The sequence below is a fragment of the Oncorhynchus tshawytscha genome, linkage group LG01 (genome assembly GCF_018296145.1).
Source record: "Oncorhynchus tshawytscha isolate Ot180627B linkage group LG01, Otsh_v2.0, whole genome shotgun sequence".
Lineage (NCBI taxonomy): Eukaryota > Metazoa > Chordata > Actinopteri > Salmoniformes > Salmonidae > Oncorhynchus > Oncorhynchus tshawytscha.
Genome location: NC_056429.1, coordinates 17,318,952 through 17,452,276, shown reverse-complemented (window position 1 = coordinate 17,452,276; position 133,325 = coordinate 17,318,952). Strand labels below are relative to the sequence as shown.

Here is a 133,325-nt window from a genome sequence, read left to right as displayed (position 1 = left end):
TCCGGCGACTCTGTCCTCCCATAATGAACACCTTCACTATAAAGAGACTTCTAAGAGTGTGAGTGACCAGTGTGTTTCCTCCCTATCTCTCTCCACAGTGTTCTGATCTGCCTGTTCCCTCCCTCTAACACCTGGCTGATTAAGCACATGATACTGCCTCTCATTGATTGAGGCACCCAGGAAGAGATGCCCACTCTGACATTTAGAGCCACACCTCATTTACCTCGCAAGTTTCCACTGGAGACAGTTACTCTCACTCACATTGAGAGGGAAGAAAAATAGTAATAATGGGTGGGTGGATGGATGGAAAGGTAGCTGTGAGGGTAGATGTCATGAATTGTCCTTACAAAAAAAGACAGTTTTCAAACAATATCTGCAGTTGCCATCTGGGGGGGAGAAATGGTTCACTTCTGAAAGGGATTTTTTTGTTGTCAGTGAGCATTTCTCCTTTGCCAAAATAATCCATCCACTTGACAGGTGTGGCATATCAAGAAGCTGATTTAACAGCATGATCATTACACAGGTGCACTTTGTGCGTGGAACAATAAAAGGCCACTTTAAAATGTGTCGTTTTTTCACACAACACAATGGCACTGATGTCTCAAGTTTTGAGGGAGCGTGCAATTGACATACTGACTGCAGGAATGTCCACCAGAGCGGTTGCTAGATAATTGAATGTTAATTTCTCCAACGTCGTTTTAGAAAATTTGTCAGCAGGTCCAACCGGCCCAGACCACATGTATCCACGCCAGCCCAGGACCTCCACATCCGAGTTCTTCATGTAGCCTGGTGAAAGTAAACAGCACAGGACACAAACTAATTTGGGGTTTATTCTGTCGAAGCCTAAATAGGATCATGTAGAAGGGAAATCTCCACAAGATGAAGTCACCAAGTAAAGTTCAGTTTTAATTACAACCAAGTGAAATAAATCTGTTTTAATAAAGTGCATAAAACGAGTACAGTAAGTACCAAGTGAAATGCCTAGTGGCTCTGCTTTCTATAGAAAAACAAAATACAGAGACCACAATGTTCAGTTAGAATGGACTTTCTAACATTTCAAATATCTGGGTGCAATATGTCCTTATTTATTTGTCATAAAAATATATGAATACTTACAAACACACTGTCCACATGATACCTTAACTCCATATGGAACAATAGCTCCTCATTTCACCCTTACTGCACTGGGGGGAATGTCATATCAACAGAGGTTACAATACAAAAACGAAACAAAATACAACACCCTGAAGCTTTACATGAAATAGAATGTCATTCTGATAATTACTCACGCTTCAAATAATCTTATCAACTCCACAATGTGGTTCTGAGAGCACTGGTATTCAGCTAGCAAGAAGCTAACATGTCAATCTGAAAGTATCAACAGGTTAACATGACCGTCTGTCATAAATATTACAAAATTAACTTATACAGTGCAGATGATGCAACATCTGATACATTCCGGTACAAGAGTAAGACAAAAAGTATTATTTACCCATCTAAAGTAACGTTGGACATACGATGGATCTCAACAGCGCTCCAGTGTAATTGTTTGCTCTCACTCTTACACACTGAGCATGCGCAATCCCATAACTGCTTGCTCACCTTAATGATGGATCTCTTAAAGGAACAGTGCTATCTAGTGGATATAACTGAATACAGGCTCACAAGTGGGTGGGCCTAATCCCTCCCAGGCCCACCTAAGGCTGCACCCCTGCCCATTCATGTGAAATCTGTAGATTAGGGTCTAATTTATTTATTTCAACTGACTGATTTCCTTATATGAACTGTAACTCAGTAAAATTGTTGAAACTGTTGTATTTTGTGCTCATATTTTTGTTCATTATACAGTGCCCTCGGAAAGTATTCAGACCCTGTGACTTTTTTTCCACAATTAGTTATTTTTTTCTCAGCAGTCCACCCAATACCCCATAATGACAAAGTGAGAGAAAAAAATGTGAAAAAACATACCTTATTTAAACATATGTATTCAGACCCTATGCTATGAGATTAAAATTGATCTCAGGTGCATCCTGTTTCCATTGATCATCCTTGATGTTTCTACAACTTGATTGGACATGATTTGGAATGTTACACACCTGTCTATATAAGTCCCACACTTGACAGTGCATGTCAGAGCAAAAACCAAGCCATGAGGTCAAAGGAATTGTCCATAGAGCTCCGAGACAGGATTGTGTCGAGGCACAGATCTGGGGAATGGTACCAAAACATTTCTGCAGCATTGAAGGTCCCCAATAACACAGTGGCCTCCATCATTCTTAAATGGAGGAAGTTTGGAACTGCCAAGACTTTTACTAAAGCTGGCAGTTCGGCCAAACTGAGCAATCGGGGGAGAATGGCCTTGGTCAGGGAGGTGACCAAGAACCTGATGGTCACTGACAGAGCTCTATAATTCCTCTGTGGAGATGGGAGAACCTTCCAGAAGGACAACCATCTCTGCAGCACTCCACCAATCAGCCATTTGTGGTAGAGTGGCCAGACAAAAGGCACCCAGTAAAAGGCACATGACAGCCCACTTGGAGTTTGCCAAAAGGCACCTAAAGACTCAGACCATGAGAAACAAGATTCTCTGGTCTGATGAAACCAAGATTGAACTCTTTGGCCTAAATGCCAAGCATCACGTCTGAAGGAAACCTTGCACCAACCCTACGGTGAAGCATTATGGTGACAACATCATGCTGTGGGGATGTTTTTCAGCGACAGGGACTGGGAGACTAGTCAGGATTGCGGGAAAGATGAACGGAGCAAAGTACAGAGAGATCCTTGACGAAAACCTGCTCCAGAGTGTTCAGGACCTCAGACTGGAGCAACGGTTCCCCTTCCAACAGGACAACGACCCTAAGCACACAGCCAAGACAACGCAGGAGTGGCTTCGGGATCAGTCTCTGAATGTCCTTGTGGCCCAGGCAGAGCCCGGACATGAACCCGATTTGAACATCTCTGGAGAAACCTGAAACTAGCTGTGCAGAAAAGCTCCCCATCCAACATGACAGAGCTTGAGAGGGTGTGCAGAGAGAAATGGGAGAAACTCCCCAAATACAGGTGTGCCAAGCTTGTAGTGTCATACCCAAGAACACTCGAGGCTGTAATCGCTGCCAATGGTGCTTCAACAAAGTACTGAGTCAAGGATCTGAATAATTATGTAAATGTGATATACAGTAAGGGGAAACAAGTATTTAATCCCCTACTGATTTTGTACATTTGCCCTCTGAAAGAAATGATCAGTCTATAATTTTATTGGCAGGTTTATTTGAACAGTGAGAGACAGAATAACAAAAAACTCCAGAAAAACGCATGTCAAAAACGTTATAAAATTATTTGCATTTTAATGAGGGAAATAAGTATTTGAAATACTTATTTCCCTCATTAAAATGCAGATCAATTTATAACATTTTTGACATGCGTTTTTCTGGATTTTTTTGTTGTTATTCTGTCTCTCACTGTTCAAATAAACCTACCATTAAAATTATAGACTGAACATTTCTTTGTCAGTGGGAAAACTTACAAAATCAGCAGTGGATCAAATACTTTTTTTCCCTCACTGTGTATATATATTTTTTTCATAGATATGCAGAAGGAAAAAAATAACTGTTTTTGCTTTGTTGTTATGGTGTATTGTGTGTAGATTGATGAGGAAAGTGTTTTTTAATCAATATTAGATTACGGCTGTAATAAGGCTAAATGTGGAAAAAATCAAGGAGTCTGAATACTTTCCTAATACACTGTATTACTGAATCTCATCTAGGCCAAGGCACAGGAATTGTAATTACTTAGTATTGCCCACAAGTCATCATTTCCTAAAGTGCCATCAGGAAAATAAAGTCAAAGAAATGTGGCCATGCAGCCAAGAATGAAAAGCAATTCAAATGTATGACAGTGACAGGGCGAACTCGTTCTCTGGGACTCTCCTAATAGACAGATGTAGGATGCATAGCCTAACATGCTCTTAGGAGCTCAACCACTCACTATTATCATACTGTACCAATGAGCAATACTAATATCAGAGGCTACAGCAGTCAATCTTATTGTATTTTTTTTCATTTGTCCACTGTTGATACTGTCCCAAAAATGTTTTGGGATGCATTTTGCATCATCATAATGATGTGGTCAGTGACACTTTTTGCTTCTTGAAAGTCCAATATCTTGAAAACTTGACTGCTGACATGTAAAACATTTTAGGACTGTATCAACAGTGGACTAGTAATACAAATACAAAATAAATAGTTTTTGATTGGATTTCCCCCTTAAGCAGTGAGAGTCAGTATTGGTTGCTACCTCAGGGTATTTGTATCTGAATTAAAACTAGCTGGGGGAAATGGCTATATTCTCTGTCCCCAGAGCATTTTTCAGCTCCTCTGGGCTATAATACTGTACAAGCCCCATAGTGACAGTTATCCTTGAATGTCACATGTCACTTCCAATAACATACTTGTTGTCATTATACGATCTTCATTTGTTCTGTGCAGGAGCTATGACAGTTTGTCTAGAAAGTATGTATTTGAATAATTGGGATAAGACCTATGATTTCAAGCATGAAGCATTCCAAGTCTGGCATGATCCAAAATGGTGAGAGATCACATCAATACAGACAATCGTTATTTGGGGCGGCAGGTAGCCAGCTTAGTGGTTAGAGCGTTGGGCCAGTAACAGGTTGCTGGATCAAATCCCCGAGCTGACAAGGTGAAAATCTGTTGTTCTGCCCCTGAACAAGGCAGTTAACCCACTGTTCCCCGGTAGGCGTCATTGTAAATAAGAATTTGGTCTTATCTGACTTGCCTAGTTAAATAACGGGTAAATAAAAAATCTAAGATACTTTTGTTAAGATACTTAAGATATTTTTTGTGCTTCAGGTTTGCAATACAGCTTAACGGTAAGTACAAATCCTGCTTTTGGAATGGATATTAGTTTGATTTATTTTTCTTGGTGCCATCTAGTGAGCATGATTGGGAATTACAGAGATTTTACCAATATATTAGTAGCAGTACTGGATCAGAACAGGTGATGTCACTGTGGTTCCACTGAATGCAGTCTGGGGAGGCAGTTGACACTGCTATCAGCATAGGTATATTTCTACATTCATCAATATACATTTTATGATGTCTATTTTTTTTCCCTTGGAGAGAGTGTACATCTAAGAATAAATATTCATACACCTTACTCAGGACAGTATTTTGAACCAGTTCCTATGGGCAAAACATAATCAGAAACAATCACAACGAGCTCTAAATGCATCCAAGTTTGTATTCACAAGCTTGATGTAACCATTGCATGCTAGAAATATGGGACCAAATACTACACTTTTTATTACTTTAATACACTAGAAATGAATTTGTCAAAATACTGATGACTTCTTCAAATAGGGGGACTGGATACATCAAGTGCTTTTATTTCTAAACAGTAGAACAACTATGTATGAAAATACCTTAAAATAAAAGGTGACATTTAGTACTGCCCCCTCATATGAAACATTTGATCACAAATCCAAAGTCTTGGAGTATGGAGCTACAACCCCTGACATCTGGACTGAGCTGAAGAACCCGAGAGACATGGTGGTGGGACAGAGAATGGAGCTGAGGCCAGACTGAAAGACAGCTTAGGCTGACCTTGAACGAGCGTCACTAAGAGTGTTACTAAGGCTGAACTGCTGTTCCAAAAGATCAAGGTGGAGGAGCTGAAGAGAGAATGCATCCCTGAAAGCCAGTGAGAGAGAGGTGGAGGAGCTGAAGAGAGAATGCATCCCTGAAAGCCAGTGAGAGAGGTGGAGGAGCTGAAGAGAGAATGTATCCCTGAAAGCCAGTGAGAGAGAGGTGGAGGAGCTGAAGAGAGAATGCATCCCTGAAAGCCAGTGACAGCCAGTGAGAGAGAGGTGGAGGAGCTGAAGAGAGAATGCATCCCTGAAAGCCAGTGACAGCCAGTGAGAGAGAGGTGGAGGAGCTGAAGAGAGAATGCATCCCTGAAAGCCAGTGACAGCCAGTGAGAGAGAGGTGGAGAAGCTGAAGACAGATAACACAGCCAGACCAAAGGTGGCCTTCTCTGCTAGTTTGGCTAATTTAGGACATGTTGGACGCTTCAATACTGACATTACATTGGTCCACAATAGAGATTTCAACAAACATTGGCACAGCCTACAACCCTACTTCAGATTCACTGACTATGATCCCTGCACTCCTGAATACATTAGTGTATTCCACAGGAGGCTGCTGAGGGGAGGACAGCTCATAATAATGTCTGTAATGGAGTTAATGGAATGGTATCAAACACGTAACGACGGGCTATTACTATGAACCTGTCCCCCCCAATTAAGGGACCACCAGCCGCCTGTGGTGTATTCATGTATCACAATACCCAGAAAGTTATGTTAAATGCCATATACGATTCTAATGGATAGGATGCACCTGCATCTAATGCATTGTCTTCAGAGCTAGAGAATGGGGTTGTGGTCTACATGCTTCTCTCCCCAATGGCTACGGGCTCTATTGTGATATTGATTCCCAAACCCTCTTCAGTGGCTTGTAATGTGCTTTCATTATAACTAATTTCTGTGTTCTATTCATGTGTTGTTCTAATAACCAATTTCTGTGTTCATGCAAGTCACTGATTTAACGAATCCTCACTTATCAGTATCTGCAATTTGGCAGGACGCCCAGACCTTGTTTTGAGAACTACAAAAGATATCTCAGTTTCAAGGTCTCAGCTTACAGAGAAGAAGCCTCGTGAGATATTGGTCTGTCACATGTTATGAACCAGTATTGGTCAGTCACATGAATGAAACAAAATGGTAATGATGCTAAATCATGCAAATAGAACTTGTCTGTGTATAGCCGTTTATAGGACAACTGCTAGGGCTGCCAAAGGGGAGATTAATATGTGTACTATGCTGTATTGAGTTGGTTGGAACCTCTCCAGCGCTCTGACAAATGAAGGAGTATTCATTTACGATTGACTTTGAGTGTCCCTGTGTAAGAATTTCCCCAACAGGCTTCCTGCTCTTTCCTATGTTAGGGGGGCACCAATCTGTAACACTGTAATTAACAGCTATCTCGTGAGCAGTTGTGGGGTTAAGATGTACCTCTATAATGATAAATATGCTTTTAAAGAATACATTATAATTTTTATTTTTTTCCCCAGGGTGAATTACAGAGCATTTATTTATTTTCCATCATCTTTAATTGCAATTTTCCAATTCTCTCTGCAGCTGTTATGAAGATGTCTGATACTCATGGATAATAATCATGCAAGTCTGAGGAGACACCAGCCCAGTGTCACGGTAACGTGCTGGGGCAACAGCAAATACACACACACACACACACACACACACACTATGATACTCCTTTATAATTCTGGCCCTTCTTTGGACACTGTTTTAACTAACCTCCAGACAAGCTTCAATGCCATACAACTCTCCTTCCGTGGCCTCCAACTGCTCTTAAATGCAAGTAAAACTAAATGCATGCTCTTCAACCGATCGCAGCCTGCACCTGCCCGCCTGTCCAGCATCACTACTCTGGACAGTTCTGACTTAGATTATGTGGACAACTACAAATACCTAGGTGTCTGGTTAGACTGTAAACTCTCCTTCCAGACTCACATCAAACATCTCCAATCCAAAATTAAATCTAGAATCAACTTCTATTCTGCAACAAAGCATCCTTCACTCATGCTGTCAAACATACCCTCGTAAAACTGACTATCCTACCGTTCCTTGACTTCGGCGATGTCATTTACAAAATAGCCTCCAACACTCTACTCAGCAAATTGGATGCAGTCTATCACAGTGCCATCCGTTTTGTCACCAAAGCCCCATATACTACCCACCACTGTGACCTGTATGATCTCGTTGGCTGGCCCCCAGGTCATCTATAAATCTTTGCTAGGTAAAGCCCCGCCTTATCTCTGCTCACTGGTCACCATTGCAGCACCCACCCGTAGCAAACGCTCCAGCAGGTATATTTCACTGGCCAATTCCTCCTTTGGTCACCTTTCCTTCCAGTTCTTTGCTGCCAATGACTGGAACGAACTGCATAAATCACTGAAGCTGGAGACTCATATCTCCCTCACTAACTTTAAGCACCAGCTGTCAGAGCAGCTTACCGATCGTTGCAGCTGTACACAGCCCATCTGTAAATAGCCCACCCAACTACCTCATCCCCATACTGTATTTATTTAGCTCCTATGCACCCCAGTATATCTACTTACACATTCATCTTCTGCACATCTATCACTCCAGTGTTTAATTGCTATATTGTAATTATTTCGCCACTAGGGCCTATTTATTGCCTTACCTCCCTTATCCTACCTCATTTGCACACACTGTATATAGATGTTTTCTATTGTATTATTGACTGTATGTTTGTTTATTCCATGTGTAACTCTGTGTTGTTGTTTGTGTTGCACTGCTTTGCTTTATCTTGGCCAGGTCGCAGTTGTAAATAAGAACTTGTTCTCAACTAGCCTACCTGGTTAAATAAAGGTGATTAATTTTTTTTTTTAAATGATGGGTGGATGTACAGTATGTACTTAGATGACAGATTCAATTCATTCAGAACAATGACTGCAGCTTCAAAACCACACATTTCAGTATTTATTCAGCATGGGGTTCTATTTTATCTCTCTTAATCGTGGGTCTTGTAATGGCTTAGCTTTGCAGTGTTACTGCAGTGCAGTGCCTGCCTGCTTCCATTGTGTGGGTGAACTCGCTCCCTGGCCCTCACACTGAAAGGCCCCGACCATTCATCCTCCACACTGAAGCTCATTAGAACTCTATAGAAGCACAATTGTGAGCCTCACATTAGACACTTCCTCACTGCTGCCACAGACACCATACAAAGTGCCAGTTTGCTGCTAAGCTAAGCGCATTGTCTTCTGATTCATAGAGTCTGGACCTCCATTCATGATATTTAGTTTGAGTGGTGGAATATCAATTGAGTGTGCAATGGCCCGGTATCTTTTTTAGAGACCGGGGACAGAAAGGAGCTCAGCTGGTCTGCAAAGTGCTGGAACTCAACAGGATCATTGTGGAGCTCTGAATGGGGGACCTCACTTTTTCTCTCCAATAGAGAGCAGAATGGACATCAAATGAATTCACAGGAACTTGTTTTCAGGGTATTTTCAAGAGCCGCAATCCCGATGTCTCAATTATACCTACTTCCCTTGGAATGCTACCTTGGAATCTGTCCCATTAACAAGTTGTGAATCCTAACGATGCTTTTCATGCCAAATATCAAGTCTTACAAGATTGCAATCCATGTACAATCCATTTGTTGATAAGCACAGTCAATATCATCAAGGAAATAATCATTGTTGTTACTTAGCAGAGGCATAGCATTTTACCCCCTAGATTTATTCAATGCGTTAGACACAGTTGATCATGAAATATTATTTGCTAAATTACATTATTACGGTTTTCATGATCTTATATAATTATGTTCATGATAGAGAACAATTTGTATATGCAAATGGTTGTGCATCTACCAGGACCAGGATATCCTGTGGCATTCCACAGGGTTCGATCCTTAGACCTGTGTTATTCCTAATCTATATCAATGACCCATTCTCTTTGCTGATGATACCAACTTGGTTTTATCACACAAGAATTTCGATTTACTAATCAATGAAGCCAACTCAGGCATAACCAAGTTTTCTGAATGGTTCCATATAATCAAATTATCTTTAAATGTAAAAAAGAATCCAACTGCGTTGTATTCACTGGTAAGAATAAGAAAGAAAAAAATGTAAGAGCCAGAATCTCAATTGGTGAGAATGAAATGGACCAGGTTTAATTCACTAGATTCCTAGGTGTTGTAGTTGATGAAAAGTTATCCTGGAAAAAGCATATGCAGCAAATGTGTATCATCAGAAAGATTAGTGGATTGGTTCATCAGCCTTGCTTCCTAACACTATACTACAGCTTAAGTTACCCATATCTCATTTACTGCAATATTGTCTGGGCTATTACACATGCTTCCTACCTACCCAAATGACTCATCACATAGAAGAAATTTGCAGGACTAGCCACCTCCTTTAACTACTTGGCTCCATCTGCCCCTCTGTTTAAGAAACTCAATATATTGCCATTAATATACTCCATGAACCTTCATCTACAAATACATATACCTCCCAGACAGCCTACCTAAACTTTCAATGGATTCTTCCATGTTCATTCCCAAATCCATGCATTCAACACGACACTGCAATAACTTTCACCCTTCCCTCTGCCGCTCTAGCTAGCAGATACAGAAGTTCCATACCCTGGAATTCCTCAATAACCTTCACCCTTCCCTCTGCCGCACCTCTCATTGCTCTAGCTAGCAGATACAGAGGTTCCATACTCTGGAATTCCTATCTTCACTTTGACAAAACGTCATCATCACTCAATAACTTCAAGTGAAGACTAGGGGTCAGCCTGATGATCCAAACTACCCAGTAGTCTCCTCCATGTAGCCTAGCTCTCTCTCTCACACACACACACACACACACACACACACACACACACACACACACACACACACACACACACACACACACACACACACACACACACACACACACACACACACACACATAATCAAACATGTTTTTCCTGTATATTCAGTATACTATCAACATTTGTAATTAGTATTCTTTGTTTAACTGATTGAACAAACTTTTTTTGTACTAATATTTGTATATTGTTTTTTTGGTGGGGTTTTCATTTAAGCCCTTTTGGGTTTCCAACCTCACCTGCACACCAGTTTTTTTTATCTGTACTGTTTTGTCTTTAACTTGTTTTCTTTGGTGCAAATAAATTAAACCTAAAACCCCCAAACCCAAAAAAGAACAAATTGTTTATCCCTTAAACTGAATAATCTCAAACACATTGCAGATAAAAACAACAGTGCACTCATCTTGCAGGCAGTATCATCAGAGATGCAGCTTATTATATGATTTTTTAATTTGCAAGGTTGACTTATTTAGAGATAAATAGTCCCACACTGCTGCCTGTGGCTCACTGTGTCATGAACAAATGGTTCCTGTTGGCAACAGACAAAAGCCTAGGCCAGTATCACAAACAGCGGCCAATGTGGAGCATGTAGACAGGCATTAGGTACACACAGAGGTAGATAGCACAGCCTGAGCCCACTAACACCCCTCAAACAAGACACCACAGTTGCTTTTTCCACCAGTCTGGAGAATATAAAACCTCAAATCTGATTACAAGGAACCTTTGGCTCCCTGGCGGCCAGACAATTGCTCTGGCTGTCTGGGACATTTTCCAGCGCTCAGCATGAGGTGTCCCCCGAACCGTGCACCCCCTCGCCTCGCTTTGCCTGGACATGCTTGCTTACTATTCCACAATTTAATTTCCTCCTTTCCCCCAGCTCCTCTATTATGAGGCTGAGTATTATTCGCCGGAGCAGTCAGCTCAGGGTCATATGGTTACACATGATGCCAGCCACCCATTGGCTAAAATATACCACACACGCACACACGCATACACCCCCGCCCCCCACTCACACACACACATATAAAATCATGCTACACACATATCAACCCCACCTTCCCCAAATCCCCCTTCCCCAAACCACGTGTAAATATTGCACTATAATTTGTGCCTTCCTGTATTATACTTATTCTAACATTTTTATTCTATTCTACTGAACCATTTACTTTATGTTCATATTCTCATTTTTTATTATTTCTTGTTGTATTAGCATTGTCGAGAAGGAACCTGCAAGTGAACATTTAATTAGACAGTGTATACAGTAATATACCATTTAATTAGACAGTGTATACAGTAATATACCATTTAATTAGACAGTGTATACAGTAATATACCATTTAATTAGACAGTGTATACAGTAATATACCATTTAATTAGACAGTGTATACAGTAATATACCATTTAATTAGACAGTGTATACAGTAATATACCATTTAATTAGACAGTGTATACAGTAATATACCATGTATATCCTGTAAAGCTTCAACTGTGCCTCTGAAATTCAATAAATCTATAACAACAAACCCGGGTTCGAGTTCCAGTTCGGCTTCCCCTGAATCAGTGGAGGCTGCTGAGGGGAGGACGGCTCATAATAATGGCTGGAACAGAGTCAATGGAATGGCATCAAGCACATGGAAACCATGTTTTTTTTAATGTATTTGATACCATTCCACTCATTCCTCTCCAGCCATTAACAAGAGCCCGTCCTCCCCAATTAAGGTGCCAACAACCTCCTGTGCCCTGAATTTGTTGTAGTATTATATACAGATGCTTCTCATATAACCAATAGTATTTCAACTACACAGTTCTATCAAAGTTGACCTCTTACATTGTCTCTCCCTTTCATCCACATCAGACCCCAACGTTAATTGCTGTAGATCCTTCACAGCTTTTTTGTGCATATTTCTGTCAAGCTGGACGGAAGATATTTTTAAAACAGACGGAATCGATTCTCTATCTCAAGTAGGAACCAATAGGCCTGTCAAGTCTGTGAGTGACAAACCATAGTAAGTCAACAAAGTCACTAAAAAGAGGAGGAACGTGGTGGGAGAATACCACTTAGACCATTACAGAGGCAATCTGAAAGATGTATTAATTGGTGTGAATTCATAGAGTAAAACATGAAATATGAATGACCTGATGAATCGGTCATTCACAACATTCAAATTCTGTATCTGGTGGTCAATTAAAGTTAAGTGTAATTGAGATCAAATTTCATTCTTGACCAAAACATTTCTTTAAAAAATGTAGTAGATATTTAAATTCTACGTCAAATGTGCACGGTATTACTCAATCAGAATAATTATAAAATGATTAGTAAAGATATATTTGTAAAAAAATGAAAGTAAAGATATGAGAAGGCAATGTACATTCTTTGTGGGAATTCACTTTTTTTCTAGTTACGTTATCTTGCATCAAAATTCATACGTAAAACACTGACCTAGATCAAACCAAACCAAATAATATTATTATCCATTGTGCGCACAAATGAGCTGCAAACTATTTCATTTCCATGCCTTGCTATGGGACACAATGGCTGCTCTAAGGTAGCTGTAGAAAAGAGAAAACTATTTACTGCAGGACTGAGAAATATGCTTGGTGCACGTTAACTTTGGCCAGCAGTCCATTTTATCTGGTGTCTATCATTTAATAGGCAAGTTGACATAATGAATGGAGACGGGCCCACCTTCTGCCACTCCAGAAAGCACACAGTCTTATCTGAATTGAGAATCACATTAGAACCTCTTAGCCAATCACACGGTAGCCCTGGAGCAAAGTGCAGACCCTGGAGGAGAAGAGAAAGAGAGAAGAGAAGAAGAGAGAGAGAGAGCTTTTCTTTTCCTGGGACTTCAATGAAGTTGGCCCTGGTCTGGGGAGACTTGAAGGGATATCTCAAATTTGAGTCTCTTCTGTAACTTGGCTCTGAGGCTGCTGAGACTAATGGGCTGTACTGTGAGGTGAGTGAAAGGGAAAGGGGGATACCTAGTACAACTGAATGCATTCAACTGAAATGTGTATTCCGCATTTAACCCAACCCCTCTGAATCAGAGAGGTGCGGGGGTTTCCTTAATCGGGTGAGGGAGCGTTCCTTAGGGTCACAGTGAACAGGATGATCGGTGGTCAGAAGGAGAATATGGCGGCAGGATCACCTACTCATCCAGGCTTTGGCATCTCTGGGAAGAGCTTCCTCATAGACAACCTGCTGCGCTCGGCAGGGCCATCCTTTTCCTCATCCTCTTCCTCGCCCACCTCAGGTGGAACAACAAGTGGGCTCTTCAAGGAGCCCTCGACCGGCCCCTACTGGAGCACCTGGGGCCCTCAGCATGTTGTCTATGAGGGCCAGAGTAAAAACTGTGAACGAGTCAAAGACAGAGGGCTTCCTCCTCATCCACACTCAGGTACAATGGTATATAATACACCACATGATGATATTATTATATTATATTGGTGATTGTGAGATCTAGTGTGTAGGCCCTTGAAACTATACATGGGGGAAATGTGATTTGATTTTATATATATATTTATAAAAAATGTATGTGCCTTAGAATTGACAAAACAAGTTGTTTCGATTCTCCCTTGTGTCAAAATGCATGCAACATGATTTGAAACATTTAGAATCAGTCGAAGTAAAGCACATTTTCAGAAAATACTTATTGTTCAGTACAAATCCTATTTATATAGATTTCTCATTAAAAAGACACTGTAGGGAAGTGTAACCTCTTCATCCTATCAACTTATTCTTCCATGCTTTCAGTTCAAAATATCAGAAAATTATATCAGATACAAATTCCATTTGCTATACTGCCATTTAGGTAACACTTTAATTGGATAGTTCATCTGTAGATGCTCTACAGATGATTAGCAATATTTCAACTAACTATCTACTAACCCTAGCCCTAATCCTTATTCTAACCCTAAACTTAACCCTTACCCTAACACTAACCCTTACCCTAAACTTAACCCATACCTTAGCCCTAACCCTAACCTTAATCTTTGTTCTAAACCTAACCCTAACCATAAACTTAACCCTTACCCTAGCCCTAACCCTAACCTTAATCTTTGTTCTAAACCTAACCCTAACCATAAACTTAACCCTTACCCTAGCCCTAACCCTAACCTTAATCTTTGTTCTAAACCTAACCCTAACCATAAACTTAACCCTTACTCTAGCCCTAACCCTAACCTTAATCTTTGTTCTAAACCTAACCCTAACCATAAACTTAACCCTTACCCTAGCCCTAACCCTAACCTTAATCTTTGTTCTAAACCTAACCCTAACCATAAACTTAACCCTTACCCTAGCCCTAACCCTAACCTTAATCTTTGTTCTAAACCTAACCCTAACCATAAACTTAACCCTTACCCTAGCCCTAACCCTAACCTTAATCTTTGTTCTAAACCTAACCCTAACCATAAACTTAACCCTTACCCTAGCCCTAACCCTAACCTTAATCGTTGTTCTAAACCTAACCCTAACCATAAACTTAACCCTTACCCTAGCCCTAACCCTAACCTTAATCTTTGTTCTAAACCTAACCCTAACCATAAACTTAACCCTTACCCTAGCCCTAACCCTAACCTTAATCTTTGTTCTAAACCTAACCCTAACCATAAACTTAACCCTTACCCTAGCCCTAACCCTAACCTTAATCTTTGTTCTAAACCTAACCCTAACCATAAACTTAACCCTTACCCTAGCCCTAACCCTAACCTTAATCTTTGTTCTAAACCTAACCCTAACCATAAACGTAACCCTTACCCTAGCCCTAAACCTAACCTTAATCTTTGTTCTAAACCTAACCCTAACCATAAACTTAACCCTTACCCTAGCCCTAACCCTAACCTTAATCTTTGTTCTAAACCTAACCCTAACCATAAACTTAACCCTTACCCTAGCCCTAACCCTAACCTTAATCGTTGTTCTAAACCTAACCCTAACCATAAACTTAACCCTTACCCTAGCCCTAACCCTAACCTTAATCTTTGTTCTAAACCTAACCCTAACCATAAACTTAACCCTTACCCTAGCCCTAACCCTAACCTTAATCGTTGTTCTAAACCTAACCCTAACCATAAACTTAACCCTTACCCTAGCCCTAACCCTAACCTTAATCTTTGTTCTAAACCTAACCCTAACCATAAACTTAACCCTTACCCTAGCCCTAACCCTAACCTTAATCTTTGTTCTAAACCTAACCCTAACCATAAACTTAACCCTTACCCTAGCCCTAACCCTAACCTTAATCGTTGTTCTAAACCTAACCCTAACCATAAACTTAACCCTTACCCTAGCCCTAACCCTAACCTTAATCTTTGTTCTAAACCTAACCCTAACCATAAACTTAACCCTTACCCTAGCCCTAACCCTAACCTTAATCGTTGTTCTAAACCTAACCCTAACCATAAACTTAACCCTTACCCTAGCCCTAACCCTAACCTTAATCGTTGTTCTAAACCTAACCCTAACCATAAACTTAACCCTTACCCTAGCCCTAACCCTAACCTTAATCGTTGTTCTAAACCTAACCCTAACCATAAACTTAACCCTTACCCTAGCCCTAACCCTAACCTTAATCGTTGTTCTAAACCTAACCCTAACCATAAACTTAACCCTTACCCTAGCCCTAACCCTAACCTTAATCGTTGTTCTAAACCTAACCCTAACCATAAACTTAGCCAGCAGTTGTTGATCAACAGATCATTTTGTTGATAGTATGACCATCTGTAGAGCATCTGCAGATGGACTATCCAGAAAATAAAGTGTGACTGACATTTTCTTCATGTGTTTTCCTTTCAATAGTAAAGTAAATACAATTCTAAAACATTAGAAACTTCATCTTCACCTGCAGGTTATAATGGATATTTACTACAAATAAGACCCATTCTAAAAGATAACACGTAGTAGTTATTATACACATGACAATAATGAAAGTCAGAGTCATTTTTTAAAACGTTTTAGTTGCTCCTCTAATGTTAACCATTTGACTACCCAAAACATGCAATATGTAGTATTTATATTGAATGAATAGATTTTGGCACAGAGAAATGTACATGCTTACATACCACATGTCGTAAATGTATCTCATACCAGCTTCCATCTCAAATCAAATCAAATTGTATTGGTCGCGTACACATATTTGGCAGATGTTATCGCGGGTGCAGCGAAATGCTTGTGTTCCTGCAACAGTGCATTAATACCTGACAATACAAAACAATACACACAAATCCAACAAAGAAAAAGAAAATAAATATGATGGTGTGTATGGACATAATGGCCAGTATATGAATAGAAACGGTGTGTACAGCAGAGGGTTTATAGGATAGGCCTTGACTAGAATACAGTATATACACTGAGTGTACAAAATATTAGGAACACTTTCCTAATATTGAGTTGCAGCCCTTTTGCCCTCAGAACAGTCTCAATTCGTTGGGGCACAGACTTTATAAGGTTGAATACAATGCTTCCCACTATCGTGTCAAGTTGGCTGGATATCCTTTGAGGGGTGTACCATTCTTGATACACACGGGAAACTGCTGCGTGAAAAACCCAGCAGCGTTGCAGTTGTTGTCTCGCTCAAACCAGTGCACCTGGCACCTACTACCATACCCCGTATAAATCTTTTGTCTTGCCCATTCACGCTCTGAATGGCACACACACACAATCCATGTCTCAGTTGTCTCAAGGCTTAAAAATACTTATTTTACCTGTCTCCTCACCTTCATCTACTCTGACTAACATTGATTTAAGGGATCATGGCTTTCACCTGGATTCACTTGGTTAGACTACGTCATGGAAAGAGCAGGTGTTCCTAATGTTTTGTACATTCAGTTTACATATAAAGTGGGTAGCATCCACCAGTAGTTATAAAGTGAGAGAGGCACTCGTAACTGCACCATTAAGTATCTCTCCTATTCCCTTTCAGCTACTGCAGAGAATAATGGAACATGTGGGGAAAATCTACCAGGAAACTCCAGTATATAAAATCCAGTATAATTAAGTGTGCGGGGCTGGGGGTGTAATAAAACCCACTAAAACTTACCCCCTCTCTCCATATTCTCTCTCCCTTTCCCCCTTCTTTCTCTCTATTCCTCCTTCCCCTTCTCCCTCTCTCTCTTCTCTCTGCAGGCCTGTTGAGCAGTGTGTTTCTACGAGGCCCTCAGTATGTGCTGGCAGCAGTGTGCTGTGGTGGGTCCGGCCCTCCACTTGTCTTCTCCGGTGAGTGTTTAATACTTCATCAGCGATGCCTCAGCTCCTCTCTAAGCATTAACAGCAGGGTCTCCCATATTCTCTACAGCTAATTACTGATGCAATGCCAAGGAGCTAATTCTCCACTCAACTCTCTGCACTGCTATTCATGACCATTCACAGCTATTCAGACCATTTAGGGGTGGGGGGAGGTTGTGGAGCGGGGTGGGGGGGGGGTGCTTTTATGGCCATTAAGGCCCCCATTTGGAGTCATATAGATATGCACACAGGCCCACTCAAGTGTGCAGAGCGCCTTGTCTCTGTCAGATTAGGACTGTATTAATAAGAGGTACGCCATGTAACTGTTATTGGTCTCTGTGTGACATTTGTATTGCATCTCTGTGAGCTGAGTCTCAGCACATAGGACAGTTTGGCTGATAGTTGGTCCAACTGTGATAATTGAATCAGTGTGACCAAACTGCTAATGTTCCGACTTGCCAAAGGAGGGGATTTATTTATATAATGAGGCTCCTAAAATGATTTAGTGTAGGTTTCATGGAAAATATTTCCATGAAACCAGAATCTATATGGATTTGAATTGTGTTATGTAATTGGATTTATTTTGAAGTCTGTATTAACCTTTCATAGTGAAAGTCTCATGACGAGGGAAGCATTGATTTCTCCTAACTTCTGTCAGGGTTGTGATGCTAGTTGCTAGGTCCTTTGACTCCTGACAAGTGAGGCAGCAAATATAATCCCTCAGTAGACCCCCCCGGTTCCCTGAGCCTTCTTAGTGGGCTGACACTTTCCCACAGTGCCCAGCAACAGGACAATGCCGTGACCAATCAGCACTTTCACTCCCCCATCCAAAAGGGACCCCGCTGCAATTTTTCACTGCAGTAATAAACTCTGCGAAGCACAAAAACACAGAAAACAGCTATTCCTCTGCAGAAAGGGGGCTGCCCACTCCCTCTTTGTGTGGCCACAGAAACCAGCTCCTCAACTCCCTCCTTTCTCCTGTCAACTCACTCTCATTCCTGTCCATTTAAAGTCCCCTGACCTGAACATAAAACACTCAATGAAAGTGTATAGACTTATTCGAGCTCATCTTCCCATAGAACCGGGCCCATACCTGCAAGAGAAAATATTTAGTGAGGAACGCTGAGCCAGCGAGTAGTGTCCTTTCAATGAATAGCCTTTGTGGCAGGACCCTAAGGGTTGTGCGCTCAGACCATGAAGCGCTTGGGAGTGACCTGTTAAAACTCCATTTAAGTGGTAGCCATTGAGACCTGAGGAGCGCATCTAACCGGTTACTCACACCCCAGAGGTGGTCTGTGTGCAGATTTGTCTTACAGATTAAAAAGGCATTGCTCAATGGGATTTGGTCAAATGTTCCACTTGACTCTTGTTGTGCGTGAGTCAGGCAGTGTGGGATTGCTCTTCACCCAATCTCTTTCTCCTCTGTGAAAATGGGTCTCCATTCTCTCTTTAGTCACCCCTATTTTGTTAAATTAGACAGATTGATGAAAACTAAGTAGTGGAGAGTAAGTGTGTATAAGAGTGACGGAAAATGGACACAATCCATGTAGATAGTGAGTGACGAAGTGAGCCAGTTAGTAGATGCGTGAGTCTGCCTTTTACACTGACCAAAATGTGTTGGTCCCATGTTGTTTGAGCGAGTGTGCAATTGACATGCTGACTGCAGCAATGTCCACAGAGCTGTTGCCAGAGAATTGAATGTTAATTTCTCTACCATAAGCTGTTTACAATGTAATTTTAGAGAATTTGGCAGTACGTCCATCACAACCGCAGACTACGTGTATGGAGTCGGGTGGGCGAGCATTTTGCTGACGTCATTGTTGTGAACAGAGTGCCCCATGGGGGCAGTGGGGTTATGGTATGGGCATGCATAAGCTACTGACAACAAACACAATTGCATTTTATCGATGGCAATTTGAATGCACAAAAATATTGTGACGACATTCTGAGGCTCATTGTGAGGCCCATTTTTTTTAAAGGTAACTGTGATCAACAAATGCATATCTGTATTCCCAGTCATGTGAAAGCCATAGATTAAGGCCAATTTTTTTTTTTTTAATGAACTGATTAACTTATATGAACTGTAAAATGTTGCATATTAGATTTATATTTTTGTTAAGTATATAATCAGTATAAGGATGTATTCAGTGCTTTGGACTGGACTGGATATGATAGCCAGAGCAATAATGCATTTGAATACCAAAATTTCCATTCATTAATTAGGATGATTTTCTATTTCAGTCCACTTGATGTGGGAATATACAGTAATATATTTATCTTGTGTATTAAAATGATTTCTTGTTATTGACTTCATTCACCTTACATCCATTTCCATATTCAAATATTGGTACTTGTATCTAGTAGGGCAATGTTCCATTGCATTCATGCAACAGAGAACATATGTCAATGAAAATAAATGTACTCATCCATAATAACCCAATGCAAAAAATGACATTTGCCTTTCCTCAAGTCAGGTTATTTTTTTAGCTGGAATACAAACATGAATATGAATGATTCTGATCTCTGACCTTTCAGAGGGAGCCTATATTCCGATGTGGACCCCGGATACGAGCCCCAAATCCCGGCGAGGAATCCTGAGGAGGGCGGTGTTCTCGGATGAGCAGAGGAAGGAGCTGGAGAAAACTTTCAAAAGACAGAAATACATCAGCAAGACAGACAGGAACAAACTGGCAGCAGATCTCAGCCTGAAGGAATCCCAGGTAGGATACCATATACTGTAGGTCTAGGTCGGAGGTCACCATTACAACCCCATTTTATATCCTATGCTACATCATGCTTTTTTCTCATATCACCTCTTCATTGAATGCAAACACATCTTACTGGGTATGAGTGCTCCAGCCTAGATTTAGTAAATATCTAGAGTCACTTCTATGGTAAGTGTCCCTCATCTTAAAATGTTATTACAATACTGCTATCACTACTGTGATAATTGTAAGAAGTAGACCAAGATGTCATACCCTCTAAGCTTTTGTCTAAAGTAGGGGGAAAGTGGTCAACATTTCAGTTGTAGTTGAGGTGGCTACTAAAACAGCTGTAATGTTTGATTGGAAGAAGATATTTCTGTTCTTATTTTAGATTTGAAAAGCAGAGAAGTAGACTAAAATTGCATATGCTCTAAGTGTTTGTCTAATTAGAAAAGTATAATTGTGGCACTACTTAGAAAAGTATAATCGTGGCACTTCAAACAGACTGAATAAATAGAGATAATGCTCCCTGCTGTATCATAGACTTAGATTTGACTAAACAAAACAACTGGCACCCCAAAATGATCCTCTCACTGACCTGTGTGTCTACTGTAGGTGAAGATCTGGTTTCAGAACCGGAGAATGAAGTGGAGGAACTGTAAGGAGAAGGAGGGCCACAGCTGCCGCTCCCCCATGGAGGAGCTCATGTCCCGGGGCTGCAACCAGGAAGAAGAACGCAAGGGGGCACCAGAGAGCACGGGCACGCCATCAGACAGCTCACCGTCACAGCAGCAGGACTCGGACACAGGTGTTACCACAGAGAAAGAGTCATGCAAGGAACCTGCGACTTTGAAACAGCCACTGAGTCCACACAGATACACTATGACCTCTGACCCCTGAGAGGATGAGAGACTGAAAGATGGGCGTTGAGCATTGGATAAAACGACTAACTTCATAACAATAAAATCTTGTCATTTTAATATTGTGTGGATTGCTATTGTGTAGTAACATTTTCTAGACTGACTGCAAGTGTTTTGGAAACTTTATTATATCATACACTGTATATAAACACAAACTGAAGGTTAGTCAGCTACACACAACCATGTACAAATGCTTTAACATGTAAGACTGTATTCAGAATATTTATTTGACTCTTTTAACTGAAACAATTTCTATAAATAAAATGATTCATTAAATGCTGATTTCTTCATTCCGTGTTAATATTCAAGATGTTGAGTAAGCAATAGTAATACGAGACAACAGTAATAAGTTACCGTATTTAAAGGCCCAATGCAGGCATTTTTATCTCAATATAAAATTATTTCTGTGTAACAATTATGTACCTTACTGTTATTAATTAAAATGGTTAAAAATAAATAAAAAAAGCAAAGAACAACTTCTCAAGCTAGAATATTGCTAGGACTGTCTGGGCGTGGTCTGAGGGGTCTAATTGGATGAGCCTAATGGGAGGGATATGTAACCTGAAAACTAGCTGTTATTGGCAGAGAGGTTTGAAACGCTTTTTGTTATTGGTCTATTAACTTATACTGTCTGATGTCACCAGGCAGGCCAAAACTCCATCCAACCAAAGAGGTCTTTTCAACCAGCTCTTACACTTATCATTTTCACAGTATTATTCAAACCTCAGTGTGGAAATATATATAAAACACACGTTTTGGGAAGCACTCTGGGCCTTTAATATTCACACAAAAATACAGTACATCAATAAAGATAGTGCTTGCTACCAAGGACCTCAGAGACAATATCAAATAAATGACAGATATTAGAAATATGAAATGCCAATTAAATGTAACATTGTACAACCATGGTGAATGCCAGATGTTATGCTGGAACTTTGTTGTTTGTAAGACAATTTTATTTTTGGACTTTGTCTTTTCCTCATCCATTCACTATCTGGACATCCTGCACTCCTGCACCATTCCTCATTCACCTACTTGGCTGTAAGGTTCTGGCTATTTTACATGCTGTATGAATCATATAGAATAACCAACACTAATTCAATAGAAATAGATTACATATTTACATTTTAGTATAGTATTATTTTCACTCACTTAACAGAAAAATCCAACATACAAAACACATAAATATGGCATTATCTAAATAGAAAATAATACTCTTTTGAAATAATTTACATTTAGCTATTACTATGTATAGTATTTAGAGTGCATTCTATTACTGTGTGCTGTAGCTGAGCTACTGTGAAGGAGCAGAGGGCAACAGAGGGCCAATGAGAGAGTCCAGCTCTAACACCTCTGACATCAAGTCAGTAACTTCAGAAAACATCATATACTCAACTGACCTTCCACTCAGGACGCCATTCTAAGGAACACAGATTTAACAGAGATCATATTTTTCATTATATCACTCCTATCATCCAGTCACTCAACACCTGTGGTGTTTCCACTTGCGTGCAGCCACTGTGATGCTGTTGTTCTTCTTGTGCCAGGGGAAGAGGTGGGTGAGGGCCAGGGTGCCATCGGACTGCACAGCGCCAGTCAGCAGGTAGAGCTGGACACGGCCGGGCCGGACCAGTACGTTGGCACAGGGCAGGTTGATGAGCAGCCACTGCTGGAGGAGGTGCTGGGTGTCGTAGGGAAGCAGGGGGCCCTGGCGGATAAACTCTACCCGGCCTTCCACCTCAAACTCTGGCTCCCCTGAGGGCAGGCGCCGGCGAGACAGCTTGGCTGTTACAGCTGAGGGAGAAGAGAGAGGACAGAAGGTGAGTATGCTAGCTGAGACAGAACTACACACATATGTATGGTGCAAATATACACACTAATAAACTTGCATAACATACTAATCAGTGAAAACATACACATATATATACAGTACATTATTGCACATGCTTACCAAAGTCATCCTGGCACAGAGAATCCAGAACTGTCTTCAGTGAAGGGTGCTCCTCCACGGAAGGACATGCTTGGCATGCAGGCTTAGGCAATGCTTTGGCGAGGTGGCTGTTGCTGTGTTTGGGGTGGGGGGTCAGGCACATGTCTTCCTGGGAAGGGAAGCGGTCACAGTCTAGCGCCTCTGGCCAGACTTGGCCCTGACAGGCCAGTACTGGGGCACAGCTGTCCCTGACGGCCACACACAGGCTACGGCACGGCTGGATAAAACTGAAGATGGAGACAGACACGGGGTCATGTTCCATTGTAAACACACTGAGGGTGAAATATAAGTGATGGAGGAGTGGATAGTTCCCTCTTGAGAAGGAGTTGGCAGTGGGATGTTCTCAAGGGGAAGGTAATAGGGAAATAGACAGAGAGAACAGCCAAGTTGACAGAGAAGAAAGAGAGCAGCCTAGTATGGAGAGAGAAAGACACACACACACACAGGAAGGACATAGAAAGATAGAAGAGGACATGTATAGGTAAAAGGCAAACAAAAGCTACAGACTTACGCGTCGAGGCAGACGGGCGCGATGAGGGAGCAGAGGAAGGCCTGGACCTGGGGATGGCAACCGGTCTGCAGCAGGGGTCTCCAGTCCTCCGAGCGAGGAACCACCTCGCCCTCTAGGCTGCTGTGCCCCAGCAAGTTAGGCAGCCTCATCTCTGAGTAGCCCACGTCCTGGCACACACTCATCTGGTGGGGGATAGGCACACAGCGGGTCGACTGACCCAGGTCGAAGCCCCAGGCTGGGGCCAGGAGAACCAGGAGAGTCAGGGTGAAGGAGAAGAGATCCATCGTGAAGAGAAACAAAGTCCTGACTGAAAATCCAATTAAGGAGAAGACAGGTGCTGCTGTTGCTTGCTGTAGGAAAGGTAATGTCTCTCTGTGCCAGTTGCCTCCCTCTATATATACAACCAGCCCAGCCCCATCAGACTGTTATCAACTACCTATCAAAGAGGCTGGGACGAGGTGCGAGAAGAGACAACAGCTAGTTTTGTGATGACTGCAGACATAGGGGGTAATAGTGAATGGAGGCGGGGGGCATTATGAGAGCAATCACAGCCAAGGCATTACAATGCAAAACTATCAGTCTCCGGGGCTTATTTTCGCCATTAAATCTATTGACTTTTACATTAGAAATACCTCCTGCTGATTGGTTCACATAAGACACTTTGCTGAGCAGTTATGTATTCATGTATATATAACTTTTGTCTTGTGAGCCATTGTTTTGAGAACACTGCTGTAAAGACAGAAGTACATGAAACACACATTTATATTTGAGACAAAGTTCTGAAACTTTGACTGGCATTTAAATATGACATGTGAAATCAAGAATGTTTATAATTCATATTTTACTCAGGAGAAACAGTGTAGGCTTATTTCTTCTGTGTAGACAGACAGGCAGTCTCCTCAATATTGAGTCTCTTTCATGTCTCCTCCTTTGCTAATTTAAGGGTTTCCTGAGAAGAAGGGTCCTGATCCCAGAGCCCAGCTCTGATCACACTCCCATTAGTGGAGACGTGTTTCTGTCTGGCTCACTGGGCTTTGATGTGACCCTAGATTACAGTCTGATGCACATGCTAAATGCTACAACAACAGCCAGCTACAGCTCTGTCTACCTACTGTAGCAATCAGATCAAACTTGACTGCAGCAGACAGACACATACTTTTTAATCAGGCAAATCAGTTAAGAACAAATTCTTATTTACAATGACGGCCTACCCTTAACACAGACGACACTGGGCCAATTGTGTGCCACCCTATTGGATTCCCAATCATGGCTGGTTGTGATACAGCCTGGAATTGAACCAGGGTATGTAGTGACGCCTCTTACACTGAGATGCAGTGCCTTAGACCGCTGCGCCATTCGGGAGCCCCCAGACAATCATATAATGACATACACTCCCCTCCATATTTATTTGGACAGTGAAGCTAAAATGTGTAAATGTTGCTCTGTAATCGTACATAGAAGTGATGAATAATGATCTTTGTTCCTCTGTAACTTTCTCACTCATCATTATTCAGGATTCATTAATTGTTAGATACTATTGCACTGTTGGTGCTAAGAACACAAGCATTTCGCTACACCCGCAATAACATCTGCTAAATATGTGTATGTGACCAATAAAATGTGATTTGATTTGATTCATGTAGAAGTGTTCAGAAACATCTGCTGTTCTTATTTACAAGAGAAGTGACAAAAAAATTACACAAGAGGTTTACATTAATGTCATTCAGTTCCTATTGGACAAAACATAATCCGAAAAACAACCAAAACAAACTACAAATGCATCCAACAAGTTTGTAGAGTCACAAGCTTGATGTAGTCATTGCGTGCTAGGAATATGGGACCAAATAATACACTTTTGACTACTTTAATACAGTATAAGTGAATTTATCCAAATACTTATGGAAAACAAAATACACATAAAAAATACTAGATACACGAAGAGATTTAATTTCTAAAGGTAAAATATATATATATATATATATATATATATATATATATATATATATATATATATATATATATATATATATATATATATATGAACATATACCGTCAAATAAAATGTGACATTCTGTACTGTTGCCTCATATGAAACATTTCAAATCTCAAAATCTCAAATTCAAAATGCTGTATGTTGTCAAATTTTAGCTTCACATTCCAAATAAATATGGAGGGGAGTGTAAATCTTGTACCTAATGTTGCAATGACATTCAAAACATACCATTTCTCTTGCCAATTATTGACATTTTCAAATCATAGAGCCAACTTCACTATTCTACTTTTAAAAAGCTTGTGCAAAAAGTAACTACGCAATTTCTTACCTTTTCTGCTTTATATCTCACGTTAGGGCAGTGGTTCTCAACTCCTGTCCTCATATACCCCCAACAGTACACATTTGTATTGTAGTCCCTGACAAGCACATCTGATTCAACTTGTGAGTTAATCATCAGGCCCTCACCTAGTTGATTCAGCTATGTTTGTCCGGGGCTACAACAAAAATGTGTTTTGTTGGGGTTACTCGAGGACCGGAGTTGGGAACCACAACATTAGGGTATAAAATGTATTCAAGGAAATCCTGGAGAAGGATGATTATCACAGGAAAATGATTTCATTACAGTTTGGGAGGAACACTGTGTCATATTGGTGGCAGACAGCCACAGGGTGCTCCTACCCTCTCATCCTACCTTCTCATCAGACAACTAGAAGAGATCTCCCACTGCGATACAGACTGGTGGTCCAGGCTCTGCTTTTAATGACATGCCGCTTCTCTCACTCCCTCCGTCTCGCACAAACTTCTAATGGCAGCACAGAATTAAAGCACAGTTGATAAGTAACTCAATTCAAACCACGTTCAGATGTGTATCTCTGATGGGCTTGCGCCCAGAGGGCTTGAGTCAGTAATAGGGCTTGGTCTGAGTGCTGCCACACGCACAAGGAACAGTACCAAGGCTCAGACTGTAGAAGTGCCAGGCAAATCAATATAAGCCCCAGGGCCTATATTCATAAAGCGTCTCAGAGTAGCAGTGCTGATCTAGGATCGCATTCCTTACGATATTAAATGCAAAACTGATCCTAGGGCAGTACCCCTTCTCTAAGACTCTTTCTATTCTATTCTACTGTATCTTAGTTTGTGCCGCTCTGACATTGCTTGTCCATATATTTATGTATTCTTAATTCAATTCCTTTACTTAGATTTGTGTGTCTTGTGTGTATTGTTGTGAAATTGTTAGATATTACTTCTTATATAATACTGCACTGTTGGAGCTAGAAACACAAGCATTTCGCTACACCCACAATAACATCTGCTAAACACGTGTATGTGACCAATACAAATGTATTTTATTTGATTTATGAATATAGGCTCAGTCTGGCTGGCCCCTATCCCATCGGCCTCAGCCAAGCGGCCATCTTGTAAGGCTTTGGTGCCTGCCCAGCCCCAGTCTGATCTGAGCCGGGGCCCTGGGTTCAGACGATGAGACTTACCGAGGGGCCTAACTGGGCAATTAGAGTCACAGACCAATTTTTCAGAACAATAGTGTCATACGTTTAACAAGCTGCCTCTGCCATTATCCCTGCAGGGGACTGTTTTTCTCTCTAACGGCCCCCCTGCTTGTCTGTAGACGGTGTGTTTGTGTTGGTAATGGGGACTAATGGTTCCTTTGGGCACCTGTCTATCAAAGACCAGTAAGGAGTCACAGAGGCACACTCCCACACAGACAAATATGTTCACTGACGATCACATATGCGGAATGAGCTCTGTACACTTCCAACCACTTCTCTACTGTTAAACCTATATGTCCATGTCAGCAAGCAAAAAGAATGACAAACCAAAAACTCTTTATATTGAAATGTCAAACAGTAGTACTTGGAGCTGTGGATCATTTGTAGGTATGTTAGCTTGGCTATCCTGAGAGTAGTCAGTCAGCATGTTGCCCCTTCCATACAGAATGCCTAAAACATGGGAGTAGCACATTAAACTGTTGTCTTTTCCACCTGCATGTAGTCAACACAACTTCTTAGCAAGGTTAATATAGTAAACTAAAACTAATACAAAAATAATAATGAAAAAACTATTTAGTCAACCGAAATAAAATGTTTAACAAACCAGTTTGAAAAATTCAAACTACACCAAAACTATTATCGTTGAAACCAAAAATAAAATAGAAGTTTGACTTTTTTCCCCCTAAACTTTGGTCAGAAATGGGGGTTTCAAGCTTTTGTGAAGTTTTCAAGCTATTGAAGCTGGCAGGTAAATGTTGTTAGGAGATGGTGGTTTCAAATAGCCTTAGAAATCAGTAGCTAACTTGATAATTCTTACAAGTTAAAAACCATAGGATTGTTGTAAACCCCTACTCCTCATTGGTGTAAACCCCTACTCCTCATTGGTGTAAACCCCTACTCCTCATTAGTGTAAACCCCTACCCCTCATTGGTGTAAACCCTTACTCCTCATTGGTGTAAACCCCTACTCCTCATTAGTGTAAACCCCTACCCCTCATTGGTGTAAACCCATACTCCTCTACTCCTCATTAGTGTAAACCCCTACTCCTCATTGGTGTAAACCCCTACTCCTCATTGGTGTAAACCCCTACTCCTCATTGGTGTAAACCCCTACTCCCCATTAGTGTAAACCCCTTATTGGTGTAAACCCCTACTCCTTATTGGTGTAAACCCCTACTCCTCATTGGTGTAAACCCCTACTCCTCATTGGTGTAAACCCCTACTCCTCATTGGTGTAAACCCCTACTCCTCATTGGTGTTAACCCCTACTCCTCATTAGTGTAATCCCCTACTCCTCATTGGTGTAAACCCCTACTCCTCATTAGTGTAAACCCCTACTCCTCATTGGTGTAAACCCCTACTCCTCATTAGTGTAAACCCCTACTCCTCATTGGTGTAAACCCCTACTCCTCATTAGTGTAAACCCCTACTCCTCATTGGTGTAAACCCCTACTCCTCATTAGTGTAAACCCCTACTCCTCATTAGTCTAAACCCCTACTCCTCATTGGTGTAAACACCTACTCCTCATTAGTGTAAACCCCTACTCCTCATTAGTGTAAACCCCTACTCCTCATTAGTGTAAACCCCTACTCCTCATTAGTGTAAACCCCTACTCCTCATTAGTGTAAACATGGGCGAGAGAGAGAGTTACCATATTTTTTTGCACCAGCCTCGGCGCTATTCCTTTTAAATCCAAGTCACAGATACTTTATCATATAAACCTAATCTTTGATCTGATTCATTACTTTATCTATTACTTCACCCCCAGTTGTAAGAAGTGACATCCCAAAAAAACACCATACAACACAAATGTCTTCTAGCCTCCCAGGCATGCTTTCTGTTCCAAACACTAAAACTAAATTGGAAACAGAAATAAAAACTGGCAAATCAGGTCTGAAAACATACTGAAACTACACTTAAAAACAAATATAAAAACACATACTATAACCCTGCCTCTTAGGTCCCTGGTTGTTGTCATATTTAGCCTGCTGGCAGTGAAGGGGCACCATTCTATTGAGTGACTATTATTTTTAAGTGTCTCAGACACTGTTGAGCAATGCGAGTAACAGCATATGCTTGGATGCAGGAGACAGTGTGTCTAAACACCCCGGTGGGGCAGGCAAGCAGCGTCTGTCTGTGTCTGCCTATAGGTCCACCCGGAGACTGGATGTGACAACTGAGTGCTACTGACAGGCTGACTCTCCTGTGGCAGTCAGCCCTGGTGGAGCCCAGTGAGAAAGTAGAGGAGAGGGGGTGGTGCTAGGACTGAATCACAATAGGACTCTAATGAGTAGGGAGGAGACAGCTTTTATTTGAATGTGCCACACTGTCAGGGAGCTTCAGACCCCGTTTACCTGAGGAGCTCTTTGATGTGGGACTCAGGTACCAGGGTACGGTCCCAGTACCTCTCTTACTCATGATAGGTTTCTCACAGGTAGTCACTGGCACCAGTCCTCTTCTATTATAGCAGGATGTTTCTAAAGCACACCTTTGGAAGTGTTGCTAGATATAGACTCATTGTCAATACAACACTGACGTAGCTAGCACAATATGAAATAGACACTGGTGTCAAAGTCCAATAACCCAATACGAAGAAAAATCAACACCAAAGGTTTGTATCATCATATGTACTACTGCCAACCAGTGGACTGCATGACAACTGCTTCTAAAGTTTGCTCTTACAGCAGTTTGGAATTGGAGTGCATTCTCCAAAGACATCTCCATACATATTTCCATTGATTAACACATACGCAGCTCACTGTGTAGATTAACAAATTTAGAGAGCCAAGTCATGATAATGTGATAAATGAATGAAGAAAACTCTATTTGAACATAATAGGACCAATAGTGTTGGAGTGATGGACAGCTGGGCAGTAGTGAGCACAGCAAACTCTCTCACTCCTCTTTCTCACTGGCAGCTCTGAGGAGAAAGTAAGAGATTTGTGTGTTTTATTACTGACTAATTAAAGTTTCTTGCTTTGACTCATGTTTTATTAAATTGTGTGTGTGTGTGTGTGTGTGTGTGTGTGTGTGGGGGGGGGTGGGGGGTGCATAATACACTCTAAACACACCTGTGTGCAGCCCTGATAGAGGTTGGGAGTCACCGCACAGGAAGGCCTTGTTTTCAAAAGAGTACTGGAGGTGAGAGTTGAAGCATGGGTACTTGACTATGGAGGTGGGGGTCCCCATGACAATGAGCAGGGCTTTGGGCCGAACGACTGCCATGTTGAAGCGCTTGGGGTTGGACTGCAATCACAGGATGCTTTGCAGGTCGTCGCACTGCACTGACTCATTCGCCCTCACCTGGAACAAGAGGTCATTTATTTAGATGTATTAAGATAGGTGTCAATTGCATCTACAATTCAGTCAATTCAGCAAGTGAAGTGATATACAACTCGTACAAAAGTTACACATTGTTTTTTCATATTTCAGAATGTATTCCCTGAATTGAAAATGAATGGACCTGAGACCCTATAAAGGGAGAAATTAGTCAAGTTCAATAATGAAAGAGGGGAATGTTACCGTGGACAAGATGATGACCAGGAACTCCGGTCTCTGGAACTCCTACACAGAGCCCAGCGTTATGTCAGACAGGCCCACCCTGTGGAGCAGCACACGGATCTTCTCTGGCTGAGGAGCAGAGGTTCAGGTGGTCAGACCGGTCAATTCGGTGTTCAGGGTTAAGGGAGAGGGACCACTGTACTAGTTGTGACAGAATAATGAACTTGTTATGGGTATTTGAGGATTTTTACAGCAATACTAGGCGAGTAACAAGTAAACTGTAACAGAATGGTACCCACTGTTGACAGTCTAAATGGTCATGCCATACTGACCTGTTTCCTGTAAGGAGCAATAATGCCAATGTCAGTGGCAGCTACAGGATTGTAGAGCTTCTTGGCCATCTGGCAGCAGTACAGCATCATCTGTACCGCCTCTCCAGGGTTGAACCACAAAGGGTTGTTGCCCTCCCTCATCTCTGTGCCATGAGAGAAGGAAAGCTGACTGGCATTATTGGTGTTCAACGTCTAGGCTCGATGCCGACAAGATAGGAAAACCTGTATTTGTCAAAATGTTCTCAACATGTCAGTGGGAGACGAGGAGAGGAAACGCAGACATTGAGAAATGGGAGGACAGAGGACATGACGAAGACACAATTAATCAATCAATCAATCAATCAATCAATCAAATGTATTTATAAAGCCCTTTTTACAACCCCAAACAGCAAGCAATGCAGATGTAGAAGCACGGTGGCTAGGAAAAAACTCCCTAGAAAGGCGAGAACCTAGGAAGAAACCTAGAGAGGAACCAGGCTATGTGGGGTGGCCAGTCATCTTCTGGCTGTGCTGGGTGGAGATTATAACAGTTCATGGCCAAGATGTTCAAACGTTCATAGATGACCAGCAGGGTCAAATAATAATAATCACAGTGGTTGTAGAGGGTGCAACAGGTCAGCACCTCAGGAGTAAATGTCAGTTGGCTTTTCATTGCCGATCATTCAGAGTTAGAGACAGCAGGTGCGGTTGAGAGAGTGAGTTGAAAACAGCAGGTCTGGGACAGGTAGAACGTCCGGTGAACAGGTCAGTGTTCCATAGCCGCAGGCAAAACAGTTGAAACTGGAGCAGCAGCACGACCAGGTGGACTGGGGACAGCAAGGAGTCAACAGGCCAGGTAGTCCTGAGGCATGGTCCTAGGGCTCAGGTCCCCCGAGAGAAGAGAAAGAGAAAGAAAGAGAAAGAGATTGAAAGAGAGAAAGATAATTAGAGGGAGCATACTTAAATTCACACAGGACACTGGATAAGACAGGAGAAATACTCCAGATATAACAGACTGACCCTAGCCCTCCGACACATAAACTATTGCAGCATAATTACTGGAGGCTGAGACAGGAGGGGTCGGGAGACACTGTGGCCCTGTCCAATGATACCCCCAGACAGGGCCAGCCAGGCAGGATATAAGCCCACCCACTTTGCCAAAGCACAGTCCCCACACTACTAGAGGGATATCTTCAACCACCAACTTACTACCCTGGGACAAGGCCGAGTATAGCCCACGAAAATCTCCCACAAGGCACGAACCCGAGGGGGGCGCCAACCCGGACAGGGAGATCACGTCAGAGACTCAACCCACTCAAGTGACGCACCCCTCCTAGGGAGAGCATGGAAGAACACCAGTAAACCAGTGAGTCAGCCCCCGTATTTGGGTTAGAGGCAGAGAATCCCAGTGGAATCCCACATGGATTCAAGGAAAGACTATTGAAAAAGATCCCATTGTCTTGAGTCTATTTTGGACAGAGAAAGACAGAAAGAAACATAACGAGAGAGCGAGAGAAACAGATAGAGCCCTCATCCTGACTCCATGGAATCCCTTGATGGGCAGATGGACCTCTGGGCCCTGACACACAGCTTCCCACTGTAAAACAGTCTAAAGGGCAGGGCCAGGAAGGCCTCCTGGGAACGGTAGTTATACACCAGCTTTGTCACCTGGAGGGAGAAGAGAGGACACCATGAGAATGCAATAAACTTTGGAGCCACCTATTTACAATGTGATCCTGTGTGGCTCAGTCAGTAGAACATGGTGCTTGCAACGCCTAGGGTTGAGGGCACGATATCGTTTTGAATAAAAGTGTGTTAAACATTATATTACAATGCAAGACAAAACATTATGCATCATCTGGATTCAGTTGGTGACTCACTATGCATGATTTAGATGACCATGGCACTGACAGGGAGTGTGTGTGTGTGAGTGTGTGTGCGTGTGTGTGTGTGTGTGTGTGTGTGTGTGTGTGTGTGTGTGTGTGTGAGTGTGTATTCACCAGCTTTGGGTTGTATCCCCCACTCTCTCTTGTGTACAGGGGGTTGGCCATCAGTCTCTCCAGCATGGACACCCCATGGCCCAATGCCTGCGCCAGCTTGGTCTTCACAATTGGACCCACCTGCCTGGGGTCTCAAGACAGAACTATGTGAAAGGTGGGGGTAGCAACAGAACATATGATTCACTTTTTGATCAAGAGGCCACAAAATCCAGTGACTGTTATGACTTCTGTCAGTTATGTGATGTGCAATGTTTTTCAACGGTTGCACCACTTTAGTAAGGGTGTTCCAGTTTTTTTGTGGTTGTAGTGTACTCTGTTTAGTCTAACCTGTCCGTCTCTCTCTGACAGAAGCCCTAGGGGGATCAATGCCACACTGAGGAATAAACAACAACTTTCATTATTTTAATACATGTTAACCTCCGTTGATGAAGGAGGTTAACAATGGACCTTAAAGGCCCAGTGCAATCCGAAATGTGATTTTCCTGTGTTATATATTTCCACACTATGAGGTTGGAATAATACTGTGAAATTGTGAAAATTATGATACTGCACTTCTACTGTAAGAACTGTTTGAAAAGACGGCCTGAAAATCCAGCCTGTTTTGATGGGAAGGAGTTTTGTTAATAGACCAATAGATCAAACCTTTTCCAATAACAGCTAGTTTTCCATTTCCTCCACACTCAGACTCCTCCCCGACAGTCCTAGCAACAAAAAAAAAACAATCACAGTAAGGTACTTTCATTTTTTACCCAGAAATGATTTGATATTGAGATAGAAATGGCTGCATTGGACCTTTAACATAAGGGAGCCTTGTTATCTTCTTGTCCCTTACCGCAGCCCAATCTGGTAGAGAAGGCCAGCGGTGGTACAGGTACTGACCACGAACCTGTCCAAGGAAGCATGTCGGATGTCCTTCCTAGCCCGAGAGTACTGCCTTATAACCTTAGGGATTGCCTACAGGAGATACAGACAGAGGCATAAACTGGTAGAGAAAATGGGATCGAGGCGGTGGGTGCAGTACCACTTCCTGTCGACAGGAGGTGTTGACGACGGGCCAGGCTCGTAGCGTGCAGGAACCCACTGTCATGGAGCTGGATACAGATGAGGTCAGCAGCACTGTTGAAGAGAGTGCACACCAGAACATAACTACTGGGCAGGTGGTAACACACCTACAGAATGGAAACAAGAGGAGACATTTCACTGTTTATCCAAAGAACTAGAATGAGGGCAACTTTTGTAAATAACTAAATACAACCAATTACAAGATACTTGACTGAGCTTGCCAGGTGCAATGGAATCAATGGAACATAGTTACCGTGCAACTCCTGCACATCTGGTACTCCAGGCAGGGCAGGCTGAACCAAACAGTCCAGTATTTGAATGAAAACAAATACTATTTGTACGCGGGTCTGGTTGTCAAAGCTCTTCTCTGTCCTTGCACCCCATTGGTGGAACGAGCTTCCCCCTGATGCTAGGACAGCAGAGTCCCTGCCCATCTTCCAAAAACCTCTGAAACCCTACCTCTTCAAAGAAGATCTTAAATAAGACATCACAGTCTTATCACCCCCCCCCCCCCCCTGTGTCTTTTCCTACTAGCACTGATTTGGCTTATAACTGAAAATTGTACTGACTACGACTTTGATATGTGGTTGTCTCACCTAGCTATCTTAAAATGAACACACAAAGTCGCTCTGGATAAGAGTGTCTGCTCAAATGTAAATGTAAAAGGTTGTGATATCCATTGAGTTGAGAAGTGTACAGTACAGAACCTGGAGCATGGCCTCCATGAGGGTGATCATCTTTCCTGTCCCTGGGGATCCAAAAAGGATGTACTGGGTGGGCCAGCACTCCCCTGCCAGGATATGCTTCACTGCCTTCCTCTGAGACATGTTCAGCTGCTGGTTGAAGAGCTGCCCTGAAATTGGGATGGGCTTAGATGGCATCCTGGAATCTGAGAAGATAAAATAGGCTCAATTCTCATTCCCTTCATTGATCAGTCTCAAAGGTACTAAACTGTCCTACTTGGGACAAGTTTTGATGCTATTTGTGTTTATGACACTTCAGTAGCTTTAGTGTACAAAGAATCTGTGCTGTCAGAATGAAGGAGCCCAAATGCTTCGATCTCCTGTTTTGGTTTGTGTGGCCTTTGAGACCATGTCAACAGGGATGCTTGATAGGGTCATCTCTTTTATTTCCTTGTCTGACTCCTCTGGCCACCACTCACACGTCCATAAAGGGGCCTGGAGCATCACGGCTGTGGAGAAGAACACTGGGAAGAGGAGAGAATGCACCATAAGGCATGGACCAGACCAGACAGCAGAGGAGGCTGGTGGGAGGAGCTATAGGAGGACGGGCTCATTGTAATAGCTGTAATGGAATCAATAGAACAGCATCAAACACATCAATCATAGGGAAACCACATGTTTGACTCCATTCCATATATTCCATTCCAGCCATTACAATGATTATGTTCCTCCCTTCGCTCCTCCCGACAGCCTCCTATGCCAGACAGGGAATAAAGTTATCTGGGTTGAGAAGAAGAAATAGTGAGACAAAATACTAAATATACTGGAAATGGGATTGGGAAGAAAATGCAACTCAAACGTACCACTCCCCCCTTAGTATGCTTGGTATGGGTCAATCTGTCAACACAAATATTATCATACATAATCCATATACTGTCAAAACTTCACTTTCTCTATGCTAGAGGAACAGAGCTCAACACTTCCAGGAACAACATTTTTCTTAGCGTTTAAACTGTACTTTTTTATCGTTTAAACAAAATCATAAAATGACATGAATTCACGATTCAGATATGGTTCTGCCCAGGGGGCGATACAGTTCAATCTACCTCAGTCCTGGTTAACTACCTACCGGTTGTCACTAGTTCCCACAGTCACAAATTTATAGAAGACGCCTATTTCTATGATTTTGCTTCTTAAAATCTGATTTTAAACCTATTCCTAAACTTAACCACACTACTGACCTCCTTATGCCTAACCTTAAATTACGACCAAAAATAAAATAAAACATTTCATGAATTTTTACAATATAGTCTATTTGACTTTGTGGCAACTAGGGGAAACTCTACCAGACGGCTCTCCCCTTACTCCTGTTACCCCACCCACTCAGCAGCAATGGTATTAATGCAGTTTTAGGTTCTCTGTTGTGTGCCTCTCCTTCATGATCTCAGTTGAAGTCCCACTTCTCATCAATATTATGGCTCGTTGCAGTGATGTATGACAGCATGTTCATAGACATCCAACAATCTGTTGTTAATGCCACATATGGTGTTTGAGAGCTTGTGCTTTGTGCTTGCTGAGCAACCATTGTACAATTTTTCCATCAGGGTCGTCACAGTTTTTCGACATGGCATCTTGTAGTCTGGTTCTAGATATGCCATTAGGGTATTGAAGCTGACATCCTCTACCATTGACAAAAGCTTAATATCAACTGCAATCACTTCTGTAATCAGCAATGATTTTCTCCCTTATCGCACTGCTGCCAACAACGGGTTGGGTCTCACAGTGTCTCCCTAACAGCATTGCACTTGTACTGTCACTGTAGCTCAATTCAACCTCACAAAGTTTGCATTTCATCACCTTCTCAATAAACTTCTCAAAGTATTGCCACTCAAAGGACTTTGCTGCTGTCGCTTTCCTGTCTCACTCTTCAATTGTTCCAACTGTTAATGACGATGATGTGTGGAGAGCTTTATATACGTGGCAAATAATTTAAAAGATGCATATCTTATCCTACTAACATTGTTAGTATTGTTGCATGAGGTATTTGTTGAATTGTTATTTGACCCTTTATGATGATGATCGGGACCTGTTAGTGGTCGTATTGTGATAACTGAAATTTGGACAACAAAAAAATCCTATGTGTTTTGGTTAGGGATATTTTCTAAATGTTAATGATCCCAATGTCGTTTAAACAATCACACCCCTACCCAGAACCTGTTGAAGGTGAACCTCTAGAGGCTTTCCCATGTAGCCATGCTGAAACTCCTGTTCACCCTCAGACTCACTTCCTCATGTTTGATCTGTGAAATACAACACAAGAAGTCATAGGCTAGGGACTTCATCTAGCTACACAGGAGAGAGGTGTAATTCAACAATGTGGACCAAACTGTCATCATTCAACATGTCCGTCATGGATACAGTAACTAGGTTAGGGGAAAAAAGCATTTCTGATTATACAGAATGTTAGTGGACAGCTTAATCAAGGTTATCTGTATTATTCCATAGAGACATGTGGATTGTAGGCTGATCATACTGTACTTCATTACATAATACAGAACAGAGACAGTGAGGTGGATGTGAAGCCATCACAGTGACCATCTGGGCAGCTTGAGGAGGGGGCAGTGGGGCTGCCGAGCAGTAGGGAGCGAAGTACTGGAGAAGACTCTCCTCTTTACTGCCAACTGTGACCTAAAGGCACCTCCCAGTGGTGAAAGAGGGAAGTGCAGCAGCAGCTCTGCACAACACCCCAAGTTCCTAGAATAGGACTTTTTTTGTTACCTTTATTTAACTAGGCAAGTCAATTTAAGAACAAATTCTTATTTACAATGATGGCCAAACGCTGACAACGCTGGACCAATTGTGCACCACCCTATGGGACTCCCAATCACGGCCGGATGTGATACAGCCTGGAATTGAACAAGGGACTGTAGTGATGCCTCTTGCACTGAGATGTAGTGCCTTAGACCGCTGCGCTACTCAGGAGGATGGAGGGACACAAATCATTGTTCAAAAAATGAAATCTCCATAAGCAATTGATTCAGTCAGATAATAGATAAAAGACAGCATTACATGTGATGCCACCAGAAATTGACAACCATGAATTGACGATCATGACCAGGAAGCCTGGACCGCGGGTAGAGCACAGGGCACACTATGGGGGTGTGCTTTCCGGATAGGCCCTGAATACCTCCATATTGGATCTGTGTTAGAGCAGGGTGCTGTAGGACTCCATTTCGTTGTACCGGTGGGTCTGTCACAGTACCTAGGGTGAACTGCTCCTCTGAGTCTCAGCCAGCAAACTCACAGCACTTCAGTCTATGGGTCTCTAAGCCTTGGTTCCTGTCAAGAGAAAAATTATGATACAACTCATAATAAAATGATATTCAGCAAGTCTTGGTAGGACAATGATGCTACAAATAGTGCATAAATGTTATTAAAATCAACACATCAGGGTATTTACCGATTAACAGGGTGGTTCTATGTCATTTAACTCTGCGTCTCACAAAGACACCGTGGTTGGAACCAAAAATCTCAAATGTTTGGTTCAAATTTGGACTCATCAGACCAAAGGACGGATTTCCACTGGTCTAATGTCCATTGCTCGTGTTTCTTGGCCCAAGCAAGTCTCTTCTTATTATTGGTGTCCTTTAATAGTGGTTTCTTTGCAGTAATTCGACCATGAAGGCCTGATTCACAGTCTCCTCTGAACAGTTGATGTTGAGATGTGTCTTGAATTCTGCATTTATTTGGGCTGCCATTTCTGAGGCTGGTAACTCTGAACTGGCACGTGACTCAGCTCACTTGCTAGGCATGGTCCCAGCAATTTTGCACCCTATAGGCAATATAAAATAATAAAAAATTATTTAAGAAATAGTTTAAACAGGAACTCCAGAGGAGTAATATGATCACATTTTTGGGTTCTAGTCAAGATTCTAGCAGCCGTGTTTTGCACTAGCTGAAGTTTATTTAGTGCTTTATCCGGGTAGCTGGAAAATAGAGCATTGCAGTAGTCTAATCTAGAAGTGACAAAAGCATGGATTAGCTTTTCTGTATCATTTTTGGACAAAAAGTTTCTGATTTTTGCATTGATACAAAGATGGAAAAAAACTGTCCATTAAATATTCTTGATAAGTTCATCAAAACTGCAGAGAAGAATGGGAGAAACTCCCCAAATCAAAGTTTATTTGTCACGTGTGCCAAATACAACAGGTGTGTAGACCTTACAGTGAAATGCTTACTTACAGGCTCTAACCAATAGTGCAAAAAAGGTATTAGGTGAACAATAGGTATGTAAAGAATTAAAACAACAGTAAAAAGGTGTGCCAAGAAGACTCGGGGCTGTAACCACTGCCAAAGGTGCTTCAACAAAGTACTGAGTAAAGGGTCTGAAAACTTATGTAAATATGATATTTCAGTTTGTATTTTTTATAAATTTGCTAAAAATTCAACAAAAACTGTTTTTGCTTTGTCATTATGGGGTATTGTGTGTAGATTGATGAGGGGAAAAAACAATTTCATCAATTTTAGAATAAAGCTGTAATGTAGCAAAATGTGGAAAAGGTCACGGGTTCTGAATGTTTTCAGAATGCACAGTATTTGCATATGTTATGGCAAAGTATCTGTTCTTCTATATCAGCATGTCTACAGATTCTCGCTTTTCCCTGTTTTTGGTTGCTTGGAAACATTGATACTGGAGACTGTTATCTGTAAAAACTGTGTAAGCAAGCATTTATTGTTGCTAAGAAATGCAATGTGAAGTTATGTATCACTAGATTTGATTTATTACAAGATTAAGGGTATACTGGGCAACTTTCATGTCTGGATGCCTTATATGGAATACTGTACGACTCAAAGTGTCTATGTTGAAAACATGCCCACGTCAGGGGAGATACATATTTAGGCAATCCCTAGCTTCTGGGCTGCTCATTCCTGGCCCTGGGGATCTGCCGTCCTGTGGGTTGTCACTCTGGCCTTGGCCTAACACACCTAAAACCAATAAATGAATATTTCGCAAAGATCCGAAAGCTGAGTGGGGTGTGTTTGATTGGAGCGCTGTAGGGTGGTGGACCCCTAGGGACAGGACGGGGCGACCCAGCTATATAGTGTAAAAAGAGCTCTACAGTACTATTAGGTCAATGTGATTTAATTATATGAGGATTTGCTGTTTCTGTGTGTTATTGTATATATATTTTTTTTGGTGTGTTTTTTGTTGTTGTTTCCAAATGTGGGAACTGGGAAGGAAATAGTGTTGGGAGAGAGATGAGTTATTGACTAGACAGCTGGGGTCGGGCATGCAGGCGGCTCGGGCTGGCTGGGTGGACTGGCTGACATTTGATATAGAGGATGTCTTAAAGACAATCAAAAGTTTTTGTGTTTTTTTCAAGTTGTTCATTTGTTAGGCTATTGGTTAAACGTGCAACACAATATTTATTATTGAATTACCTTTGACCTAGTTCAGTCTTTTTAATCACTTAAACATATTAAATAATGATCTCATACCTAGCTTGATGACTGTGGGCATTTTTGCTTACTTTTTGTTCTAAATAGAGATGGCATATTGAATTGTGTAAAAATGCAGGAAATGAGCTTTAGATGGCCCAAAAAATTCTGGGGTAGGATCCGCCAGGTTATGTCCCTCCCCCCAATTCTAAAACCAAAGTGGCACCTGTGCTTGTCATATTCAAAATATTTAAAATATGACTGGAACATTATTTCCTCAACATCTTGAGTTTTTTGTCAATAAATATGAATAGATACTTGGACATAAAACAGGCAGATTAAAATGGATAAAACAATGATAAAAAGTCAAACAAATAGGAGTCTAAAATAGTGTAAACACTTCTTACTTCATCCTTGCATTCTCTCAAACATTCTCTCAAACATGTGCCCTTATCCACCAGCACCCTTACCCACCAGCATTTAATCAGCAGGCCAAATTGGTGGGACACCATTAGAACGCATTAGAACACATGTGTTCAAACACTAGAGCTGGGACAATAAACGTATCACAAGATGTTTTCCATGGTCAAATTAAAACACAAAGCAGACCAGATTCTTTGGTCCTTTTAAAACCTACTGTGGGTCAAATATTGTGTGATATAGCTTGTAAAATAAATGTGACTCTGGATGACAAAACAAAACTAAACACACATGAAACAATTTCACAATAAAGTATAGACTGAATGGGATGAAATTATTAGATATATTTAAATTATTGTTAGAGTTGGTAAAATAATAACTAAGCAAGTACCTGGATTATATAGAAACAAACAAGCAATACTTATCATATAAAGGAAAATGGCTGTTTGAGAGGTGAAAATCTCATCCTCACTCCGCCTTCTTGTGACCTGCCCCCACCCTGTTCATGCTTCCTCTTTCTTGCGACCAGCCTCCCCCTCTTTGTGACCTGCCTCCACATGCCTGTGACCTGCTTTCAGGATGTTACTCTACATCACGTGTCAAACTCATTTCACGAAGGGTCGAGTGTCTGCGTGTTTTCACTCCTCCCTTGTACTTGATTGATGAATTAAAGTAATCAGTTAGTAACAAACTCCCCACACCTGGTTGTCTAGGGCTTAATTGAAAGGAAAAAACAAAAACCTGCTTACATTAGACCCTGCCATTTTAACCCCATTATAGAACTTTGAGGGTTTATGACAAATCCCTTCTAGTAATAAAAGGATCTCTATGTCCTTATCAATGAAACATCACAATACGGTATAGACTGTTCGATTTGAATGCTGGGGGGCAAGGAGAAACACCAGCTCCACTAAAACCATTGACAACTATATGCCATTTTCAATGGATTGTTAAATAAATTCTATAACTATTTGGTTTTAATATCATCCCCTCTTGAAGAGCATAGTAAGAAATGCACATTTCTGATTATTCCACAGTTAGCTCTATCATCAGAGTTACACAGCAAGTAATTGCATTATTTTCATAATCAGTAAACATGAATTGATTATGTAATTTCAGATATGTGTGGGTAGCCTATCCATTTGCCATCTAGCTAGGCTTTTGGAAAGAGCTTGACATTGGCAACGCCTCCTCCTGGTAAAGTTGTCAGACAAAATTATTTCAACACCATAATAGATAGAAGGCAAATCAAACAATATTTGGATATTGCCATCTTTACTGAACAAAAATATAAATGCAAAATGCAACAATTTCAAAGATTTGACTGAGTTACAGTTCATAGAAGGAAATCAGTCAATTTAAATAAATAAATTAGGACCTAATCTATGGATTTCACATGACTGGGCAGGGGCACAGTCATGGGGGGCCTGGGAGGGCATAGGCCCACCCACTTGAGAGCCAGGTCCACCCACTGGGGAGCCAGGTCAATCAGAGTTTTTCCCCCAAAAAAGGGCTTTATTATAGACATAAATACTTCTCAGCACTCCCCCTCCCCATCACCACAGGTGAAGAAGCCGAAAGTGGAGGTCCTGAGCTGGCGCGGTTACACGTGGTCTGCGGTTGTACTGACAAATTCTCTAAAACAATGGAGGTGACTTATGGTAGAGAAATGAACATTCAATTCTCTGGCAACAGCTCTGTTGGACATTCCTGCAGTCAGAAAGTCAATTGCACGCTCCCTCAAAACTTGACATATGTGGCATTGTGTTGTGTGACAAAACTGCACATTTTAGATTGTCCTTTGATTGTTCCCAGTACAAGGTGCACCACTGTAATGATATGTGATATGCCACACCTGTCAGGTGGATGGATTATCTTGGCAAAGGAGAAATACTCACGATCAAGGACGTAAACACATTTGTGTGTAACAGGGTTATATTGGTGATTCCCCTTGCCACTTTATTGTTAAGCCAATGGGTTTTTGGTTTTAGTTTTGTCTTGCCTTCACCTACTCAACATGGCATCTTATTGGCTGGTTTGCGTAGCTTGCTTACGAGGGAGGATGTTTCATTAGAATAATCCCAGTGAACAAGCACCAAGCCAGCGGTAAGTTGTTGGTTGCAAAGCACTGCACATCAAAAGTGATTTTTATACTCCCAAGTGATGATTTAAATGTACAATTTATATAAATTTGTTTGTAAATGTTATTCGAACATCACACATAAGATGCAGCGTTTTTTGGTGCATATTTGTTATGCATTTTGTTGTAGAGAATTCCAGCTAATACTAGCTAGCAACTTACTGTGTCTGGTGGGGGGTTCGTATATTTTGTACAGTGCATCACGTGCAGAGTTGGATGGTGAGCTGTGCATTGCATGACGTGCAATTTTGTGCTGTTTCTATCAGAATAAAGCTCCATGACTGGTGCTACAAGTTGGAGCTTGTGTTGATGATTGATTGTACACAACAAAAGAAGAGTACTGTTACATGTGCACAACATTTTAGAGAAATAAGCTTTTTGACCATATAGACAATTTCTGTGATCTTTTATTTCAGCTCATGAAAAATGGGACCAACACTTGTTGCGCTTATTTCTTTGTTCAGCATAGTTTATCCAATGAAAGTTAGCTTGTTAACTAACCATATTGATGTAATCTGTTATTACCTATCTCACCAATTTGACTTGGTCCATCAATCAATGTAGCCTGTCATGTCTGTCAGCAGCAATTGTGATGAAACACTTAAAAACAATGTTGAAAATGGGATAATGTTAGCTAACTTTCCTAGATAGGCCTACTTAGGTTTGGGAAAAAAGTACATTAGGTCTACCTACCAACCACTATGTTTAGCCAACTGTACAAAGCTTCTACCGGTATCTTGCAAAGTAAACATTGTCAGCTAACAATATATTGGCAAATGCTCCCTTCTGCTGCTTGTCAGGCAGAGCCCACAAAGGACAGGAAATTAAGCACTCATATTTGTCAGGTACAGTTCACTTTTATATCACTCAAATATCCAATTAATGGTGGACAATATTGAGCGATATCATGAGGCTACCTTCACGTATCTGAAATTACATACTGGTCACATATCCTGGGGTGGCAGCGTAGCCTAGTGGTTAGAGTGTTGGACTAGTAACTGGAAGGTTGCAAGTTCAAATCCCCAAGCTGACAAGGTACAAATCTGGTGTACTGCCCCTGAACAGGCAGTTAACCCACTGTTCCTAGGCTGTCATTGAAAATAAGAATTTTGTTCTTAACTGACTTGCCTAGTTAAATAAAGGTACATTCAAAAATATATAATTTTTTCTTCACAGAAGTAGTGCACTGGGCATTTACTAGTAGTGTTATTAGCAGACCGATATAGCACAGGCAAAAAAAATCTCAACACCTCCAAACATCTTCCTGTGGCTAGGACAGAGGATGAAAAGCATGCAGTTACTTGCTGTATAACTCTGATGCTAGAGCTAACTGTGTGCTATTGTTTTGAATAGAATAATTTGACAGAGCTAAACGTGCGCAATTGTTTTGCATGGAATAATCTGAAATGTGTAGTTTGACAATGCTCTTCAAGAGGTGATGCTACAACCAAATAGTTAACATATATTTATATTAACAATCCCTTGAAAACGGAACGCAGATGTCACTGCTTCGAATCGGAACGCTCTGGACCTTATTGTGGCATTTTACTGATAACGACCTATTAAGAAATTTACAGCATGGTGATGTCACCATGGAAGGCCAAAATGCCATCCCACCAAAACAGGCAGACATTTCTGGTATTTTCAAACAGCTCTAACGCTAAAGTGGCATAATCATCATTTTCAGAATTTCACAGTATTTTTCCAACCTCTTAGTGTGAAAATATATATAAAACACAGGAACATTTCGTTTTACTAGGGGCGGCAGGTACACTGGTGGGGAGGAACGTTGGGCCAATAACTTAAAGGTTGCTGGAGCGAATCCCCGAGCTGACAAAGTAAAAATCAGTGTTCTGAGCAAGGCAGAAAAAATGTCCTGTTTTAGGTCAGTTAGGATCACCACTTAATTTTAAGAACGTGAAATGTCAGAATAATAGTAGAGAGAATGATTTAGTTCAGCTTTTATTTCTTTCATCACTTTCCCAGTGGGTCAGAAGTTTACATACACTCAATTAGTATTTAGTAGCATTGCCTTTAAATTGTTTAACTTGGGTCAAACGTTTTGGGTAGCTTCCCACAATAAGTTGAGGGAATTTTGGCCCATTCCTCTTGACAGAGCTGGTGTAACCAAGTCAGGTTTGTAGGCCTCCTTGCTCGCACACTCCAATACCTTGACTTTGTTGTCCTTAAGCCATTATGCCACAACTTTGGAAGTATGCTTGGGGTCATTGTCCATTTGGAAGTCCCATTTGTGACCAAGCTTAAACTTTCTGACTGATGTCTACCAAGAGAATTCTCTTCTATTATAATAACAGCAGTATATATCCACCCCTAAGCAGACACATCGATGCCCTGCGACAAACCATCAAACAGGCAATGCGTCAATACAGGGCAAAGAAAGAAATCATACTACACTGGCTCCGACGCTCGTCGGATGTGGCAGGGCTTGTAAACTATTACAGACTACAAAGGCAAGCAACACTGAGGCATGCATGAGAGCATCAGCTGTTCCTGACGACTGTGTTATCACGCTCTCCGTAGCTGACGTGAGTAAGACCTTTAAACAGGTCAACATACACAAGGCTGTGGGGACAGACGGATTACCAGGACGTGTGCTCCGGGCATGTGCTGACCAACTGGCAGGTGTCTTCACTGACATTTTCAACATGTCCCTGATTGAGTCTGTAATACCAACATGTTTCAAGCAGACCACCATAGTCCCTGTGACCAAGAACACAAAGGCAACCTTCCTAAATGATTACGGACCCGTAGCACTCACGTCCGTAGCCATGAAGTGCTTTGAAACTTTAGAGGGTGGTGCGTACAGCCCAGTACATCACTGGGGCAAAGCTGCCTGCCATCCAGGACCTCTACACCAGGCAGTGTCAGAGGAAGGTCCTAAAAATTGTCAAAGACCCCAGCCACCCCAGTCATAGACTGTTCTCTCTACTACCACATGGCAAGCGGTACCAGAGTGCCAAGTCTAGGACAAAAAGGCTTCTCAACAGTTTTTACCCCCAAGCCATAAGACTCCTGAACAGGTAACCAAATGGTTACCTGGACTATTTGCATTGTGTGCCCCCCCCAACCCCTCTTTTACGCTGCTGCTACTCTCTGTTTATCATATATGCACAGTCACTTTAACCATACCTACATGTACATACTACCTCAATTGGCCCGACCAACCAGTGCTCCCACACATTGGCTAAAAGGCTATCTGCATTGTGTCCCACCACCTGCCAACCCCTCTTTTTAGCTACTGCTACTCTTTGTTCATCATATATGCATAGTCACTTTAACCATATCTACATGTGCATACTACCTCAATAAGCCTGACTAACCTGTGTCTGTATATAGCCTTGCTACTGTTATTTTGAAACGTCTTTTTACTGTAATTGTATTTCTTCACACACACACACACACACAGTTGGTTAGAGCCTGTAAGTAAGCATTTCACTGTAAGGTTTACACCTGTTGTATTCGGCGCACGTGACATATAAACTTTGATTTGGACTCTATTTAAACTGGAAACCACATATCCTGAGGCTGCATTCATTGTAGCTGGGGATTTTAACAAGGCTAATCTGAAAACAAGACTCCCTATATTTGATCATCATATCGAATGCGCTACCCGGGCGGAAAAATCATGGACCATTGTTACTCTAACTTCCGCGACACATACAAAGCCCTGCCCCGCCCTCCTTTCGGAAAATCTGACTACAACTCCATTTTGTTGCTCCCAGCCTACAGACAGAAACTAAAACAAGAAACGCCCATGCTCAGGTCTGTTTACGCTGGTCCAACCAATCTAATTCCATGCATCAAGATTGCTTCGATCACGTGGACTGGGATATGTTCCGCATAGATTTGGACAACAACATTGATGAATACGCTGATTCGGTGAGCGAGTTTATTAGCAAGTGCATCGGTGATGTTGTACCCACAGCAACTATTAAAACATTCCCCAAACAGAAACCGTGGATTGATGGCAGCATTCGTGCAAAACTGAAAGCGCGAACCACTGCTTTTAATCAGGGCAAGGCGACCAGTAACATGACCGAATACAAACAGTGTAGCTATTACCTCTACAAGGCAATCAAACAAGAAAAGCGTCAGTATAGAGACGAAGTATATTCGCAATTCAACGGCTCAGACTAGAGAGGTATGTGGCACAGTCTACAGTCAATCACAGACTACAAAAAGAAAACCAGCCCCGTCGCAGACCACAATGTCCTGCTCCCAGACAAACTAAACAACTTCTTTGCTCGTTTTGAGGTCAAAAGTGCCAACGACACAGCCCGCTACCAAAACCTGCGGGCTCTCCTTCACCGCAGCCAACGTGAGTAAAGTATTTAAACGTGTTAACCCTCGCAAGCTGCCGGCCCAGACGGCATCCCTAGCCGCGTCCTCAGAGCATGCGCAGACCAGCTGGCTGGTGTGTTTACGGACATATTCAATCCATCCCTATCTTGGTCTGCTGTTCCCACATGCTTCAAGAGGGCCACCATTGTTCCTGTTCCCAAGAGAGCTAAGGTAACTGAGCTAAATCACTATCACCCCATAGCACTCACTTCCGTCATCATGAAGTGCTTTTTAGTCAAGGATCATATCACCTCACCCCTACCTGACACCCTAGACCCACTCCAATTTGCTTACCACCCCAATAGGTCCACAGACGACGCAATCGCAATCACACTGCACACTGCCCTAACCCACCTGGACATGAGGAATACCTATGGAAGAATGCTGTTCATCGACTACAGCTCAGCATTTAACACCATAGTACCCTCCAAACGCGTTATTACGCTTGAGACCCCAGGTCTCAACTCCGCCCTGTTCAACTGGGTCCTGGACTTCCAGGACCCAGTTGCAGACGACACTACAGTGGTAGGCTTGATTACCAACAACGACGAGACGGCCTACAGGGAGGAGGTGGGGGCCCTCGGAGTGTGATGTCAGGAAAATAACCTCATACTCAACGTCAACAAAACAAAGAAAATGATCGTGGACATCAGGAAACAGCAGAGGGTGCACCCCCCTATCCACATCGATGGGACAGTGGTGGAGAAGGTGGAAAGTTAAGTTCCTCGGCATACACATCAAGGACAAACTGAATTGGTCTACCCACACAGACAGCATGGTGAAGAAGGCACAACAGCGCCTTCAATATATCCACAGAACGCGTCTCCTTCCTGAGCGGTATGACGGCTGCGTGGTCCCATGGTGTTTATACTTGCGTACTATTGTCTGCCAACCCCTCTTTTTAGCTACTGCTACTCTTTGTTCATCATATATGCATAGTCACTTTAACCATATCTACATGTGCATACTACCTCAATAAGCCTGACTAACCTGTGTCTGTATATAGCCTTGCTACTGTTATTTTGAAACGTCTTTTTACTGTAATTGTATTTCTTCACACACACACACACACACAGTTGGTTAGAGCCTGTAAGTAAGCATTTCACTGTAAGGTTTACACCTGTTGTATTCGGCGCACGTGACATATAAACTTTGATTTGGACTCTATTTAAACTGGAAACCACATATCCTGAGGCTGCATTCATTGTAGCTGGGGATTTTAACAAGGCTAATCTGAAAACAAGACTCCCTATATTTGATCATCATATCGAATGCGCTACCCGGGCGGAAAAAATCATGGACCATTGTTACTCTAACTTCCGCGACACATACAAAGCCCTGCCCCGCCCTCCTTTCGGAAAATCTGACTACAACTCCATTTTGTTGCTCCCAGCCTACAGACAGAAACTAAAACAAGAAACGCCCATGCTCAGGTCTGTTTACGCTGGTCCAACCAATCTAATTCCATGCATCAAGATTGCTTCGATCACGTGGACTGGGATATGTTCCGCATAGATTTGGACAACAACATTGATGAATACGCTGATTCGGTGAGCGAGTTTATTAGCAAGTGCATCGGTGATGTTGTACCCACAGCAACTATTAAAACATTCCCCAAACAGAAACCGTGGATTGATGGCAGCATTCGTGCAAAACTGAAAGCGCGAACCACTGCTTTTAATCAGGGCAAGGCGACCAGTAACATGACCGAATACAAACAGTGTAGCTATTACCTCTACAAGGCAATCAAACAAGAAAAGCGTCAGTATAGAGACGAAGTATATTCGCAATTCAACGGCTCAGACTAGAGAGGTATGTGGCACAGTCTACAGTCAATCACAGACTACAAAAAGAAAACCAGCCCCGTCGCAGACCACAATGTCCTGCTCCCAGACAAACTAAACAACTTCTTTGCTCGTTTTGAGGTCAAAAGTGCCAACGACACAGCCCGCTACCAAAACCTGCGGGCTCTCCTTCACCGCAGCCAACGTGAGTAAAGTATTTAAACGTGTTAACCCTCGCAAGCTGCCGGCCCAGACGGCATCCCTAGCCGCGTCCTCAGAGCATGCGCAGACCAGCTGGCTGGTGTGTTTACGGACATATTCAATCCATCCCTATCTTGGTCTGCTGTTCCCACATGCTTCAAGAGGGCCACCATTGTTCCTGTTCCCAAGAGAGCTAAGGTAACTGAGCTAAATCACTATCACCCCATAGCACTCACTTCCGTCATCATGAAGTGCTTTTTAGTCAAGGATCATATCACCTCACCCCTACCTGACACCCTAGACCCACTCCAATTTGCTTACCACCCCAATAGGTCCACAGACGACGCAATCGCAATCACACTGCACACTGCCCTAACCCACCTGGACATGAGGAATACCTATGGAAGAATGCTGTTCATCGACTACAGCTCAGCATTTAACACCATAGTACCCTCCAAACGCGTTATTACGCTTGAGACCCCAGGTCTCAACTCCGCCCTGTTCAACTGGGTCCTGGACTTCCAGGACCCAGTTGCAGACGACACTACAGTGGTAGGCTTGATTACCAACAACGACGAGACGGCCTACAGGGAGGAGGTGGGGGCCCTCGGAGTGTGATGTCAGGAAAATAACCTCATACTCAACGTCAACAAAACAAAGAAAATGATCGTGGACATCAGGAAACAGCAGAGGGTGCACCCCTATCCACATCGATGGGACAGTGGTGGAGAAGGTGGAAAGTTAAGTTCCTCGGCATACACATCAAGGACAAACTGAATTGGTCTACCCACACAGACAGCATGGTGAAGAAGGCACAACAGCGCCTTCAATATATCCACAGAACGCGTCTCCTTCCTGAGCGGTATGACGGCTGCGTGGTCCCATGGTGTTTATACTTGCGTACTATTGTCTGCCAACCCCTCTTTTTAGCTACTGCTACTCTTTGTTCATCATATATGCATAGTCACTTTAACCATATCTACATGTGCATACTACCTCAATAAGCCTGACTAACCTGTGTCTGTATATAGCCTTGCTACTGTTATTTTGAAACGTCTTTTTACTGTAATTGTATTTCTTCACACACACACACACACAGTTGGTTAGAGCCTGTAAGTAAGCATTTCACTGTAAGGTTTACACCTGTTGTATTCGGCGCACGTGACATATAAACTTTGATTTGGACTCTATTTAAACTGGAAACCACATATCCTGAGGCTGCATTCATTGTAGCTGGGGATTTTAACAAGGCTAATCTGAAAACAAGACTCCCTATATTTGATCATCATATCGAATGCGCTACCCGGGCGGAAAAAATCATGGACCATTGTTACTCTAACTTCCGCGACACATACAAAGCCCTGCCCCGCCCTCCTTTCGGAAAATCTGACTACAACTCCATTTTGTTGCTCCCAGCCTACAGACAGAAACTAAAACAAGAAACGCCCATGCTCAGGTCTGTTTACGCTGGTCCAACCAATCTAATTCCATGCATCAAGATTGCTTCGATCACGTGGACTGGGATATGTTCCGCATAGATTTGGACAACAACATTGATGAATACGCTGATTCGGTGAGCGAGTTTATTAGCAAGTGCATCGGTGATGTTGTACCCACAGCAACTATTAAAACATTCCCCAAACAGAAACCGTGGATTGATGGCAGCATTCGTGCAAAACTGAAAGCGCGAACCACTGCTTTTAATCAGGGCAAGGCGACCAGTAACATGACCGAATACAAACAGTGTAGCTATTACCTCTACAAGGCAATCAAACAAGAAAAGCGTCAGTATAGAGACGAAGTATATTCGCAATTCAACGGCTCAGACTAGAGAGGTATGTGGCACAGTCTACAGTCAATCACAGACTACAAAAAGAAAACCAGCCCCGTCGCAGACCACAATGTCCTGCTCCCAGACAAACTAAACAACTTCTTTGCTCGTTTTGAGGTCAAAAGTGCCAACGACACAGCCCGCTACCAAAACCTGCGGGCTCTCCTTCACCGCAGCCAACGTGAGTAAAGTATTTAAACGTGTTAACCCTCGCAAGCTGCCGGCCCAGACGGCATCCCTAGCCGCGTCCTCAGAGCATGCGCAGACCAGCTGGCTGGTGTGTTTACGGACATATTCAATCCATCCCTATCTTGGTCTGCTGTTCCCACATGCTTCAAGAGGGCCACCATTGTTCCTGTTCCCAAGAGAGCTAAGGTAACTGAGCTAAATCACTATCACCCCATAGCACTCACTTCCGTCATCATGAAGTGCTTTTTAGTCAAGGATCATATCACCTCACCCCTACCTGACACCCTAGACCCACTCCAATTTGCTTACCACCCCAATAGGTCCACAGACGACGCAATCGCAATCACACTGCACACTGCCCTAACCCACCTGGACATGAGGAATACCTATGGAAGAATGCTGTTCATCGACTACAGCTCAGCATTTAACACCATAGTACCCTCCAAACGCGTTATTACGCTTGAGACCCCAGGTCTCAACTCCGCCCTGTTCAACTGGGTCCTGGACTTCCAGGACCCAGTTGCAGACGACACTACAGTGGTAGGCTTGATTACCAACAACGACGAGACGGCCTACAGGGAGGAGGTGGGGGCCCTCGGAGTGTGATGTCAGGAAAATAACCTCATACTCAACGTCAACAAAACAAAGAAAATGATCGTGGACATCAGGAAACAGCAGAGGGTGCACCCCCCTATCCACATCGATGGGACAGTGGTGGAGAAGGTGGAAAGTTAAGTTCCTCGGCATACACATCAAGGACAAACTGAATTGGTCTACCCACACAGACAGCATGGTGAAGAAGGCACAACAGCGCCTTCAATATATCCACAGAACGCGTCTCCTTCCTGAGCGGTATGACGGCTGCGTGGTCCCATGGTGTTTATACTTGCGTACTATTGTTTGTACAGATGAACGTGGTACCTTCAGGCGTTTGGAAAATTCTCCCAGGGATGAACCAGGCTTGTGGAGGTCTACAATTTATTTTTCTGGGGTCTTGGCTGATTTCTTTTGATTTTCCCATGATGTCAAGCAAAGAGGCACTAAGTTTGAAGGTAGGCCTTGACATACATCTCCAATTGACTCAAATTATGTCAATTAGCCTTTCAGAAGCTTCTAAAGCCATGACATCATTTTCTGGAATTTTTCAAGCTGTTTAAAGGCACAGTCAACTTAGTCAAAAGTAAACTTCTGACCCACTGGAATTGTGATACAGTAAATTATAAGTGAAATAATCTGTCTGTAAACAATGTTTGGAAATATTACTTGTGTCATGCACAAAGTAGATGTCCTAACCGACTTGCCAAAACTATAGTTTTGTAACGAATGTCGTCGGGAGAAAGAGAGGAGGACCAAAACGCAGCGTGGTAAGTGTTCATGATGATATTTAATTAAAACTCAGAACACTAAACAATAAATGACAACGTGAATTTACAAAACCAAAACAGTACCGTGTGGCCCAAACACTCACACGGAAACAAACACACACAAACCAAAAGTGAAACCCAGGCTACCTAAGTATGATTCTCAATCAGGGACAACAATTGACAGCTGCCTCTGATTGAGAACCATACTAGGCCGAACTCAAAAACCAACATAGAAAAACAAACAGACTGCCCACCCCAACTCCCCAACCCCAACACCCTGACCATACTAAAACAAAGACAAAAACAAAGGAACTAAGGTCAGAATGTAACAAGTTTGTTAACAAGAAATTAGTGGAGTGGTTGAAAAATGAGTTTTAATGACTCCAACATAAGTGTATGTAACCTTCTGACTTCAACTGTATGTATTACCAGTCATGTGAAATCCATAGATTAGAGCCTAATGAATATATTTACATTGACTGATTTCCTCAAATGGACTTTAACTCAGTAAAATCTTTGAAATTGTTGCATGTTGCATTTATATTTTTATATCTAGCATATTGGCTGCTATAGCCCAGTAATACAATATAGGGGCCATGTGAGAATCTCTTGTAATTTAACCTATTTCTTAAGTTATTTTTCCACATTTGATATTGACTATGGGGCACAAAATTGCAGGGACTATGGCTGGCAAGTGAGCTGCGTCACATATGCCTAAAATGACATTGCGGGAATGTGGTTAGGTTTGGGACCAGTTCTTGCAGTAGCGGGTGGGAGTCGGACAGAAAGCCAGCAGGGGCAGCGGGAGCTGGATGAAGAAATCAGTCCCATGCAGACTTCTACTGTATACCATGACCTTGAATCCTGTAAAGTTAGAGCTGTTTATTACTATGTCAGTGTGAAAAGTAGGGAATTAGCTCGGGAAACCGACAGATCATTAACGTCACATTGCCATACTGATTCATAAAACTCACACTGCAATGAAAAAACATCATAATATTCAATAGTTTGGCTGATGGTTTCATCATTTGATTCCGGTCTAGTGTGATTGAGGCAAAACATTATAGCTAACGTTAGCCAACTTTTGGCCAGCTCTCTCTCACGGTACATCAACTGGGGAAAGCTAGCCAAGTTAATTTACTTCTGAAACGGAACAAAACAAAGGCTACAAAACATTTCCATACAAACAAAAGCTGTTAGGTAGTAATATTAGCCTCCTCATATCGTTATCTGACCAATAACTAGAGGCTAGAGCTGACCAGGCTGTGGTAGATACTACCTAGCATACCTAATTAATTCACCTCAGTCGAGAGGGGATGAAACATTAGCTAACGTTACATGTCAGTTACAATACTAGCTCAGCACTGCGGAAAAAAACACTTTGTTTCATTCTGTTAAAGAAAAAGCAATTTCAGAATGTGGGGGAATATGACCCACACCATCCCCAGTGAAAGTTGCACCCCTGTATATATATTTGAATACGCCTCTGAATCTCATCTCTCTCGCTCACACTCTCTCTCTCAGCTTTCCATGTCAGACAAGTGGGACATTCACTATCTCCAATTTATGATGAGGTGCTTTGGTGAGTCAGTAGGAGTCAAGATTGTATGTCGCAGATTTCTCATTACAAATAACAATATCCCGGATATCCAATGTAACTCAGTTTTCTGAATTCTTGAAGTGTGGATCAGTCCCTATTTTGGGCATTCTTAATACAGCATTTTTGTTCCCTCTTAATGGTGGTCTAGCTTCTTAAAGAGAAAAAAAAGGAAAGAACAGTCATATTATGAGAAATATTATATTTTGGATGCCTACTGTGTGCCGAAGTAGTTGTGTTGATCTTGAAATTGTTATTCTGAGTGACCTCTGCCAGTGGCCCAGGGGTTCTATAGTAAACACCTGCCAGGAACACATGGGCTGTGTCTGAAATGGCACCCTATTATCAGGTATCAAGGTAAGACCCAGGTGCATACTGTGTGAAGTAACAATGTTTATTGAAACAACAGGGGCAGGAAAATGACAGGTCAAAGTGGGCAGTGGTCGATAATCCAGAGTAAGAGCAAAGGTACAGGACAGAGGGCAGGCTCAGGTAGAGTTCAGTAATCCAGAGGTGGAGTAAAGGTACAGTACAGAAGGCAGGCTCAGGCAGAGTTCAGTAATCCAGAGGTGGAGTAAAGGTACAGGACAGAGGGCAGGCTCAGGCAGAGTTCAGTAATCCAGAGGTGGAGTAAAGGTACAGGACAGAAGGCAGGCTCAGGCAGAGTTCAGTAATCCAGAGGTGGAGTAAAGGTACAGGACAGAAGGCAGGCTCAGGCAGAGTTCAGTAATCCAGAGGTGGAGTAAAGGTACAGGACAGAGGGCAGGCTCAGACAGAGTTCAGTAATCCAGAGGTGGAGTAAAGGTACAGGACAGAAGGCAGGCTCAGGCAGAGTTCAGTAATCCAGAGGTGGAGCAAAGGTACAGGACGACAGGCAGCGTGGTCAGGCAAGCAAGGGTCAAAAACCAGGAGGATGAGAAAAAGAGAGGCTGGTAAAAGACATGCGCTGACAGGACAACTGCTGGTAAGCTTGACAAGACAAAGACAAACTGGCAGACACAGACATAAAACACAGGTATAAATACCCAGAGGATAAGTGGGGAAGATGGGCGACACCTGGAGGAGGAGGGAGACAAGCACAAGGACAGGTGAAACAGATCAGGGCGTGACACCTATTCCCTATATAGTGTGCTAATTTTGAGCAGGGCCCATAGGGCTCGGTTCAAAAGTAGCGCACTATAGACCTATAGGATGTAACCATGGATGTAACCATGTATGTAACCATGCACTTCAAGGAGATCGATGCTTCAGAGTTCAGAGATATTTTTTTCAGATTCACCAAGAGCACAATGTGAAATTGCAGTTTAGAAATGATTACTTATCCATTTTATTTGGTGTTTTGTAACCGTGAAGTTAAAGAAGGTATTTCATAAATATATTTTATAACTTTTTGGTTGAGTACATTGCAGAGAAAAATGAAATGGAAATTTGGAGCAGGACAAGTGTCCTTGTGTTAAGTGTCATAGCTTACTATTATTGAACACACTGGCATGGAAACTTAAGACTCTTTATCATGTTCCAGTGTTATGAAAATGATCCATAGTGACATCTGTTTTAGAATATTCTTTGTAAAATATGATATAATGGTACATATGTTCCAAGAGGCGGCTGCGACAAATACAAGAATATTAACATCTCTATTTTTTTATGTAGAAGCCATTACATTTATTTCCACAGGTGCTGCCCAGAATATATTTTTATGGTCGTTTGGCAGCCATGCTCGTCTGTCTGATGGTTAATTCATTGAGTTCTGACAGTCTGGGAACTCTAAAATCATACATTTGTAAATCAAAAACCCTAGTGGAGAGGAATATATATTTATTTGGAACTGCTGATATTGTTTTGAATGAAATTGCGTCAGGAGAAAAATATGACCATTAGTTATGTAAAGACTGGACCTCTTGGTTGACTTTGGGAAATGTTGAGATGAGATTATGGGACGTCTCCATACCTCTCCACAGTAGAGGGCAGTATTTACATTATATTTGTCCAAGAACATATTGTCTGAGAGTGCAAATAAGGCCGTCTTTGCATCATATCAGATACACATCTCAGACTGAGTCAGTGTTGCTATAAATGGATACTCCGATGACCATGTTTAGAGAGAGAAAAATACCACAAATGTTTTACATGTATTAATCTATTGTAGAGATCAAAGTAAAACGGGTCACTCTAATCAGATGCTGTTTGACATAAACTTCCCCTCTCTCTGTATAAATTACACCATACACAACACAGCTATAACAAGAGCCATTACAGTAAACCCAATGAGATGATTCAGTGAGGAGGCTGCAGGCTCCATCAGGTCATCTCCTGGTAACCTCTGGGAGTCTCGGTCGAGATTAGGACCAGAAGTGAGTTGAGGAGCTCTGGGCATAGTAAGTCTGTTCAGGGGTGTGCAACACTTGGCTATAACAGTCGGCTATATATGTATTGTGTAGAACTATGATCATCTGTCAAGTAGAATTGAAGGTAGATTTCATTTCTAGCTGCAACATTGTGAATGTTAAATACACTCCCAGTGGACTGGTGGTGAGGCTCCTGAGGCAGATTGACACTGGTCCATCTGATGCTGCAGTTGGCTGGAGGATGAGGGACCCGGGGAGAGAAGTAGCCTATTATTGGCAACGAGACATTACAGTAACATGTTTTCTATAATAAAGGTAGTAGGAAAATTTAAAATAGTTAATACATTTGAAATGTAATAGTGAATCAAAAATGTAGAAATATAATATGTGTTAGTTGTATTTAAATAGGCAAAAACCACTCCTTCGTTTGACCTCGGCTACTTAATTGATTTGATTTAATACAATGTATCTCCACTAAGTGGCCATGTAATAACAAGATATATTCTTGCATGCAGTGCTCAGTAGTATTATCCAACATAGCCTTCAGCAAAATGGTCTATTAATTAGATAATCTCTTCTGAGATTCTGTTGCATTCCATTCTAAGAACCAGATGTAACAAAAATCTAATTCATTGTGCATGATGACATAATACTAAGTTGTTCCCAGGGACAGACAGGAACACTGAGCCAGATTCTGAATTCTGAATTCTGCAGAGCCAGATTCTCAATGTGTCTCACTGCCTGTCTTCCATCAATGTCATCAGAGAGGATGAATGCACTTATGCAACATTTATTTGACGGACTACAGGAAGAAACCCAGCCCAGTCACGGACCAGGATGTCTTGCTCCCAGGCAGACTAAATAACTTTTTTGCCCGCTTTGAGGACAATACAGTGCCACTGACACGGCCTGCAACGGAATCATGCGGTCTCTCCTTCACTGCAGCCGAAGTGAGTAAGACATTTAAACGTGTTAACCCTCGCAAGGCTGCAGGCCCAGACGGCATCCCCAGCCGCGCCCTCAGAGCATGCGCAGACCAGCTGGCCGGTGTGTTTACGGACATATTCAACCAATCCCTATACCAGTCTGCTGTTCCCACATGCTTCAAGAGGGCCACCATTGTTCCTGTTCCCAAGAAAGCTAAGGTAACTGAGCTAAACGACTACCGCCCCGTAGCACTCACATCCGTCATCATGAAGTGCTTTGAGAGACTAGTCAAGGACCATATCACCTCCACCCTACCTGACACCCTTGACCCACTCCAATTTGCTTACCGCCCAAATAGGTCCACAGACGATGCAATCTCAACCACACTGCACACTGCCCTAACCCATCTGGACAAGAGGAATACCTATGTGAGAATGCTGTTCATCGACTACAGCTCGGCATTCAACACCATAGTACCCTCCAAGCTCGTCATCAAGCTCGAGACCCTGGGTCTCGACCCCGCCCTGTGCAACTGGGTACTGGACTTCCTGACGGGCCGCCCCCAGGTGGTGAGGGTAGGCAACAACATCTCCTCCCCGCTGATCCTCAACACTGGGGCCCCACAAGGGTGCGTTCTGAGCCCCCTCCTGTACTCCCTGTTCACCCACGACTGCGTGGCCATGCACGCCTCCAACTCAATCATCAAGTTTGCGGACGACACAACAGTGGTAGGCTTGATTACCAACAACGACGAGACGGCCTACAGGGAGGAGGTGAGGGCCCTCGGAGTGTGGTGTCAGGAAAATAACCTCACACTCAACGTCAACAAAACTAAGGAGATGATTGTGGACTTCAGGAAACAGCAGAGGGAACACCCCCATCCACATCGATGGAACAGTAGTGGAGAGGGTAGCAAGTTTTAAGTTCCTCGGCATACACATCACAGACAAACTGAATTGGTCCACTCACACAGACAGCATCGTGAGGAAGGCGCAGCAGCGCCTCTTCAACCTCAGGAGGCTGAAGAAATTCGGCTTGTCACCAAAAGCACTCACAAACTTCTACAGATGCACAATCGAGAGCATCCTGGCGGGCTGTATCACCGCCTGGTATGGCAACTGCACCGCCCTCAACCGTAAGGCTCTCCAGAGGGTAGTGAGGTCTGCACAACGCATCACCGGGGGCAAACTACCTGCCCTCCAGGACACCTACACCACCCGATGCTACAGGAAGGCCATAAAGATCATCAAGGACATCAACCACCCGAGCCACTGCCTGTTCACCCCGCTGTCATCCAGAAGGCGAGGTCAGTACAGGTGCATCAAAGCTGGGACCGAGAGACTGAAAAACAGCTTCTATCTCAAGGCCATCAGACTGTTAAACAGCCACCACTAACATTGAGTGGCTACTGCCAACACACTGTCAATGACACTGACTCTACTCCAGCCACTTTAATCATGGGAATTGATGGGAAATGATGTAAATATATCACTAGCCACTTTAAACAATGCTACCTTATATAATGTTACTTACCCTACATTGTTCATCTCATATGCATACGTTGATACTGTACTCTATATCATCGACTGCATCCTTATGTAATACATGTATCACTAGCCACTTTAACTATGCCACTTGGTTTACATACTTATCTCATATGTATATACTGTACTCGATATCATCTACTGTATCTTGCCTATGCTGCTCTGTACCATCACTCATTCATATATCCTTATGTACATATTCTTTATCCCCTTACACTGTGTATAAGACAGTAGTTTTTTTTGGAATTGTTAGTTAGATTACTTGCTCGTTATTACTGCATTGTCGGAACTAGAAGCACAAGCATTTCGCTACACTCGCATTAACATCTGCTAACCATGTGTATGTGACAAATAAAATTTGATTTGATTTGATTTGATTTATTTAGTGATAACATTGCATTGGACTACCTGTTCTTGTTTTTCCTTACGGATTTATTGTTATAGCTGCTGACTCTGGACTGACTGACCCACAGTACATGGCACAGTTGTTATGTTATTGATGAAAAAAATCAACCAGTCAGAGTTTGCACTTGCAGGATTCATTTCATAAGGCTTCATTAGGGTTTCAGCAATATTAATAATTAAACGAATATATTAAACTTTGACTCTGTCTGAGTTGCACTTAAAAACTGAACTCTAATGTTTAGGCTATAGTAAAATGACTGTAGCTTGCCAGAGAGAGGGCTATACTTCCACAGCCTCAGGGTGAAAAGCAGTCAGTCAGCAGCAGTCGCTAACGGAGGGGAGAGGTAGGGAGCACAAAGAGAGGGACAGAGGGGAGGAGGACTGTAACTCCGCCTCCGGACTCGATCATCTCACATTCCTTATTCACAGCCCCTCACGTTAGAGAATAAAGAGAAAGAGAGACGAAGGGCACACGATTAAGGAGAGCAAAACGACCATGGCAATATTCAAAACGTCTGAGCTTGACATATCTGATCACAGCGCATCTCTAAAGTCGACTTGGGCATGGAGCACTCGCACCATACACAGAGTTCAGCAGCTGAATGACGTTGCACCTGAGGACAAAATGAGGGTGATCTTCATCCAGAACGCCGGTTTCGTCGCTGCTTTCTCGGGAGGCAATGACGCTGAAGGTTTCGCCTGTTAGTTTAGAGTTAACGATGTTGGCAGCACTTTCACGGTAGATTATGTGAACGACCCAGAATAAACGAAAGACTGCGAGATAGATAATGCCAGTTACTATACGGATAACGAGAATAGAATAGCCCGATGTTTTAATTAACCTAAATATGTTTTCTTTTTGGATTGCTCAATTTTGAGCACCATTGTCCATACCCGAGGAGACATCAATCGAAAGTGGATTCAGCTTCTGACATGCATTGGTCTGTCGAATTCTGAATACATATTCAGAGGACTGTTGCCCTAGAATATACCTTTATAGTTAGACATGCATAATATACATTACATTATGTATCAGACGCGTCAAGATAGATGATGTCTCCTTTGTAATATTTAGCTTTTTTATTTAATCATATAATAATGACTCACTCTTATAAGGCGACAAATGGATGAATAGATGTGGAGAGAATTCTTTGATCAGAAAAAAATGAACAAAGGCAGTGATCATTAGACAATCGGTATAATGTATATGTTTATTAATATAATATTTACGCATTGTTCCTTGTAATTTATTGTATTTATTACGACTATTATTAGGCCTATAATAAAGTATTACTATAATATCAATATTTGTAAAATATAGCTTAGTTTAATATCTTTATCTTCGGGAAGTTAGTTTTAATACTTCCCTAGAGAAGATGGATACAGCTTTTCTCTCGGCCCACCGAGGGCTGACCCGTCCTGAGTCCAAACAAACCCTCACCTCATTGGGTAAACCATCTGGCGGTGACCTGTCCCCTCCACCGCTACCTGTCGGTCATTCAATGGCAGAGACACCGGCAGCTGGCGATGGCAGCAGGAGAAATTCAGGCTTCAAGAAACACCACCACAAGCATAACCTGAAACATCGCTACGAATTGCTCGAGACTTTAGGAAGAGGGACCTATGGCAAAGTAAAGAAGGCAATTGAACGGCACTCAGGGAGAGAGGTGAGACACTTTTACAACTCTCTTTATGGATAGGTAGGGGTTAAAAACGCTCTTTCCGCATAGGGGTTTGAAGCACCCTGTACATAACCTCTGTTCAGGTTCTTAGAATGCGGCTCATATAATTTAGGCCTACAGACTGCAGGCTACTGTTGAGGCCCAATCCGGAGTCATAGAAAACATAGCTACAACAAAGAGGCCCTAAATACCCAAATAGCTTCTTTGTTGCACTCTAGGCTTGTGAGTCTTTTTCCCTCTCTGGGAATTCCCCCGTGCTCATAGGGCCCTAGAGGCCCTGGGAATCTCGGCAGCACGCGTGCTGTCCCCAGCAGTGCCTCGCGACCGGATGCTTAAGTGCAGATGTTCAACTAGCTACTGATTTATTGATGCAGCTTAAATGAACCCAACCATGTGCACCATTGAAACCGGCCAACAGTCCTCCAAGATACTTCCCCCTACTCACGTTGAATGGGCTGGAATTGTGCAAGGTAAAGCTGTAAGTTGAAGAGGTTCCTAGTTTGGCAAACTCAAACGTGAGACCTGGCCTAGAACAACAACTATGTTTCTTTCATTTGACTGCATGTTAAAATAACAGCGTCCTGAATGACCTGTAATTTTGACCAATGTCCCTTAACTGTTTGGTTTTTGTTTGTGTCTTGGTGCTGTTTTTATCAATATGTTCTTCATGTTTCTCTATGACTTTTTTTTTGTCATTGAATGCTCGCCATCTGCCCTCATGCACCATACTTGGAGACCAGATTTTTTCTCGTGCTGCAGAATTTGACCCATGTGCCCCATTGGCAGAATGAGATGAACTTTCCGTATGTGTGTTCAGATTCAGAATGCCAGAAGGAAAACTCAGTAGGCTCAGCATGTCCAACGCTCCTGACATACACATGCTTGGTGGGGGAACCATAAACGCATAGCTCAAATAGCTCCTTCAGATGGCCTGCCTGGCTGGTGACTGGTGCTTTATGGCAGCCAGTGCTTTATAACACATTTCTCCACTCATTAAACACACAGGGTGCTTGGATGTTTTGAAAAAAGGGTGTGTTTGGGTCTGCTTGAGTAGCCTAATCACATCTTGTAACATTTTTAAGGCTATTATGTTATATCTCTTAATAACCTCTGCAATACCACTTTGTATGTCATTGCCATCTCCACATGCCCTGACATCATTCTAGAAATGTATGGAGTGATGGTATTCCCTGATCCCCATGCAGTCCTCCTCTATCAGTGAGCCTGGCCTAGCTTAGTTCTCCAGCCCTTAATGATTCCACTTCAAATGGCAGGCAGCAGAGCTGATCCTGGAACAGTATGTAGCTAATAATAAATCAACCTCAACCATTTCCATTGAATGTGTCACAACATTATTAGCAGTACAAGTGGCCATGTGCCCTTTGTAAATCAACACTTGAGTGCATTCGGTTAAGCATCACCCAGACAGAGACAGAGAGAGAGAGTGTACAGACAGACTGTGGTCCTAGAGTGTGTGTGTCTGGCCTGGTGTTTAGAGAGCGCTGTAAAATATCTTTACATGGAAGGGACTGTCCCTGGCCTAAGGAGCCCCTGGTGTCCATATGATAGAGATTAAAACTGGGTGACAGACCGTTATGCAATCCCTCTGCTCTGGCTCTGCCTGTTCTACTTTCCCTGGTTGGCGTGCTGGCTTCTTTAACAGCTAGACGAAATGAGAAGAGCAGAAGGGGAAAGAGATTGAGAAGAGTGTGTGTGTGTGTGTGTGTGTGTGTGTGTGTGTGTGTGTGTGTGTGTGAGAGAGAAGCTTGGAAGGGACTGTCATTAAAGAGAGATTGATTAGATGTGTGGGTGCATGGGCATATATGTTAGTGAAAGTGACTGAGCCTGTAGACATATGATCTGCAAACCCTTCTCTTGTGTGTGTTGGCTGCTTGGTTTGGATGGAAAGTCAGACTGTCTGTCCTCATACTGTATGTCTGGTCTGATTGGACTACTGTATATCTGGTCTGATTGGACTACTGTATATCTGGTCTGATTGGACTACTGTATGTCTGGTCTGATTGGACTACTGTATGTCTGGTCTGATTGGACTACTGTATGTCTGGTCTGATTGGACTACTGTATGTCTGGTCTGATTGGACTACTGTATGTCTGGTCTGATTGGACTACTGTATGTCTGGTCTGATTGGACTACTGAATGTCTGGTCTGATTGGACTACTGAATGTCTGGTCTGATTGGACTACTGAATGTCTGGTTTGATTGGACTACTGAATGTCTGGTTTGATTGGAATACTGTATCTCAAGGCTGATTGGACTACTGTATGTCTTTTCTGATTGGACTGCTGTATGTCTGGTCTGATTGGACTACTGTATATCTGGTCTGATTGGACTACTGTATGTCTGGTCTGATTGGACTACTGTATATCTGGTCTGATTGGACTACTGTATGTCTTTTCTGATTGGACTACTGTATGTCTGGTCTGATTGGACTACTGTATGTCTGGTCTGATTGGACTACTGTAAATCTGGTCTGATTGGACTACTGTATATCTGGTCTGATTGGACTACTGTATGTCTTTTCTGATTGGACTACTTTATGTCTGGTCTGATTGGACTACTGTATATCTGGTCTGATTGGACTACTGTATATCTGGTCTGATTGGACTACAGTATGTCTTTTCTAATTGGACTACTGTATGTCTGGTCTGATTGGACTACTGTATGTCTGGTCTGATTGGACTACTGTAAATCTGGTCTGATTGGACTAAAGTATGTCTTTTCTGATTGGTCTACTGTATGTCTGGTCTGATTGGACTACTGTATGTCTGGTCTGATTGGACTACTGTATGTGGGCATGAGCTTGGATGTGCAAATGTAAATGTGTATGCAATTCTGACTCTTGCACGTGCCCATGTGCGTTTGTAATGCTGTAGATGTTGCCAGTACGGAGGGGGGGGTGTGTGTGTGTGTGTGTGTGTGTGTGTGTGTGTGTGTGTGTGTGTGTGTGTGTGTGTGTGTGTGTGTGTGTGTGTGTGTGCGCTTGCATGTATGGGTGTGCGCACGTTTGTACTGTGTGTTCGTGAAAAGGTTGTGGTGACAGCAGGGCCCAGAGGGAGCAGTGACACATGAAAGGCCATCCCCAGCAGGAAATGAGAGACAGGGATGGAAAGTTAATATCCTGTGGGGGTCCAAAGCAGAGGGAGGGGAGGAAGGAGGGAGGGAGAAAGGGGAAGAGGGAGGGTTTGGTGGGTGAGGTAGGGAGAGGTAGGAAGGTAGGGAGATAGGGTCGATGCAGGGAGAAAGGAGGAGGGAGTAGGGGAAGAGGGAGGGTTTGGTGGGTGAGGTAGGGAGAGGTAGGAAGGTAGGGAGATATGGGCGATGCAGGGAGAAAGGAGGAGGGAGTAGGGGAAGAGGGAAGGTTTGTTGGGTGAGGTAGGGAGAGGTAGGAAGGTAGGGAGATAGGGGCGATGCAGGGAGAAAGGGAGAGGGAGATACGATGCAGGGAGATACTACACTGAGAGATGGCTCTGCTCTCGTAATCAGTCATAGGGTCCTCCCTGCTATTGTCAACTCCCCTAATACACACACACTATCTCTTTCTCCATCCACACACATGAACATGCTCTTCAGAGAGAAAGGGGGAACTTGTGATGTATACCTCATCTATTTTAATGGGCTGAGAAAACACCGGCCGCTGTCAGGCTCTAGTGGAGCGGAGCGTGGCCTCTCACATCAAACACACTGCAGCATACAGCCTAGCAGGAGGAGTGTACCTGGCAGAGACTGGCTGGGCCAGGCCGGCAGGGCAGCGATCTGTTTGACTGACAGTAATAGCCCACCACTTAAAGACAGGCGAAGGGCTGCACTATACTGTGACAGCCAGCTGGCAAATGGATGATTCACAGTAGAGCTGGGACGATAAACCGAAAATGATCGACACCAACCATGCTGATCACTTATCGCAGGCATTTTGCTGATAACGTTCATTACGATAAGTAGCCTATACTAGAGAAATAGTTTAAAGGATAATACAAAATAAACTGTGGTGCACATTCATGTTATAAAATTATAGCGTAGCACCCCGAATTATCGGCATTTTCAACAGCATTTAAGAAACATATTACCTTCAACAGTGTCATCTTGTGATCAAGACATCAATGTTTTGTGATTATTAATGTCGTAAAAGTGTTAGCTAACGGATTAGCAATTAGCATGTCTGACATTTCAGTGGAAATACTACAACTATCAGCTTTTTGATACGCGGTTTAGCAAAAGAAATACGTCCTGTATTATCGGCATACGGTCCCCAGTTATTTGCCACCTTACTATTTTGTTCAATTACAGTTATGTTGTTCAAAAAAGAGACACCAACCTCGTATCCAAAGTGTTTACTAGATAGTTGACTAGTTGGCTAGCCTTCCTGTAAAAAAAAGACTTGCCTGTCAACTTTTCATTGCGTAGCCAGGTGCGCCCTCCTGTAGACTATTATAAATGGTTTTCCACCAACACCTTCTTCAGTGTTGTAACCAAATAATGTCTCATTATTTTGTTTTACAGATTAATATTATGTTTTGAGAAAGTAGATAATAGTTTAATACTAACATATACATGAATATGAATAATTTAGGTAAAAAGTTGGATATTAAATGATGTGTGTGTGGTCTGTCGGCAGTAAAATGTTACAATATACAGCGTGTCCCACAATGTGTATATATATCACTTTTTTGAAACAATCAAAATCTAACTTCATTTACATAAACTGCAATGAAAATCGGTGGTCAGCTAGCAAAATGTACCATTATTTTCTAGGCCATTTAAATGTTGAACTCGAGGTGATTTAATCTTCCAACCGCTGGAGAGAATCTGAAGTTAGGGGTGTCTGATGTTGGGGGAAAATGAGCTAGTTCTGTTTATCATTATCGTATCAATCCAGGCAATTTACCACTATATGGATTTTGTCCATATCGCCCAGCTCTAATCTACAGGCCTGCATGTTTAGTGACCCACTACAAAACAGGATCCCGAGGAATAAAAGATGAGCCTAGGTGGATGGAGGGATGGATCTCTTTGTCTGTTCTCTGTATTGTTGGGATGCTGTCTCTCTAAGCTAATGAGTTTACAAACAGTCTAATTTGAGGGTCAAAGAGCAGGGTCTGTTGATACTGTACTCTACTGTACTATCTGCCATGAGAAAGTGCATCCCGTCCACATATCTCTGTAGAAATGAAACCCCCCCCACACACCACTGTACCCATGACTTTAGGGAAGGTGTGTCCAACTCATTCCATGGAGGGCCGAGTGTTTGCGGGTTTGAGTTTTTTCCTTCCAATTATGACCTAGACAACCAGGTGAGGGCAGTTCCTTACTAATCAGTGACCTTATTACATCAATCAAGTACAAGGGTGGAGCGAAAACCGCAGACACTCAGCACGCCGTGGAACGAGTTTGACACGTGCTTTAGGGTCATCTCAGACCTTTGTGAATTGATACCGTACCATCTCCAGGTAGACTACCTTCTCCTGTACTGCATTTTTATAGGAACTTAAACCACGCCCTCTTACTTTTAAATAAAAGAATGCAAATGTGAAAAAAGTGACCTGCAGTGCAGACAGTGTGCTGCTTCACATGGAGACAGACTGTGGGCTTACAGTCCTACTAGTTTAGGATTTGGCGTGACGTGAATACAGTACTATTGCTGTTGATGACCCCATGAGGTAATGGAAAACACAAAACAATGGAGGTACAACACTTACAATAAAGACCGGTGAATAATTAACAGACTAAAGACGACCACTCGGCATGTGAAAACTAAACAGGGCCTTTACTTGTTAATACGTATGTCTTTTTTTATTCTATGTAATCAAGTCACGCTCTGGATGAGGACTTTTTCCGGCCTGGGTTATTTTTCTTAAGGTACACCGTAATTAGCTTGGAACAGTGACTGTATGTGGTTTCTACTCCTGCCTTGCCCTGGAGTAGACCTGGCCTTCACTGTAATGGACCTTTCTCGTTTTTGTCCTCCCTAGCTAACAGAGGCAGTCTAAATTAATATACAGTACAAATATACAGTAGTAAGAATAATCCATGGGGCTCAAACCTGAATATTTCGTATTTGTGAATTCTCGGGCTGTCTGCGACTAAAACAAATATTGGTCGACCAAGAGTCGTATGTTCTTTCGACCAATCCACTGGTTGAAATTTTAAAACGTATATTTTTCCATGTATAGACACACTTTATGTGTTTTAATAAAATCAACTACATGTAGGCTACTGAGCTTGTCTGATGCTTTGAGCACAGTGTGATTAAATAATTAAGACACACAAATGACTCAAGAGATCCTAACCAGAAGAAAGAAACTTATTCTCTAAACTCTTCCTCCTGCTGCTGCTGGCCTTTGCAGATTCTGCCATTACGCTCCCGAAGTTGTCAGTAATAGTGGTCGGCAACATGTTCCATTTGGAGTTCAAATTTATCTAAACCTAAATGAAAATTATACAAATCTAAAAGTAACTTCTATTGCCATTGCCAACAATGTAAAAATAGCCTACATGAAGCCAACAAATAGGTACATTGCAGCCTGCAGTTAGAGAATATCACATTGGCTACGCATGGCTTGTCTGCAAGGAACTTGAAACATTGTATGAACTATCAACTTGGTCCAGACTGAAACTTGCAACATTGTATAAAGTATTCTGGGCCAGTGAGCTCCAGACAGACATACGAAGTTATCAGGTAGACCTATTTTCTGTAGTTTCCACCAGATCAGAGCATGTTATTTTTTTCCCCTTTCATGCTGAGGGGTTATCGAAAGGGAGAGAGCTGGAAAGATTTTTCAAATAGGCTACATTGAGGAACTATTGTCATTCCGAAATGATGTAAAAACAGACTTTGTTTACTTGCTGTTTGAGGTGAAGAAGAAATGACTTTGAGAATCTCCACCGCTCATTAGTGGTGTTGAGTTAGGACAATCAAAAATACTATCAGATCCCCAAATGGGCACAATTTATAAGCCTACAATTGCGCGCAGGCCAGGTAGCCTAGGCCTACCTCTAGGCGTAATCAGTTGCACATCCTTACTGAACAATTCTTAATTGGAATGAAATAAACCATCACTTTCTTCTCACAAGTGTAGCCCGGGTTGTGCGCTCTGCAAACAAGATGTCCACGTTGACAATGACAACGGTAAGACTGTAATAATAATAGGTTGAATGCATTAACGCAAATTATGGTAAACAAACATTGTAGATTAGAAATTATGGTAATTACCGGTAGATGTACTATTGGTGATATTGTTGTGTTATCCCCGTGGCCTCCACAATGGGTTAGTCCACTAAATTTGACCTGTGGACTAAATGGGGTCAGCCCTTGTGGAGTTTATATTATATGATGATATTAATATTATTAGCTCTCTGATGTAGATGTAGGCCTACACACTGTGTAAGTGTTTGTGAGAGGTATGGTATAAATCAACACCATCTGTTTGCCAGAATCACTCGTAGTGTCTTCATGGACAAGTTAAGAAGGTTCAGCTCGCTCATCAATCCAATTCCCCTGCTGGGACACACACATACACTGCCAGGAGTTGCAGTTGCCATGGAAACCCACAGCACAGAAACCCCCTATTCTTCTTGATGTGCTACCTGATATATCCATAAGACTGGGGTCAGGTTAGGGGGAGTGCCCCCACCCCGCCCCGCACACACACACACACACACACACACACACACACACACACACACACACACACACACACACACACACACACATCACAGACTTGAGAGACCAAGCTGTCTGTTAATACCAGGGTGAACACACTACAAAGGAGTCCTCCATTACTGCACCACGTGCCAAGTTGTTTTTCCTCAGAGAGCACCTTCATTTTCTCCTCTAAAGAGACAGTAAATTACACGGCAAGAGCCTGTGATAACTGTGATGACTGAGTCTCGGTGTCTCTCAGTCAATTGACCCCCTCCTGTCTGTGTGGACTGGATACATGGGAGAATAGAGGTCAGAGGTCACAGTGGGCAGGTCACTATAGGGCTCTGGGGATGAGGGTTATGTGGTTGAGGAGGTTCAGGGGGTATTCATTTAGATTATGTTATGGAAGACATTTTACAATGGTCAACAGAGTGTTCTTCATTCCCTGGCTGTCCAAATGTGTTTGCTGATGTGCGATCACTGTGATTCGTTGTCTGTGATTTGCTGTGTGGGTGTGTTGACTCACCTGAGTTGGTTCATCATCACAATCAGTTTGGAGGTATTGCTGATTTTGATTGACTTACCCCACTAGTCATTTTGTCATACTTGTATCCATGTGATTGTTAGTCCACTTTAACTGACCCGAACACATGTCTGTCCTCTCTGTCCTCAGGTGGCTATCAAGTCCATCCGGAAGGAGAAGATCAAGGATGATCAGGATATGGTTCACATCCGCAGGGAGATAGAGATCATGTCATCCCTAAAACACCCCCACATCATCTCTATTAATGAAGGTGGGTCTCTGTCCACACACACACACACACACACACACACACACACACACACACACAAACACAAACACACAAACACACACACACCAATTCACTCTCTCTTGCCTCGTCCCGCTGTAGGACTGTCATGTTATGACAAGCGGATGTCATAATAAGATTGGACCTCAGCTTTTGGATGTTACTTATCTTTTCTTCTTTGTCTGAGCCCAGTCAGAGAGTGGATCCATTGTGTGTGTGTCTGTGTGTGTCTGTGTGTGGCTGCACGTGTGCGTTTCTGGATGTCTTTCATAGAGTGTATGTGTGTACACATTCACGTGTGTATGTGTGTGTGTGTGTGTCAGGGGGGTGTCCGTGAGGTTTGCCTCTCTCTCCCACATGAGAGGCCTCTTCTTATGTCTTCCCTGGTCTTGATCTCAGGGCCAGACATATGCTGGTACTTAGAGAGATCTCCAGCTGGGAGCCAGACTGAGGCTGAGGGCAGTAGAGGGAGAGAGAGGATACTAACTCTACCCTGCTAACCTTGAGTCTGACTCCACAGTTATGGACAGGGAGAGAGGAGGCTAACCCTGAGTCTGACTCCACAGATATGCACAGGGAGGAGAGGGGGAGAGAGAGAGAGGAGACTAACCCCACCCCACTAACCCTGAGCCAGACTCCACAGATATGCACAGGGAGGAGAGGGGGAGAGAGAGAGGAGGCTAACCCCACCCCACTAACCCTGAGCCAGACTCCACAGATATGCACAGGGAGGAGAGGGGGAGAGAGAGGGAGAGAGAGAGGAGGCTAACCCCACCCCACTAACCCTGAGCCAGACTCCATAGATATGGACAGGGAGGAGAGGCCCTTCGCTCACGCTAAAGCCTCCTCCGCATATAGTATACCTGTCCCACTAGACCAGTGGTTCCCAAACTGTTCCCAAACTGTAATTATTATTATTATTTTAAATATGTTTTTAGGAACTCAGTCCGGCTTTCAACATACTCTTGAAAGTAGTGATAGTAGAATGCACAAGGTGCCATTTCTAAATTGGGTAGTGCATCAGTTCCTCTTGTCATGTCAGTCATTGCAGACCTTAGAGAGCTATTTATAACTTGTCAGAAATGTCCAGATCAACTAGCCCATGTCAGCTAGCGTTTTTTTCGCTAGGTTTTTTAACCCATAGATTTTGTTTTAATGTTTGAGTCACTCAAATATCACATGAATACACATTAGCATTAGACATTGCAAAATGTATAGAATTGCAAGAAATCTCTGCCAACAAGAGGGGTGTGAACAGTTTGTGTCATGAACAGTTTGTGTCATGAACAGTTTGTGTCATGAACAGTTTGTGTCATGAACAGTTTGTGTCATGAACAGTTTGTGTCATGAACAGTTTGTGTCATGAACAGTTTGTGTCATGAACAGTGCTTGTGCCCATAGAAAAAGACGTTGCGCGCACGAGCAATGGGGGCACGATATTTTCCCCAATATTGGAAGGGGGACCTGAGTGAAAAATGTAGGAAACCCTGCACTAGACAACCCTCCAAAAGTCAAAGGCTTCACTCATATTGTGTGTTGCATATCTGCTCTTTTTGTTTGACCCCACATCTCAGTTTGAGAGGGGAAGTGTGATTTACAGAGGATGTTGATGGAGGTGGATTACCTTACAATTTCCATCACCAGTTTGACCCACAAATGAACCTCCATCTCAAAGGGCAGTTGAACCTAAAGCACATAGATGCGGTAAATCAGATCTAGTGTCTGTTTTTATATCCCACGTCATCAGAACTGTTGATCTAACAACACTACACAGGCTGACTTATGACACTGCTTCGATTGGGTTCAAAGTCTGTCAATCTTTATTGACCCAACAAACAGTCAAACGGTGCTATTTGTCATGGCAACTTGCCGGTCTTCAGTGAGTGTTGTGGTTGCTATGGTTCAACTTAGTTTGTATGTGTCTGAAAGGCTGATTAGGAGAACACTCCTATAAACTAGCCGATAAGGAGTTGGGGTGCTGCTCCTTCCTATAAACTAGCCTATAAGGAGTTGGAGTGCTGCTCCCTTTTACATACTAGCCTATAAGGAGTTGGGGTGCTGCTCCCTCTTATAACTAGCCTATAAGGAGTTGGGGTGCTGCTCCCTTTTACATACTAGCCTATAAGGAGTTTGGGTGCTTCTCCCTCTTATAACTAGCCTATAAGGAGTTGGGGTGCTGCTCCCTTTTACATACTAGCCTATAAGGAGTTGGGGTGCTGCGCCTTCTTATAAACTAGCCTATAAGGAGTTGGGGTGCTGCTCCCTCTTATAAACTGGCCTTTAAGGAGTTGGGGTTCTGCTCCCTCTTATAAACTAGCCTATAAGGAGTTGGGGTGCTGCTCCCTTTTACATACTAGCCTATAAGGAGTTGGGGTGTTGTTCCCTCTTATAAACTGGCCTTTAAGGAGTTGGGGTGCTGCTCCCTCCTATGCGTTAAGTGCAGCCTGCCCCTCTGTCTGCTACCAACCATTGCTGGTCGATTTTTTTGCAGAGGTTGCCTGATTTCTGGTGTTTCTCTTTAACCAGTGATTACTGTTGTGGGCTGGCCCCTGCCCAGAAAGTGTTGCAAATGTATAGGCCCATACAGTATGTGTATCTGGCAACACCCGTGTCAACAGATAACTGCTTGTGTGGAACAAAGCTGAACCAGATGTGCAACGTTGAGATTTTCTTGCTCTGCATCCATTCTGCATCGATCAGCAGGCCTGTGAGCATTTCAAGCACATTTGCTTGTCACTTCCAGCACAATTCAAAACCTCATAACTGGATTTTAAATGAACATTTTCCAGAGAGGTCTTCCTGAAAGTCAATTTGGTTCATTCAGTTTAAATGGTATTCACGTCATCTATTTGTGTAGTGTATTGTGTAATGCTATTTTCCCCCAGCACACTTATAGGCTGTCAAAACAAGCCTGGCATGACAGGGATAAGGACCCCCCTCTGGTTTAGACAAGACAGGACTTTGAGAAAGGATAGATTTTAGAGGGGGTACCCTTCCTCTCACTCATTTTCTGGTTTGAATGGAAAAAGCACTGCATTATGAGTGCTGTCACTATCCCTCCATGTAAAATAGAAGACAAAACACTAATGGAGGAATTCTGACCCGAGTTAAGCACTCGTAGTTAGAATGTAATTCCTTGTTTAATGCACTTTTCTCTCTACATGTATTCTGAACTTGAACTTAAGCATGTAAGTGGAAAAAGCGTCTACTTAATTTTTCCCCATATAAATAACACCATTCTCCATGCACTGTAATTTACAACATGATACGAGGTAAATGAGTAATCTGTTTGGATAAGGGAATTGTAAATATATATGACACTTGTTTATATCTATTTTACCTTATCACTGGAGACAAATGTGAAACTAGGCATAGGGCAGAAAACTGAAGCATATCAACATATCAACTTTCCCACAGTAAGGTTTATGAAATGCTGTGCCATTATGCCGAATTAAAATTGTAAGTCCTTTTAACATGCAAGGATGGGCACTCTCGAATGTCTTAATTATTGGTTACCCCAACTTACTCAGTTTCCTGTTTTTATCATGTTAAATAAACTCAGCAAAAAAAGAAACACCCTTTTTCAGGACCCTGTCTTTCAAAGATAATTTGTCAAAATTATCCAAATAACTTCCCAAATCTTCATTGTAAAGGGTTTAAACACTGTTTCCCGTGCTTGTTCAATGAACCATGAACAATTAATGACCATGCACCTGTGGAATAGTTGTTAAGATACTAACAGCTTACAGACGGTAGGCAATTAAGGTCACAGTTATTAAAACTTAGGACACTAAAGAGGCCTTTCTACTGACTCTGAAAGCACCAAAAGAAAGATGCCCAGGGTCCCTGCTCATCTGCGTGAATGTGCCTTAGGCATGCTGCAAGGAGGTATGAGGACTGCAGATGTGGCCAGGGCAATAAATTGCAATGTCCGTACTGTGAGACGCCAAAGACAGCGCTACAGGGAGACAGGACGGACAGCTGATCATCCTCACAGTGGCAGACTAGGTGTAACAACACCTGCACAGGATCAGTGCATCCGAACATCACACCTGCGGGACAAGTACAGGATGGCAACAACAACTGCCCGAATTACACCAGGAACGCACAATCCATCCATCAGTGCTCAGACTGTCTGCAATAGGCTAAGAGAGGCTGGACTGAGGGCTTGTAGGCCTGTTGTAAGGCAGGTCCTCACCAGACATCACCGGCAACAACGTCGCTTATGGGCACAAACCCTGGAGCGGGATTTATTTGTAGGTGGAAGGTCCGTCATGGTCTAGGGCAGTGTGTCACAGCATCATCAAGCTGAGCTTGTTGTCATTGCAGGCAATCTCAATGCTGTGCGTTACAGGGAAGACATCCTCCTCCCTGATGTGGTACCCTTCCTGCAGGCTCATCCTGACATGACCCTCCAGCATGACAATGCCACCAGCCATACTGCTCGTTCTGTGCGTGATTTCCTGCAAGACAGGAATGTCAGTGTTCTGCCATGGCCAGTGAAGAGCCTGGATCTCAATCCCATTGAGCACGTCTGGGACCTGTTGGATAGGAGGGTGAGGGCTAGGACCATCCCCCCAGAAATGTCTAGGAACTTGTAGGTGCCTTGGTGGAAGAGTGGGGCTTACAGACGGTAGGCAATTACGGTCACAGTTATTAAAACTTAGGACACTAAAGAGGCCTTTCTATTGACTGAAAGCATCAAAAGAAAGATGCCCGGGGTCCCTGCTCATCTGCGTGAACGTGCCTTAGGCATGCTGCAAGGAGGCATGAGGACTGCAGATGTGGCCAGGGCAATAAATTGCAATATCCGTACTGTGAGATGCCTAAGACAGCGCTACAGGGCGACAGGACGGACAGCTGATTGTCCTCGCAGTGGCGAGTCCCTGCTCATCTGCGTGAACGTGCCTTAGGCATGCTGCAAGGAGGCGCTGTCTTAGGCATCTCACAGTACTTAATGCAGCTGGTGGTTACTTTTGATTTTGACCCCCCCTTTGTTCAGGGACACATTATTCAATTTATGTTAGTCACATGTCTGTGTAACTTGTTCACTTTATGTCTCAGTTGTTGAATCTTGTTATGTGCATACAAATATTTACACATGGTAAGTTAGCTGAAAGTAAACGCAGTTGACATTGAGAGGACGTTTATTAGCCACTATCAGTATCGACTGTCAGTAGACCTAATAACCACACATATTCAACTGACAATTTACTGTTAGTTCCTATAGTTGGTATTGCCTAAATGATCTTTCCATTTCATTATATTGTTTAGTTTACCTTCATTTGCTTTCTCTCTAAACGCTGTCATGGCCGTGTGGTTGTTGCTGATTAGTAACAGTTGATCATATTTTTTTGAAGATGTAGGTGTAAAGGACGTCACACTGCTTGCTTTGTGAGTACGTCTTCCTCCCGATTCGGCCCATACCTGACACAAACTCGGGATCTCTGCCTTGCTAGCACACTTGACCGCCCTCCTGAAGCGTCTTACCAGTCGACGCCACCCGAAAAGCTAGCTATTCGCTGGTGCAAGTGGCAACATTTTGTGCTGAGGCGTAAGCTTCACACATCTCCATGTGCTACATAAGCTAATTAAATCATTATGGAGCAGACCAAGCCGTAATAGTTTGAACCCGATGCACGGCGCGTTACTTGACCATTTCATCACACAGTTTCATGCTTAGTGCGATCAATAGTATAGCCTACTGTTGTACACTATTCTGTCTATTATAATTCTATGTACACTAATCTTCCAACATTAACATGGGTTGAAGAACTGAATGTGTCAGTTTTCAGAATGATTCAAATCACCGTTCTCTTTCTGTCTAGTGTAAATGCTCTTCAAACCTGTTTTTTTAATGATTAATAAACACTTTCCTAACCCTAAATAATCTACAAGATCAGAGTATTTTTTATCTACAAATTGGTTCTGAAACAGAGACAAATATGGATCTATTTAGATGGTTTCTTTCATTGATTCCTAATATTCTCAACGTTCTCTCCATATACAGTGGCTGACGAAAGTATTCACCCCCTTGGCATTTTTCCTATTTTGTTGCCTTACAACCTGGAATTAAAATAGATTTTGGGGGGGTTTGTATCATTTGATTTACACAACATGCTTAACACTTTGAAGATGCAAAATATGTTTTATTGTGAAACAAACAAGAAATAACACAAAAAACAGAAAACTTGAGCGTTCAGAACTATTCACCCCCCCCCAAAGTCAATATTTTGTAGAGCCACCTTTAGCAGCAATTACAGCTGGGGCATGTCTCTATAAGCTTGGCACATCTAGCCACTGGGATTTTTTGCCCATTCTTCAAGGCAAAACTGCTCCAGCTCCTTCAAGTTGGACAGGTTCCACTGGTGTACAGCAATCTTTAAGTCATACTACAGATTCTCAATTGGATTGAGGTCTGGGATTTGACTAGGCCATTCCAAGATATTTAAATGTTTCCCATTAAACCACTTGAGTGTTGCTTTAGCAGTATGCTTAGGGTCATTGTCCTGCTGGAAGGTGAACCTCTGTCCCAGTCTCAAATCTCTTGAAGACTGAAACAGGTTTCCCTCAAGAATTTCCCTGTATTTAGTGCCATCCATCATTTCTTCAATTCTGACCAGTTTCCCAGTCCCTGCCGATGAAAAACATCCCCACAGCATGATGCTGCCACCACCATCCTTCACTGTAGGAATGGTGTTCTCGGGGTGATGAGAGGTGTTGGGTTTGCACCATACATAGTGTTTTCCTTGATGGCCAAAAAGCTACATTTAGTCTCATCTGACCAGAGTACCTTCTTTCATATGTTTGGGGAGTCTCCCACATGCCTTTTTTCTTTAAACAATGGCTTTTTTTCTGGCCACTCTTCCATACAACCCATCTCTGTGGAGTGTATAGCTTAAAGTGGTCCTATGGACAGATACTCTAATCTCGGCTTTGCAGCTCCTTCAGGATTATCTTTGGTCTCTTTGTTGCCTCTCTGATTAATGCCCTCCTTGCCTGGTCTGTGAGTTTTGGTAGGTGGCCCTATCTTGGCAGGTTTGTTGTGGTGCCATATTCTTTCCATTTTTTATAATTGGAATTAATAGTGCTCCGTGGGATGTTCGAAGTTTTGGATATTTTTTTATAACCCAACACTGATCTGTACTTCTCCACAACTTGTCCCTGACCTGTTTGGAGAGCTCCTTGGTCTTCATGGTGCCCCTTGCTTGGTGGTGTTGCAGACTCTGGGACCTTTCAGAACAGGTGTATATACACTGAGATTATGTGACACTTAGATTGCACACAGATGGACTTTATTTAACTAATTATGTGACTTCTGAAGGTAATTGTTTGCACCAGATCTTATTTAGGGGCTTCATAGCAAACACATATGCACGCACCACTTTTCCATTTTTTTATTTTTTAGAATTTTTGGAAACAAGTTCTTTTTTAAATTTCACTTCACCAATTTGGACTATTTTGTGTATGTCCATTACATGGAATCCAAATTAAAAATCCATTTAAATTTCAGTTGTAATGCAACAAAATAGGAAAAACGTCAAGGGGATGAATACTTTTGCAAGGCACTGTATTCTAGTGAGTCTGTTGACAAAATTCAAACTAAAATGTACACCGTATTTAAAGGGATGTCTTAAGATAAATGGACTGAAAACCCTATTGAATGAAAACTCCACAAGAAAATCTGTTGGCCAGCAAGTGGGAGGAGTTTCAGCAGTTTAATGCAATTTATTCAGTGCGTGCAAGGTAGCCACACCTGCAGAGCGCATTACGCAACTGAATCAGGTAAGTACTGATAAGTGCGTAGGAAAGGAGTAAATGGCTCCTAAATGTTTATGTTAAAGACCTCAATTCAGACATTAACACACTATCAGGGTGTTTTTTTTTAGCTTTTATGTTCAAATATAGTCGTTCTTTTTTTTTACATAAAATCTTCTTCTTAATAACTTCGTTGTCCTCTATCTAACTCTGCTAAGACAGTGATTAGCAACCCCCTCCCCATGTTAACAGCTCAGAGGCCTAGCCTAGTGGACCCAGTGGATAGCAGAGCAGGGCATTGGGACAATGGGTGCTAATTAGTGTGATCTGAGGCCTGCTGGCCTATTGAACAAAGACTGAATGAGTGATGGACAGAGGGCACCCCATTATGTAAGCCAGGTAATTACCCCAGTGTATCATGGAGGAGGGTGGCACGAGGGGCAGGGGTCAGAGGTAACGAGTGCCCACACTGGGCTCTCAAACGGACCCCCACCACGGATCGCCGGAAGGGTCGTCCTGGGTCACGGCTCCGTCGGCCAATCAGAACCAACCCCCAGGTCGGCTGGCCCGGTTCCCGTGCTGCCTGCCCTGCCCAGCGGAGCAGTCACAATCAGGGAGGGTTGCCATCAATCAACATGTTTTTACCACAGGATTATTCTCTGAAAGGGAGGGGAGGGTGGGAGGAGAGGAGAGGGGATGGGTGGGAGGAGAGGAGAGGGGATGGGTGGGAGGAGAGGAGAGGGGATGGGTGGGAGGAGAGGAGAGGGGATGGGTGGGCCTGTGGAGGTGCTCAATCATGGGTGCAGAGAGTTGACTAGGCCTTCACCCCTGGAGCCCCTGTAGTGTGGGAAAATACACTGACAATAAGAAGAACATGGCCAATGGTTGTGTCATCATCCCCTCTCTCTCCGCCTGACTAACAGTTCTCATCCCCCATATGATGCACTGCTGATGGGTCAGCAACATGCCCTGGCAGTAGGCGAAATGATTCATTGGAGGCTAGATAGATAGTGGAACATTACAGGACAGGTTGTCCTGTGTCTAGTCTATAAGGCGTCCGTTCCTATCTCTTACCCAAGTAATGCACGCGTAAATGGAACTTAATTCAATTTTGATGTACTTTTCTCTCTATGCGTACTCTGACCTCGAACTTAGGCATGAAGTAATAAATGTTTCAGCCAGCTATTATTTTGGGGTGGAGATAACAGAAAGGAAGGTGGGGCAGAGGTGTGTCTACAGATAGGCCGTATTCTGACCTTAACTTAATTCCCTCGTAATTCCACCACTTTTATGCACGATGAAACAATGAATAAGGTCCAACAAACGGTCGGTTCCAGGTGAAACAGAAACTACTTTCTTTGTTCCGATAGAAATAACACCATTCTCCATGCACTGTAATTTACAAGTTAATAAGAGCAATTGACAAGAGCTAGCTAAATGAGTAAGATGTTTGGATTTGGGAATTGTAAATATAAATGACAATTGTTTGAATTATTTTACCTTATGAACGCTGGAGACAAATGTGAAAACAGTCATATGGCAGCAAACTGAAGCATATCAACATACAGTGCCTTGCAAAAGTATTCATCCCCCTTGACGTTTTCACCATTTTGCTGCATTACAACCTGTTATTTAAATGACACTGGTGAAAGTTAGTGACATGATAAGATGTTGATTTACTGTCCAGGTCAGGATGACACTATGGACCTTCTGTTAACCATGCTTTTCTCTTCTCTTCTTTTCCCTCGCTCTCTCCCTCCCTCTCTCCCTCTCGCTCTCTCTTTGCCTTCTCCTCTCCAAGGGGTTGGGTGTTACTAAAACACCCCCCCACCCCCTCCCTCCCAGTTGTGTTGCTAAGACTCAAGCCAGACACATGAGGTGGGATTGGTGATGTAATGTAATCATAGAAGCAGTGCAGAGAGAGTGTGAATACAGCCAGTTGGCTCTGAAACTGGGAGGGGTACTCTTCTCATTTATTCAACATAACACTGTCCACTGAAACTATGAAGTTAGTTGTTTCTCTTCCTGAATGGTTTATGATGAAACCTCTGCTGTGAAACAAATGGTTGCTAACTGTTTGTCCACACTAATTGTTTGTTCATCCTAACTGTGTGTCCATTCTCCTCCAGTGTTTGAGAACAAGGACAAGATCGTGATCGTGATGGAGTATGCCAGTAAGGGTGAGCTGTATGACTATATCAGTGAGCGCCGGCGCCTGAGCGAGAGAGAGACGCGACACTTCTTCAGGCAGATAGTCTCTGCCGTGCACCACTGTCACAAGGTAAAATTCTCCAGAGAAACGTGCACACGTGCACGAAAAACACACCCACACATTTCTGCTAATCAGATGCAGCGCAAAATATCGTAACTTTATGACTATAACTGTATATATTCTTCACATAGAGAATAAGTCTGCAGTATGAGCTATGCTTTTAGTGGCCTCTTGGTGTTAAGGAGGACTGTAAGGGACTTAACACAAACCAGTGTTGTCCATCGTGCACACAGTCCCTGCTCATCTGTTGTCATGACTCCATATCCCTGGATCCCCTCATAGCTCCCCCAGGACACCCCCCCTCCCCTCCCCCCATAACATGGATCATAGCCCACCCCTCTCTTCTGCCTCATTAAACCATGGTCTCCCAGGGATGGGGGATGTTTGGGTGGGCTCCCCACTAGTCATCATCTCTACAGCTGGGATGGGATGATGTCATCGTCCCAGCATAATGGGGAGCACCAGACACACAGCCAGCGCATAGGGATGAGCCTCTAGGGGCAACCGCACTGAGGGGTGGAGTACCATGGTGTAGGGTAGTGGGGTGTTATAGTGTGGTTGACTGACATAGGAAGCAGGTGTACTGTGAGAGTGCTGATTAGACCCACCTCATTTTATAACCTCCATTTATAAGCATGTGAACATGTGTTCCCTATCACATCCTAACCAATTGGAGACGCACAGTACAGTGTAGGCCCGGCGGTTACAGCTGTAGTGAAGTCACCCCATCACTTCCAGACCTGAAATGGCTGCTTGTGTTTCCTGTTGCTGTGTGTATACCACATGTTAATGCATGCATTGAAAGTGACACTAAACAACATAGTTGCTTTTTTTGTGAGAAGATACAGTACCAGTCAAACGTTTGGACACACCAACTCATTCAAGGGTTTTTCTTAATTTTTAACAATTTTATACATTGTAGAATAACAGTGAAGACATCAGAACTATGAAATAACACATATGGAATCATGTAGTAACTAAAAAAAGTGTTAAATAAATCAAAATAGATGTTATATTTTATATTCTTCAATGTAGCCACTTTTTGCATTTGATGACAGCTTTGCACAGTCTTGGCATTCTCTCAACCAGCTTCATGAGGAATTATTTTCCAACAGTCTTGAATGAGTTCCCACATGTGCTGAACACTTGTTGGCTGCTTTTTCTTCACTGTGCAGTCCAACTCATCCCAATCCATCTCATTTGGGTTGAGGTCGGGTGATTGTGGAGGCCAGGTCATCTGATGCAGCACTCCATCACTCTCCTTGGTCAAATAGCCCTTACACAGCCTGGAGCTGTGTTTTGGGTCATTGTCCTGTTGAAAAAGTGTCCAGTGTCATCAGCAAAGCACCCCTACACTATCACACCTCCTCCTCCATGCTTCATGGTGGGTGCCACACATGCGGAGATCATACGTTCACCTACTCTGCGTCTCACAAAGACACCGCAGTTGGAACCAAAAATCTCAAATGTGGACTCATCAGACCAAAAGACCGATTTTCACCGGTCTAATGTCCATTGCTTTTTTTCTTGGCCCAATCAAGTCTCTTCTTATTGGTGTCCTTTAGTGTTTTTTTGCAGCAATTCGACCATGAAGGCCTGATTCGCGCAGTCTCCTCTGAACAGTTGATGTTGAGATGTCTGCTACTTGAACTCTGTGAAGCATTTATTCGGGCTGCAATCTGAGGTGCAGTTAATTCAATTGAACTCATCCTCTTATCCTCTGCAGCAGAGGTAACTCTTGGTCTTCCTTTCCTGTGGCAGTCCTCATGAGAGCCAATTTCATCATAGTGCATGATAGTTTTTGCGATTGCACTTGAAGAAACGTTCAAAGTTCTTGACATTTTCTGGATTGACTGACCTTGATGTCTTAAAATAATGATGTACTGTCATTTCTCTTGGCTTATTTGAGCTGTTCTTGCTTGGTCTTTTACCAAATACGGCTATCTTCTGTATACCACGCCTACCTTGTCACAACACAACTGATTGGCTCGAACGCATTAAGAAGGAAAGAAATTCCACAAATGAACTTTGAACCAGGCACCCCTGTTCATTGAAATGCATTCCAAGTGACTACCTCATGAAGCTGGTTGAGAGAATGTCAAGAGTGTGCAAAGCTGGCATAAAGGCAAAGGATGGCTACTTTGAATAATCTCAAATATAAAATATATTTTGATTTGTTTAACACTTTTATGGTTACTACATGATTCCATTCCATGTTGTATTTCATAGTTCTGATGTCTTCACTATTATTCTACAATGTAGAAAATAGTAAAAATTGAAAAAAAAACTTGAATGAGTAGGTGTGTCCAAACTTTTGACTGGCACTAAATTATCCTGGTCCATCATTATAGGCTCTTGTTTATGTGAGGTGAGTTAGAGGGAAAATCTCTACAGATGTCAACACACAGACGATAGAGGGCCAGGCAGGGCAATTAAACCTACTAGACCAATTGGCCCACTCTAACTATATCCCCTGAGAACAACACTGGAGTTTGGTCTCACCTCACCGCCATCAAGCAAACGAACAGCGAATGAACGCTCCCCTACTGTACAGCCCGGCAATCAGTCTGGTGATTTTTCTTCTAGAGCCAACGGATGGATTGTTTGTCTTTTATAGAATGGGGTGGTGCACAGGGATTTGAAACTGGAAAATGTGCTACTGGATGAAAACTGTAACATTAAGGTAAGAAATAGTCACGTTTATTCAACTCTACAGACTCTTGTCCATATATTGTAACCTTTGAATCTGTAATTGTGAAACAGTCTGTAACTTTGAGTGTTATTTAGATTTGGAGGCACTACTAGACAACTTTCTTTTTTAGAATCTGTAACCATGTTAATGCCATGATACTTTTAATGACATTTGTTATGATGTTTTACCAAACCTCGATGTGTCCCTGTGTCCCTCCAGATTGCTGACTTTGGACTGTCCAACCTCTACCACAAGGACAAACTGCTGCAGACTTTCTGTGGCAGCCCACTCTATGCATCACCGGAGATAGTCAATGGAAGACCTTACTGCGGCCCAGAGGTAGGCACTAGGCAGGCACCACAGAGGTCAGGGGCCACAGACAGACACAATGAGACAGACTGGTTTTCTTTTGTCCCTGGGAGAAGTTATTACTAATCCCCTGGACCTGGCACTGTTGGTTGGGAGACCCAAAGCAGATATAGAGAGGGAGGGAGAGAGATAGAGAAGGTTGGTGGTAGAGGGAGGGAGAACCTGGGCTTGAACCAGGGACCCTCTGCATACATCGACAACAGTCACCTTCGAAGCATCGTTACCTATCGCTCCACAAAAGCCTTGCAGAGCAAGGGAAACAACTACTTCCAGGTCTCAGAGCAAGTGATGTCACCGATTGAAACACTCCTAACTAGCTAGCAATTTCACACCGGGTATAGAGGCATGAGGTATCCTCTTTGATGGGATTCTCCCTATTCAGTTACTACTCCCAGCAACTCTCACATCCTTAGTGGAAGGCCACAGATGGTGGCTTGGCTCCCTTTGAAGACTATAGTGCTGTTGTTGCTCATAGTATCCTGGCGCCGAAGATCATGGCTGACATTTTACGTTCTCCCAACCGATTGTGCTTTTTTTTTTTTTTGCGTTTTGTGTAACGTATTAAAAAAATTATTGTGTACATAATGTTGCTGCTACCATTTCTTATGACCGAAAATAACTTTTGGACATCAGAAAAGCGATTATTCACCGCGGATTGGAAGAAATGTTTTCCTTTAACGAGTCCGAGGAGAAGTTTATCCTGCTTTCACTGGAACAGGCCCAGATCCACGCCTTTTGAGTGAAGAAAAGAGGCCAGAAAAGGGGCCGCAGATCAGGCAGCCTTCTGAGAATCCGGAGGCTAGCGAGTAAACTCCCACTGCCATCCTTTCTTCTTGCTAACTTGCAATCATTGGAAAATAAAATTCATGACCTACAATTAAGATTATTCTACCAACGTGACATTAAAAACTGTAACATCTAACATCTTATGTTTCACCGAGATGTGGCTGAACGAAGATACAGACAATATAGAGCTAGTGGGATTTTCCATGCACTGGCAGAACAGAGACGCTACCTCTGGTGGGGTGAGGGTGTGTGTCTATTTGTCAATTACAGCTAGTGTGCGATGTCTAATACTAAAGAAGTCTCGAGGTATTGCTCACCTGAGGTAGAGTACCTTATGATAAGCTGTAGACCACACTATCAACAAAGATAATTCTCATCTGTATTATTCGTAGCCGTCTATTTACCACCACAGAATGAAGCTGGCACTAAGACCGCTCTCAACCAACTCTATAAGGCCATAAGCAAAGAAAATTCTCTCCCAGAAGTGGTGCTCCTGGTGGCCAAGGACTTTAATGCAAATTTCTACCAGCATGTCACATGTGCAACCAGAGGGGAAAAAAATCCTAGACCACCTTTACTCCACACACAGAGATGTATACAAAGCTCTCCCCCACACTCCATTTGGCAAATCTGACCACAATTCTATCCTCCTGATTCCTGCTTACAAGCAAAAACTAAAGCAGGAAGTACCAGTGACTCGCTCAATACGGAAGTGGCCAGATGACGGGGATGCTACACTACAGGACTGTTTTACTTGCACAAACTGGAATATGTTCCGGGATTCATCCAGTGGCATTGAGGAGTACACCACCTCAGTCATCGGCTTCATCAATAAGTGCATCGATGATGTTGTCCCCACAGTGACTGTACGTACATATCCAAACCAGAAGCCATGGATTACAGGCAACATCCGCATCGAGCTAAATGCTTGAGCTGCCGTTTTCAAGGAGCGGAAGACTAATCCAAACGCTTATAAGAAATCCCGCTATGCCCTCAGACGAACCATCTAACAAGCAAAACTTCAATACAGGATTAAGATGGATTCCTATTACACTGGCTCTGATGCTCGTCGGATGTGGCAGGGCTTGAAACCGGTTACGGAAAGGGAAACTCAGACGCGAGCTTCCCAGTGACGCCAGCCTACCAGACGAGCTAAATGCCTTTTATGCTCGCTTCAAGGCAATTAACACTGAAGCATGCACGAGAGCACCAGCTGTCCTTGATGACTGTGTGATAACGCTTTCGGTAGCCGATGTGAGCAAAACCTTTAAACAGGTCAACATTCACATTCACAGCTGGGCCAGACGGATTACCAGGACGTGTTCTCAAAGCATGCACAGACCAACTGTCAAGTGTCTTCACTGACATTTTCAACCTCTCCCTGACCGAGTCTGTAATACCTACATGTTTCAAGCAGACCACCATAGTCCTTGTGCCCAAGGAAGTGAAGTTAACCTGCCTAAATGATTACTGCCCCGTGGCACTCACGTCGGTAGCCATGAAGTGCTTTGAAAGGCTGGTCATGGCTCACATCAACAGCATCCTCCCGGACACCCTAGACTCAGTCCAATTTGCATACTGCCCCAACAGATCCACAGATGACGCCATCTCAATTGCACTCCACACTGCCCTTTCTCACCTGGACAAAAGGAACACCTATGACTACAGCTCAGCGTTCAACATCATAGTGCCCACGAAGCTCAGCACTAAGCTAAGGACTGGGACTAAACACCTCCCTCTGCAACTGGATCCTGGACTTCCTGAAGGGCCGCACCCAGGTGGTAAGAGTAGGCAACACCACATCTGCCACGCTGATCTTTAACACTTGGACCCTCAAGGGGTGTGTACTTAATACCCTCCTGTATTCCCTGTTCACCCACGACTGCGTAGCCAAACACGACTCCAACACCATCATTAAGTTTGCTGACAACACAACAGTGGTAGGCCTGATCACCGACAAATATGAGACGGCCTATAGGGAGGAGGTCAGAGAACTGGCAGTGTGGTGCCAGGACAACAACATCTCCTTCAATGTGAGCAAGACAAAGGAGCTGATCGTGGACTACAGGAAAAGGCGTGCCGAACAGGCCCCCATTAACATTGACGGGGCTGTAGTGGGGCGGGTTGAGAATTTCAAGTTCCTTGGTGTCCACATCACCAACAAACTATCATAGTCCAAACATACCAAGACAGTTGTGAAGAGGGCATGGGCCCCCAGATCCTCAAATGGTTTTACAGCTGCACCATCGAGAGCATCCTGACCGGTTGCATCACCGCCTGGTATGGCAACTGCTCGGCATCTGACCATATGGCGCTACAGAGGGTAGTGCGAACGGCCCAGTACATCACTGGGGCCAAGCTTCCTGCCATCCAGGACCTATATAATAGGCGGTGTCAGAGGAAAGCACATAAAATGGTCAGAGATTCCAGTCAGCCAAGTTATAGTCTGTTTTCTCTGCTACCGCATGGGAAGCAGTACCGGAGCACCAAGTCTAGGACCAAAAGGCAGCTTTTACCCCAAAGCCATAAAGCCATAAGACTGCTGAACATTTTATAAAATCGCCACAGGACAATTTACATTGACCCTCCCATCTCTTTTGTACACTGCTGCTACTCGCTGTTTGTTTGTTATCTATGCATTGTCACTTCGCCCCCACCTACATGTACAGATAACCTCAACTAGCCTGTACCTCCGCACACTGACTCGGTTCTGGTGCCCCCTGTATATAGCCTCGTTATTGGTATTGTTATTGTGTTACTTTTTATTACTACTTTTTTATTTTAGCCTACTTGGTAAACTCGTCTACTGTTGGTTAAGTGCTTATAAGTAAGCATTTCACGGTAAAGTCTACACTTGTTGTATTCGGTGCATGTAACAAATGAAGTTTGATTTGAATAGAATATCAATGAGTTACACAGACAGGCTCAGCAACTTCACTTCCAAGGATGGGTGGGATTGAGAAATTGTTTGGTTAAGAAAAAGGGAGAGAGAATGTGACAAAAAATCACCAAAACTATTTATTGACTAATTTGAAAGTAATTCTTTAGGGCGTTTTCCAAATTGCAAGAAAACTTGTGCATTATAAAGCAAAGTAAAAGTCGTATTTTTAGACTGAAATGTCCAACGATTCAATTTAGTATAATTCACTGTCATTTTCTTCAGTGTGCTAAAAAAAACAACTGTAATGAAAATTACAGAATCCAGTTGGGGAAAAGCTGCAAATTACAGCTAACACTGGAAACAAAAACACAACACAACAATGGTATTCACCCGTTTCGCCCTCCCTGCAGCCCTGCCAGTCGACCAATCACAGAGGAGCGCTCTCAGTCATTGAACCAATGACAGAGCGGCTCCAGTGTGAGACATTCCAAGCATGGGCCCTAAAGGAAGTCCAGTCTGCCCAATCGCAGACCCCAGTCCCAGAGCTCAGTCCCAGACATGGGCTGGCTATATTCCCCTGACCATCGACAAGCAGCCACATTCCTCCAGAAGTCTTGTCCTCCTCTTCCAAAGCCTGACGTCTGGCTAATCAGTGACCGGCATTGTCTCTCCTGAGATCTGTCAGGGCCTCACAGCTCGGCCACCTCTGCTGAATTCATTACACCCCTCTCCACCCCTCTGTCCCCCCTCCTGCCCCCTCCATTCCCCAGACACTGGTCTTGCATAACCCATTTACTGAGACAGTCAAATTGCATTAGATTAGTTGTCACAAAGCGCAGGTTGACACATAGAGAAAGACAGAGGGAGAAATAGAGTTCTATGTTCATGGAAACAAACGGACACACTCCAGACTCTGGTTCTATGGCTGAGAGGATGGAAGTGGAAATCAGGGCTTAGAGAACAGCCCATTATCAGCCTGAAAACGTAATCCTGGCACATTTTTGCAAAAAGGTCAAATGTCACAGCAGCTGACGTTTTTCTTAATACATTGCAGTCAAGGGGAAAATATGTGTCACAGGGTTGATGTTTTTCTCAATACATAGCCATCAAAGGGAAAAGATGAGCTTTAACCAATTTAATCGTATGTCAATAAATTGCAGTCAATGGGAAAAAATGAGTGTCACAGGGTTGAGACCTAAGTGAATAAATTGCTTTCAATGGGGGAAGACCTTCATCACAATATGAAGATATAAGGAAGGCATCACAGGCATGACACCTCCCTCGCTCTGTTAAGGCTGTGTAAGGCAAGCGAAGTCAGGTGCAGGAGAGCAGAGTAGAGTAAACAGGCACACTTTTATTCCAGTCAAAAAATAGTCACAACATGACATCTAAGTGCCCAAAAAACACGGAACATGAATACAAAAGTATAGCGCGTGAACATACACCATTCACAATAAACAATTACACACAAAGACATGGAAGGGAACAGAGGACTAAGTACATGCAGTGTGATTATGGAATGAAAACCAGGTGTGTATGAAACAAGACAAAACAAATGGATATATGAGAAATGGAGCGGCGATGGCTCTCTCTCTCCCTCCCTCTCTCTCTTCTCTCTTTCTCCCTTCTTCACCTTCCCTTACTATCCACCTTCTCCCCCCTCCATTCTATGTCCCTACCCCCCCTCTATACTATTTATCTTACTCCTCTCTCTACCTCCTTTTTCTCCTACCTCCATCTCTCTCAACTTTCCCACCTCCACAGACAGGATATTGATGATATGCATCAAGTTTATTGGCACATACTAAGTCTATACATTGCAGTCAAGGCAAAAACATTGGTGATAAAGCTACAATGGGTAAATTGGTGAAAGACACGGGCAGACGGATGGACAGACAGACCTATAAACATGCCCACATCCCAGCTCAAACCTAACCCTAGCTATAACCCTAACCCTATTCCTAGCCCTCCACTTCTTGGCTCTTGGAGTTAGGATTGAGCTGGGAGTTGATATGAAGCTAGGGTTAGGGCCTCAACCCTAGACATAATCCAAACCTGAATCCAATTAAAAATGATTTAATTTGCCCCTCCCTCCACTACATTGCAGAAAGGTAGGCCTTGAAGCCTGACCTAAAGTTAGTGTGCTTTTGAGTTAGTGTGCTTTTGTTCAACAGAACAAACTAAATGTATGGAATTGTTCAACAGACGATTTAGATGAACCCAAACCTACATCTGACCATGAGAAATGAACTCTTCACAGTGAAAACTTGGTCCCACAGAGAAGAAAGCCTTTCTTCCATAGAAAAGCATTACCTACAGCCCTCTATTAATCATGACGCCCCTGTTGACTGTGATTGATCTAGCTATCCATCCTTGCACTGTCACTCCCTGACCTTAGAGAGACTTTTTATTTCTCTATTTGTTTAGGTCAGGGTGTGATTTGAGTGGGCATTCTAGTTTTTCTATTTCTTTGTTGGCCGGGTATGGTTCCCAATCAGAGTCTATCGTTGTCTCTGATTGGGGATCATACTTAGGCAGCCTTTTTTCCACCTTCTTGTTTGTGTGTAGTTGCTTTCTGCACTGCATGTAGCTTTACATTCGTTTTTTTGTTGTATTTTGACGTTTTTTTCTGTGTCATTTTAATAAAAGTAAAATGTACTCCTACCACCCTGCTCCTTGGTCTAATCCATCTCTAAACGATCGTGACATGCACACAACCAATAGTGACCTTGTAGAGATGCCCTGGGTTGAGGTTCAGTTTCCTGTGGAAACAGGAAGAGTCTTAATTAAAGGGATACTTTGGGATTTTGGCAGAGACATAAAATTGTATCCACGAGTTCATCGGACTCTGGGGAAGTAGATAAGGAGCCTCATTGTCAAAATCCTGAAGTAACCCTTTAATCCTCAACATGGTCCTTCATTCTCTCGCTGCAGTTACACAAATACATTGTCTTCCATCCTCTCTGTAGAACGGTCAATTGTTAACATAAAGACTTGAAACTCAAGGCATTGTTAAAGAGTCTCTCCGTACATTGAATTTCAGCTTCCTGCTATTACAGGAAGTGACTTAATTGGGGGTCATTGGGGCCGTTTCGAAGGGTTAAAAAGGTTTAATCTTCCCAAATGTTACATATTTGTGACCGGGGAACAGACCCGGCATATGAAATTTGAAGTCTATTGACCCAAAAGCATTTTAAACCTCCATTGGACACAATTGTCTTGTTATTAATTCTTAATTGAATTTTAAAGAGGATATTGGTCAATTTTTTAAAACTTTTTAAACTGTCTGTCTGCCTGCCTTTCTGTCTCTGTCTGCCTGTGTCTGTCAGCCTGTCTGTATGTCAATCTGCCTGTTGGCCTTCCTGCCTGCCAGCCTGCATGCCTGCCTGCCTGCCTGCCTGCCTGCCTGCCTGTCTGTCTGTCTGTCTGTCTGTCTGTCTGTCTGTCTGTCTGTCCTGTCTGTCTGTCTGTCTGTCTGTCTGTCTGTCTGTCTGTCTGTCTGTCTGTCTGTCTGTCTGTCTGTCTGTCTGTCTGTCTGTCTGTCTGTCTGTCTGTCTGTCTGTCTGTCTGTCTGTCTACTTGCCTGTTTGCCTGCCTGTCTGCCTGTTTGTGTCCGGTTGTCTGTCTGCCTCTGTCTCTCAGCCTATCTGAGTGAATGGAGGGGGAGGTTGGAGAGAGAAGAGAGGGAATGAGGGAGGGGGAATGAGGGTGGGGAGAGAGGGGAGAGAGAGAGTCAACAGACATATAAAGGTGGGGGAGAGAGAATTGGGGGAGTGAGGGAGGGAGGGAGGGGGAGAAAGGGGAGAGAGTAGAAAGAGAGTCAACAGACAGACAGAGGTGGGTGAGAGGAGGGAGATAGAAGAGGGAAAGGGGGAGAGAGAGAGAGATGAGAGGAAAGAGACAGGGAAAGGAGGGAGAGAGAATGGGGGAGGAGGGAGAGGGAAGGGGAGATAAAGAGGGAGGGGGTGAAGGAGGGAGAGAGAGAAGGGGGAGGGAAAGTAGGTGGGAGAGGGAATGGAGGGGGAGGATAGAGGGAGAGAGAGAGGGAAGGAGAGAGAGAGACTCATCTTTTCAAATTGACTGCAATGTGTTGAGAAAAATATCAGATTACCGTAACCTTTTGTCTTTTTGCAAAATGTGCCAAAATGATGATTTCCTATGATATTATGTTTTAGAGCAATATGGTACAATCTTAGAAAAAAACGGTGCTATCTAGAACCTTAAAAGTTTCTTCGGCTTTCCACATAGGAGAACCCTTTGAAGAACCCTTTTTGGTTGCAGGTAGAACCCTTTTTGGTTGCAGGTAGAACCCTTTTGTGTTCCATGTAGAACCCTTTCTAGAGTGTATAGCTGTGCAGTGCTTACACTGTTTCAGCTGTCGCTACAACATATGTCGTTCCAGTTCACATACAGTACGCTCCTTGTTAATGTTTTAATGATCTGTTGCTAACCCAGTAATGGCATTGAGCCTCATTTACCAGTTACTGGGAATTGGAAAAGGGAAATGAGAGATTCCAATTTTTTGGGAACTGCGTCTCCAGTGACGGATTTCACTGACTGATCTCTCACGTTCAGTCTATCTGATCGTGATCCTGATCTGTGTAGTTACCCGTGTGTGTGTTTTGTTGTTATAGGTGGACAGCTGGGCTCTGGGGGTGCTCCTATACACCCTGGTCTATGGGACCATGCCGTTCGATGGAGGAGACCACAAGAACCTCATCCGCCAGATCAGCAACGGAGAGTACAGAGAGCCCACCCAGTCCTCAGGTACAGATCAAGACCCTCTACCTATTGTTTGAGACTGGGATACCCAATTACATTCCTCTGTGGGCCGATGTTTCCTTGAGCGGATGGTTGGGGGGCCACAGCATTGTTATAAATCATTTGTACACTGCAAATTGAGTGCAAGAATCCCAAACATAATCATTTCAAACCTTGATTACATTGGGATCACATATGCCTCTCTATTTATGCGTGGGAATACTTGGGAACAGAATCCCTCAATTAAAATCACTTTGAGCTGATTTTCTGGTGATTTTACAGTCTTTTATGTCCAACAACTATTATTTTTTTTGAAGATTTTTGCGGGATGCCTATTGGGAAACCCTGGTCTAAGATCTAGTTTCCCTCTACACACTAAATATAATGATTATTAGATAATAAATGCTCTGCAGCAAAAAACAACAGTGAAGTGTAACCCAGCTCCTACATACCCCCTGTTGTGCTCAAATCCAGAATGTTAAACTATGCTCCCCTCCTGTTTCCCCTCCCAGATGCCCGTGGTCTGATCCGCTGGATGTTGATGGTGAACCCAGAGCGGCGGGCCACGGTGGAAGACATCGCCAACCACTGGTGGGTCAACTGGGGCTGGAAGAGCAGCGTGTGCGACTGCGAGACCCAGCGGGACAATGGCACCTCCTCTCCCATGCTTGCCCGCTTCATTGACTGGCAGAACCGCACAGAGCCCTGGCCGGGCAAACCCACCGCCCTGCTGCCCCTGGTCCTCCGCCAGCGCCCCAAGAAGTCCAAGAAAGAGAACGAGGTGGGAGATGGGCCCCACGGTGGAGGGGAGGGGGAGAAGCCCGGGCTGAAGAGGCCCAAGGGGATCCTGAAGACCCGGCTGATGGAGAAGCAGCATTCGCCCAGCCTGGAGGAGGTGGAGCTGGGGAATGGTGGAGCGATGATGGGCCTCAGGCCAGCCGAGGGAGAACCAGGCTGCTCTAGCCCCGACAGAGAGGAGGAAGAGGAGGAGCCCGCCCTGGCAGGGGGCTCACCGGCCAAGATGGTGCCCACCCTTCCCAGGAAGGGCATCCTGAAGAACAACCAACAACGGGAATCAGGGTACTACTCCTCCCCGGAGCGCAGTGAGTCCTCCGAGCTGCTAGTGGGTGCCACCATGTCCCTGGTTGCTGCCTGCAGCTCCCCGCCCAGGAGAGTGGTGGGGAGGAAGGGCATCTTGAAGCGCAATGGGAAGTATTCCACCTACAGCGGCCCTCCCTCAGCTGGTGCTCTCGGGGACCCCTCCCAGGGCGACTCTGGCCTGTCCCGTAGCCAGAGCCGTCCATCCAGCATGGTGTTGGAGGATGGCTTCGTATCCCCCAGGCTGTCCCCCGACTGGCCCCCAACCGCCCCCCACCGCCCCAACATCAGGGCTTGTGTATCAGCCGAAAATCTGCTGCAGCTGGCCAGTTTCAAGGGCTTCCAGGCAGCCCCTCTGCTCCACGGGTCAAAGTTCAGCCGGACCCCCAGACTGCGGGGGTCCCCGGGGGACAACGGCAGCTTCTCCCTGCTGGGGGACCTGGACGACATGACTCAGGTGTACCAGCAAGCCCTGGACATCAGCAGCAACCTCACCTAGCCGAGGAGGGGATAGAAGAGGCAGCCAGGTGGCCAGGCTGAGGCTGTAACATCTGTCTCTGTTGGTGTGTGTGTGTCTGTGTGTACATGTATGTGTATGTCATTGACGACCAGTGACCCGTATGTTGCTGAGATAGCCTACCTAAACCTTTTGGAAGGTTATAGTTTTCTCACTGGGGTTCAAATCCTTGTTGGAAACTATATTATACACACACTCATACATACAATACATGACTATTATGCACTTCTCAGGCCAAAGGACATTCAGTTAGCAGGGTTTTCAAACGACGTGAGTGGAGTGAATAAACAACTGGCATGAGAGAATGCCGCCCAGCCTTCCTCCTCCATCCGCCCGTAGACTTTGCTGTGTTCAAATGTTTACATGTTCAGCAAAAGGCAAGTTAGAATCACATACGCAGCAACCAGAAACTGGTTGGCTCTCGAAGCGAACCACGAATTGAGTTTGAGTTTACAAAAGCACCTTAAAACTCACACAGAGCACATGTTTTTGTGATCTTTTACTTCATGTAAAAAACAAACCAGGGTCTTGCTCCATAATAACTGACGATGTTAACTATTTATTAATATTTGCGTAGATTTAGTATGAATACTAAACTGGTGGGTTCTGGCAGTACTGGAATAGTCCAAAGCTCAATGTCTCCAACCCTTTGTGTGGATTGTGGAACTGACATATATAATTGTTATGTTACCCAAGGAGGTGAAACATGTATACATGATGTATTCATATGGCTGCATATGTAAAAAATGTGGCTATGTATATCACCATAAAAGCGTATGTCCTATATATGAGCATATGATATTAGGGAATATGTAGGAAGTGCCTTTTAGGATCTAAATTAAATTATGTAAGTCATTTCCTGAAAGTGGAGCAGGGTGGATGCAGGCCAACCTGTCACCATTTGTGCTATTTTGATTCTTATTCATGTGAATGTGGTGAGAGACAGAGAGACCTAGGACCTTAACGGAACACACTGTGGTCTATTGCATTACATAGTCACAGGTCAGGGGTCACACAATGGCCTATAGCCTTACACAGCCACAGGTCAGGGGTCACACAATGGCCTATAGCCTTACACAGTCACAGGTCAGGGGTCACACAGACATTAAACAGCAGTTGAGATGAAACAGTCCCGTCTCCATCCCAAAATACACACTGTCAGGAACAAGAACCAAGCCCAGAGAGATGACAGAGTCTTAAACAATTAGGCTTTTCGTGCAGTGCTTTCTTGCTTGATGTGTCAGCAGTTTGATGATTTGGTTAAACACAAGGCCTGGTCAGGCCAGCTCGAGGGGTCTGGAGCTGCTCACCTTAGAAGGTAGATGGCCCAGACACCCTCTCATAGGCCCGGAATGTTCCTGGCAAATAAACAGCCATGTCTGTGGTTGTTTTGTCTGTATGCCTGTAGTGCAGTGCTGGAGTTGCCTCTGCTGAGGCCTTCTCACTCAATTGGCATAACTTGGCTACAGAGTCCTACCAGCTGGAAATGGCAGAGAAACCCTACAAGTCGTGTACACAATGCTCAGGTTGTTATCTGTGGATATTGTTATAGCCTAGTTTAATTTGATTAAACTATCCCCCTCCAACTCCACAAAGGGCTTAGTAGAAGGATTTGTTTCAGTGCTCTGATGACACTGCACTTTCCACAGACAATGGCTGGAGACGTGTTGGTGCGGGAGATGTTATCCGCACCAGTCAGGTGGGTTCTGTGGTCTGTGCTGTCAGGTTTCCAGCTGTGTGTACAGAGCCATTTTGTCAAATAAGCACCATTAGCCAGCTATTGGTTTTATTAGAGGGAGGTATAGTGTAGTAGAGAGAAACATAATAATGGTAGAGAGAGGTAGAGAGTAGTAGAGATTTTAGCGGGAAACAAGTGTTTGAATGAAAGAGAATGTTCTTAGTGAAGGTGAGATTTGAGAAGCCTTTCCTGTCGGAAAGGGTGAAAGAGTTGAGTTGCTGAGTTGAAGGAAACAGAGATGTAGACTAGAGAAAGTAACAGAGAAAGTGAGTTCTGAGTAGAATGGAAGGAAATGGAAAGTTTTGTATTTAATTTTTTTTTACCAAATATGAGAAGAAGCTTCATTGATGCAGGGGGTGAAATGGATTGGGTACTGTATGTGCCCCTGGAACCTTTATGATAGCTGGGAAACCCCATCTGAAAATGAATTCATTTTTGCAACAATAATAGCCGGACAGGCTTTTATTATGCTGTCACTTTTTTGTTAAGAGATTGTTTTAGGCCAAAAGCTAGAGGCTGGCAAAGCAACTTGTGTCATGGGCTGAGTGTGTTCTATGGAGTGTGTTTAGAATGGCCTTTTAAACTGGGATGGAGAGGGAGATCTGTGACTGATACATTGATTATACTGTATCATCAGAATATGTGTATGGAAAACCATAGCAACCCCCAAGCAACAGAATTAACATGTTGAATGATTTCAAAGGTCCGCTAGTGCAAAGTTCTGGTTATTGATTGAAACGACAGACCCGTTCTGTATTATATTGCATTTTATTGCCCTTTGTATTGCCTTTTATTGTCAACTGGATTTACAGTGATGAAATTATACTATGTTAGTATTTTGTTTTATTACGCTTCTGTTTTTGATTCTCCAAAATATAGAAACTTTATATTGCTTTATGTTATGGCAGAAAGTATTTCTTCCCTGAGTTTGGCCGTAAGAGATCAGGGGACTGATCTGATGTCAGTGAGATCTCAGTGTTTCCCCTGTTTTTGGTACACCTGAGGGGTCAGAGCAGCTGACCTGAGTTCAGTCATGTTGCAGAGTGTTTACCTGTGAACTTACATCAAATCAAGAGTCAACTTACTAATACAGCCTGGTGGCCCAACCCCAGAGAACAGGGCATTTAAACCTACCCCCTCCCAAAGAAAGAGGTGCCCATTGACACCACCCAAAGGGGATATCCATGGGTTGTTATTATGACAGTAATCTTTCTAAAATGCTAACACATATTAAGCAACACAGAGATAAACACGTACATGTATGTGCCATCACATTGACAACCCCTTGTTTGATCCCAAAGAAGTAGTCAGAGTCCATCTGTACCAAAGCAAGGAGATCCGAAACGAAGGAATGACATCAGGAGAAAACAATGGAGAAAATCTGATTAAATTCTCTATCTGCCAAACTGGAAATAACTGGTGCATATACATTAGTTAGTAGCAGAAAGTCTAAGCATAGGAAAACCTGACTGGATATTGTTATTAAGACAGTAATAATAGTATTATTATGTTATTTAAGTATTATTTTTGTTGGCTATTGCCACGGTTATGATTTTGTTTTGGTATCAGTTGATGAACCTGGTAAGTAACTGCTAAGGTGGTTTAAGTTGAGTGGCGTTGCTATGTTTTATGATCATGTTTAATTTTATGATAATGAGAATTATTATCAAGGTGTTTTTTATACTTGTATTTATTGGTGATAAAGCCATTTTCATTTGACGTATAAAGCTACTCTGTTCATGATTTGGCCTGCTTGTGGGTGTGTTGACTGCATAAATGGAGAGATATCATTGTTTCAATGCGTATAGCATTGGGGGAGTGAAGATGACATTTCATTGTGAAAGCGTTGGTCAATATATCATGGTCAAGTATACCAATCAGATTTCATCATATATGACTAATTCTTAAGAAATGTTCTTGGAAGGAACCAAACGTCATTGATCCCTCTACTTCAAACCATGCTTCTGTAGTACTGGACCAAGTCAAATAAATGGATCACGTTAAAGAAGTTGTTTCCTGTCTGACTTTGTGTATTCAGTGTTGTTCAGTTTCTATCTTTCTTGCTTTTATTGGCATTTAACTCCTACTGTAATCTACTTTTGAGAATTGGAAAAATATCTCAGAGAAACTTCAGAGACAGGAAATTGAGTAAGCGTGTCTGTCTGTCTTGGGGAGAAAGAATAGTCTGTTTTTGAGAGCAGAACAGAGACAAGCGGTTGGTAGTCAAGAGAGAACATTGCTGCTGTTAGGCTAATTTGATCCACATTTACTTTTAGGGGGAGTGGCTGGCTGGCTGATCTGGCCATAGGTAAGGAGTCTTTGGGGCTTCGGTATTGATATGTGAGATGGCACACCTGCCACATGTTGTCCAGACCAGACAGGGCAAAAGGCCCAGGAAGAGAAACTTGGTTTATCTACACTGATCTAGGAACCCCTAACCAAATCTCATTCTAGGCAGATAGCTAACTTTATTTCTAAACAGGGTATAATCTGTCACGTGAGATTATATCTACAGAAAGAGGTACTGTAGTTATTCCTCTCACATAGATGAATTTATGTTTTGTTCCTTATATACTGTAGCCTTCGGTGCCCAGAAAACAGTGTAACAAAGTAAAACATTCATGAAACACCACTATGAATCAGTCTTTTTAATATGTTTCTAGTTGTGGAGATTCCTGGTTTACCTAATATGTGTTTGGGAAAGCCTCAGAGGGAAAATAAGAGGTGAATGAACAAGAGCAGAGTGAGCAGTTGAGGGGAAGACGGCTCATGATAATGGCTGAAACGGAGCAAATGGAATGTCATCAAACACATGGAAACCATTTGATACCATTCCACTCATTCCGCTCAGCCATAAACACAAGCCCGTCCTCCCCAATTAAGGTTCCACCAACCTCCTGTGGCTTAGAGCCATCTTTACCTCAGTGCACTAAGAGCAATTTTCAGCCAATGGTTTCCGAAATGAACGGCAGGTCAGAACAGAGATAGGAAGTTACAAAAAACTGTAGCTAGGTACTTCGAGTACAAATGAATAATACAGCATTGTGTAATACATTGGATGTCTGTCATCTATGTAAGAGAATGCAGGCAGTCAGTGATGGCATGGATTAAAACGGCAATTTTCAAATCAGGACTGCATACAGTAACTACACCCTTGACATGATATTGACCTGAGTTTCAAAGGGATTTTTTTCCCTTCTGGATTCTTCAGAAAAATCAGGTTCACTTTTTCACCCTCAAATAAAATGCAGCTGGCAAACTTTCTGAACTACTCCCCTCGCTGTTTAGGTAAGCCTGTGAGTATCCAGACTCAAACCCCCATCCGGTCCTTTACTTTGACCCTGAGTCTGCCTTGGAGAGATGGAAGTTGGCACACTAACTACACATTAGGGGCTTGATCCTACTTCAGCTTGCCATGGAGGGTCCACTCTAAAGAGGCCACTGCTTTTCCCACTCTTTAACTGAAATGTAAAGGACAACAGACATCCCATAGAGGATTTTAGAATATAAAGAATCTATAACGTTTCATTAATACTTCAGTTCAGTTTACCAGACTTTTGCTGAAGAAAAAGGGTTTTGAATGAGGTCAAGTGAGGAGCATTTCTACCTATAGAGCAAAAACAGCAGTTGAGATCTGGCATATCCAGATATGCCAATTGCCGCATTAGGCTGCTGTCGCAGGCAGCTGGCAGGAACATTGAGGGTTTAGGCTGGGTGTTGTAAACGGAGCTGCCCGTTCATGGCAGGAAAAATAAACACAGTGCAGGGCCTAGAGCAGGCCTGGGTACAGGGAAGCGTGTGTTCCTCAGATAGCTGACACATATTGTTTTAAAAGGAGCTAGGGGCTGTGAGTGAAGGCCACTGTACATACACGCCGGTCACATTCAGATCTCCACGGCACTCCTTTTCCTCTGAGCTGCTGTGATAACATTGTGAATGGAGGTGGAATAAGCCTCAATCCCTTTTCCATTCCCTCTGCTCTCCTCCTGTCCTCTCTCATCTTTTGTTCCCCCTATCCTGCACTCGTCCCGCTCCCTCCCTGGCTCTCCTGGCCAGAGGACTATTTTTAGTGACGGCGCTGCTATTCTGGAATTTGATGCTGACTGGCTGCTGCTGGATGTCTGGGCGGCGATCTCTTCAGGAATGTCTGGCCTGCTCTCAAACCACTACAGAGCCGCAGCGCAGGGCGGACGGCCCGGGGCTCTGATTACAGACCCTCGCTCTGCTCTGCTTGCCTTCTCTTTCCTCTCCACCAGCGCAGAGCTACAGACCCAGAAGAAAATAAAAGGAGAAGTGCATATGTGTCTATTTTTCTGTCTCTGGATCCAGTGTTTGTATGTTTTTGAGGAAACTCATGCTTGTATGATTTCATGTTGTTTTTGATTGACTTCCGAAGAGGATGTGCCGCATGTGTATGTGTGTGTGTGTGTGCATGTGTATGTACACATGCGTGTGAGTGTGTGTGTGCGCGTGTGTGCGTGCGTGTGTGTGTGTGGTCCATGAAAGAAAATAAGCAGCACTAATGTGACATTCTTCCTGTCTTGGATCAGCTTTTCAGTTTCAAAGAAAATTGTTTGCAGTGGAAGTAAAGACATCCAGCCCACCTGTTGTTCAGGATCGCTTAGATCCGCTGTAGCTAGTCTCTGTGCAGAGAGACACACTGTATGTCACTCAGCTACATCAATGGACCAAATCTCTTCCACGCGGCTAGTAAACCACAGAGGAATATGCTCTACAATCCTGGGGAACTCTGCAAGAACAGTCAAGGTAGAGCAGCATTGACTAATTGATTGACCAAACAGAACTGTTGTGTACAGTATGTCAGTTGTTTGAAGGGAACTTTGCAAGAAACATAAATATACATAAGTCGTTTGAAGTCAATTGGTTGAATTGTCAAATAGCGCAAATTCAACGTGAAATCAAAAAAATATGTCACCATGTCTTTTGGATTTAGGTTAAAAGTTGGGTGAAAAATTGACAAAATTCCCTGATGACCTTTTTCAAATACAATACGCTTTCCACATTGATTCAACATAATCATACAGAACGATTTGGTTGAAATGACGTGGAAACCATGCTGATTCAACCAGTTTTTGCCCAGTGGGGAGTTTCAACATGACAGATAACAGTTTTGTAGAATCTCTCTCCTTCAGGCCAAATGAAAAGTCTGGGACATACCTCTCACACATGCTTAATGGCATCGACCAGCCCTTCAGAATGTCCCCGGAAGTTCATCCGGTTTGAGAAGGGAAGGGATTCCTCCCAAGGCCAAGGGGTTTGGGCATGCCCAGTAGGGGGTACAAATGATGAACTGACTGACAGCCAAGCTCGTAAAGCAGTGTTACCTGGAGCCTTTCAGTTCTTCTGGAGATGACAATGGAATAGCACAGCAGCAAATAACTATTTCATTGGAATAGCAGTGTCAATTAAATACTGGGCATTGTAAGCCTATGCATGCTCAAGCTGATGAGAAAAAGAAAACGTTTATTTTCTCAATCCCATCCATATTCCTCTTAACATAGTGTGTGCATACAGTAAGAGTGCATGAAATGTGAACAGTCTGCTCTGTTAGCATGTAGCCTTCAGTGTGTTTCTCAGTGGGCCTGGCTCCCAGTGCAGAAGGGGATGTGGGTTAGCTCCAGTATGCAGCTAGGCCGTGGAGACTGGCCGGCCCGGGCCAGAAGGGAGGAAGCCTGTCAGACAGACTGCTGTGGCCGATCCTGCCGGCTGGATGGGCCAGTTAGGTAACTAAACAGCCCTGCCATCTGTCTCTCCTCTCCTTTCCTTTCCCATCCCCTCATCTCATTTCCTTTCCTTTTCTGTCCTTTCTCCCTTCCCCTCACCTCCTCTAATCTCCTCTCCTTTCCTCTCCTTTCCTTTCCCCTCCTCTCCTCTCCTTTCCTCTCTCCCCTCGTCTTGTCTCCTTTCCTACCTCGTCTCCTCTCCTTTCCTATCTGCCCTCGTCTCCTCTCCTTTCCTCTCTCTTCGCCTTTCCTCTCCTCTCTCCTATCCTCCCCTCCCTAGGGTGTGAAGAACAGAGGGAAGGCTGAGAAAGGGAAAGGAGTCTTGACCAGGGCCCAGAGATGTGCGGCCGGCCTGCCTGCAGCTCTGCACCTCTGGGACCCAGTCCCGGCCACCGGGTTTTAGCTGTGCTGGTTTTAGCTCATCCTTCAAATTGGCTTTTGTTTTGGGACCCTTCCCTTCCCCCCACCACCATCCTCTAGCTCACTCCTGCCTCCCATTAAAATGCAGCAGAATGGGCTAGATGGGCTAGATGCATCCCCCAGCTGGCTAGCATTCCTCTGGTTTCCACTTGTGTCTGCCTCTCCTTTTTTCTGGGTCTGTGTTTCTGTGATTAAAGTCTATTTTTCCCTCTTTCCATTCACTGACATTTTCCTTTCTGACACGCAATTTTTCAGATGAAGTTTAAGTCTCAAAACTTGAGAAGGAAACTCCACTCACGATACTAGGCCTGAAATACAGGATAACAACAAAGGCTAGACCTGCAACACTTCTGCTTGGGAATGTGCTCATTAGAAGGTAGAGGAGATCAGAAACAACTATAAAAGTGCCAGCTTTGTTAATGTTGTAGTTATCATAATAGAGTTTCCATAGCACAATTTACATTGATTTATAGGATTTTAGTCATACCATGATGGGGTATGTGATAATGTATAGTACTGTCCTGTCATATCCTCCATCCTCCATCCTGACGCTCTTTCTCACGCTTTGCCATCTTGTTCCTGAAAAAATGGCTGTTGTTACATGCCCTTATCAAGACAGACTGCACATCTCTGTGCATCTCACAGCTCTGATATGACCCACCATCCCGCAAAGATAGATGGAGGTTCCCGCTTTGGAGAAGAATATCAGCAGACACAAATAGGTTAGTGTTTTGGCAGATTAAAGGACCTGCTAAGCAGGGGATGGAACCGGTACAGGGAACAGTACCGAAAACTGGAAAATAACAACATTTTCCGAGGAACAAAAACAGAACCGAAAACGGAAGTGATCTAATCTGTTCCAGAAAAGAACTGGATTTTAAAAGCATGGGAACCGGTTAATAAAGTTATTTTACATTCCAGTCATTTTTTTCTAGTCCCACAAAATCGCAACAGAGCACCTATGCAAAACCCTCCCTCTGTCACTCAGAAACTTCTTCTACAATTTCTAATGAATTGCAGGGATAAACTATCTCTAGAATAGTCCCTAGGTCTTCCTCAATGGTCCTGTTAACCAAGCGGATGGCCTCGGGCACAAACAAGGCCCTGCGCCTATTAGTGGGGCACTTGAGACAGTGCAGGCGGGGTCCAATGGGGAGCAGTTGGAACTTCGGGTTGAAGACGTGGGTGCAGGCCTCCAGGATGTCATAGGTCTTCCTCCTGGCCTGCCGTTCAAAGAACGAGGTCAGAATTCTGAGAGTCCTACACCGGTGATCTTAGAACAGGTAACGGAATAAACAGAAAGGGAATAAACCAGTAACTAATGATTTAAAGACACTGAATGAGTTCAGTTTCCTGAGGAAGTATTGTCTCTGGTGAGCTTTTTTGATAATGGAATCTGTGTATGTTTTTCAAACTTCATGGTGTTATCAAAGATGGTACCAAGATATTTATACCGGTCCGAAATGTCAACCTCCTCACCATGGATGATCACCTGGTCCATCTTGGGGTCTTCCTCCTGAAGTTGACAACCATTTCCTTCGTCTTGGAAACATTCAACTCCAGCAGCGCACTTTCACACCAGTCAATGAATTCCTAGAGGGCTGGGCCGTGGTCCTGCTCAGACCCTGAGAGGAGTGAGAGGAGGACTGTGTCACTGGCAAACTTCACAAGATTTCAGTGGGTGTCGGCACTCTGACAGTCATTGATGTAGAGAATAAACATAAGGGGTGACAGTAGACACCCTTGTGGTGAACCTGTGCAAGTGAGTAGGGTGTCTGACATGGCATCATTTGCATAGACTCTCTAAGGCCTATGAGTTCAAAAACTGAAGCAGGATTGAAAATCTACACAGACCAAAACACATGAATGTCTACCAAGATCCCTTTCTAGCCTACATGTTGTAATGCTGATAGCTGGCTTGCAGAATCTGTTGAACTAGCAGCTCCAGGTTGCTTGACACCAGGGTGGTCTATGGGTGTCTACGGAACAAGGGGGAAAAGAGTGAGTATGTGGGGGCTGACATCCCCTATCCAGTTACAGCCCACCAAAGACACAGTGGTTCACATAAAACAACATGAGACACAAGGTAATGAAGTGCTAACAACTGAGGTAATCCCTCTCTCTCTCTCTCTCTCTCTCTCTCTCTCTTTCACTCTCCCTCTCCCTCCCTCTCTCTTTCTCTCAGAGCAGAGACCCTTCTCCTCATCGTCCTCCTCCCTCCCCCTCTCTGTCACGTTCTGACCTTTAGTTCACTTGTTTTGTCTTTGTTTTAGTATGGTCAGGGCGTGAGTTGGGTGGGCAGTCTCTGTGTGTTTTTCTATGTTGGGGTTTTGAATTCAGCCTAGTATGGTTCTCAACCAGAGGCAGGTGTCGTTAGTTGTCTGATTGAGAATCATACTTAGGTATCCTGGGTTTCACTTTTGAGTTGTGGGTGTTTGTTTCCGTGTGAGTATTTGTTGCCACAGGGTACTGTTTCGGTTTTCGTTCATGTTCACGTTTATTGTTTTGTATTTCATAGTGTTCAGTTTATGTCTTAAAATAAAAGTTATGGACACTTACCACGCTGCGCATTGGTCCTCCGATCCTTCTCGCTACTCCTCCTCAGAAGAGGAGGAGGAATGCCGTTACACTCTCTCCTTTTGCACCAGGGTTCATGCCTTAATGCTCTCAGTCACGACCGTATGTCAACGTCAGATGATATAAGATCCCTTCAGAGAAATCCAGAGCAGGCGTGTGGGAATTGAGGGATCTTTGTGGCTTTATGGTTGTTCTGATGATGGTGGATTTAAGCAACACTCAGGGTGTCCTATCCATACATCCTGGTTTAATTTGTAGGATGTAGTGTCTCAGACAGATACTGTATCTACCCCTCTTAATGGCTGCCATGATAGGGTGGAGGGTTTCAAACAAAAGCATCCACTCGGCAACTTCAGGTGAGTCCCGTTTGATGCTCACTTAAGGTGACAGCTGGAAACAGAGATGCTTTGCTCTTTGGGCACAGATACTATCTTCCCCTTCCCTGGCAGCCACAAGCATGGGGAATGTATTCTCCTAATGCCGAGAGTGAGTCGCCCATGAAAGATTCCCTTTATGACTGGAAGGTTTTTCTCTCTTTTTGTTTCTCCTCCCTTTTTTCCTCCCGTTTTAAATAGCAGTGAAATGTTGAAGGAAAACAAATGAAAAGATAGCCCTTTGAAAATGTATCTGTCCCAGAAGCCCCCTCCCCCCTCCTGCTGCTTTCCCTCTTCTCAATCTTCCATCTCTCACCCAATTCTGACCCCCTCATTTGCGGACTTGACAAAGACTCTACTTCTCCCTTTTGCATGCAACACTCCAAACCTGTCTGGGGGTTGGTTGATTGGTTGAAGGGTAGAGGTAAGAGTAGAGTGAATGATGACCCATAAAGGGGGGTGGGGGTGTATTGGAGTGGTCTGGATAGGAAATAAAGTCCGGAGTGGGGGAGAGAACAAAGGGGGAATATGATGAAGGGATAAAGAGAGGGATAGAGAGCAGGAAAGACAGGGGGAAAAAAGAGAGAGGGGGGGAAAGGAGTCTTTGTTCTGGACAGCTGAAGAATATTAGAGGGTTCAGATGGTTTGAGTGCCAGGGGCTACGGGTGGAAGAGAGTCAGAGGGTGTGGAACAGAGCAACAAATGAGAGGGGTGCACGGCACACCCCTGTGGTTTGAGGAGAGTGAGAGGAGGAAGACAATGGAGAGAGACAGAGAGAGAGAGAGGGGGAGAGAGAGAAAGAGGGAGTGAGAGAGAGAGAGAGAGCGAGAGAGACTACACACTGGTTGAATCAATGTTGTTTCCACATCATTTCAATTACCATACGTTGAACTAACGTGAACTAGACGTTGAATTGACGTCTGTGCCCAGTGGGTCTGCTTTACATTCACATTAAAGGGGATATTCCATATAATTTCCCAGTTGTTGAAGTGTTGCTTTTCTTCAAACCACTGTCTTTAAAACTAAAATCTCTCATCATCACTCTGGCAACAACTGTATGATTTGCCAGTCAGGAGCTGCCATGTCTTGGTTCTCTTTCTGACTGCAGTAAAATAATTATACTTAGGTATTCAGGATCTGACAAACATCAAAGACAGTAATGCACACCTCCTACATGTCCCCTTCTCAAAAACAAAGATATTTCATAGGGTAATGATACACTACACTCAACTATGTGTTGAGCAGGGTGGAAAAGATTAGTGCGTTGATAGACATTCCTAACAACTGATGTCAACATTAGGAGTATACACTGAGTATACAAAACATTAAGAACACCGGCTCTTTCCATGAAATACACTACATATACAAAACTATGTACACCCCCCTTCAAATTAGTGGATTTGGCTATTTCAGCCACACCCTTTGCTGACAGGTATATAAAATCGAGTACACAGCCATGCAATCTCCATAGACAAACATTGGCAGTAGAATGGCCTTACCAAAGAGCTCAGTGACTTTCAACGTGGCACCATCACAGGATGCCACCTTTCCAACAAGTCAGGTCGTCAAATGTATGCCCTTCTAGAAATGCCCTGGTCAGCTGTAAGTGCTGTTATTGTGAAGTGGAAATGTCTAGGAGCGTCAACGGCTCAGCTGCGAAGTAATAGGTCACACAAGCTCACAGAATGTGACCACTGAGTGCTGAAGCGTGTAGGGCGTAATAATGGTCTGTCCCTGTCCACTCACTACCGAGTTCCAAACTGCCTCTGGAAGCAACATCAGCACAATAACTGTTTGTCGGGAGATTCATGAAATAGGTTTCCATGGCAGAGCAGCCGCACACAAGCCTAAGATCACCATGTGCAATGCCAAGCGTTGGCTGGAGTGGTGTTAAGCTTGTCACCATTGTACTCTGGAGCAGTGGAAACATGTTCTCGCGTGAGGAATCACGCTCCACGATCTTGCAGTCTGACAGACAAATCTGGGTTTGACCAGACTGGCCAAATTAATCCAGGTGAAAGCTATGATCTCTTATTGATGTCACTTGTTAAATGCACTTCAATCAGTGTACATGAAGGGGAGGAGACAGGTTAAAGAAAATAGGTCAATAATGGGAAGGTGTTCCTAATATTTGGTATACTCGGTGTATTCTCAATATGCCCTTATTAACCTTCTGTACAACGTGAGGCATGGGTTGTTGGGTTGGAGCAGGGTGTTATCCCTCTCCCTCTCTCTTCCTCTCTCTCTCTCTCCCTCTCTCTCTCCATTTCCTCTCTCTTTCCCAACCATCTCTCTCTCTTTCCTCCTCTCCCTTTCCTTCTCCCTCTCCACCTCCCCATCCCTCTCTCTCTCTCACTCACTCCTTCTCCCAACCCTCTTTCTCCCTCCCTGGTCTCAAGAGGCAATAACACATCTCCTGACATGACATTGCTCAGTCTGTGCCCAGAGAGACAGAAAAGCCTCTGAAGAGATATTTTGACCTGAGATGCCACAGATGGATGGCTGGTAGACTGGCCGACCGCCCTGGCCGACTGACCAGTATTGAACTCAAAATTCCTAACATTCTGGCCTCAGTCAGTGAGGTGAAGTCCCATAGGCCTTCTGTGGACAGATGTCCCCTTACACCCTGAGAGAGAGAGAGAGAGAGAGAGAGAGACCCAGTTCACAGGCAGAACGTGGGAGAGTGAGCAGGGGAACTGTGGTCTGCAGGATTGTGCTTTAAGATATCTCCAACCCGCTCAGAGGTGGTCTTCTAGCCCCCCTAACTCTACCCTTCCAGGTAGCTCTTCCATGTATTCAGAGGCCATGGGTCCCAGCTGGGAGTTTTTCCTCAGACAGGTCATATATCCTGTAAATACTCATGGCCTCTGAATACATGGAAGAGCTACAGCCTATTTTGCTGAGGCCCTGAGTTTTTCCTGTTCAGGTTTTTCCTGATCATGACACATGCACAGCTTCCACCAGTTTGACATATGTTCCTTATAAAATCGATGTAAAATATAATAGAATAGGCCATGTAGCAGACGCTTTTATCCAAAGAGACTTACAGTAGTGAGTACATACTTTCATAATGTCTCATAGAGGGAGGCCAGAGTATGGCTGGAGGAGTCTGACCACACAGTCCCAGGTGCAGATATTTAGGACAGCGTAGTTTCTGTAATTTCCAGCTTAAAGCTGTTTGATCTGGAATTGCCTCTGATATAAAGCAGCTGCATAAACAGGAAGGCCAATTTGGGTGCATGTGATGTCAAACGCAAGCACCAGTCTGTCCGGAGGTTTCCTCCGAAACATTGTGCCTCTGTCATCAACAGTTTAGAGTGAGATCTTTTTTTATCTACTGGTACAGTACTTTCCCCTGTAGAGAGAGAGGGAGACAAAGAGCAAACAAGCAAAAGAGTGGGTGAGAGTGACAGAGAGCGAGAGCAAGAGAAAGAGAGAGAAAGAAGGATACATAGGGGGAAAGAGGGGGAGAAAGAGAGAGAAAGAAGGAAAAAGAGTGGGAGAGAGAGAGAGAAAGGGAGAAAAAGTGGGGAAAAAGAGAGAGAAAGAGGGGGGAGAAAGAGAGAGGCAGAGAGAGATAAAGGGAAAAGAGGGGGGAGAGAAAGAGAGAGACAGAGAAATAAAGAGATGGGAGAAAAAGAGAGAGAGAGCCCTTTAATTAAGAGAATTCTCGGTCCTCCCTTCTATTAACCTGTCTTGTGGTCTTTATTGATAAAACTCTGGTAGTGCAGCAAGTCCATCCATCCAACCAAACACTGGCCTTGTTTCCCTTGAGTAAACAGCACAATAATTGGTACCCTCCGCATTGACTCACTACAAAGGGATTTCTCTGGCGCTGTCACTTTGTTTGACTTCCATTCCAGGCTGCACACATGACTTGTCTTTTCAGTCAGGCCAGACCCACGGCTCGAGGTCTATTGGTCACTTCCCGTAGCAGAGAGAGAGAGAGAGAGAGGTGAAGCTGAAAGGTTAAAGAGGAGTCCACTGACCCACATAACAAACAGCCAGGGCCATTCATGCCTACTCCCTCATTTCTGAGCCCTGACTCACAACGTTCAAATAACCAGACCCACACCAGCTTAGGTCTCAGTCTCTCAGTCCAGCCTCCCCAATCTCTATATCTGCAGTACAAACACTCTTATCAACCCCCGTCCCCACTCCCCCCAAGCTCAAAAATAAATAAAAAAGTGCTGTGAAAGAGAGAGCGGTCAACATAACTCTTTCTTCCAAGAATGCAGCAGAAGTTTATATCACCATTGGATAAGGAGAGAGAGAGAGAGTGATGCATCTTGGGTGAGCTCAGATGAGCAATTATCCTTTTCCACACACAGAAAGGCTCTATTCTGGGAACGTGCCTCTCACCGACCCATATTTATACTCCAAACCGCCCGGGGAGGAGGCTACAGCAATATTTGGACTAAATGGGTAAATGTCGACCATCACAATGTCATGCCATTGGAATGTGTTATTTTTACTGTGTACTAATTTTAGCTTGGGTTATTTTTATTGGTCCGAGTTGAATATTTTACATTGGAAATGAAAGGTGTGCCTTAAACGTTTTACCTGGAGATCAGTTTTCAAATGTTATTAAATTGGAATGCTTAGAATATTTAGTATTTCGTTTACGGTTGTAACAGCTTGTTATTTACCAAGATATGGTGACATCACAGTGTCATAGGGGTGGCAGGTGGCCTTGTGGTTAGAGCATTGGACTAGTAACCGAAAGGTTGCAATATCGAATCCCCAAACTGACCAGGTTCAAATCTGTATTTCTGCCCCTGTTCCTAGGCTGTCATTGAAAATAAGAATTTGTTCTTACCTAGTTAAATAAAAAATTAAAATTTAAATAGCTCTTTACGCACACAATAAAGACATTTACATATAAGCTGTTATGACGGAAAACAAGCTGTAACCGAAGCAACAAATACAGGCTCACAAAAGGAGGCATCAGAAAACTTCTTAACATGGTTAAATGTTTTGGGTTGGTGAAGGGCCCACCCCCATCTACTGTACCAACCATACAACATCTGGAGACAAGTCACAACACTACAGGGTTTTAATTTAAAATGTACCAAACTCTTGCAACTGGTCGTCACTGTAGTGGGGTAATATTTATCATATAGCCTAAGCATATACAGTGCCTTCAGAAAGTGTTCACACCCCTTGAATTCTTCCACATGTTACGAAGTGGGATTAGAATGGATTTAATTGTCATTTTGGTCAACGATCTATACAAAATACTTTGTAATGTTAATGTGGACATTTTGTAAAAACATTTGTACAAAAATTATGAAAAATTAACTCTAATATACACTACATGACCAAAAGTATGTGGACATGTGCTCGTCAAACATCTAATTCCAAAATATGGAGTTGGTCCATCCTTTGCTGTTCCACTCTTCTGGGAAGGCTTTCCACTAGATGTGAAACATTGCTGAGGGGATTTGCTTCCATTCAGCCACAAGAGCATTAGTGAGGTCGGGCACTGATGTTGGGCGATTAGGTCTGGCTCGCAGTCGGCGTTCCAATTCATCCCAAATGTGTTCGATGGGGTTGAGGTCAGGGCTCTGTGCAGGCCAGTCAAGTTTTTCCGCACCGATCTCGACAAACCATTTCTGTATGGTACTCGCTTTGTGCATGGGGGCATTGTCATGCTGAAACAGGAATGGGCCTTCCCCAAACTGTTGCCACAAAGTTGGAAGCACAGAATCATCTAGAATGTCATTGTATGCTGTTAAGATTTCCCTTCACTGGAACTAAGGGGTAGCCCGAACCATGAAAAACAGCCCCATACCATTATTCCTTCTCCACCAAACTTAAAGTTGGCACTATGCATTCGGGAAGGTAGCATTCTCCTGGCATCCGCCAAACCCAGATTTGTCCGTTGGACTGCCAGATGGTGAGGCATGATTCATCACTCCAGAGAACGTGTTTTCACTGCTCTGAAGTCCAATGGTGGTGAGCTTTACACCTCTCCAGCCGACACTTGGAATTGTGCATGGTGATCTTAGGCTATTGTGCGGCTGCTCGGCCATGGAAACCCATTTCATGAAGCTCCTGAGGAGCAGTTCTTGTGCTGATGTTTCTTTCCAGAGGCAGTTTGGTACTTGGTAGTGAGTGTTGCAACCGAGGACAGACGATTTTTACGCACTAAGCTCTTCAGCAATTGGCGGTCCCGTTCTGTGAGCTTGTGTGGCCTACCACTTCGTGGCTGAGCCGCTGTTGCTTCTTGATCTTTCCACTTCACAATAAATGCACTTACAGTTGACTGGGGAAGCTCTAGCAGGGCTTACATTTTACGAAATGACTTGATGGAAAGGTGATTCCTATGATAATGCCACATTGAAAGTCACTGAGCTCTTTGGTAAGGCCATTCTACTGGCAATGTTTGTCTATGGAGATTGCATGGTTGTGTGCTCAATTATATACATCTGTCAGCAAAGTGTGTGGCTGAAATAGCCAAATCCAATCATTTCAAGGGGTGTGCACATGCTTGTTGTTACGGCTGTCGTCGGAGTGAGACCAAGGTGCAGCGTGGTAGGCGTACATTTTGCATTTATTAAATGAACAACCCAAAAAAACAAGAAAGATAAACCACATGTAAAGTAATGTAGCGCTAAACCAGCAACTAACAAAAACAAGATCCCACAACAGAAATTGGGAAAAAGGGCTGCCTAAGTATGATCCCAATCAGAGACAACGATAGACAGGTGCCTCTGATTGGGAACCATACTAGGCCAAAAACAAAGAAATAGACAACATAGAATGCCCACCCCAAATCACACCCCAAATCACGCCCTGACATTTGTGTCAGGGCGTGACATTTGTATATACAGTATAGTGTATCTTGATTATATAAGTATTCAACCTTTGGCAGCGATTACATTGAGATTGAGTCTTTCTGGGTAAGTCTCTAAGAGCTTTGCACACCTGGATTGTATAATATTTGCACGTTATTCTTTAAAAAATTCTTCAAGTTCTGTCAACTTGGTTGTTGATCTTTGCTAGACAGTCATTTTCAATTCTTGCCATAGATTTTCAAGCCGATTTATATCAAAACTGTAAGTACGCTGCTCAGGAACATTCAGTGTCGTCTTGGTAAGCAACTCCAGTGTATATTTTCTAAAAAAACTCCATAGTCCTTGCCGATGACAAGCATACCCTTAACATGATGCAGCCACCACCGTGCTTGAAAATATGAAGCTTGGGACTCAGTGATGTGTTGTGTTATATTTGCCCAATACCTAACGCTTTGTATTCAGGACATAAAGTAAATTTCTTTGCCACATTTTCTGCAGTTTTACTTTAGTGCCTTATTATAAACTGGATGCGTGTTTTGGAATATTTGTATTCTGTAAAGGCTTCCTTCCTTTCACTCTGTCATTTAGGTTAGTATTGTGGAGTAAACCGTTGTTGATCCATCCTCAGTTTTATCCTATCACAGCCATTCAACTCTGTAACAGTTTTAAAGTCAGCTTTGGCAAAATCCCTGAGAAGTTTCCTTCTTCTCTGGTAACTGAGTTAGGTAGGATGCCTTTATCTTTGTAGTGACTGGGTGTACTGATACACCATCCAAAGTGTAATTAATAACTTTACCATGCTCAAAGGGATATTCAATGTCTGCTTCTTTTTTTAAAATTACTAATTGGTGCCCTTCTTGCAAGGCATTGGAAAATCTCTCTGGTCTTTGTGGTTGAATCTGTGAAATTCACTGCTCGACTGAGGGACCTTCCAGATAATTGCATGTTTGGGGTACAGTGCTGAGGTAGTAATTTTAAAAAGCATGTTAAACACTATTAGTCCACGCAATTTATTGTGTGACTTATTATGCACATTTTTAGTCCTGAACTTATTTTGGCTTGCCATAACAAAGGGGTTGAATACTTATTGACTCAAGACATTTCAGGTATTCATTTTTTATTATTTAGAAAAAATAAACATAATTCCACTGTGACATTATGGGGTATTGTGTGTAGGCCAGTGACACATCTCAATTCAATCCATTTTAAATTCAGGCTGTAACACAAGAACATTTTTGAAAAAGTCAAGGGGTGTGAATACTTTATGAAGGCATTGTACTATATACCCATACATCACATGCGACCCGCAATAAGACTAAGCAATAAATGGACAGTCCAGTAAAAAGTATATCTGATTCCATTTAACATTCTAGTACAACCATGTGCAATCAGGTATTGTGAGTTCAAGGAATGGTCATGAGAAGTGAATACCAAACCAAGTGTAATTTAATAACTTTGTAAAATGAATGGATTCACATACAAGGCAATACTGACGTTAACAAAACATAATTCTAGGCATCTTCACTGATTGTCTCTGAAACTCACTTAGATAATACCTTTGATGATACAGTGGTAGCAATACATGGTTATTACATCTACAGAAAAGCCCATCGGGGCAGTGTTGCAGTCTATATTCAGAACCACATTCCTGTAAAGCTTAGAGAGGATCTCATGTTACACGCTGTTGAAATAGTATGGCTACAGGTTAATCTGCCTCACCTAAAGTCATTCTTGTGGCAAGCTGCTATAAACCACCAAGTGCTAACAGTCAGTATCTGGATAATATGTGTGAAATGCTTAAACTTCAATGCGGCTTTTGACATTAATGATTATAGTCTGCTGCTGAAAAAATGGATGTGTTATCCTCTCTTGGTTAGGGAGCAGTATTTTCGCCTCCGGATGAAAAGCGTGCCCAAAGTAAACTGCCTGTTACTCAGACCCAGAAGCTAGGATATGCATATAATTTATAGATTTGGATAGCGAACATTCTATAGTTTCTAAAACTGTTAAAATAATGTATGTGAGTATATCAGAACAGATATGGCAGGCAAAACCCAGAGGACAAATCATCCAGGGTTTTTTGAGGTCATAGGATTTTCCAATAGTTTTCTATGGGATACCCTTATTATTATTAGGAACCTGGTTGCAGTTCCTATGGCTTCCACTAGATGTCAACAGTCTTTAGAAATTGTTCAATGTTTTTCTTTTGAGAAATTAAGAAGTTGTCACTCCAGGTGGACTCTACTATTTTGATGCTTCATGTTGTTTTTATCCGGTATTAGAAACAGTTTATTCCGTCTTAAATTTGATCGGTTATTTACGTTTTAGGGTACCTGAGGTTGGATTAGGAACGTTGTTTGAAATGTTTGGACCAAGTTTACAGGTAACTTATTAAATACTTTGTAGCCATGTTGGGTGATTTGAAACCGGTGTATTTCTGAATCAAACGCGCCAAATAAATGGACATTTTTGGGACATACAGAAGGACATTATCGAACAAAAGGACGATTTGCGATGTTTCTGGGACATTTTGGAGTGCCAACAGAAGAAGATCTGCAAAGGTAAGGCATTAATTATATCGCTATTTCTGACTTTTGTGGCGCACCTGCTTGGTTGAAATATGATTTTCATGTGTTTGTATGCGGGGCTCTGTCCTCAGATAATCACATGGTTTGCTTTCACCGTTAAGCCTTTTTGAAATCTGAGACAGTGGCTGGATTAACAAGATGTTAAGCTTTATTTTGATGTATAACAAATATATTTCCAAGAATGTTAAATATTTGAATTTGGTATTTTTGAAATTCGCACTTTGCAATTTTGGCCAAGTGGGGATGCTACCTTCCCACCTTCCCATAAGAAGTTATGGCTTTACACCCCCTGCAATATGGATAAAGAGTTACCTGTCTAACAGAACACAGAACATTACATTACCGATTGGCTTTTCTGTAGATATAATAACCATGTATTGTTACCACTGTTCTTTAATCAAAGCCTCTCCAATATAATCCAGATAGAATCAGGAATTCCCCAGGGCAGCTGTCTAGGCCCATTACTTGTTTCAATCTTTACAAACAACATGTCACTGGCTTTGGGTAAAGCCAGTGTATCAATGTATGCAGATGACTCAACACTATACACGTCAGCTACTACAGCGACTGAAATTACTGCAACACTTAACAAAGAGCTGCAGTTAGTGTCAGAGTGGGTGGCAAGGAATGACTACATGGAAATCTATTCCACATCAGGTAGCTTGATGCAAGCAGTAGAATTCGATTTTTTTAAAGCCGAGAAGAATACACCTTATGTAACAGCAGGGACTGTGAAGAGACACCCACACAGGTACAGAAACATGCATATGCACACAAACGCTAACACTCTACACACACACGTACATTGAAATAACGTTGTATGGTGATATTATACATTTCGTATTGTAGATATGTGTTGTGATAATGTTATATGTACTGTTTTATCTTTTGTTTTATGTTTAATGTAAGTGCCTTAATGTGTTTTGCATTGGCAGCAGCTAATGGAGATCCCTAAAAAATATATATTATACTAAACATTAAGGACACCTGCTCTTTCTATGATATAGACTGACCAGGTGAAAGCTATGATTCCTTATTGATGTCACTTGTTTCTTGGTTTCTGTATATGCACTTTGTGACATATGTGGATGTAAAAAAAGGCTTTATAAATACGTTTGATTTGTTAAATCTACTTCAATCAGTGTAGATGAAGGGGAGGAGACAGGTTAAAGAATGATGTTTAAGCCTTGAGTATCAGGTATCAAGGTAAGACCCATATGCGGACCATGTCGAAGTAACAATGTTTATTACAGCAACAGGGGCAAAGGTACAGGACGGCAGTCAGACTCAGGGTCAGGGTCAGGGGCAGGCAGAGTGGTCAGGCGGGTGGGTACAGGGTCAGGACAGGCAAGGGTCAAAAACCAGGAAGATGAGAAAAGAGGGAAAGGGGAAAAGCAGGAGCTGATCTAAATACACAGGGGATAAAGGGGAAGATCGGCGACACCTGAAGGGTAGTGGAGACAATCACAAAGATGGTGAAACAAATCAAGGTGTACCCGAGCTCTCCACCAGGTCCTGGAAGGTTTCTTTGTCTCCTCGGTCCACTTTACAATGGGCGGGCAGACAGCTCCTGGTCAGATCTGTCAGGGGACTGGCTAGGGAGACAAAGTGGGGAATAAATCTCAGGTAGTAACTAGTCAACCCCACAAACGTGCGTACCTGCTTCCGATGGGGTCGGAGAACCTGGGCCATCAACCTCTGGAAGATGGCCAGGGCCCCGTGCATTCCAAAGGGCAGCTTCTTGTAATGGAACAGAATATCCGGGGTGGCGAAATCAGTTTTCCCCATGCTTCGGGAGCTAAGGGCACCTGCCACAAACCCTTTGTCAGGTCGAGGTGCTGATATATCAGGCCGTTGGATTAATTCATAAATTCGGGGCTTGGGGTAGGCGTCGAACTTTAATATTTAATTTACCTTCCTAAAATTATTACAGAATCAGATGGTGCCATCAGGGTTGCCATCCGATCTCTCATTTCTCCCACGTGCTCCACCAAGGTTCGTGGGGCGACGATTGCTGTTCCCAGGATTCTTTATCCACGTCCAGCAGTCCTTGGGGTCGTCTCCCATACGGGAGTTCGAAGGGAGAGAATCCTGTTGAAGCTTGGGGCACTTCAAGGATCGAGAACATCAGGTAGGGTAGCAGCTGGTCCCAGTTCTTTCTGTCAGCCTCATCACCTTTTTTTGTCATCTGCTTTAGAGTTTGATTGAATCTTTCCACCTATCCATCGGTCGGAGGGTGACACATCAAGGTGTGCAACGTTTACTTACGGCGCCGACAGAGATGACCGCCTTTTTACGTGTTATTTCTTACATTGTTATCCCAGGAAATCTTAGGTTTTATTACATACAGTTGAGATGAACTATTGGATATAAGAGCAACGTCAGATCACCAACATTACAACCAGGAATACAACTTTCCCAAAGCGGATCCTCTGTTTGGTCCACCACCTAGGAAAATGGATCGGATCCCAGCCGGCGACCCAAAACAACGGCGCCGCAGAAGGGGCAGACGGAGCGTTTTCTGGTCAGGGTCCGTAGACGGGCACATAGCTCACTGCTCCCGAGCGTACTACTCGCTAATGTCCAGTCTCTTGACAACTAGGTAGACGAAATCCGAGCAAGGGTTGCCTTCCAGAGAGACATCAGAGATTGTAACGTTCTTTGTTTCATGGAAACATGGCTCACACGGAATATGTCATCAGAGTCGGTACAGCCACCTAGTTTCTTCACGCATCGCGCCGACAGAAACAAACATCTCTCTGGTAAGAAGAAGGACGGGGGTGTATGCCTCATGATTAACGAGACGTGGTGTGATCAAAACAACATACAGGAACTCAAGTCCGTTTGTTCACCTGACCTAGAATTCCTTACAATCAAATCAACATGTAAACGAAACCACATTATCTACAATTGGTCCTTTTTTTTCGATTAATTCCGTCCATGTATACCCAAAATGTCCATTTATAAAGCAGGTTTGATCCAGAAAAAAACAGCTTGCCAAAACACAACATCACTACAAAACATTTCAAAAGTTGCTTTTAAACTTTGCCAAAATATTTCAAACTACTTTTGTAATACAACTTTAGGTATTTTTAAACATTAATAATCGATCAAATTGTAGACGGGGCAATCTGTATTCAATAGAGCAAGTAAACAAAACATGCCCCTTTTTCCCTCTTGCGTAACTTTCAGCAGTGTAACATTGTTCCAGTATGTGCCTCTTCTTCGTTGCACCAATGATTAACTCCAACCCAATTCCAAAGACTGGTGACATCCTGTGGAAGTCGTAGGAACTGTAAAATGGTCGCTATCAAATATCCCTTGGCAAAGAGAATTGAGGGAACAGTCAGAAGCAAAAAAAATAAAAAATCTGAACAGTTTTTCCTCTGGGTTTTGCCTGCTACATAAGTTCTGTTATAGTCACAGACATGATTGAACCAGTTTTAGAAACTTCAGAGTATTTTCTATCCACACCTACTAATCATATGCATATAATATATTCCTGGCATGAGTAGCAGGAAGTTGAAATTGTGCACGCTATTTATCCAAAAGTGGAAATGCTGCCCCCTATCAACAAGGCTACCTACATTGTATCAACATATCGAACGGGCTGGCAAAACCCTGGATCATTGTTATTCTAACTTCCGCGGCGCATATAAAGCCCTCCCCTACCCTCCTGTCAGAAAATCTGACCACGACTCCATTTTGTTGCTCCTAGCCTATAGACATAAACTAAAACAGGAAGCGCCGTGCTCAGTTCTGTTCAACGCGGGTCCGACCAATTTCATTCCACGCTTCAAGATTGCTTCGATCACATTGACTGGGATATGTTCCGCATAACGTCGGCCAATAACATTGATGAATACGTTGATTCGGTGAGCGAGTTAATTAGCAAGTGCATCGGTGATGTTTTACCCACATTAACTTCACTAGGGTAGGGGGCAGCATTTGGAATTTTGGATGAAAAGCATGCCCAAATTAAACTGCCAGCTACTCAGGCCATAAGCTAGGATATGCATATAATTAGTAGATTTGGATAGAAAACACTCTAAAGTTTCCAAAACTGTTAAAATAATGTCTGTGAGTATAACAGAACTGATATGGCATGCGAAAATCCGAGGAAAATCCAACCAGGAAGTACAATTATTTTGAAATGCTGTTTTTCCATTGAAAGCCAAGCCACCATACAAAGACTTAGGACCCAGTTCACAAGCTCTGTGGCTTCCTCTACACGTGGCTATTCTTTAGGCATTGTTTCAGGCTTTTACTCAGAAAAATGAGGGAGATACACCGCTTTCAATGAGAGGACAGTGGAAATTTCCATCCATGAACCAAGCACGTGATCGGGAGCACGCATTTCTTGTTTACCGTTTCCATTGACAAACCTTTTGTCCGGTTGAAATATTATTGATTATTTATGAAAAAAACAACCTGAGGATTGATTTTAAACATCGTTTGAAATGTTTCTACTATCTTTAATTGTACTTTTTTGACTTTCCGTATTGGTTTTGAGAGCGCGCATTGTGCCTTTGGATTTCTGAACAAAATGCACCAACAAAACTGAGCTATTTGGACATAAAGATGAACTATATCGAACAAAACAAACATTTGTTGTCTAACATGGAGACCTGGGAGTGCCACCAGATGAAGATCATCAAAGGTAAGTGATTCATTTTAATACTACTGACTGTGACACTTTTCTTTGTTGGAAAATGGCTGTATGGGTTTCTGTGGCTAGGAGCTGACCTAACATAATCGCAAAGTGTGCTTTCGCTGTAAAGCCTTTTTGAAATCTGACACAGCAGTTGCATTAAGGAGAAGTTTATCTGTATTCGTATGTTTACCACTTGTATATTTTATCAATGTTTATGATGAGTATTTCTGTTACTTGGTGTGGCTCACTGCACTTTCACCGGATATTTGTTTGAGACAATGCATTTCTGAACATAAAACACCCATTTCAAATGAGGTTTTTGGACATAAAGATGAACTTTATCGAACAAAACACACAGTTATTGTGTAACATGAAGTCCTGTGAGTGCCATCTGATGAAGATCATCAAAGGTTAGTGATTCATTTAATCGCTATTTCTGACTTTGTGAGCCCTCTCCTTGGCTGGAAAATGGATATGTGTTTTTTTGTGACTAGGCGCTGACCTAACATAATCGCATGGTGTGCTTTCACCGCAAAGCCTATTTGAAATCGGACACTGTGGCTGGATTTACAATAAGTTTATCTATAAAATGGTGTAAAATATTTGTATGTTTGAGGAATTTTAATTATGGGATTTCTGTAGTTTTGAATTTGGAGCCCTGCAATTTCACTGGCTGTTGTCTAGGTTCCCCAACCAACAAACTCAACTCAAACAAAAACCGTGGACTGATGGCAGCATTCGCGCAAAACTGAAAGCGCGGACCACTGCTTTTAATCAGGGCAAGGTGACCGGAAACATGAACAAATACAAACAGTGTAGCTATTCCCATCCCAAAGGCTATCAAATAAGCTAAGCGTCAGTATAGAGACAAAGCAGTGTCGCAATTCAATGGCTCAAATACGAGACGTATGTGGCAGGGTCTACAGTCAATCACGGACTACAAAAAGAAAAACAGCCCCGTCGCGGACCACAATGTCTTGCTCGCAGGCAAACTAAAGAACTTCTTTGCTCACTTTGAGGACAATACAGTGCCACTGACACTGCCCGCTAATAAAAACCCAGGGCTCTCCTTCACTGCAGCCAATGTGAGTAAAACATTTAAACGTGTTAACCCTCACAAGGCTGCCAGCCCAGACAGCATCCCCAGCCGGGTCCTCAGAGCATGCGCAGACCAGCTGGCTGGTGTGTTTAAGGACATATTTAATCAACCCTTATCCCAGTCTGCCGTTCCCACGTGCTTCAAGAGGGCCACCATTGTTCTTGTTCCCAAGAAAGCTAAGGTAACTGAGTTAAATGACTATCGCCCAATAGCACTCACTTCCATCATCATGAAATGCTTTGAAAGACTTGTCAAGGACCATATCACCTCCACCCTACCTGACACCCTAGACCCACTCCAATTTGCTTACCGCCCCAATAGGTCCACAGACGATCGCAATCACACTGCACACTGCCCTAACAAATCTGGACAAAAGGAATACTTATGTAAGAGAGCTGCTCATCGACTAAAGCTCAGCATTTAACACCATAGTACCCTCCAAACTAGTCATTGAGCTAACATTGCGTGGCTGCTGCCAACATACTGACTCATCTCTAGCCACTTTAATAATAAAAGAATTGATGTAATAAATGTATCACTAGCCACTTTAAACAATGGTAGTTTATATAATGTTTACATACCCTACATTACTCATCTCATATGTATATACTGTACTCTATACTGTCTACTGCATCTTGCCTATGCCGTTCGGCCATCGCTCATTCATATATTTTCATGTACATATTCTTATTAATTCCTTTACACTTGTGTGTTTAAGGTAGTTGTTGTGAAAATGTTAGGTTAGATTACTTGTTAGATATTACTGCATGGTCAGAAATAGAAGCACAAGCATTTCGCTACACTCGCATTAACATCTGCTAACCATGTGTATGTGACAAATAAAATTTGATTTGATTTTAACTGGGTTATTCTCATTACTTGCATAGATCCTTCATGATTCGTGACATGAACTGGGTGCCCTGGTAGGTCAATATCGCACTGAGTAGGAATACCTACTCAGGAGAACAGCATAACCAACTCACATGCGATTCCCTTGGTGGCCATGGTGTGCAGGGCAATGGCTTCCGGGTAACTGGTGGCATAATCCAAAATCACCAGAATGTATTAGTGCCCTCGGTTGCTCTTGGGTAGAGGTCCCACCGGGTCCATTGCAATCCTGCTGAAAGAAACTGAAATAATGGGTAGGAGAATTAAAGGACTGTGAAAATGGGGTTTTGGAGCCACCTGCTGGCACTCCGGGCAATTGCGGCAGTTTTCTTCCACTGTTTTCTTCACCCCTGGCCAGTAAAATCGTGCCTTGTGCCATCGTGCCATCTGTCTAAGGTCTTTTCCACCTCTAGGTGATCCCAAAGAAGGTGGGAGTGCGCCAACTGCAGGACAGATGGTACAAAGGGACAGGGCACCAACAACAACCCTAGACATTCGTCATTCTTCACAACCTGATACAACAAGTTTTTCTCATTGCGAAATGGGGGTAGGTTATTTGTCTTACCCCTCCACAGGTTTTCCGTCCACTACGCTCACCTGCTGGAGAGCGCTGGCCAAGTTGGGATCCTCTAGTTGGGCCGTGCCGAACCAGCCCGCTAGAGAGGCGGGCTCTGGTGCCACATCATGGTCCATTGGGAAAATGTCTTCCAGACTCGCCACCTCTCGCCTCTTCTCCCTCCAGTCTGGCTTCAGAGACCACTTCCTGGAATCCACACATCCGGGCATTGCTCCTTCTGGTGTCCCTCCCACGTCTCCGGCTACCCCCTCCCTTCTGGTTCCCTCGGGTTCCCCACGTCACCGGACATACTGGTGCACAGTTGGTGGAACAACAGGAAATCCCTTCCGTTAAGGACCGGTACGGCATGTTTGGGACGACTCCCACTGGTCCTGCGTGTTGTCCCTTTGTGGTCTGTATGTGGAGGAGTGTGGTAGGGTAGTCCTTGGTCTCACTGTGTATGCATGTGATGGCCACAGTGTCCATAAGGGTCACCATACTCCCGGATTCCAAAAGTGCCGTGGTGTTCTTTTCGTTGGCTCTTACCGGTGTGACAGGGGAAGGACCACTCTCCTCTGCCCAGCATGCCATCAGTAAGCCGCAGGGATGCCCGGTGGCTACCTCACTGGCTGAGGCCGAAGGCATCGGGACATCGCAGTCTGGACAGTTCCATGTGATATGTCCCGGCTCACCACACTCGTGGGACTTCCTTCTGTCCAAGTTCAGGAGGGGGTGTCATCTCGGGGTGCTGGCTGTTGGGGTCCCCCCATCCTTGGCTGGGGTCCCGGTGTGGTCCTCCTTCCTTTTTCGAACCTTTGGGGGAGTGAAGGGTTCTGCCTTCCGTGGTTGTCCGCTGCGCAGGACCTCCAAAGCCACCTGTTGTCCTTCCACCGGTTCCACCAGCTGATCTGCACTCTACGGGTTAGCTTGGCCTGCTAAGTTTTTAGCTTAGAATGGGGGAGAGCGCATACATTTATCTATGACCACTTTCTCGATGGTCGTGAACGTTATGGGTTCAACAGTTAGCCAGCTCTTGGCCAGCTTAATTAGATCATGCATTTGGTGATTGGGGGATACTGTATGATCAATCTTTGTGCACTGTTAATCAGGGTGTAACCATAGCGGCGCAGGATCTCCTTTATCAGCACCTCTGGCTGGCCCATTGCTCATGGAGCCATTTCTCCCTAGCAGCCGTCCTTTCGAAGGCTTGTAGGTAAACCTCGATCTCTGTCAACTTCAATATTAACCTACTAGGTTTGGGACGAGAGAATGCTGCGCCCGCCGCTATGCCGACCTGGGTGGCTGTCAGCTGGCTGAGTTCAGCTTGCAGGAGAGCGGTCTGCTGACGCTGTTCTTCCAGCAGCTCCCGATGCATAGCCTGCTGTGCTATGTTCGCCTTCACCAGCTGTCTCAACAATGCTTCCATTGTGCTCTGTGTCTGTTTAGTTAGTGAACTTGGTTTGCTTTGCTCGCATTCTCCACCATATGTAGCAGGCTCAAGGGTGTGGGGTTTCCACGTCACCAAGTTCAACAACAAAACATGCACCAGTAGCACAAATAGAATGGATATGGGGGGTTTATTAGGGATATTGGTACACTCGGGAAGAGGGGGAATTCAAGCTGTTTCCGTTGTCCGTTTCGTTTTCCAGGGGTAATCATCACACTCGGGTCCTCAGCCAATCCGGTCTAGGTCACGACGGGCAATCACAGAGATATAGTTCTCTCTTCTCCCACTCTTCATAATGCATTTGGCTCTCTCCTACTCTGCCCCTTTGTGCAGGCTGCTTCCTCCTTTATCCCCAAGCACTCCCTGGCTTAACGATTAACAACCTCATTGGGGCAGGAAGTCTCGTGGGTGGAGCCAGCGACCTGCAAGATATCTCCCCTCAATTACCACTCCCCTCACCTCTCCCTGCTGTCTGCCACAATATCGAACAGTGCCTGTTGATTTCAAGCCCTTTCCGCTGCCAACTTGCGGAAATCCACCACATAATCAGCTACACTGCGGGAGTCCTGCCGAAGCTGGATTAGCTTCCGGGCGGCCTCCCGCCCAGAGAATGGGGCATCAAAGACCTTCCTCACTTCTCCCACAAACCCCTCAAGACTAGCGCATATGGCCGGCTGTTCCCACACAACAGTAGCCCAGGTGAGAGCCCTCCCGGACATCAGCGTGATGAAGTAGGTTACCTTGGGGCAATCCAAGGCGAAGGAGGGGGGCTAAAGCTCGAAGACAAGGGCACACTTAGCTACAGGTAAACCCCACCTATTTCTACAATTGCTCTACTTAAAATCAGATTTTAAACCTAATCCTAACCGCTACACTGCTAACCTTATGCTAAACCTTAAATTGAGACCAAAAAGCACATTTTTGTTTTCATGAATGTTTATGATATAGCGAATATTGACTTTGTGGCTGGGGTAAATAGTGACAACCCTTCCAACTCCCTGCATCCTCCACACACACACGCACACACATGCATACACACTACACCTCTTCCACTAATAAACAGTGTTTACTCCTAGCTTCCAACAACTACTCAACAAACAGCCAACCAGGCAGCCAGCCAGTCACTGTATTGCAGCTCGTCACTAGGATGTTTATTTGGAGTGTCCTCTGCTCTGTGGCAGGCAGTCAGTGTGGCTTTTGTCTGTGGAATCACACGTTTCCATTCAACCCAACCATCCAGCCCATCCATTCCATCAATCCCATCCAGCACAGGCAGCAGAGTGGCAGCTGTATCATTTCCGAGGCTGATTTCGCTTGTCTCTGGCCATCAGAACCATGTTTACCCTCTCCTCTCCTCCATCCTCCCCTCTCCTCTCCTCCATCCTTCCTCTCCCCTCTCCTCCATCCTTCCCCCTTCCCCCTTCTCCTCCATCCTCCCCCTCTCCTCTCATCCCCTCCTCCTGTCCTAACACACTCCTCCTTTCTCCCCCTCTCATCTCCTCCATCGACCACTTCTACTTCCTCCCACTCTCCTCCCCCTCTTCTCTCCTCCATCCTCCCACTCTCCTCTCCTCCTCCCCTCCTCCATCCTCATCCTCCATCCTCCATCCTCCATCCTCTCCCTTGCCTCTCCTCCATCCTCCCCCTCTCCTCCATCCTTCTCTTCTCATCTCCTCTATCCTCCCCCTTTCATCTTCTCTATCCCCCTTTCTCTCTATCCTTACCCTCTCCTCCATCCTCCCCCTCTCCTCGCCTCCATCCTTCTCCTCCTCTCCTCCATCCTCCTCCTCTCCTCTCCTCCTTCCTCCTCCTCTACTCTACTCCATCCTCTCCTATCCTCTATCCTCTCCTCTCCTCCATCTTTCCCCCGTTCCTCTCCTCCATCCTCCCCCTCTCCTACATGCACTCCTCACATCCATCTCGCTCAGACAACCAGAGAAGAGTAATGTAATTGTTTTCTGGCATCCCTACTATACTCAGCGTGGCGAAATAGGAGGTATGCAGAGTGTTTACAGTTCATTTCTCCAGTTGGCAACTCAAACAGAATCTGTGTTTTGCTTTGTCTCTTCAACCCCTGGTAGGAAAACAAAAGAGCAGACATTACAGTCTAGGAGCTACATATATGAACAGCTCCTTCAAAACTAATAAATCACAGTCTCACTGCTCTAACTATTAGGCCTGCAGCTGGACTATTTTCATTAACTCGTGCTGTGGCATTAGTGGTTGCAGTGTGTGCTTTGTCTGTCTATGAATGTGTGTCAGCAGAAATGTGTGTGAAATTTCTCAACCATTTCTTGAAGCGCCGACTTTCACACACTATAATCATGTCTCATATGAGGACTGAGAAATACAATGATGGTAGTAACTAAACTTGAAGCTACTTATTTCATTCTATAGAATTGTTATAAACTGGTCAGTACATAGACTCTATGGCAGGGGTCTGCCTTTGAACTGTTACGTCCCTCACCACGTTTTGTGACCATCCTCCCAGAACGCATTGCGGATGGAGCCGGGATTCAGAAAAGGACTATGGGCCGTGGAGCAGAGCGGAGTAGAGGGTGGAGGGGGGCGCCTGTTTTTGGGAAGCTTCATCACTGGATCAGTGTGATAAGAACACAGAGTGGGAGGGGGAGGTGGCTCATTTCCAAACAATTAAAGCGTGCTTAGCACCAAGAAGCTAAGCCAGCCACAGCATTAGTCAAATAGGCTGACGCCATTACCACTGGAGGGTTTCCAGTTTCCAGTGTTTTTTATATTTCATATATTGTAGACATTCATTATTCTACTAACTCTTTTTTATTTAGAAAATGCCACGGGAAACATAATCACACACACACACACAGTAAAAACAGGGTGCTTGTTCTCAACGTAAGTGTGGGAATGTATATTTATTTATTGGTGTGGCGTGCCTATGCCAGCTGCAGCAATGCTGAGATGAGGCGTTAAAGTGTACCAGGTGACAATTACAGTAGTGTGTTATCAGTGTGATTATAGACCTGGGAGTGTCTCACACACTATTCATCACTCAAACATACTTCATATCTCTCTGAGAGTGGGCTGTCTGTAGAACTCTGATTCATCACTCAAACATACTTCATATCTCTCTGAGAGTGGGCTGTCTGTAGAACTCTGATTCATCACTCAAACATACTTCATATCTCCCAGAGAGAGGGCTGGCTGTGGAACTCTGATTCATCACTGATGTATGTGTGTATGGCCTTTAGTGTGTAATGTGTGGGTGTGGGTGTGGGGGTTGGGGTGGGGGTAGGTGTGTGTGTGTGTGTGTGGGTGTGTGTGTGTGTGGGTGTGTGGGTTATGATTGCAACAGGAGAGTATGTTACTGGAAACTTTCAAAGTTTACCAGTAAACTACCAGAATTTGGGTAATTCTCAAGGATTTTATGTAATTTATCACAAGACATCTGTTGGCCCTTTTGGGTACTTCAGATTATCACAGGTGTTGCATCAGATGACCTGGCCCCCACAATCACCTGACCTCCACCCAATTGAGATGGTTTGGGATGAGTTGGACTGCGGAGTGAAGGAAAACCAGCCAACAAGTGCTCAGCATATGAGGGAACTCCTTCAAGACTATTGGAAAAGCATTCCAGGTGAAGCTGGTCGAGAGAATGCCAAGAGTGTGCAAAGCTGTCATCAAGGCAATGGGTGGCTACTTTGAAGAATCTAAAATCTAAAATATATTTAGATTTGTTTAACACTTTTTGGGTTACTACATAATTCTGTACGTGTTATTTCACAGTTTTGATCTCTCCACTATTATTATATGTAGAAAATTTATTTTGTCCCCCCACACAAAACGCAATCACTATTCGCAGGTTAAAATATCAAAACAAACTCTGAACCAATTACATTAATATGGGGAGAGACAGGTCGAAAAGCATTAAACATTTATGGCAATTTAGCTAGCTAGCTTGCACTTGCTAGCTAATTTGTCCTATTTAGCTAGCTCACTGTTCCTAGTTAATTTGTCCTGGGATATAAACATTGAGTTGTTATTTTTACCTGAAATGCACAAGGTCCTCTACTCCTACTATCAATCCACAAATAAAACAGTCAACCGAATCGTTTCTAGACATCTCTCCTCCTTCTAGGCTTTTTCTTCTCTTGACTTTATATTGTGACTTTCATAAATTAGGTGCATTTCTGCCACTGACCTCGTTCGTCTTTCTGTCACCCACGTGGGTATAACCAATGAGGAGATGGCACGTGGGTACCTGCTTCTATAAACAAACGAGGAGATGTGAGAGTCAGGATTTGCAGCGCGTTCTGTGTCATAAATAGAACTGACTTATATTTTAGCCCTTGGCAACACAGACGCTCGTTGGCGTGTGCGAGCAGTGTGGGTGCAATAATTTAATAATATTGATTTCTAAATGTATTTTGTAACGCTCGCTCCAACTTATACATACGTGCGAACGTGCAAACGTGCGTTGAAGATGTCGTTCCCATAGCAACGATTAAAGCATTCCCAAACCAGAAACCGTGGATTGATGGCAGCATTCGCGTGAAACTAAAAGCGCGAACCACTGCTTTTAATCAGGGCAAGGTGACCGGAAACATGACCGAATACAAACAGTGTAGCTATTCCCTCCGCAAGGCAATCAAACAAGCTAAGCTTCAGTATAGAGACAAAGTAGAATCGCAATTCAACGGCTCAGACACAAGGGGTATGTGGCAGGGTCTACAGTCAATCACGGATTACAAAAAGAAAACCAGCCCAGTCACGGACCAGGATGCCTTGCTCCCAGGCAGACTAAATAACTTTTTTGCCCGCTTTGAGGACAATACAGTGCCACTGACACGGCCCGCAACCAAGACATGCGGACTCTCCTTCACTGCAGCCGAGGTGAGTAAAACATTTAAACGTGTTAACCCTCGCAAGGCTGCAGGCCCAGACGGCATCCCCAGCCGCACCCTCAGAGCATGCGCAGACCAGTTGGCTGGTGTGTTTACGGACATATTCAATCAATCCCTATCCCAGTCTACTGTTCCCACATGCTTCAAGAGGGCCACCATTGTTCCTGTTCCCAAGAAAGCTAAGGTAACTGAGCTAAACGACTACCACCCCGTAGCACTCACTTCCGTCATCATGAAGTGCTTTGAGAGACTAGTCAAGGACCATATCACCTCCACCCTACCTGACACCCTAGACCCACTCCAATTTGCTTACCCCCCAAATAGGTCCACAGGCGATGCAATCTCAACCACACTGCACACTGCCCTAACCCATCTGGACAAGAGGAATACCTATGTGAGAATGCTGTTCATCGACTACAGCTCAGCATTTAACACCATAGTACCCTCCAATCTCGTCATCAAGCTCGAGACCCTGGGTCTTGACCCCGCCCTGTGCAACTAGGTACTGGACTTCCTGACGGGCCGCCCCCAGGTGGTGAGGGTAGGTAACAACATCTCCACCCCGCTGATCCTCAACACTGGGGCCCCACAAGGGTGCGTTCTGAGCCCTCTCCTGTACTCCCTGTTCACCCACGACTGCGTGGCCACGCACTCCTCCAACTCAATCATCAAGTTTGCGGACGACACAACAGTGGTAGGCTTGATTACCAACAACGACGAGACGGCCTACAGGGAGGAGGTGAGGGCCCTCGGCGTGTGGTGTCAGGAAAATAACCTCACACTCAACGTCAACAAAACTAAGGAGATGATTGTGGACTTCAGGAAACAGCAGAGGGAACACCCCCCTATCCACATCGATGTAACAGTAGTGGAGAGGGTAGTAAGTTTTAAGTTCCTCGGCGTACACATCACAGACAAACTGAATTGGTCCACCCACACAGACAGCATCGTGAAGAAGGCACAGCAGCGCCTCTTCAACCTCAGGAGGCTGAAGAAATTTGACTTGTCACCAAAAGCACTCACAAACTTCTACAGATGCACAATTGAGAGCATCCTGTCGGGCTGTATCACCGCCTGGTACGGCAACTGCTCCGCCCACAACCGTAAGGCTCTCCAGAGGGTAGTGAGGTCTGCACAACGCATCACCGGGGGCAAACTACCTGCCCTCCAGGACACCTACACCACCCGATGTCACAGGAAGGCCATAAATATCATCAAGGACAACAACCACCCGAGCCACTGCCTGTTCACCCGCTATCGTCGAGAAGGCGAGGTCAGTACAGGTGCATCAAAGCTGGGACCGAGAGACTGAAAAACAGCTTCTATCTAAAGGCCATCAGACTGTTAAACAGCCACCACTAACATTGAGTGGCTGCTGCCAACACACTGACTCAACTCCAGCCACTTTAATAATGGGAATTGATGTAAAATATATCACTAGCCACTTTAAACAATGCTACTTAATATAATGTTTACATACCCTACATTATTTATCTCATATGTATTTGTATATACTGCACTCTATATCATCTACTGCATCTTTTGTAATACATGTATCACTAGCCACTTTAAACTATGCCACATTGTTTACATACTCATCTCATATGTATATACTGTACTCGATACCATCTACTGCATCTCTGCTATGCTAGGCTGTGCTGGCAGCAGGCAACATTGTCACAAAAATAAGAAAAGCAACCAAATTAAATAATTTACCTTTGAAGAACTTCAGATGCTTTCACTCAGGAGACTCCCAGTTACATAGCAAATGTTCCTTTTTTCCAAAAATAATATTTTTGTAGGCGAAAAACGTCACGTTTGTTCATCCTGCTTGGCTGAGAAATCGACAGAAAAATACTTAAACTATAACGCATTAGCATAACGCAACTTTTTCTATTCATGAAAATCGCAAATGAAATGAAATAAATATATTGAAACACAAGCTTAGCCTTTTGTTAAGAACACTGTCATCTCAGATTTTCAAAATATGCTTTTCAACCAAAGCTACACAAGCATTTGTGTAAGAGTATTGATAGCTAGCATAGCATTAAGCCTAGCATTCAGCAGGCAAAATTTTCACAAAAACAAGAAAAGCATTCAAATAAAATCATTTACCTTTGAAGAACTTTGGATGATTTCAATGACGAGACTCTTAGATAGCAAATGTTCATTTTTTCCAAAAAGATTATTTGTGTTGGCGAAATAGCTCCGTTTTGTTCATCACGTTTGGCTAAGAAAAAGACCGGAAAATGCAGTCACTACAACGCCAAACGTTTTTCCAAATTAGCTCCATAATATCGACAGAAACATGGCAAACGTTGTTTAGAATCAATCCTCAAGGTGTTTTTCACATATCTATTCGATAACATATCCGTTGTGGCAGTTGGTTTCTCATCAGAAGCAAACGGAAAAATACTGCAGCTGGAGATAACGCAATAATTGCAACGGAGGACACCAAGCGACCACCTGGTAGATGTAGTCTCTTATGGTCAATCTTCCAATGATATGCCTACAAATACGTCACAATGCTGTCGACACCTTGGGGAAGCGACAGAAAGCCTAAGCTCATTCGTGGCCCATTCACAGCCATATAAGGAGTCATTGGCATGAGGCGGTTTCAAAAAATGCGGCACTTCCTGATTGGATTTTTATCTGGGTTTTGCCTGTAACATCAGTTCTGTGGCACTCACAGACAATATCTTTGCAGTTTTGGAAACATCAGAGTGTTTTCTTTCCAAAGCTGTCAATTATATGCATAGTCGAGCATCTTTTTGTGACAAAATATCTTGTTTAAAATGGGAACGTTTTTCATCCTAAAATTAAAATAGTGCCCCCTATATCCAAGAAGTTAACATCTGCTAACCATGTGTATGTGACAAATATTTTTTTTTGATTTGATTTGATTTGATTTACATTTTACGGAAACAGTATATTTTACATTAGTTATCTTTTGTTTGCTTTTAGTCCCAGCCTTCAGCTACCCTCAACCCCTCCCATCTATCTCTGAAGACCATCCAGTTTTGATTTCTAGCTGTCATATATTTTTCAATATATCTCTGTTGTAAATGTTTTGTGCCAAACTGGTGGCCGCTGTGAAAAAAGTCAGTAGTTGGAAAAGTTGAGTGAACTGAAAATTATGCCATTGTTGATTAGATGCTTTTTTCATTAATTAGGTTATTTTCTCTTGAACCATATGGTATATCTACTAGAAACAAATATTAAAAATTAATTCTATATAAGATTGTTTTTTTTTTTTGTTATTCAAGTATAAATTACCAAAGTTACCATAGATTACCATAGATTACCTGTTAATTACCGAGAGTACAGAAGATTCCGGTAACTTCGGTACATTACTGGTAGCTTTGCAACCCTAGTGTGGGTGCATGCATGTGTGTGTGTGTGTGTGTGTGCGTGTGTGTGCATGCCTGCATACCGTGCATGCGTGCATGTTGGTGTGTGGGCATATGTGTGCATAGTCAAAATCAAATGATGATGCATGAGCAAAACACTCTGTTTTTAGAATACTCTCTAAGGTGATAAGCACTGGAGCATACAGGTGTTTGAGGCACTCAAATGAACCATCTGCCATGCTCTTCCTATCCCATCTTCATATCTGATCGCCCTGTCAGATCCCTAATCCGTGGTCAAGCATCCATGACAGACTGACTACTCCCAGGGTATTTTTCCACCCGTCCACCCATTCCCGACTCGTTCATGTCACAGTCTTCCTGTTCTGATACCTGTTGGCATCCGTTCTCATCCTTGCTATCCGGACTCCTTTGGACGTCCCAACTCTGACGTTACCCCATTGAAGTTGAAATGTAAAATGGTTAAGGTAAAGTTTAAGTTTAGGGTTAGGGTTAGGTAAGGGTTATGGTTAAGGTTGGGGTTGGAGTAGGGACATCCCAAGGATCCCAGATAGCACTGTCTTCACTGTCCTGAGACCAGGGAGGAACTGAGGCAACAAAAAGCCTCACAGCGTTCACAAATATCCTGCTAAGCTTCTCTAGAACGAGAGTTCTCTGCACTGGGAGTGGATTGGGTCTCCAGGGCATAACTGTGGTTTCTGTGATGGGAGAGAGTTGTCTGTCTACTGTACTTATACTGTATGAAGGAGTGGAAGGACGATGTTATCGTCCACTGTAGTACAAAAGTTGGATCTTAATATGATCACTCTTTTGTTTGTAAGAATTGTCGTGCAATGCAGGAAATGCGGATTAGCTTCGTGATTTACATAAAGTCACTGAAAACCCACACTCATATATACAGTGCCTTGCGAAAGTATTCGGCCCCCTTGAACTTTGCGACCTTTTGCCACATTTCAGGCTTCAAACATAAAGATATAAAACTGTATTTTCTTGTGAAGAATCAACAACAAGTGGGACACAATCATGAAGTGGAACGACATTTATTGGATATTTCAAACTTTTTTAACAAATCAAAAACTGAAAAATTGGGCGTGCAAAATTTTTCAGCCCCTTTACTTTTAGTGCAGCAAACTCTCTCCAGAAGTTCAGTGAGGATCTCTGAATGATCCAATGTTGACCTAAATGACTAATGATGAAAAATACAATACACCTGTGTGTAATCAAGTCTCCGTATAAATGCACCTGCACTGTGATAGTCTCAGAGGTCCGTTAAAAGTTTTATATCTTTATGTTTGAAGCCTGAAATGTGGCAAAAGGTCGCAAAGTTCAAGGGGGCCGAATACTTTCGCAAGGCACTGTAAACACATGCCAGGAGTGTGCAAACTGTCATCAAGTTAAAGGGTGGCTACTTTGAAGAATATAAAATATATTTTGATTTGTTTAACACTTTTATGGTTACTACATGATTCCATATGTGTTATTTCATAGTTTTGATGTCTTCACTCTTATTCTACAATGTAGAAAATAGTAAAAATAAAGAAATATCCGTGTCCAAACTTTTGACTGGTCCTGTAGTCAAATTAAGATCCTACATCTGTAATACGAAATGTTCACACGACTAACAAGCCATATTTCCTAAAAGTTACTTAATAACTGTTTTCTTTGTGTCAGGTGAACAGAGTTGCTGTAATGCTGTAATGCCAATAATAATGCTGGTGAACAATGGCATAATCTCTGCTTCAATCTCACATACATGACAATGAGTTCATACCATGAATGCTTTGTTTGGACACTCTGGGAAGGTTCCTGAAAGTGACATTACGTACGTTTTAAAAGTCCTGTTTACACACTGTTTGTGTGTTTACGAGATGGCGGCTGCTCGCTCAAAGGATTTCTTTATCACACATGTTAACATTTAACACTGGTCTCTTCAAAGAGGTTACTTTTATCTGACACCCACTCAACTTTAATGTCCCCAAACATCAACATAACGTCCCCATAATGTTCCTATAACATCAACATCAATATAACTCCCTCATCATATCCCCATTACATTCCCATGACATCAATGTAAAGCCCCGATAATGTTGCCATAACACCAACACAATGTCCCAATAACCTCCCTGTAACATCACCATAACATTCCCATAACATCAATATAACGTTCCCATAATGTCCCCATAATGTCCCACAAAAATACAAATATTATCTCTGAATGCAGACAATTTTGTGGAAGGAAGCTGTTCATCTACTTAGCCACAGTGAGTGTAGAGTATGTGTGCGTGTTTGTAAACGGCAAGTAATACATCACTGATCCAATCTAACTTCAGGCCATCTGTCTCTGCCATGAGAAATCATAGAGTAAGCAGTGATAAATAATTTCTCTGCTTGTGATCTCAGGCAACCGTCTTCCGACTCTGCAACCACATGTGACCACAGTCTTCTTTTTAATGCTGCTTTCCTCCTCTTTACTCTACCTTCATCTTTGTCCAAATTCACCAGCTCCTCACCCATTCTTCCTGTGTTGGGTTTCATCTGGTGGATGAGGTCTAGCGTGTGTCCCCGAACCTGGGATTGGTCTGATCCCTGAGGCCCCTATGGACACCACATGGGGAGGATGACAGGGGACATGTGTGCTCCACTCTCTAATCAAGACCATGTGACACCCAAGGGGGGCCACAAAGAAACAGTGATATCATCCACAGCCGTCACCTCCCTGTTTGTTACTGGACAGATGCTGAGTTAATCTAAAGATCTAGAGTTTGTTTAGGGTAATACAAAATCAAATCAAATTGTATTAGTCACACGCGCCTTACAGTGAAATGCTTACTTACAAGCCCCTGACCAACAATGCAGTTTAAAAAATACAAATAAGAATAATAAATAAAAGGAACAAGTAATTAAAGAGCAGCAGTAAAATAACATTAGCGAGACTATATACAGGGGGTATGTGTCAATGTGCGATATTGTACAAAAATAGGCTAGGTATGAATGACACACACACACACACACACACACACACACACACACACACACACACACACACACACACACACACACACACACACACACACACACACACACACACACACACACACACACACACACACACACACACACACACACACACACAGGGTTTTATTGAACTGTACTGTACATCATAAATACCTGTGCCAGTGGGTTAGAGGGAGAGTTCTGCTGGGGAGAAGCAGCTGTGTGCCAGCTGTGATAAGCTTCATTGAAATGGAAAGGAAAGGGGAGGAGAGGGTGGGAGTTGTGGGCTGGGGGGGGCTACCTGGCCATGGGCAGTCTCCTCTCCATCTCCCTTGGCATGCATGGAATCCCTTTGTACACAACTACTTCATCTGCAGCCAGTAAAGCTGCCCTATCCCCTCTTCCCTCTCTCTCTCTTTCTCTCTCTCTCTCTCTCTCTCTCTCTCTCTCTCTCTCA

General features: G+C 43.4%; 3 protein-coding genes, 1 long non-coding RNA gene and 1 pseudogene across 4 annotated transcripts; 2 read left to right on the top strand and 3 right to left on the bottom strand.

The window, feature by feature from the left end:
- Positions 1-606: 606 nt before the first annotated feature.
- LOC121840350 lies at positions 607-1,602 on the bottom strand. The gene is made up of 4 exons (XR_006079548.1): positions 1,493-1,602; positions 1,290-1,368; positions 1,117-1,184; positions 607-786 (listed from the first exon to the last, which is right to left on the bottom strand). It is a non-coding gene; the product is annotated as an uncharacterized LOC121840350 (long non-coding RNA).
- An 18,667-nt stretch (positions 1,603-20,269) lies between these two features.
- Positions 20,270-21,580, top strand: LOC112263022 (homeobox protein DBX2-like). The gene is made up of 2 exons (XM_024439353.1): positions 20,270-20,443; positions 21,044-21,580. The coding sequence occupies exons 1-2, from the start codon at positions 20,276-20,278 to the stop codon at positions 21,326-21,328; spliced, it is 453 nt and encodes a 150-aa protein (XP_024295121.1). The 5' UTR covers positions 20,270-20,275; the 3' UTR covers positions 21,329-21,580.
- A 1,044-nt stretch (positions 21,581-22,624) lies between these two features.
- LOC112262206 (secreted frizzled-related protein 5-like) lies at positions 22,625-24,190 on the bottom strand. The gene is made up of 3 exons (XM_024438174.2): positions 23,850-24,190; positions 23,300-23,565; positions 22,625-23,142 (listed from the first exon to the last, which is right to left on the bottom strand). Exons 1-3 carry the CDS (start codon positions 24,131-24,133, stop codon positions 22,832-22,834), a joined length of 861 nt encoding a protein of 286 aa, XP_024293942.1. The 5' UTR covers positions 24,134-24,190; the 3' UTR covers positions 22,625-22,831.
- Positions 24,191-29,533: 5,343 nt separating this feature from the next.
- Positions 29,534-40,428, bottom strand: LOC112260499 (annotated as a pseudogene).
- Positions 40,429-59,802: 19,374 nt separating this feature from the next.
- Positions 59,803-96,490, top strand: LOC112229520 (NUAK family SNF1-like kinase 1). The gene is made up of 7 exons (XM_024395437.2): positions 59,803-61,125; positions 69,475-69,595; positions 79,498-79,649; positions 82,258-82,323; positions 82,552-82,671; positions 91,003-91,135; positions 91,642-96,490. The coding sequence occupies exons 1-7, from the start codon at positions 60,835-60,837 to the stop codon at positions 92,724-92,726; spliced, it is 1,968 nt and encodes a 655-aa protein (XP_024251205.1). The 5' UTR covers positions 59,803-60,834; the 3' UTR covers positions 92,727-96,490.
- The last annotated feature ends 36,835 nt before the right edge of the window (positions 96,491-133,325 follow it).

Coding starts and splice junctions, on each gene's coding strand:
- LOC112263022 (XM_024439353.1), top strand. CDS start 20,276: ATGTGGACCCCGGATACGAGCCCCAAATCCCGGCGAGGAATCCTGAGG. Junction 20,444..21,043: donor TCAGCCTGAAGGAATCCCAG/GTAGGATACCAT, acceptor TGTCTACTGTAG/GTGAAGATCTGGTTTCAGAA.
- LOC112262206 (XM_024438174.2), bottom strand. CDS start 24,133: ATGGATCTCTTCTCCTTCACCCTGACTCTCCTGGTTCTCCTGGCCCCA. Junction 23,566..23,849: donor GCGCCCGTCTGCCTCGACGC/GTAAGTCTGTAG, acceptor CTCCATCTTCAG/TTTTATCCAGCCGTGCCGTA. Junction 23,143..23,299: donor TCTGTGCCAGGATGACTTTG/GTAAGCATGTGC, acceptor CTTCTCCCTCAG/CTGTAACAGCCAAGCTGTCT.
- LOC112229520 (XM_024395437.2), top strand. CDS start 60,835: ATGGATACAGCTTTTCTCTCGGCCCACCGAGGGCTGACCCGTCCTGAG. Junction 82,324..82,551: donor ATGAAAACTGTAACATTAAG/GTAAGAAATAGT, acceptor GTGTCCCTCCAG/ATTGCTGACTTTGGACTGTC. Junction 91,136..91,641: donor AGAGCCCACCCAGTCCTCAG/GTACAGATCAAG, acceptor TTCCCCTCCCAG/ATGCCCGTGGTCTGATCCGC.